The following is a 117444-nucleotide window of genomic DNA, read 5'->3' on the forward strand; positions in this document are numbered from 1 at the left end:
TATGTGTCCTATATAAACCATTGCAACTGAAAGGGCAAGTGTTGGTTTTAAGGTTAAATTCCAGGGTAAGGTTTATGGGTCACATTTTATAGTTTGGTTTAGTATGTATATAATGTGAAAGCAATACTTGGATTACTATATTTTAAAAAGGTATAGGGCAGTTATGGCTCCTAGATTCCCTAGGTGACCTTATGCCAGCTTCAGATGAATTTAGAATAGACTGAGGGTTGCCCTAATCTTTACCAGCTGGTAATAATCCTACGGAGACCAGTTTCCATTTAGGGCTGCAACAATGGGAAGGACTATCTAGAACTAGCTACGTCCCTGGGAACTAGCACATACTGGGAAATCCTCAGCTGGGGAGATAGAGGCAACACCCATGCCGTTTTCAACTTCTAAAATAGCAAATGATTAGTGGAAGGAGCCAGACAATCTGTCCCTCAGTTTTCATGTAGCTTTTGAAATTTTTTATTCCTGGAGCAGAATTGTAGGAACTTTTCAATACTGTCAGTCTCTAGTATTAAAAATTCCTGAGTCAGATCCCCAAAGAATTGAGAGATTGGCTTTAAAAAAAAACAATTAAGAAACTGAAGGATTCCTCTAGTGTTTGTCCTGCTTTTTGATATTTTTCACCTTTCAGAGAGAAATGTCCAAGCATAGTGTGTGTGTGGCCATCTCAGGGTCATCATTCAACCTTAAACACATAGGCAAAATGGCAACCTCCCTGTTTACTCATCAGCAGGAACTCCATTTACTTTCTCCTGTCCCCTGAGTTAGGAGAACCGCCATCCTGTCCTGCTTGATTACCTCTGTATTCTGCCAGGCCAGGGGGCTACCCTGTTCATGTTCTCCTACCAAGCCCCCCACCCCCATCTCCAAATCTTCACTTGCCCTCCATATTTTCCTTACAGTCTCCTATTCACACTGTGTGTGTGTGTGCCATGTCTGTTATCCTGTAAACCTCCCTATTCCTTTGCACCTTACATTCACCTTCCTCAGCTAGCCTACATCTCTGTCCACACATCTCTGAAACAGTTTTTTGTTCTGCTTTGAAATGCATCCCGCCTGCTATCCCGCTATTCTTTCCTGCTATCCTGCCTTTCCTGGCTTCTCTATATTTTCCAGTGTTCATTCTGATGCTGGTTTGACATAATGGGCCACCATCTTTCCCAAAGCAGTCATCTTTGATGGGGACAGCCTTGCTTTCATCTACAAAGGTTAAAGTAGAACTGGTCAGAAACATTTGCCATCATTTTCTCATAGGTAAATCCAGATTCCCTGAAATTGAAATGTTTCATGGGGCCATGTCAATTTTGACAATAATCTGATGGAAATCAGGAGGGTTTCCACCACCAACCTGATTTATTTCCTGCCAGGTCATGTACCCAGCTCTTTGGCAGCTCAATGGGTGGGCAACTGGGGAGTCTGGGTTTCTGAACTAACCAAATCTGGAATTCTCTGGGGAGCTGAAGCACCAGTCTCTGGCCAGCCCTGATTAAAAGGAAGGACATGGTGGGCACCTTGCCAAGGCAAGGGCATCTTGGTTTCCCACTCCTAGCAAGAGGAATGAACTATCTTGGATACGGGCAGAACTTTGGAAGCTCATATAAATTAGTCAGAAATTAGAAATTCATGGAAACAAACAAACAAACAATCTTCCACAGTTCATAAGCCTCATCATTAAATAGTGAGAGTTGGCAACACTGGGGGATTTGTTTTTCCTTCTCTGCTGATGTTTCAAAAGTATCTGGGACAGGGTTGAAAGCATCAAACCAGCCAAGCTAAGGCCTACTGCTCCTTTTTCTCTCACACTTCTCCCTGTACCCACAGATCCCTGTTTAGTTTTAGTTTCAGCTTTCTTTGTTGCTTTTGTTATTAGGGCTGGTCAAGATTTTTCCATTTAAACTGTCTGGATGGAAAATTGGATCTTTGTTCTTCCTGAAAAGAATCTCCTTTCCATGGGAAAAGTTGTGCTTTTCTTGAGAAAAAAGCACAAGAAAAAATTACCCATCCTTCCCCCTCACCCCAAAAGGATTTTATCTGGAACCTAAATATCTTGTACTTGACTATGGTACTGTTGTGCCTCCGCTGGGCTGCAGGTCAGGTGATTCACATGCCTAGTCACCTTTCAGGACTCTGCAGCCAGGCTACATCTACCATGAGGCAGCCCAGCCAGGAGTTCCCATGATGTACCACAGCAGGTCAGCAAGAAAGCCGGGGGAGAGGGGCCATGGGAAATGCAATCAAACTAGGGAACCTAACCTAAATCAAAAAAATGTTGTTTTCAGTCCTAAGTTTTGGGAGTTTCATATTTGCAAAGTTTCCTAAGGAAAATAAAACCCTTCATTCTAATGTGTTGCTTTGGGAACAGGAGATTTAAGGAAAGTCAATAAAAATCACAGTACTCATCAGAAATATCACAAGATTGGGCATGGCTAGATAAGCTCATTAATATGTTTACTTTTCTAAAATTTGACACCCCTATGTCAAATCAATGGCCAACTGTGGGATATGGATGACCTTTTCCTATCAAGCCTAGAGAACAGGAAAAGTGGATATCCAAATTCAGTGGCAGGCATGCTATCCCTGTTCCTGATGCTCCTATGCCTGTGAAGCAAAGAAAAGGAGGAGCCCCTCTCCGTGATATGCTCCTTCAAGCTGAATTGAACATGTGAGGGCTCAGCTCCCTGCAGGCAGAGGAGTGAAGGTGCAAGGATCTGAAGCAGTGGGACTACATATGAATATATTAATCTCACATCTCATGACATCCATGCAGAACTTGCTCTAGGTATTGACTCCCTAAGTTTTCCCCTGAAGTGAGTAGAAAAATCTATGCACCAAAAGCAGGAATCTCTAGAATCTCTAGATATTTAAAAATCATTTCCAGCAACTAATCAAGCTAATCTTAGGCTTTAGGTGTGCCCTTGATGCCAGGTTTTGGTAATGGCCTGTAAACCCAACCTCTATTTTAGTCCCTCAGGTATTATAGTCACCACAGTGGCTTCACAAGATAATGCAATTAAAAGGACATAATCAGTTCAGTTCTTGAACTGAAGCATTCAAGCTGTCAAGGAACCTTACCCTACCTCCAGACCTCTGGATTTTTCTTGTGGCTAGTTTGATATATGATGACGTTCTTAACATCTGTCACTGTACTGATGACTGGAGGTCACATCCCTGGGTTTCTTATGCATACAATACTCCCAGGATCTCAGGATTATGCTCTAATAAGGCTTGTGTGTCAAGGGAAATATTTTGGTTCTTAAAGCTTCCTTTGTCAGGCAAATAGCAACATTGAATATTTCAAGCCTCCTGCTGAGTTTGGATTTCAAAACTGATTCACCCTTATGGAGGCAAAGTTTAGAGAACAACCATCATTTGCATTTCTTCCTAGAAGACACTGACTGATTAGAAATACAAACAGCCAAACAACTCTTCCCCAGGGAATTGGACCAGTTCCATTTCCGCTTGCAGAAGCAAGCCTTTCTTAAGGATTAGTCACTCTTTCCCCAGTGGAGTACTCCTGACCATATTTTCATGTTTGCTAAACACAGTCTAGTTCCTGATTCTCCTATTTTATAGTGGCGTAGGCCAGGAATTATTCCAGGGAAGGCAGTAGATTTATATTGAAGTAAATCTGTGCTTATGAGATAAGACTCAAGCATTGTGATTTTTTTGTGTTTTCTTATGTGCCTTTCTGGTGGAAACATGGTGCCTTTGCAGAATATAAAAAAAATGGGATTTCTTTTATTGAGAAACAGCAGGAATAGACACATCGATGCTGGCAAAACGGACTATAAGAAAATGGTCAAAGCTATTAAACCAAGTGCTGTCAAATGCATAGAAGCAAATATACTGAAAAGACACCCCAGAGAGTAGGTGTTACCTGTAAGAGGTACAAAAAAAATAATCAGGTAGAAGTAGGATTTTAAGCTGCTATGTTTATTATGTATAACAACTGCTAAGCAATTTAGGGGGGCATTGTAAAGTGTTCCTTTCATACATAAATAAATGTTAACTTGCTTTGTGGAACTAGCAATGCCTCTTTCTGATGGGAGATTTCTCACCCCTATTCATATTGAATAGCCCCAGAAGGCTGACTGCTTTTTATAGTGATCCACGTCTTCCATTTTAAATCATAACTAGAAGCTGAATATGATTTGGCCTGATGTATAAGTACTCAGAATTAAATGCTCTAATGATTAACAACAGTGACAAAGCATCAATGCTATCTTGAGTCAGCCTCCCCCAAACATTGCAAGACAAATTTATCCTGGTTACCCCCATTGATTTCATTGCAGTTTACATCAGGATGAATTTGGCCCACCTTCTGTAAAACAGTTTAGAAAGAATATTTCATTGTACCTTTCTCAGCAGCAGTAGATGTAAAAACATGGAAGTAGCAAGATTTCTTACCTTATTGTTCTAGAAGAAAAAGTATCTTTGATATAAGATGATATAAGAATCAAGCTACATGTTAAGGAAAAGTTTTATAATAACCTGGAAAAACATTGACTTTAACTTACACATATTTTCTAATGACATATTGTGAAAGCAACAACAAACATCAGCAAATAATTTTGGGAGCAGGGATGTTCCCCTTCAAATTGTTTTCATCATGACAGCCGCCAAAGCTCTTACGTGCACTTTCAACTACCATTGTGAAATATGTGTTCCCTGTTTGTTCTTGTACTGCCTCTGCAGGAAATCAGAGCCTTTGACTTCCTGTAGTCTACAGATGCCTTATTCTTTGTATTCCCCAAATAGGAAGTGCTAGGGTCATTCTGCCAAATATATGGAAACTTAATTTCATTTCAGGACAGGATTAATAGCTCGGAAGTGTTGGGATGTTGATCGGCTGATAACAAGATAGTTAGAGCAGAAAGCTTTTATGAGGAGTACCACAGCTAAAAAACTTGGCAACAATTGTGGAACAGAGTCTATTTGTATTAAACTATGGAGAAGGAATCCTACCTGATGAAGGAATCCTACTTGGAGAAGGAATCCTAACTGAGACAGCTCATCTGATGCTATCTTCTGCTTACCCAAATGTAAGCTTTACCAATCTCTTACTCATCTCTACATTTGGGAAGGAAAAACAACAAGGTAGATTTGTTTCTGAAAACTAATTCCTATTTTTGATGACAGAGCTTTATGATTTCTTTCCCCAAAGCCAAAGATTCTACAGTAATTATTCTATCACCAGTATAACAATAGTATATCTTAATCAACTTCAAAGGAGTTGATTTTGATTTCTACCAGAGTTAAGTGCGAGAGAAACCTGCCCACATGTTTCCTCTATATGTTAGTAGTATATATTGTTTGGGATAGCAGCTTTTCATGATATTTAAGCACTGAAAATCCCTGCAAAACTAACTTAGGCTATTTAAGTGGCATTGTATCATGCATGAATTCAGTATATTATTTCTGAAGCAGGATCCAGACACAAGCTAATTAGTCAGCGCACTATTCCTGTGAGGTTAGTAAGGATTATTGTTCCCATTTTACAGGTTTTTTAAAAGTGAGGTAGCAATTTTGAATGATTTGCCTGTAGCCACAGAGAGTCATGTCAGAGTTACAGATTGAAGCTCACAGATTCAAGGCTATCAGGCCTTGTTTTGGGATTTAGTAATGACTTAGGGCTTAAGGTACTTGCAAGAGATCTGCTTTATTTCTGCCTAGTTCAAATTGAATGGGCCATCAACAAAAAACCTCAGCAAGACCCTCGGGGTATGAGCAGGCTACTTCTACAGTGCTCCTTTAAAGCATGCCCCACCCCCAGCTCCCACCAAACCCAGAAATGAGGCAGTGAAGCCACCCTGAGGACACTACCTCCACTACCACTCTCAAGGACCTGAGATACAGAGATCCCAGAAGCAGCGGGGGGGGGGGGGGGGGGGGGGGGGGGGGGGTGCCATACCCTCAGGAAAGTATCATTGTCTCATTTCCAGATTTGGCATCCATAGAGTAGAAGTGGGTGTACTTCTCAGAGGCATCTTCAGGCAGGCCACAGAAGCAGCATTGGCATGCTTTGACTGAGAAGTTCAGACCTTAAAGACAGAGTTCCTTGGCCTGTAGGTTAACTTGTCCTGTGGTTGGAAGTGGATGACAAAACACATATTTTGTGCATACCATTTGTAGGTTTGCACAAATGTTTCCTTAGTTTGAAAGAAGATGTGTGCTAAATTATAGGACTCTATATAGTCAATGTTCACCTACAAATGGCATCATTCCCTATAGCTTTTTCTAACAGGCAGCTGCTCAAATGGAGGAAAGGCTATGCTTTCAGCAGAGCAGGCAGCCTACATGGCACTCTTGTTTACCTGAATATATCCTTGAGGATTGTTGAATTAGAATCCTCCCTTCACTTCTTTTACAGATTTGCAATGTAAACTACAGTCAGTGCTACTATGTTTTTAGGGAGACCTATCTGACAATGAGAGTGGTCAAACATGGGAACATGCTACCTAGAAAGCCTGTGAAATCTCCATCCCTGGACATTTTCAAGAGTAGGGTAGAAAGACATTTGCCTAGATAGTTTAGTCAGGGAAGATTCTGCTGTGAGCAGGGAGCTGGACAAGTTCACCTCATGAGGTCCCTTCCAGCCCTACTTTGCTATATTTTGCATCTGCTAGCTGTGGATACTTCACTTTTAAAAAGTCAAATGATATTTGATGTCTTCCCCAGGTCATTGTGTCCATGCATGAGCTCCAATGCTGGAGTAATGGGGGTTGCCTGTACTGCAGAGTATTCACCAGTGCTATGCTGGCTGAGGAGGACTAGAAAAGCCACCTGCTAGAGACCAGGCAGGCAGACAGAAGTTACAGAAGATGCCCCATTTTGAAACATCTTCATCTGAACCCATGCAATGAGGGTTCAGATTTTCACCTGATCAACCAGTTTAAGTTGTCTGCAGCCATGCACTCATGTTTAGTCACGGCTATAGAGAACTTTCTGTGACCAAATGAGGCAAAAAATTGTCACTTCTATCTGTGCCCTTTAGGTTTATAGGGATAAAAGGAGTTCTTTTGCAGAATAGTTAAAACTTCTCCAGGAATGACATAAGCTGTAACATCAAGGGGGCTCTGCGCATTTGGCCTGCTTGGTGGGTTTTGGTGGCATAGCTACGTCCCGTAGCATGGGAATGGCAGGGAGCAGGGGAACCCTCAAGTAGCCAGGGATATAACTGTTCAGTCCATTGCTTCACACTTGAATATGAAGGAACAGTGTAATGAGAAGCAGTCAAATGAAGGCATTTAACAGAACAAGCTGGGAAGATGTAGCAGCGTGGGCCCTGTAGGCTGTTTTATTCATAATGAGAAAGGAGGAGGAGGAGGAGCAGGAGCTGTGTGAGGCACTCAGGCAACCAAAAGGTAAGGGATTCAAAGAATCATCACAGACCCTGACCTACAGCTCCCCAGTGACAGCCCAGCAGGACACAGGGTGGTGTGTAGTAAGCCCCTTCTGCATTCTCCAGATCCCAGGGCTGCTCTGTGCTGACCCAGCCCCCTGCTGCCTACCACCCAGGGGAGGCTGTGGTGACCAGAGATTACCTTAGCACTGGACTCTACATGGAGGGTTGGGGAAGGGGTGTTTGTGTCTAGTTAAACTCGCTTTCTTTTCTTAGGCAGCTCTGGGCTGCTGGAGCACAAGCATGTTTTGCCAAAAATGTCAAGGTTTTGTCACTTATTTTCATTCCACCTCAGAACAAAAACTGGGTCTTGTGGACCCTTTTTTCTTTCTCATGGTGGGGAGGAGGAGGAGAGGGGGAGAGAGACTATCCAAGGTTCAAGTCCCTCCTCCTAATGAGACCTGAAAGGCATATAGCCCCTAACCTCAGAGCTGGCTTCCTCTCCAGTTTGTTTTAATACTTCCAGGCCTCAAGGCTAGGGAATCCTGGAAATGAAAACTAACCATTAGAGCCTGACTGTTAGTCAGTGGACACAGCTGGGGATGTGGATCCTGCTACCCAGGTTCCCAGACATTCTCTAACCTGTGCATCTTTAAGGCCAACCTTATCTGACCCCACATTGTTTCCATGGAGAAAGAGCACTGAAACATTTTTTCTTATGGTCCTGAACCTGCATCATGGAGCAATTTGCTGGGCCTCTCCCCTCCTGCCTCAAAATTCCTCTTTAGCCATCCTTGCTGTAGAAGCGTAAAATCTTTCGGCTCTGTGATAAGAAAGGAGGTACTTTCCCTGTGGCCCACAATATCTTCAAAGATTTCCTCAGCTGCTGAGTTCGTACTCTGAGCCTTTTTGATCACATTTGTTGCTCTGCTTAACACCCAAAAAATAGGCTGCCCATTTCCAAAAACTGTAGATTGCTACAGGAAACCTAAAAGCCACTTACATCCTGCTAGACATTAAACATACATTGCTTTTTCCCAGTGAACTTCCATTAGGCATGGCTGCACATCATCCCTTCAGAAGAGTTATATACGACTTGAGCACAGACTGCAGCCTTTTAAATGAGAGCTTTCCGGTGCATTAGTTCCTTGGCCCCATGCCAAAGAGTAGGGGTATTCTCACAAGCAACTGCTTCATTCATCTGTGCCAAAGCAAGGATTGAGAGAAAATCCTTGTCTGACAATGGCACTTTAAAGAATGGAAGGAAGCACACAAATACGGGGGAGTCTGGCTGATTTTCCTCAAGCTTTACTACTAGCATCTTCCAAACTACTACCCAAAGGCCTCCCTAGGATATGTGAATGCATATTTATATGCATATGCATATATATGCTTTTACATATCCTAGGGAGGCCTTTGGTGGTAGTTTGGAAGATAAGCGTGTAGATGTATTCATACCGATATATGCCACGTGATACATGTATTCATACTGATATATGTGTGCATACACACACACACACACGCACGCACACACGCACACACACACACACACACACTCCAGTATGAATACAGCTACATGGTTATATTTTCAAAAATGCCTAAGTGATTTAGGAGCTGGGAGGGAGACCAGATTCTTTTCCACCTATTAGGCACCTAAGTGGACTCAGCCTGCTAAGTGCAGTTCTATTCCACCTGGCTTGAGCCCCTGAAAATCAGTTAATGCAGAAGGCGGGGAAGTCCTCCTGCTCATGGCCTTCTGTAAAGGATGAAGTTACATGTTGCATTCAGACCATACTAAAGGCACTTGAAACATGTACATCTCCACATTAAAGCTCATTAACTCATGCTAAGTGCCCCCTGAGAGTCTCAAAATTATTCCACTCCGGCGAGAGTTAACTCCGGGCCATGCCACTACTCAGCTCATGTCAGGGTAGTTTCAGTCTGCCCTATAAAGATAAAAAGAGCCATGTGCAGGCCTCCAGCATCCCTGGATGCATTGCTTCCAGTTCCCCTCCTCCCACACAGCGCCTGGCTCCTAGACACATCCCTGTCCACAAACAAGTGCCACAGAGTGCTAAGTCAGAACTGTGCAGGCAAGAAATGGTATTAACCTTTAATGTGTGACTGCTCACAGCATGTTCTAATTTTAATACTGCTTATGATTCCGCAGATTTGGTATAGTCTATCACCCTTCCTTAGATTGCACCAGTTAGTATCTAAGGGCACCTGTATACGTGCCTGACTCCTGCTCCAGTGTGCTGTAATTATAGCAGGCCAGAGCAGACTCAATCAATAGAGTCTGCTGAGCATGTTAATTAGCATGCTCCAGCAGCCTCAGCATCACATGTATTCAATGTCTCTGCACTTCAAGATGGCAGCACGGCACTTTAACTAAAGCTGGTCAAACAAGTTAAAGAGCCACCACCACCATTTTGAAGTGTGGACACTGAATACATGAGATGCTGTAGGCACTTTAATTACAGGGGCTCCCAAGAGCCCCTCTAGTTAAAGCATCCCCCTCCCCAACCCCAGAGCACATGTAAAGATGCCCTAAGGTGTCACCCCTTCCCCTACTTTCTACACCTAATCGGTGAACTAGGATTTGGTCCCAAGTCTCAATGGCTTTCAATGAGACTTAGATATCTAGAGCCAGATTTTTAAAGGTATCTAGGCACCTAAAAAGGCAGATAGTGTCCAATGGGATTTTCAAAATAGCCTAGGTACTAGATTCAAATTGATTTTTAAGCACCTCAGTGAGACTTGGGCAGAATTTCAGCATGTAGGTTCCAAAGAGTGATTCAAACTGGCCTTGTGCCAGCTGCCACAAAACTCATTAAGAACCTGAATTCATTAAACGCCTCCATTTGTGAATGCCAAATTCCCATGGCATGACATCCTGGCAGCAGGAACCAAAACTCAGGATTGCCCCCCACCTCTTACAGTGCTATAACCATGGGGCTACAGAGTCGTGCTTCCTGCAATATTTATGCATTTTACACAAGACAGGCATTGGGTAAATAACAGAAGTAATCTTGACAAAAGGGGCCAGGAACCTAGATCCCACCCCCCAGTGGGCACTCTCCACCCTTCCTGTGAAATATGAGCCGCTGGGTAGACAAGAGTGCAACAGTCCCAAGGCCAGATAGACAGCAAACCAGAGGAAGCTGAACTCTGTAGTCTCGTGGCACCCACACCCAGTGGCATGCCACTAGACTACACAGTTCAGCTTCCTCTGGTTAGCTGTCTATCTGGCCTTGGGACTCTTGCACTCGTCTGCCCAGCAGCTCATATTTCACAGGAAGGGTGGAGAGTGCCCTCTTTTAGCTTACTCTGTAAACTGGTGGTTAGGGCAGTTTGCTGGGTGGTAAGAGGTTTGGTTTCAAGTCCTTCAGCCTAAGGAGGGGTTAAGACCCAGGTCTCCCACTTTCTCCCACAAGTAGACTATTGAGGGAAACGGTAGGTAACATGCCCTGTTCCTCCTGTCTTCTGAAACGATTAGGTAGTGATTCCCAGAACTGAGATTAGGTCAGCGTATCTCAACCTTGTTAGACTTGAGGCACCCCTCGTTAGACTTAAGACACCCCTCAGAAAATGCCAGCTCTTCAGCTTTCACTCTTTTTTGACAACAGAAAAAATAATAGAGCAATTCTGCTGCTGCAAAGAACTCAGAAAAACCACAGTAGGCAGCCTAGTTTTAACACAATGAATTCCTATTCAAAATCTCTGAGTCTATGTTGTGAATCACACTGGCACACTGTGTGACACCCTGTGGCACCTTTGAAAGGATCTCAAGGCACCCCAGGGTGTTCCAGCATCCTGGCTGAGAATCATTGGACTAGGTGGTGTGAATTGTAAGGGAACAGAGGTGCCTAATGGACAGCATGAGTCAGGCAGCGTAACCACACAGGGGGAAGGTAGGATTCAGACATACGCCTTGGCTTGGTATTTCCTATTGGCTACGTCTATGCATCTCTGGACCTTCTGAATCACCCTTTGGAGGTACCTACCACTCCCCATTCTCTATGTAGAATACCTATGCCCCTAAATCTGAATCATTCTTAAGTACCTCTGAAGTCTCTCCAGGAACTGTACCTAATTACCAAACCCAGTCAAATTAAAATGCCCTCCAGAGCAAGAAGCCTAATACTTAAGTGTTGCAACACATAAGTGTAAGCAACCAAGGAACTAATTTGAATTGTAGCCTGGGTGCTTAACTTCTAAACTTGTCAATAAAAACTGGACGCCCAGGGACTCCTGAAAATCTCTGAAGGCACCTATCTGCTTCCTTAGGCATCTACATAAATTTGAGAAAGTAGTTCTTACTCCCCTAAATCACTTTTGAAAATTGACTCTAGATTCATAAATCACCAAGGCACTCCTAAGAAAGTTCCTGACTTGTAGGCTCTAAAGTATTAATGTTTTATTTTATTGCCACTTCTTTCTTGCATTTCCTCCCTCACCTTCCCTGCTATTTCAGGAGCTAGGAATCAATTTCTCATCCATGGATAGCTTAGATTTCTTTTATGTATCGTCCTTGGTCTGGGCATTTTCTACAGTTAATTAGAATTCCATATGCTTGCCTCAACTAGCTCATGTTTTAAAATACCATGTACCTTTTACTGTGTGATTTCTCATCTTCACTCCCTATTCCTCTGCCTGCCCTCTTCCTCCCTGCTTTTGCATCATCAAAACTCCCCCTCACCTCCACCCATGATCATGGCATCACTGAGGAGTCATCCCTCCTTCTCTCCCCCCGCATCCAGACAGTAATTAATCCTCACTTGCTGTTTTGTCTGTATGAGCTTTTAAATCCGCTCTCCCTCCCCCATCCCTACTGCCAAAACTTTGGTCTGTGGTTTGGCCATTTCTCACCTCAACTGCTTCTGCCTCCTCCTCTTCTCTGAACTTCCTACATCTTACTTTTTTCCTATCCGGAGGAGCTAAAAATGTCACTTCCCTCTGCTGTTCCTTAGGCTTCGATTACACTGACCTCCTCCTTAGATGTCTCCACTGCCTTTTTATCTTTTTCCACATGAAATTTAGCTACCATATCCTGACCTTTAGAGTTAATACAATTGTACCATGGACAAACTTGAAAAATTTTAGTTTGGATGATTTTTCAGAACCTAATAGATTTCCATGTTCTGTGTTTCCTTGTTTCACTGAATTGTTTTGACAGAGATCAGCTCCAAAGCCCTTCTTACAAATAAGGCACATTTCATGAGAGAAAGCCATCCTAGGAAAGAGCCTGTTGTTTGTTTGCTGTTATTATTTTGGACGGAGCCAACCTAAAGTGTAAGTCATGCCAAAAGTAATTCTGTTCATTGGGCTTCTAATGTCAAAGAGGGTTCGCAGCAGAAACCAATGAAACAAATTGAGAATGTGTTTTTCAAATAACCCAGGGGTAAACAGGTCGCTCTCCAAAGAGCAGAAGCCCTTTTTAGCAGAGCTTTTGAGACCTGGCTTGGATCTAGGAGCAGTTCCAAACATTCTCTCTGAAGAGTTGAGGTATTGTATAAAATCACTGCCTCTCAGGTTGAGGTGATCAGCAGACTACAAACATCTAACAGCACAGGATCATCCTCGATCCACCTGGGAGACAGCAGTTTTTGCTGAAAGCTTCCACGCTGCACCTGTTTGGTTATTCCTGTAACAGCTGAGAGGGCTCCCAGTCTTTCCTCCCTACTGGGTGCATGTACACATGCAATTAATGCAAAGCAATAAACTCTGGTCTATATCGTACTGGAATTTATTGCTTCAGGGCACCACATTTACATGTGTGCCTGGGACTGCAGCACACTGAGCTAGGTCAGAGCAGCCCTGGTTGGCAGGGGTGCTGGAGGGTCAGCCTGCCAGCTCAAGGCTGCTCCGACTTGGCTTAACATGCTGCAGAGGGGCTGGCTGGAGCACGAGTGCTTCAGTGTGGGGCTAGCCAGCAGGCAGCCCCTAAACTGAAGCACCCTCCTGCCCCAACCAGCCCTATCAGCATCTACATATGCACTGCTGCACAGTAAATAATGCTGCCACAAGACAGTACTTGTATTAAAAAATACTAACCTACTGGCCACTAGTAAACCTATCTTTATTAGTTTACTGCAACCTAATAGGGCCACATGTGTAAATGTGGAGACTTTACTGTGGAGGTAATTGGGCAGCTCTGAGTAAATGTCTCATGTAGATGCATCCACTGACTCTTTCCCCTCTTCCTGTCTAATACTTTAAGTTGCCTTCCTTTCCAGAAATCCCCCATACTACTGGCTCTTCTCAGGCAAGTTTTTCTACAGCTTCCAGTATTATGGTATCTCAAGAGATCAGAAGTACATTGGGTGGGCATCATGGAGCCCAGAAAATCCCTGAATGTTCTCCACCTGGCAGATGTGTTAAGGCCTTCAGAGCATTTTAGTCCCAGAGAAAAGGGCTGGTTGCTCTTACTCAGACAAAATCCACTTCAGAGGAGGAGATGGCAGCAGGCACAATGGCAAGTAAAAGAAAGGGAGGAAGCTACTTATGTTTTTAAAAACATGTGGCCCATCTCTCAACAGGTGAATTTTAGTTTAGCACTAGTAAAGTTAAGAAGGAACCGAGAGTCTGGGGCAGAAGTAGGGAAGAAAAGTGGATTATTTTAAAGGGCAATTACTAATCCAGTTTAAGATAGCAGTATCGCATGAATTTCCATCATCCAGCTGCTAGTCATTCACTAGTTTGTGAAGGCCCAAGCTAGCAGGGTGCTGTAAGCAGTAGCTAAATAACCCCAGGTAGGCAGGATGATTTGACCAGTAAAAGGTTTATTTAAAAAGAGTAGGGACACACTTCCCTTCTCTGTGGCTTGATTAAGGGTGTGATACAAAGCCCACTGAAGTCAACTATGTTTTCTCCGCTGATATCAATTAGTTTCGGATCATGCCATCAAGAAATAAACACACTATAGTTTTCATATGAACCAAAGGAATTGCTGGCATGCAACACTGGAAAATACAGAACAAGCACTCAGGAAAGCCAAATGCTCCCCATACCAATACTGGTGCAAGATCATTGGCTTTGATGATGTAAGTGACTTTAATTTAAGGGAATGAGAAGAAAATTTGCCCTGTATTTTTCCCCTGTGTATTTCCTCAAGAGCCATTCTAGATTTGGATTTAAAAAACAGTGCCAAAGTCAAGGATTCCTAATAATCATTTAGCTAAAATATTTCTCTTTATATACATTTCATTTAGACAAAGAGCTGGTAAGGGGGCCCTTGTTTTCTTCTTGTCTCATGTTCTGGTCCTATGGCAGTAAATAGCAAAACTTCTGTTTACTTCCGTGGGATTGAGATTTAGGTCACTACCTGGAAAATGTCCGCATTCTGTAAAGAATATTATTTCAAACTCGAGACCAGGGGTGACCGACTAGCATGTGCTGCTGCTGTGCGTGGCACATGAAGGCTGCTAGCAGTTGAGGGGAAATTGCTGGGGTGAGGGGTAGGAGTAGGGCTGCCAGTGAAGAGGGGAGGGGAAGACAGAAGCAGGGTTTGTACTGCCTCCCCTTACCTACTTGGCTGCTCCACAGCAAATTCAGCTCTGCTGGAGGGGCTGGGCAGAAACAACCCTGCACATCCAGCCAGAAGGGCTTCATGCAGGATGCAGCCCCCTAACTGGAAGGGCTGGGTATACAACTCAGTCACTTGCCTCCTGGCCATAGGGGCTGGGTGCAAGACAACTGCAGCAGCCACCAGGGTCTTTGTCTTCCCAGGAAAAATAATACTGACCACCCTCCTTCCTTCTCCCTCCTCTCTGGTGCTCAGCAACCCACTTCCCCCCACCACAGGGCACATGGGGGTTTTGCCTAGAGTTCAAAACTGGTTAGTTATGCCTCCGGCCTGGCCCAGCCCAGCCTGGTAGTCCCAGACCAGGACCTGCATGCCTGCAGCAAGCTCCAAGGCCAAGGAACCCAGAGTGAAGTTGACCCCATCACTGCCCCTCACCAAGCTGCCCATGCCTGAAACAAAGCAAGGCACCCCTCATGCAGCCCCTCCTGCCCCACACTGAGCCCTCCATCCAGGGTGCTTCCCCAGTGCTACACCTGGAGTCACGGATCTAATGTCACTGCCCCACAAGGAGTCCTGAGACCAGGTTCCCATGCAGTGACACTGCCCCAGAGCCAGCCCTCAGGGACACTACATCCCACTGCCCCATGGAATCACCCCGAGAGTGTCACTGGGGCAACCCTGTTGAATAAGTCCCTGCTGAAGGGGCTACCCAATGAAGCGAGGGCAGGATGTTCCAGGGGACCTTGGTGACACCCTGTAGGTAGCCTGTGGCCTGAAGCTTCCCAAGGAAACAAGTTGCCCTGTCAGTGTCATGGGCTCTGAAGATGCCACTTCATGAGGCCCCACAGATGCCAGAGTCCTGCTCCATCCCAGGGCCTGTTTGCATGTCCCATGGAAAGTGTGGGCCCTGAAGTTGTCACGGGGCACATGGCAAACCCATCACTGAAAGTATCTCAGCTGAAGCTGTCACAGGTTTAGGACACCAGTTGCATCTGTGGCCATTAAATAATAAAGTTATTGTAGCTGAGAAGGGGCATAGACCTGCCCCCCGCCCCAGCCACAGACCTCTCTCACCAAAGATTCTGTGCACAACTAGCGCACAGCAGTGGTTTCCCTACAAGACATGCTTTTACTTTTTTATTTTTAAATTCTAAGTCTAAACAATGCAAAACCATAAAATAGGCATAGCCAATCAGCAGCACGTGCCACGGGCAGTCATTGCATGTGGCATTATAGCCCTGGCCTCTCAGGAAAGGGGGTGCCAATGGTGGCAAAGGGCCTTGAGTCAACAGCTGCATGGGATGGAGAAGAGCCAAAAGACTTCAGTAAGAGGAGGTATCACCACCATGGGCAAAGGTTAAGACCTTCCTAGCCCTGCAGCTACTGCCAACTTAAAGGTTTGTGATTTTCACTCTCCATATAAAGTGACTGTGCTTACAGGGCCACGGAAGAATTAAATCTGGTTCCTGGTGGTGACACCTCCTCTCGCAGCAGTGTCCTGATGCTGCTCTGCCCCACTGGGCTGGAGGCTAGAGCTCCACTGCCTCTATTCTGGTGCCCCAAGGTGGGGTGCTTAACTTGTGGCACACATGCCAGAAGTGTTGGCCACTACTGCTCTAGACCGTCTCTAATTTTGCTGAGTCTTTTTCTATCAACAGACCCAAAGCAACTGAAAATAAAGTTACAAAAGCAAATAGACTGAAGAGGTTAGATTTTACAGACACATTAGCCCTAGACAGCAGCCAAGATTGCAGACTGAAAAAGATTTACACAAAAAGTTATTTTCTCAAATATTTACATAGCTATTAGCCCACAAAATAATAATTTCTCAATGTCTCATCTGCACCTCAAGGGAACAGAGGCTGAAAAATGCCACAGTCAAACAAACAACTCTGTGTTCCTGGCTTTGATAAGTACATTGTGTTTCTTTGCAAATAAAAGAATAACAGGTTTCACCTAAAAAAAAAAGTCTAAGACCTATTAATATTTTCCACATAGGTCAGGTGCTCTGTACTATCTGCAATATTTTCTTTTCACCCACTGACCTCTGATTTAGGACTCACTCCTGCAAGATATAGAGGATGTCTTGGAGAGGCTAAGTTCCTTCAGCTCTCATGGACTCCAGCAGGAAATGAAAGTGCTCAAGATCATGCAGATCTGCCTAGCACCGCATGGGACCAAGCCTTTGGAGTACCAGTTTTATCACTTGCTCTTGGAATGGAAATAACATCAGGGCCTCAAGTGCCCCCAGGTAATTTCAGAAGGAAAAGATATTGAGTAGAAGTTGGTTCCCTAATCTAGCAGATAACATGACTAAATCAGTGTCTGGAAGCTGAATCTAGACCCAATCTAACTAGACACAAGGCTCATGATTTTTAACAGCAAGAGCTATTATTAGACATTTCAACACCTTACGGTAGATCAGGATATGGTAGATTCTCCATCACCTGAAGTCTTTAAATCAAGGTTGGCAAGGTTCTTTGGGTAGATGTGATATCTTTTATTAGACCAACTGAGTAGTTGGAAAAAAGTTCTTTGCAACTTTAAACCAAGGTTGGCTCTCCACAAAGAATAAGCTATAATGCAACGACAGGTTGTTAGGCCTAGCATCAGAAACTACAGGGTGAAGTTCTAAGTCATATGTTATACAGCAAGCCAGACTAGACAAATGCAGTGTTCTGCAGCTGAATTCCAGGGACACAGCCATATGGTTTGTCTTGGGATCTTCTGTCATCCATCTCTACAGCACAAATGTGCTCCTAATTAGAGTGTACAAAGCACTGCTTTGATGAGTGCTATTGTGCAGCTCATCAAGTAGTGTCAAAACTAGTGAGTGTATAGCACAAGGTCAAAGTCAAGAATCCACCCAAACCTAACAGCCCATCAGTATAGCATGGGTAAGGCACAGCAGTGTCTATAACCCCCACATTCAAGAAAGTAAGATGACCACCAACATTATAATTTTTAGAGTAATGGCTTTGGGATGATCTGTCAACTTGCACTCTCCCCCACCCCAGCAAAAGCTAGGCTACGTATTCTGATCTTAGCTACAGTCTCTGTGATTTTGGGGGGTTTTTCCTTCCTTTGTAGTGTACAAAAAAGGCCTCTCTATAGGTGGAATTAATTTAACTTGCTTCTCACTTAGCCCTTGTATTCTTACTATACATTTATTACACTGATTTACTCTGCCATCATGAGATATCTGGTCTTTTGCCAGTGATGTAGTCATTTGCCAGCAATTATTTGCTATAGAACAGACAACGTGCCTCTTACTTGGAAATATTTCTCATCAATTATGTCCTGTCACCCTGCTCCCAAATGACCTAGTGTCTGAGCTGAGGCAGTGCCCAGCTGCTGGGAGAGGGACCCATATTTCCACTGAACATTTGGTGAAAAGCCCAAGGGAAAACATGACAGAAAAATACCACTTTGGGTAACATTTGGCCCTATTTTATAGTGCTGAAAGAAGTGCAAGGACTAATTCTTTCACTTATATAAACTCAGAAGGGGAACAAGCTAAGATTTTCAAGTTGGTAATTTCACCGTATGTTGACATCAAACAAAAAGCTTGACGTGAAAGTTCTGTCACAGACCTCTGTTTCTGTCAGTATGATTTATAGTGTTTACCAAGCCTATGAGCCAACATGATATTAAAATATTCCTGGTATCTCTTTTATCTGTTATAGTTTGTATCCAGAAAAATGTTTTACTATTGAAGGTTGTGGGGAGGTGAGTGAAAGGGAAAAAAATCTGCAATTTGGACCAGATGCGTTTTAATATAGCTGGAACTCAATCTTGGTTCCAACTGGTTTGGGACGGTGACTGGTCGATGTTCCAGAACGGAGCTAAACTCTACCCTATGAGTGTGAAAGCACAGGTAGAAAGAGGGAGTGAAGGGTGAATTAAATATAGTGTCAAGAGCAAAGGGGACTGTGATTTCCTCCTCAAGCTGTGATAGAAGAAGTCTGGTTGTAAATTCAAAAGATAGAGAGAAAAGCTTGCCCGAGCCTTGAAGTAGCTAATAAAATTGTTGAGCTGCGAGTTCCTTAGGGCAGGGACCTCATCTACTCCATGTGAGACTGTTACTACATCCTAGACTTCTTCTTGGAACACTATACAGTGTGTATCTGTAATAATGAGAGTTTTTAATATAGTCAAAAACAAGGAGCTCTTTTTAAAAGATTTTCAAACACTGTAGAAAGCTGTGCTTGCTTCCCCTCTGGACATAACTGAGAAAAGCCTTTGGTGTCCATGATGTTCTACCTAAGATGTTGCGTCAAAACCACGGGGCTCCTCTGTCAGCAAGGGCCAGAACCTTGCAGGCAAGTACTGGCAGACATCTGCTGACTCACAGCCTCCTTAAACCTGTCTTGAATGTCCTGGAGGTGGGAGTGACATATCTGCCAGAAAGGAATCAGATACGTTGTGTGAAGCTGAGTGCATGTTTTGTCTAGGACAATGCAAGGGATTGTAGGATTGTTCCCAGAGGTCACTGCAGCTGAAGAAGATTGAAACAGCATGAGTGTGGACACAGAACAAAACTGCACCAGTTCAGAGCACACGTCAACACAGCCAGCATGGGTGAACAGCACCACTTGGGCTTATACTGGTTCCACCCTCCACTTTAGTTAAACATGGTTCTTTTCTCTACTGGAGACATGACCTAATGGTGCACATGGCTTTGCTTTCTTTATTCTGTCTAAACTTGGTAAATCGGTGCCTGGAGCTCTTCATATATACAGCGAGAGTCATCTTCCGGTGGTTCTGTCCATGAACTACAGAGGGACCAGTGTTTTTTTTCTTTGAGTGAATGTAATGTCTATCATTGAACATTTGAAGAGACAGACCCAATGACTCAAAATGCAAGCAGATGCCAGGAAAGGAGAACATTTCACTGCAGTATTGAAAACACATTTGACAGATCAGCCTAGCAACAGCGCTCGGTCTCCAGGCTGCCTCCAACAAATTGGCAGCTGTAAGCTTTTTCTGCTGCGTTTAGTTCTACTGCATTGCTGCAAATAAGGGAGTAAGTAAATAAATCATCCATTATAGCAGTTTACACATAAGCAGTAGCATAAGTAGGGATGGATAAGCAAGCACCAACCCTGGGCACTAATTAAAAGAGGACGCAAAAATCGGCGACTACCACTGCTGCCAGCCTGGCTGCCACTAGTGTCCAGGCCACAAAAACTGCTCATTATGCCTCTCTACATAAGCCAAGTATGAGCACATGGCTGCCAAAAAGAACCTTGCAGGCAGGAAGAAGCATTCACACTGCAGAAAAACAACTAAGAATAAACAGTCATCACTCTTGCATACCTAGAAATACCAAGAGCAAAATATGACTTGCTATATTGTGAAGTGACTCATTTATCCCTGAAGTTTCAGTGAATGGCAAAGATATGTATTTCTCAGCATGATTCACTCCAAATGGCCATGGGGTTACTGGCCAAGTTTGAACTAAGCTAAGAGACGAACACTGGCGTAAAGGCCAAGGGACTTGAAAGGCATTTGCTATCTTCAGGAGAGCTATAACAGACATTAACACTCTGCTGTTGCTAGTAAATCTTAAATTACTTCGACAGGTGGCAGATTGGGTGATGTGAACAGCTACAGTTTTCAGGGGAGAGTTCCATTTCATGGAAAGTAGGACAAGGCCATGGAATAGCCCGTGTTTTATTGATATACTATGTTGTAAAAGAAAAAATAATCAAGCATACTTTTTATGGATGAGTAATCTACTTTTGAACCCTGGTGTAAGTGCTAGCCCAGCTCAATAGCTTGCATAAAGCTCTATTATACTTCTGTCACATTATCAGAATTCTTGCTTGCAACCAAGGAAAAACGTTCACTTAGGCACCTACAAATTTTGTTAACACAGGAGAACTCAGTTACTCAAGATATTAGTAATGGAATGATGAACCTTCACCCCTACCAGTTCAAAGCACTCCCAGGACAAGCTGTGACCAAATGGTGACTCATCAACTGGCTGTTCAGTGACTGCTGGATACTGAGCTGTTGGCCTCAGCATCTTTCCTATCTACCAGGTGTCCACGTCAGAGCTGGCAGTGACTGTCAATCTCAGCAAAAAGTACAAGAACTCAGTAGGAATTGTGCCTAACCTCTCTCTAAGAGTTGTCAGTCCCTTGAGCATATTGCCTGGGGCCATACAGGGAAATTCATTTCCAATACCTGTATCTGGAAGATTATAATAGCAATAATAATGTGTGGTTGCACAGATAAGCTATGAGCACAACAATTCTGAATTACTTAAAAGGATTCCCCTCCCCACCTCAACTACATACATCAATATCAGTTTCATACTAGAAGTGTGTCCTGAGATTTGAAAGGGAAAGAGATTCAAAAAGAGCAGAAGCCTTACAGCCATGCTCCTGCTTTGTGTTTGAGTCTCCCTCCAAAGGAATCTACTCATCAGCTTCTAGAATGGGAAGACTTAGAGACAGGTATTAAAACACATCCCAGCAATGCAATGGTGAAAATCGGTTTAAGCATCAGCCCTCCCATAACTTGGAAGTAGGCACAAGATCCTGTAATCAGCATTATGTAAACGGGCCCTTGGACCAGGGCAGAGCCCCACTAAAGTCCATGGAACTTTGTGAAAGTGGAAGTCTCCAACCTTAACGGATCCAGTAGCCAAATCAATGTCTCACATCTCTTTTGCAAAAAGAAAATTGTACCAATGACTTGACTAATATTTACAGCATTTTTGAAAGGGGTAAATTGTCAAAGATAAATAATTAGTTCAATTACCATCCCATACCAGGATGCTAACAGAAGTTCCTTTCTGGTATAGCCCATTTTATGTGTTTATATCAAGGAATAAAACCGGTTTCAACCGTGATTAGTATCAAGAACCATTTGCTCACAGGACTCAGTTCTTATAAAAACTGAAGGCCACAAGGACATCTTCTTTGATAAACACAACCTGGCATATTAGCTGGAATCCTGGAAAACTGAAAAAAGCCTAGACTTAGAGACATGGATTCTATGCTCAGCTCTGCCATAGATATTCTTTGTAGATGTAGGTGAATGATTTAACATTTCCTTGGTGCCATTTCCTCTTAATTCATCACAGGAATACCTGCAATTTATCCATCTATAGAATCATTATTTCCTATCTGACAGATAGAGTTGGATGAATTAATGCACCAAGGTTGGGTTTGAGGATTCTGTTTGTTTGTTTTCCTCTTAGCAGATTATTCACAAACCTATTTAACTTGTACAAATGTGTTCATTATTTGTCATTTTTTACAAATATACTAGATAGACATATTCATTCTATGGCTTCCTTGCAAAGTATTCAGTCTCATTGCTGCTATATTTGCACCAGAGAGTTAGTCGCATAGGTTCTGTGGTAAGTTCCTGTGTCATGGGAATCCTCTGTGACCTCAGGCAAGTCATTTAATTTTTCTGTGCCTTGGTTTCCCATTTGCTGAATGGAGATAATATTGATATACTTCACAGAGGTATTGAAAGACCTGATCTATTAATGATAGTGTAAGTGTCAAAAGCCATAATGATGGCAACTATAAATATCAACATAGAGACTTTAACTTATCTTTTTAAAAACAACTTGAGATGCTCTGCTATTTAATGTTGAAGCAGAATTCCTGTCCTGCAACAGTTATAACTGAAGAGAACAAATACTTTTGTTGGCAATTTTGATGAGGAAACTGGATTTTGAATTGCTGCATTGCAACAGGCCTTAGTTCTTCTTACTGACAATTAAGGACTTCAGTATGAAATGACATGAATAGATGTTAGAAATACAGAAATTGAAGAAGGCAACTTATGGAAAAACTAGAATGGTCTGGCTCCAAAAATAATAATTACAAATGTTTTTGAGAACCTTCACTTACTGGTCACAATAAATAACTTTCCTTCTAAACACTTCTTTGTGTGTGAGAGAGATTAGCAGCACAAGTGGAGCATATTTTCACTGTATGGAAGCTACTTATTTTAGGATAACGGACGTCACAAATTGGCCCTGCTTGCAAACACTCATTGGAAAAGGATTTTGGTTCCACTTAACACAAATGTGCTATCTTGAAGCCCATTGAAACTGGTCTCTTTATGGGACAAACACTGAAGGAGCTTCTCATCTGGGTAAAGCTGGACAATTATTGCGTGCACACACACACACACACACACACACACTGCTTAAATATCTGCTATATGTGAAGAAAAGCTCATTAATCACATCATAGACAGCAAAATTTCAAAGTTAAATCCTTGTGCTGTCGAAAACTTCAGTGTTTGAGTTGGATTTATTTCTGTAAATCCTTGTGGGGCACTTTGGAAGCTTAGATATAAACTCAGAGCACATTTTTTTTTTCCTTTGGGCAAGTACAGTCCTGTTGACAAATTTAGACATATCAGGTCTGATTCTCTACTAATTTAAATGGGTTTTATGATAGTGTTGCTCCTATAAAGTTGACAGAGTTGCATCAGTAACAGCGTGGAGAAGAATCAGATAGACTCTACAGCAGGCTATTCACATTAACATCCCTCTGGCTCTATTTTGGTTGTAAAAGTCTGCCAGAAGAAGACAGGACAATTAAGTATCATGAAACTGCTGTGAGCTAGCCAAACCCATACTCTCCTATTTGCTTGGCATACTTTGCACTGTAACCTTTCCTACCCTACCTTCTACCCAAAAATAGGTGTCTACTGGTAGATCTCATGTTCATTAAAATATAGTCAATTGCTTCTATTAGTAGCTTCATCAATATATTGATTGTTTCCCTTGTGAGAAACAGCTGTGCCACAGTTCAGCACCTATATCCTCATTTCTGAGGACTAGATCCTCACAGATGCAAGTCAGCATGACTCTTAGGTCAGTAGAGCTATCTATGCTGATTTACACTGAGTAAGCACTGGCCTCTGATGTTTGAAATACACCACTTAATTTTCTATGCCTTCTTCAATACTCACACTTCTCTATCAAGCTTACCAATCCCTTTCCTAACTTTGAAAACTCTTGAAGATCACCTTGCAATCTCTTCTCTGCCTCTAAGGACACCATCATTCATTTATATTCAGCAGACTAGCTATTAACACAATGGCTCTCTCTCCAGGAAGGTAACTGTAAGTCATGTGTACTCTGATGGAACCTCCCCCACTTGACCTGCCTCTGGTCTCACTGCTTCACCCTGAAAGGTTGTGTTGATAAGCCATGCCTGCTCTTTGGTGGTTGAGACACTGGACTGGGACTAAAATGCTCTGGGTTTGAGTTTGGTTCTGCCACAGATTCCCCAAGTGATCTTGGGTAAGTCAGTTAACCTCTCTCTGCCACAGAGATTTCAAGACTCTTCCCTCAATCATGCAGCACCTCCTGGGATCAGGCCTCAGAACCAACCATTGCTATAATACTGAATGGATTTAGAGTCAATGTAAGGAGCCAGGTGTGCCACTGGTATGAACCAGGGTGGAATATAAACCACTTATTTAGATGGAGCTATTCTGACTGGAACTAGCTGAAGAGCCGGACCAGAAGTTTTAAGACAGGAAGCTGTAAAACTGCAGGAAGCAGAGACATAAAACAGTGGGGAATTCACGTGTGCTCAGCTACCATGGGCTCTGCAAAGCCTCCAGTTGCATCAAAGATAAATTCCAGTGCAGCTGTGATGTGTAAATGTTACCAGCTGATACAAATAATCCTTTTTTAGGTTCACAACTGACTCAAAGGTCACACAGCTGTTATCAGATTCATCTCCTGGATGAAAATGCTTAAATTTTAGCAGTCTTGCATACTTACAGGATGCTTCTGAGCTGGGGTTTTGCTGTCAAGGTTTGGAATGGGTATTTCCTGACTGAACAGCTGTGGGTGCCCTGGGCAGGGCTGCTTTGCTCTGGGAATGATGTAATTAACTGGACTTCACCTTCACCAAAGGGGAAGATACACTGTCAAGCAGAGTGGTTGTGAGTCATCTACTTGGTTTTTTTGCTTTGCCTTGAGCTACAAATGAACTGCCCTAGCTCCTGATAAAACAACAAAGCAGAGAGATTAAGAGCAGGTTATGAAGTCTCCCTGTTCAACTCAACGACACAGTAATGAGAAAGGGATCACACTGTGCATGGAATAGTCAGCTGTTCTTCTAAAACAGGATGATTTAGATCTGCTGATAACATGCATGCATTCAGTCTGTCACAATATAGCTGACATAATTTCTGCAGCATTTAGCAATGTAGAAAGTGTGACTCTAGGTCACAGGCATGCAGGCTCAGAAAAGGAAGAGGAGCAAGATCATGTTAGAAATAAAGCAGGGTTAAAAAAAACAAACCAGCCAACCAGCTGAGTAGATTTACCTTAGGTAAATAGCTAGCAGGAGACAGTGTTGGGGCAGGGGTGGAAGGCTGAGATGCCTTGGGCTCCAGAGGTGTAAGTAAGTATCGGCCTTGCTCCAGGCTTATCCTGAAAGCCACCCCTGATTAAGCCAGCTACAAGTGGGTACCTGGCCATTTGGGGCAGGAAGACAATGGTAGCTGGGTATGACAGAAGTCCTATCACTCCTGTGGACATGGTTAGCTACAGAAATTGCCATATCTTCATTGCACTAACCAGACTTGGCTGAAGTGAACACACGATCTCTTCTAAGGCAATACTTTCCCTTTTGTTTTATTAATAGTGTGTTCTTATAGCCCCTTTCAAGGGTCTCAGAGTAGTTCACAAACCTTACAACATCCTGGTTAGGTAAGGAAGTATGGTCAGTATTCAGACACACAGAGGCACTGACCATCCACAGCTCCAGATGAAAACAAGCACGCATCCCAAACACTCAACAGCTCTGAAAAATCAGACCCTACAAGGCTTGAAATGAGCATCCAAAGCCCAAGGTTCCCAGCACTGCCAACATATATGCATTCAGTCTATCACAACATAGCCAATGTGTATATTCTGCAGCATCCAGCAATATTGCAAAGGCACTTTGAAAAGTGTTGTCTGTGTTGACTTGCCCAAGGTCACACCACAAGCCAGTGACAGAGATGGGAACCCGGAATCCCAATTGCACATCTCCTGGGCAGCAATGCTCCCTGTATGATCACAATCTTGACATGGGTTCTGTGTCCACATATCACTCCCTAATACATTAAAGGTACTTTGGTCCCTTTGCTTTGAGCTAAACAAATGCTGTTCATTTTTAACACTGTACCATAACCATTTGTGTTGCAATGAGATAAAATATATAAAGTGTTTGGCATTGATCTGATGCCCAGGCAGTGTTTTGCAGACAAATGAGAAGGAAAGCCTGTTTGCTTACCATCACAATAACCCACAGGACTCACTAGAATAATATCTTAAAGATCTGAAAGAAACAAGCAGGATGTCCTGTTCATAAATTAAATCCAAGCAGACCTCTCCCTCAACATGCCTTTTCCCTTCCTGAACTAGCCTTTCTGGAAATTTAGCCTTTAAAGCCCTGGTCCTGCAAGCATTTGTACTTGCTTTTTACCCACAAGTCATCCCATGATTAGTTAAGACTGGGCACATCTACCCATTCATTAATGTGCTTTTCCAACTGTGCATTAAAATTTAGTACCTGTGGGCACTTACACACATCCAGGGAGTCCATTCCAACATGCGGGAAATCCATGTAAATTGACCTGCATAAACTGATGCGCTCCGGCAGCCTCGCACATCACATGCATCAGCAGAACAGAGTGCCTCCACGCTGAGAAAAATGGCAGTGGTGCATTTTGAACTAAAACACGTTCGCTGTGCTTTAGTTCAAAGTGCAACACCACCATTTTCTCGGTGCACAGGTGTGCTGCACCGCTGATATACATGACACATGGGTGCTTTTAATTAGCATGGCTCACTAATTAAAAGCACCCGGCACTGTCTTGGGAGCACATGTAAAAATACCCTAAAATGTTAGATACTAAATAAATGTGCATTAGGATGCCCTAATGTGCAATAGTGAAAGCGCAAACTTTTTTAGTGGTGCTTAATGTAAAGCATCATGTTTTTGATGTGACGCTCTAATTCACAGTAAAATAGGCTACTGCACATTAAAGCGCACGTGTAGAGACACCCACTGTGTGCAAATATTTGCTCTGTCAGAGCATATGACTACAGAATAGCATGTGATCTTGCTCTGAAGAATACCCATTTCTAAACCAATATCTGCATTTTCTCATATGACCTCAGACTTCACATGACCTAAACATAAAGAGAACTACACACACCAAGCAAATGACATTATAATCAACTGTTTTCTTGGCAATTTAACTCTATACAAGATTGGGGATGTTACCCTATGAAGTATATCAGCTATTGCTCAAATGTGTTGCAGTTCTCTCCCTGACTGCTATTTAAGCAATAATAACCTATGGGGAGGGTATTTCCTGGCAGTTGTCTGGACAAACTAAGGTTTTTGCCTGAGACCCATAACTCAGCTAATCATTACAAGCAGGAAAAGATCTCATTGCTCTTGTGCTGCCATAACAAGCCTGAAATGGACTGACTGATGCAATTTCTTTAGGTTTACTTGAGGGTCATATTTACATGAAATTCACTAATCAGTTGCTAAACTTTCAGAAGCCACAAGGGATTGCAGGCATTCTGTTTGAAGGCAGGACCCTCCATTGTCTAACTAAGAAGCCCCCCTTTAAGATGTCTAAAGCTGGGCAGCCAAAATAGGTAATCCTTTCTGAAAAATGAAGAAGCATTTTTAAGACCAAAACTACCTGATGTGGTCCACTCCAGAAGAACAAAGGAGCTAGTTAAGTCAAGGTTTTGGCTACTTTGTATTGCAGGAAAGCAGCACCTTATCCACAACACACTGGAGAATTTGGCCCTTATTGTTTTGTTCTGATGTTTCTTTGAATTATATGTTCTCTGCTTTTCAGAGAACTCTTCCCTGGAAAATGGTACAGTGGCAGGACTGCATAGCTCCTCAACAGTTACATATTTTTCTCGTAAAGAGAAATAAAAACAGATCCAGAGAGATTAGAAAGGTGGGCAGAAAATGTGGAAAAGTGAGATTCTACTTGTAAGAGGCATGTTGGTAGAGATAAATCAGCTCTATGAATGTGGGCTTGGAGTTAGCAAAAATACATTTCAAAGATCTCCATTTTCATTGAAACAAAACATATTGCATATACAATGAACCTATGCAGCTCATTGCCATAAGTGTTCATTGAGGCCATGAGCTTAGCAGAATTCTAAAAAAAAGGATCAAATAAAACGGATTTCTCAAATTAACAGGATATTTTATAAAATTACATGTTGCAGAGCATCAGTTGCTATAGATCTAACTTCAGTGGAACAGCATTGGTTTATATCAGCTGGGAATCTAGTTCCAACAGCTTTTGAAGGGATATAAACCTGATGTTGAGGATACAAGCCATTCTCTAACTAATAAGGATGGGAAGAAATTGTCCCTGTGGGTAGAGTATTTTGAAAGTGCATACTGCAGGGATTTTTTCATTTTCACCTAAAACATATGGTGCAGGCTTCTACTGGAGACCGGATATGGGGTTGTGGTTTCATCTGGTATTGCAGTTTCTGTGTTTACATAGTCTCCATCATAGTAGAAACTACAGGTTTCTGCATGATGTGGTTCTTGGCTTTTCTTTAGTGTTAATTGCGCATGTGGAAAAAATAGTCTGGATTACTGCTGACTTGAAATATGAACAGGGTCTCAGTGCAGATCCAGAAATCTCCCAACATCTTGCACCTGTCACTCAGAAAGTAAACTCTGACCTTTTATATTTCCAGAGGACAAAACTTTAAATCACTTATAGAATCTGCATCTTCAAAGACACCCACTCAGTGGCACAAAACTGGTAGTATTTCTACAGGTTATTTTTTTTTAATTTTTGTAATTTCCCTCCTCCAAACTCAGTGAAATTCTGGGCACATAATGCAGTTTCAACTGATTCACTGGATTTGATAAAAGCACCTAGATGGCATCCCAAGGCAAATGTCCTTGCACTGTCCTCTTGAGCTACCAGACGAATTATGAAAATGTTCAAGCCTGTGATGAATAAATAAATGGATGCCACCAAAAACACTTCACAATATACATAGGACATTGGCCAAAAAAAAAAAAAAGGAAAAGAAAAGAGAGGCAGTGAGCCTGTTGGTTTGAAATCAATAGAAGGCAGGGTAGAGTTGCACCTGAACCAACCAGCAGACTGAAACTACACAGTTGTTAAATCATAGAATCATAGAAGCAAGGTCGGAAGGGACCTTGTAGATCTTCAAGTCTGACCCCCTGCCTGGGCAGGAGGAAAACTGGGCTCAATTGACCCCAGTCAGGTAGGCATCAAGCTGCTTCTTAAAGACCCCCAGGATAGGAGCCAGCACCACTTCCCTTGAAAGTTGGTTTCAGATCCCAGCTGCCCTCACTGTGAAGTAGTTTTTACAGATGTCTAATCTAAACCTACTCTCCAACAACTTGGAGACTTGGAGGTTAAACGTGGACTTTCTCCTTAGCAAAGAGGAAAAAAGATAATTCTAATAAAATTAAAGAAGAAAAAAAATGCTAATACTTTTAAGGGAGCATTAACAGCTTCCTACATACAGGAGATTCAAGCTGCTCTTAACCAAGTGTAACAAATGGGTCGAAGCTGTTAAATAATTGTGAACAGTGTGTCTTGATCTGCCACTAGTGAGGTTTTTTCTGTGCCAGTGGAATGGATACGTCACATTAAGGGTCTATCTGGAAAATAGAATCTCCCTGCCAAGGGAAAGAGAGAGGAGGGCCTTTCTACTAGTTTATATTTGAGGATCATTAAGGGTATGTCTCTACCTTGCAAGGAATCATCATGCTGAGATAGCAGAGCTGGCTCTGAAGCCTCACGCTCTGCTTAAAAGCAGGGACACAGAGAGTACCTTATTAACACAGCTATCAGGAGCTGGCACATACAAAGATAGCTTGGAGACTTCTTCACAGTGCCACCTTGCACTGTGTAGCCTTAGGTATGTGAGCCAACACATTAGCAGCTGGCTCAGGATATTTCTGTTATGCTGCATAGACATACCAAGAGAGACAGTGCCAGAGCTCAAGCTGACCAGGGCTTGTCTACTTGGAAAAGCTATAAGCATACGGCAGGGACATTTGAACTAGTTATCTCATAGCAAATGGGGGCAGGGTTTTACTGTGCATCAGCTGTTCCATAGCAATTGTGTGCATCTGTGTCTACTTGACTGGTGCATTGTAACGCCCTTCTGGGCACATAGATACAGGTCCCATAGTTGCAAACAAACTTTGGGAAACCAGAGAGTTTGATTTAAAAATCAACCATTGAGGAAGCACAGCAAGTTGAAAAGGACTTGGATGACTGTTCCTTTAGCTTTTAAAGATGTTTACTTCAGTTGAGCTGTGCAGGTGGGCCTGCAGCTTTCTGCTGCTTCTGATATGGGAATAATTCTCTCCACCTTGCCATAGCTTCAGTGTTAGGAAGAAAAAAAGAAACAATTATTTGCCTGAAAAGAGAAAACACTGTTATCGGGTCTTAGCAGCAAGAGAATCTGAAGATCTTTCTTTCTGCTTGAGCTATGTCTGCAGTAACTGTGGCTGCTTACAAACATAACCCCCCCCCCACCCCCCCCAAAACCCCGTGCTTTACCTGAAGCAGTAGCACATTACTTTGACCTGGCTCCGCAGTGTCTGTATAGATTGGACGCTTCAGTAGGGCATTTTGGCACTTTTAATTAAAGTTAATTCAATCATCTATTAGATAAAAGCACCAAAAAAGCCCCATTGAAGCCCCCAATCTATACAAATGTTGGGTAAGCTGAGTCCAACTAATGCAATGCCTCTTCTAGAAATGCATTGGGTTTGGCGCAGGAGTGTACTGAGTTTAAAGTAAAGCCCCACTTTTGGGGGGGAGGGTTAACATCTGTAAGCAGCATGCAAGTTTAAGGATGTGGAGGGATAAGCTGAGCAGATATGTGTGTGGGAAGCGGGGGAAAGTATAGTGGAAAGGTAAAAAGCAATATTTCACTTTCCTGTGTTTTCAAGAGATCCATATTTTCAAGCAAGAGAATACAATTTTCATGCTGCCTCTGCACATAAGGAAAACTGTTCTTCAGGAGTGCTAAACAAATACAGATTTTCCCGCGTTGTTTGTTATGCCCCAAGCTAACGATATTAAATCACTCTCTTGGAGGGTATTAGCATGACGCAGCTACCAGAAGTTATGAAACTGTAATAAACTATCAAGTTTGTACAGATGCATTAGAGATTAAGAGATCAAACCTAGTCCCATGGCAAACCACCCACTGGGATGAGGATCAGACCTTTACAGTGTTATTGCAAGTGTCAGAGAGAGACTTTTTGTCTAGTAATACCAAGAGTTCTGTGCAGAATGTTGACTCCTAGCTCTGATCTTCTTTAGTGCTCCTGGGAGGTAGCAGTTGTTGGGATTTCCTGTTCATCACCCAATGCAGAATTAATACTTGCTCCATGTAGGAGGCAAACTCAGTGGAATGCACTCACTGATGCATGGGAAAGGGACTGAAGCCCAAATATTCTGATTTAATCTGTAGGAAAGGAGCATGTTTTTACACATGCACAAGAAGTCATCACCCCCTAAGCAGACTTAGACATCCAAGTATGTTTCTATGCCATCCTGTTTAAGTCCCTGAAAATCCATTAATGCACTCACTTTTTTAAACTTTGAGACTGTGTCATAAAAAGCAGCAAGAAGGAGGATCCAAAAACTGATCTTCGTTGGCTTTGCTCAGTAAAGTGGGTTAAACATGGGAATGGGTGGATTTAGGATTTTGAAGAGGACGGTGTACATGGTGAGGTGCATCATTACGTATAACACAATTTTTTTTTTTCCTCTAGGTAAAAAGAAACAAGAAGCTTATTAATATGCCAGGGGGCTAGGGCTGTATTATTCAGTTTAAGATTGAAGCTAAAACAAATATAACTATTGGAATGAGTTAAAAACAGTCTTCAGGGCTGTGAAATAGGAGCTACATTGCTAGGAGCAGTTAGCAGACTGCAGAATTATGGAAGAAAGGCTAGCTTAATTGGTGGAACATCAAGACCATGAAAAAGGAGAAAGGGTCATTAATACTTGTAGAATAAAGAGTTTGCAAGGAATTAGCTAAATTATAACAAGCCATGAACTCAAGTAACTCCCTCAGCACTGCCTGACTAGAAATGCTGCTGCTACTGATTTGAAATTTTGGGTGCATCAGGAATCGAAGGTGGGATGGGGAGGAAGGGGAAACTGCACCAGTACACCCCCCTTCCTGGATCTGCCTCTGAACATGGACACTTCATAGCACTCAATGGATTGAATCACCAGTCCTGCTGAAGGCCCTCCTACCCTGGGATGTCCACTTAAAAGCCTGTGGCTTGATGAGTTTCTATTTGTACATACAAAGCTAACACCAAAGGTGCCTCCTGCACAGGTAAGGAGTCAGAAGACAAACAAATATTAGATATGCCCAGTTGACCATAGGAGGATATATTTTAGAACTTCCATTATTTAACCTGATCTTATGCCATCATTAACTAGTGTCATTTCAATTCCAGTATCATGCACTCCTGCAGCATTACACACTATCTCACTTAGATTTCGTTTTATATCCAGTTACTGTTCTTGTTCAGCATTAACACTTTATTGATAAAGCATGCAGGTGCAATATTTTCTCACATATAACATTCACCCACTCACACTTTCTTCCATAGTCATCCACTTTCTCAGGAAAGCAGCAAGATACATTGGTCCATGCTGAGCTCTGTGTTGCTCCAACTAAACTGTTACTAGCACCTGACACAGAGGCATGGGTGAGCATGGGTCCCGGTAGGGAGGTCAGTGAATTCCCAGTGCCCTGCACCCAAACTGGTTTTTTGATTCCAGGTCAGTGTGAAACTCGGCACAGGTCCCAGCATGGCTCCCACACTACCCTGTGCCTCCTTACCGGAACTCGCACTAGATGATGCTTCACAGGTTGACACAGGTGCATGTGTGGAAGCATGAAGCACTGGAGGGTACCCCGGGTCTTGAGCTGTGCTGCACCTCCATGCCATCCCATGCTGGGACCTGCAGTGACCCCTGCCTCTGCATGAGGTATGAAATGTGGGGGGATCCCTGGGCAAGGGGAATTCATCACCCCTTATCCCACATTAGGCAGGGGGCTCAGTGCAGGACAGGAAGCAATGTGTGTGTCACCCAATAATGCGGATCAGCTAGAGTAGGACACGTCTTGTTACAGCTCAGCCACTTGTGTGTGGCAACATCTGTTTCTAGAGAAGAGAATTAGACAGGCAATGGTAACACATGAGCCTGGCTGGGGGATCCTGGTGAGGCACTGACAAACTGACTTTTATACAGCCCATATTCAGCGCCATGGAGTCAGCCAGCTCCCAGACAGTAGGGTTACAAAGTAAGTAACGAGGGACATGTGTCATCTTTCACAGTATGCCCCATACCTGGGACACCCACTTACCTTTTGAAGTCTAGTGGAAGAGGAGATGGTGGCCTTATGCCTTTCAAGAATGATCAGGCCTGTCCCATGCCTACTGTCACTATCTGGGGAGACCACTGTTCTCTAGCTCCCCAGTTGATTTCACAGCCCAGCATGTCTGACAAGGAGGATAAATAAATGCAGATAGCCTTTACAAAAGCCTGACCCTAGGAAAAAAAATCACTCCTAACCAATGCTTTTTCCAGGACCCATATCTATTGCCTTCTTATCCCCAAGAGATCAGCTCCCCAAGGAAGGGATCCGCCTCTTCCCCACTCTGGAAGGTGAGCTGCCTGTCTGGGGTTCTTTATGGCCTCTTTCCATCTCCCTTTATCCCATGGAGACAGGATTTGTTTGTCGCTTTTTTTCTCCTTGAACTTGAGGTCCTGGCAGACTCTCTCATCTTTCTCTAATGGGGTCAAAGAGAGGAGGCCTGAGCATATTTTCTTTCCCAACTTATGGGCTCAGGTGGTCAGAAATGCCTTCCTCTTGTATGTAGCTTGAGGTGGGTCTTCCCAACATCAACAAACTGGCTTCATGGCAGAAGTTCTAAAATCATCCTTTCCCTGCCCAATGATAATTGCAAGAAAGAATGAAATTAGGCAGGAAAAAATTACACCTCCCTATATTTTCATTCACTTTTCATCGATATTTATGACATAAAAATGTCTACACCCATTATCAGTGATGTCTATTATTATTATTATTATTATTAATTCACATTATATTGGCACCTATGGGTCGTAACTGAGATCAGGACCTGCTCTGCTAGGTGTGGTACAAACACGGAATAAAAACCAACCTAATCTAAATGAACAAGCCAAACAAAAGGTGGAAGTAACATAGTTTCCATTATACAAAGGGCCTTGTTACACATTGCACTTTTAGCTGCTTAAATGTTGATCAGTATTAATGCTAGCTCAAGCTTGGAGCAGTCGCACCTTAAGGCTTAAAACCTTCTCAAACTGTCCCTGACCCGCACAGGTGTGACTTGCCACTACAGTGCTCACAGACAAGGGTCAGACTAGGAGCTGTAGCTGTGAGTTGTCGCTTAAAGGCTAGTGAGCCAAGACAAGCTTTCTATCCCTGATCTAGGTGAGGGTGTGTTGAAGAGATGGGTTGTGGGGTATGGGGTGTAGGAACATGAAGCCGGGAGGTGGAGAGCTAATAAAATGGGAGGTAGAAAGGAAATGGGAGTGGGGGTGAAATGAAGGAAGTCAGCCACTGAAGGATAAAATAAAAAGAAGTAAAAAATATTAAAAAGAAATAAAGAAGAAGTAAATTAAAGGTCTCATATTTTACTAAATTGGGTTTGAGCTATGGGGTGGGGGGGGGGGGGTGGTTCATGCTTCCCAGGGTAGCTGGGAGCAGTTAGGGAAGGCATTTTGGGGGAGCTGCTTCCTCTGCTTTACAAAGAAAGTCTCAGCTCATGGGGCCCGCTACCTTCTCCTTTCCCCCACATGTCCCCCAGGCTCCACACCCAGACCTATCTGTGCCCTGTAACTTTGCTCATTGGCATGTGCTCTGAAAGCTGTTTGCATGCGGTCTCCACCCTAGGGGCAGGAAGTGGTTTGGCACTAAGCCAAATGCAGCTTTCAGAGCATATGCCAGTGAGTAAAAATGCTGCCCCTGACAGCAGAGTTCAGGGGGTGGAAAGTTTGTCCATACAGAACAGGAGGGTGGGGGAGAAGGAGAAACTGAGTCTTGGGATACTAGGGGTCTGCGACTTGGGCAGCACATCTGTGGGGAGTGGCCACACATTAAAGGAACTCAAGCTGGGTAACACAGATCAGAGATAACCCTGCCCTCAAGTGGTCTAACTTTAAGCTGCCTAAAGTATGCTTAGAACAAATTTCAGGTGTTAATGTGTAGACAATCCAGTGTTTAAGAGGAGCTGCCTAAAATGAATGTGCAACGAAGCTGAAAGAAAGAACTGAAACAGAGAGAAACCAAGGCCCAAATTCCCAGAAGGATGTGGATGTCCATCTCTTGGTAAAAGCCATGAGACTTGAATGACTAATTTCAATGTGAGTTCAGCTCTTATATTACCTTTAAGAAATTCACACAGGATCACTCAGGAAGTCTCTGACAGGGGGAATTGCACTCCGGTTGCCTGACCTCTAGCCCAGAACCTCAGCACCAAAACCATATTTCTTCGTAGGGTGGCTGGCTTTCCATCCTCATTCAGTTCTCCGCTACAAGTCCTGAGCTCAGAGGAACTGGATTCATGGACCCCCACCATGAAAATCACATACTGGATTACAAATTAAAAGGCACTTGAAGTGTTAAAACCAAATGCTTGTTCCTTGTTTGATAAAATTCTACATCTGCTTGATGAAGCAGGGCTGATTGTTGCTTTACAGCCTCTTTCTTTGGGCCTCTCCAGTGACTCACTCTTAATTCATGACAGCTTTAAAAACAAGACAGCTTTCCAGTCACGGCCAGCCCCAGCCCCAGCCGCCCACTGTCACTTGCCCATTACAATATAAAATGCCTGTTACAATTAAATACCCATTACAATTAAACATTAATTTTAAACCATTTGCTCCCTATCTACCTCCTGAAAAACATTTATCAGCAGGGGACATTTCAGAAGACCCTGCTGAATCAAGGCTCACAGGATTCTCCAAATCAGACCACCTTTACTGTATAGGACCCCTGTAGTAAAAAAAAAACCCCAAAACCCACGCATTAATTGGGTTCTGCTAAGTAATTTTCAAGTAGGTTCCTCTATAGTGGCATGTATTTAATCTTGAATGCCCCCTCGCCACCCAGCCCACTTACAGTAGATCTATTGTTTTTTAGCAGCTCCACTTTCCTGCTTATTTTCAAGACGGCTGATCCCTAGATATGGCCTCATTTTTCCTTGCACTCAGGGTTGCTGCCGCTGCTTATGAAACTTGTCCCGCACCTTTTGGTCTCCTGCCATTTATGGCCAAGCCAACCAGGCTGCTGAGGGGACACCTCCTTCCCTCTGCTTGCTTACCCAAGATCTATCTGCCACTAGATTAGCCGCCTGGGCACTGGAGACACAGGCTGTGTCAGCCAAGCTATCGCTGAAGGTTTCCGGGGCAGTATTACATATTGTCAGCATTGTTAGAGTTGAATAGCTCAACGGCTGACTGGGGCAGTACAGGACATCGCTGCTACAGCGGCTTCCTGAGGAGGCTTCCTTACTGGAACAGGAATGACTCATTTCTACTTTGCTGTTCTTATTTCAGAGGGAGTAAGTTTCTGTCATAGCAGGGCAGTAATCCTGCTCATAATCATGACTCCGCAGGGATAAGCAGTTACTGGAACGAAAGAGTAGAACCTCTATATTCAGGACAAGTAACAAATATTATCAGCACCTCCTCATTATTAAGGCCATTAATAATGCATGGAGATTCTTTGCCACCCTTTGAGGCACACACACTGTGGGGTGTCCAATATATTTTCCCACATGCCAGCTGTGATCAGGTTCTGACATGCAGCGCACAGTGCAAACAAGGGAATATTAGGGATGGGGTTTGGTCTGTTTTGGGGGTTTTTTTTAAACTATTATTTCAAAATACCTCCATATGGATATGCTAATTAAATACAACCCTCAGCTGGCCCTTTGCCAGTTGCCAATACGTCATATGGATGTTGCAATGGTTTCACATGTTCATGATGCAATTCAGGGTGGGAGAACTATCATTTTTCCATCATTTAACCACAAATTTTGCTTCTCCCTAAGGTCAGGACACTGGCATTATCCTGGTTGATTCACTATTTCTTACTATAAATCTTTGGGGGTTCATATTGGTTCATTGGTGACATGATAGGGGACCTCCAGATCGGTAGCCATTTGGGAGACAGTGATCACCTTATAATAGAATTCAACATAAGACGGCGAGTGGGTAAGGTAACTAGTAGGGTGAAAGTGCTAGACTTTAGGAAAGCTGATCTCAATGCACTCAGGCGATTAGTCAAGGAAGCACTGCAGAGTAGGAGTTTTGATGGGATGGGATCCCAAGAAGGGTGGCTGTGCCTAAAGGAAACGATCCTTCGGGCACAAAGCAAGATGATCCCCGAGCGAGGCAAAAAAGGGAAAGGGGCCAGGAGGCTTCCATGGCTGACCAGAGAAATCCAGGGCAGCCTAAGGGCCAAAAGGGGAACACATAAAAAGTGGAAACAGGGTGAGATCACTAAAGATGAATATACCTCCTCTGCTCGTGCTTGTAGGGAGGCAGTTAGGCGGGCCAAAGATACCATGGAGTTGAGGATGGCAACCCAAGTAAAAGACAACAAGAAATTGTTTTTTAGATATATTGGGAGTAAAAGGAAGGCCCAGGGAGGAATAGGACCACTGCTAAATGGGCAGAAACAATTGGTGACAGATAGGAGGGACAAGGCTTAACTGCTCAACGAGTTCTTTGCCTCAGTGTTCCTAAGTGAGGGGCACGACAAGTCTCTCACTGGGGTTGTAGAGAGGCAGCAGCAAGGCGCCAGACTTCCATACGTAGATCCTGAGATGGTGCAGAGTCATTTGGAAGAACTGGATGCCTTTAAATCGGCAGGCCCGGATGGGCTCCATCCGAGGGTGCTGAAGGCACTGGCCAACATCATTGCAGAGCCACTGGCAGGAATATTCGAACGCTCGTGGTGCACAGGCCAAGTCCCGGAGGACTGGAAAAGGGCTAACGTGGTCCCCATTTTCAAGAAGGGGAGGAAGGAGGACCCGGGCAACTATAGGCCAGTCAGTCTCACCTCCATCCTTGGTAAAGTCTTTGAAAAAATTATCAAGGCTCACATTTGTGAGAGCCCGGCAGGGCAAATTATGCTGAGGGGAAATCAGCACGGGTTCGTGGCAGGCAGATCGTGCCTGACCAACCTAGTCTCTTTCTATGACCAGGTTACGAAACGCCTGGACACAGGAGGAGGGGTGGATGTCGTATACTTAGACTTCAGGAAGGCCTTCGATACGGTATCCCACCCCATACTGGTGAACAAGTTAAGAGGCTGTGATGTGGATGACTGCACAGTCCGGTGGGTGGCGAATTGGCTAGAGGGTCGCACCCAAAGAGTCGTGGTAGATGGGTCGGTCTCAACCTGGAAGGGTGTGGGCAGTGGGGTCCTGCAGGGCTCGGTCCTTGGACCAATACTCTTTAATGTCTTCATCAGTGACTTGGACGAGGGAGTCAAATGTACTCTGTCCAAGTTTGCAGATGACACAAAGCTATGGGGAGAAGTGGACACGCCGGAGGGCAGGGAACAGCTGCAGGCAGACCTGGACAAGTTGGACAAGTGGGCAGAAAACAACAGAATACAGTTCAACAAGGAGAAATGCAAAGTGCTGCACCTAGGGAGGAAAAATGTCCAGCACACCTACAGCCTAGGGAATGACCTGCTGGGTGGCACAGAGGTGGAAAGGGATCTTGGAGTCCTAGTGGACTCCAAGATGAACATGAGCCGGCAGTGTGACGAAGCCATCAGAAAAGCCAATGGCACTTTATCGTGCATCAGCAGATGCATGACGAATAGGTCCAAGGAGGTGATACTTCCCCTCTGTAGGGCACTGGTCAGACCGCAGTTGGAGTACTGCGTGCAATTCTGGGCGCCACACTTCAAGAGGGATGCGGATAACCTGGAGAGGGTCCAGAGAAGGGCAACTCATATGGTCAAGGGCCTGCAGACCAAGCCCTATGAGGAGAGACTAGAGAAACTGGACCTTTTCAGCCTCCGCAAGAGAAGGTTGAGAGGTGACCTTGTGGCTGCCTATAAGTTCATCACGGGGGCACAGAAGGGAATTGGTGAGTATTTATTCACCAAGGCGCCCCCGGGGGTTACAAGAAACAATGGCCACAAGCTAGCAGAGAGCAGATTTAGACTGGACATTAGGAAGAACTTCTTCACAGTTCGAGTGGCCAAGGTCTGGAACGGGCTCCCAAGGGAGGTGGTGCTCTCCCCTACCCTGGGGGTCTTCAAGAGGAGGTTAGATGAGTATCTAGCTGGGGTCATCTAGACCCAGCACTCTTTCCTGCTTATGCAGGGGGTCGGACTCGATGATCTATTGAGGTCTCTTCCAACCCTAACATCTATGAATCTATGAATCTACCAGTTTTATAGCCAATCAGCAGACAGGCCTCTTTTATACAAAGTGCTGTGCTGATTCAAGCCAAATCTGTTTTTAAAAATGATTTCACTCAGGGGTGAGGGGCAGCAGGGAAGAAGTGGCTATTAACATCACCGTTAATACCACCACCATTGCCAAATTCCCAACCCCTAAGCAGCCAGATCAGGGATAGGCTATACCTCCTCTCCCTGACATCCCCTCCCCCTGCACAGCTGGGCCAAGTTCCCTTCCCCCCTACAGCTAGATCAGGGCTGGGCTGCCCCCCACTCCCCTTTGTGCAGCCAGATGGGGCCCTGCCATGGCCCCCCTGGGCACCAGATTGGGGTCACTGACTGGATCCAACCCACAGACAGACCAGGCATTAACCATCTGGCTAATCGGGGGAAAAGGTTGAACACCACTGGTTTAGCTAAATTAGTGTAAATCTTTATATGGAGATGTTTATTTCAGTTGAAAATTGGTTTATTCTCAATCAATTTAAGCAAAACTGAGAGGAAACTGGTTTGAAACTGCGCTAATAACTTCCACACAGCCTTGCGCGGCCTTCTAATTAAATTGGTTTAAAACTGCTTCTTAAGTTAGGCCCACAGTGATCTTTGGGTTCTCCTCCTTCATACTCATTTTCAAATTATTTTACAACTAGCACTGTTTATGCTAGTTTCTACTAATACCATTTATACAGCTTATCAATATACCCTACCCTCCAAACAAGCATTACCAATTTGTGGACAACTGTAAAATGTATTTACTTAGTCTAGCTAAGTCTGATGTCCCTCTTTGTTGTTGCTGTTCCATGCATTGTCACTGCTGTCTCCTTTTGTATTTGTCAATGATTTCATTTCTTTTTATCATGTACATTACACTCACATTTGAACAGCATGTTTTAGACTCACACTTTTATCACTGCAGGAGTATTCTGATTCTGACTGAGAATTTTGTTAAGCTCTGTTGGACCTATTAGGTTTGTCTAAAGAGCTCATATATGCTATGGGCAAGAAGAGCTTGGCTTCAAAGGCTTCAGTCATTTTGCTTACTTATTAAGGGATTTTGCCTTCTGACAACTTCCATCGTCTTCTGATTTAAATTGCCTCAGATCTATTAAAATTAACTTACCCCAGCTGGGAATGAGTCCCTGGAAACTTACAGCCATATATAAAATAACTGAGAAAGCAGACGTAAACACAGTTGGAACATGGCCTGTGGAAATACAGTGTAGTTCTGAACAAGTGCATTACAATCCAGTCCCAACTGTGCTAGACTGAGGCTCCAGCTCAGCTCTGCAACATGTTCCTGTCTACCCAAAGTAAGCTTGCACTTGTATTTTTATGTTTTTGTCCCAGCAGAAACTCACATATACTTGCAAAATTGTCCTTTTTAAGCTAATCATATACCTTAGTATCAGAATAATGAAGCCAGTTTGGAAGCATCCTACTTCCATTTCAACTAGATTTGTGTTGGTAAATGATTCATTTGGAGGCATCCCCATATTGGTGTAACATAGACCAGATGTGCCATTTCTCTTTAAATGCTGGTCAAGAGTTCATGACTGTGGGAAGAATGTGAATGTAAACTTCATTATAATTATGGTCTGTGCTTACTCACAAAAAGTTCTGGGTTTTCTTGCCCTATAAGGGGACAATATGACTTATTCACCTCTCTTGAGTAGGCAACGGAATGCCAAGACGCTTTGATGGCTGGGCAGAGGAAATGGGGGAGAAGGGATGGTTTGGGGATATTTTGCCAGTACTATGCCAAAGCCAGAGGGCAGTAACACAGAAACATCTGAAGACATGCAAACTTAGAAGAGCTGGCCAAGATTCTTGGCTGAGATACCCCCACAAAACCCAAGAATGCACTGGACAACTTTACAATGGCCACAGTGAGGAAGAAATATCTTTGGAAACTACCCTGGCAACCATAGATGCTAATCAGGAAAAAAGCACTCCAGATAGCCAGGACACCTTTGGCCCATCTGACACCAAAAACACAGCCGGCTACCAGCAGCTTGAATGACAATTTCACTGAGGGGGGCTCACTCATTGCAATTTACTTCTGTGTTACAATATTTTGTTCTTTTAGTGCCAGTAACTTTTACACCTTGAGGATCTGGCTGTGCTCTGTTAGTTTAGCAGATACAGCTGCACAACAGAGAAGACAAGTAAGCCTCTGTACAATGCCTTTAATGCTCTACCCTATCCTCACCTTAAAACAGTGCCCAGTAGCATAAAAGCTCCTTGTTTCAGTAGGTATCCCCCTGTTCCTCCATACAGCAAGGGCAGAATGCCGAGCAGAACCACACAAACTGCTTCGTGTTTCCTTCAGCCCAGTCATCAAGCCCTACCCCACCATCCCCAGGCCATGTGGTGCCTCTCAAGATGGCAGCCAAGCAACATGGAGAAAAAAATATTTTAAAAGATCAACCCATTGGATTGAAATTATTTCATCTGTAGCAAGAAGTATTGGTATGGAATACATGCATGCTAAGCCACATTATGGTCACAGCCCTGGTCATTCTTTGAATTTTGGCATTTCAAGTTCTAGGTGGCAAAAGCCATTTAGGTCTCACAGGTTTCTCTCTCATATACATACATGCACATGCACATACACACAATCCAGTATTTCTCAAAATCTCTGCAGACAAGCCAAACCACTGAAACCATTCACAGAAGAGCATAACAAGCTTTACATGACTACCACCAAGACAGCAGGTACTACGTAAAGCATTTTCAATAGCTGTAAAATCTTATTGATCCTTGTAGCCTCCCGTGGCACTCATCAGTGCACCTCATTCCTATGGGTTTTTCCAGTTTCGCTGTCACTTGATAAAAAGACAGCTTGTTACTGGGTTAGATTCCAGAAGGTCCCACAGGGGTTCTCGCCTGCCACATCTTGCTGGAATAAATTAGTTTAATTGGATGGAAGATGGTATGTCCCACCTTTCTTGGTGCCTTCCTTCAGTCTTCCTGTTCATTTTCCTGCTTGGGGCTCCACCTCCTCTACACCCCACCTAATGCCAACCAAAGGTGCTATTTCTCATTTTCCAGGTCTGGTCCAGTATAGGCTCTGATATTTTGGCTCTTTGAATTATGCTGATCCGATCTGGACACTATCTCGCCTGGGTTTTCTTAGGCCGTACTTGCTCCACCTCAACTCCTTCCCAATCCCGGGTTACCTTGCTCCCCAGTGTCTCTCTCCCTCTCTCGGGTCTGTACTTGCCGTGGTTCAGACATCCATCTCTCTTTTTCTCCTCAGGTTTCTGCTGGGTCCAATTTTGACTGGAGATATCTGAAGTCCATGGTGTTGCTTCAGGTAAGTCACTTAGCCTTCTACGGCTCAACTTATCTTTGAAGACCCCCTTCCTGGGGCAACCACCACTCAGTGGGGCTCTGTTCTGCTCCAGGCCGCTCTGGGCCTACCATAGAACCCACTTCCAGTCCGCTGTGCTGCTCATCCGCCAGGCCTTTTATCCCAGCTTCAAGGGGCCAGCTGGCGAATCGGCGCCAGCACGCCGCCCTAAAGCGTGCCCATGCCGGCATGGGAGCCAGTCCCGGCTCCTCCCAGATCCATCATTCCTTTTTTCCCTTTTCTCTTAGCACAGTGTTTTTTTCTGCCACGGTTTCAGTTTCGCTGCACTCCCGGCTTAGCGCAGCATCCCGCTGGCTTCGCTCCTCACTCGCTCAGGGTAAGTCTTCTCTCATGGCTCCATGCCTGCCACAATCCTGAAGTGCACTTTGAAGTGCAAAGAGAGCAGTTAAATGACTGACGCAAAAGGCTGAAATTTAACTGCCTCGAGTCTCATTTTTCAATGAAAGATACTTGACCAAATACCAACCTTTCCAATTTGCCACTAATATTTACCTCCTCTTGTCAAAAGATCAGAACAGAGTGACTACCTGGAAGAAGGACCATCTGAAAGAGTGACTTCCTAGAAGCAGGACAGTCAGTGGACAATGGACTCCGAGACTGCTCTCAGAACTTGGCATTTGATTGCTGTAGACTGCAACCACCAGAAGCTTCCTTCCTCCGAAATGCCAGCTCATGCTACAGCACATGCTTCTGAGGACAGGTGATTTTTCAGCCACTTTGTATGATCCAGGTAAAATAGAAATGTAACACCATTTTTGCGGGGCTGGTACAGCACCCTATGTAACTCAGATTACCAAGAATACGCTTTAGAGAACTTCAGTCTTTTCTGCATGCTTATATATGAACTAGGTTTTGTACTTCTCAGCCTGAAACATGAAAAATAGAATCTTTCCCAGAGGTGTCTGATCACTGTCATAACTTCAGTCACCATGTCCACAGTATATCATAACCAAAGAAGTAAAGTTCAATTTTAATTGCATAGTGATTTGTGAGGTAAACAGGTATTATATTGGAAGTTATTAAATAGAATTTTAACCTTTTGGATTAGCATAAGAGCCAAATTCTGGTGCAAGTGATACTGGAGTAAATCCAAAATAACTCTACTGCCTTTCTCTGTGCAAATACCACATGCCAGTGCTATTCTGGATGGAAACTAACTAATTGATTAATACTAACAAGGGCTGAGAATGTGCAATAAGAGAAAATGCTCTTATGGAGTATGGGAAGATTTTGGCCCTATATAATTCTCCAAAACAGTAAAGTGATTAATTACCTACACTTAACCCCCTCCCAAAATTTAAAAGAAGTTTTTCAAACTGTTGTACTAACCCCAAAAGTCCAAACCCAATATAAGTTTCCACAACACTCAACTTTTGCTTTTAACCTATTAACAGTTTCTAACAGCTGAAGTTTCAGACTTCAGTGGAAGTTCGGAGGAAAGTAAAGGCAAAATATTCATAATGCATATGTCTTTAACTATACTAGCACTAGGATATAGATATAGTCTAATATTCATATTCCTCTTAAACAAACACTGATATACTCCAAAGTTCTTTGAGTACCACTGTTTTGTTTAAATAAAGTCTGCTTCTTTCTTTTATTAAAACTGACAAAATGAACAGTTCTTTCTCCGGGTGGATGAGCACAGTAATCTAACAACCTAATTTCCAATATAGATCACATGGAGATAAATTAAGTGCTAATTAAATACTGTCCTCATTAAAAAATATTCACTCAGAACAGGTAAAACTGACACTGTACTTCTAAAGATGAACTTCCAATCTTTGAATATGGACAGGCCTTCAATTCGTACACAGGAAATTTGGAATACCACAAAAACATCGTGAAAAATGAGGGATCTACAGGTGTTTGAGCCCTTGACTTTAGACTTACAGAGGCAAGGTCTCCAGCCAGAGAGCAATAGAGGGCTGCTTCTTGGTTCTCTCCAGCCTCAGGGGAGCCCAATTATTGACAAACCCCATGGAGGAGGGAGGAAGAATACAGGAATATGGGAGACTGGGGGTCCCAGGGACCCCTCTTTGTGCCAAATGTAGCTAAACAGGTAGTACAAGTGGCACTAGAAAACAGCAAAGTTGCTATTTAAAGAGATAACAACAATTTGTAACAAGCACAAGGGTTTTTCCATCACAAATTGCTTAAACACCTCTACATTCACTTTTTGTGGCAGGAAAAAGGTATTTTTCCTGACACAAATGTAATGCCTGTCCATGCCCTTACAGGCACCAGAAAACCTAACTCCTGTGAGCAACAGTAGGGAACTTGAAAAACTGCCCTTGTCTCACTAGCAAGACAAACAACAAATATTCAAAGTACTGTAATGAGGGTGTGTTGGATGATCTGTGGTTAGCAGCCTTCAGACTTAACTGGCACTGCGAAAGTTTTGATTAAATGTAACCAATAACAGATTACTTCTAGAACTCAGCATTCTGGAGAAAGTGACTGACCTCTGGGTCTACTCAACCTGGAATAAAATAATTAAAGAAAGGCACAAAATTCAACTGCAGTAAGTTTCATAGTCAGTAAAGTATTGTTTATTGTACTTCAATATTCAAACAACAGATGCCTTAGAAAAACAGAATTCCAACATTTTGAAATGTTAAAGGCCAAGTTTGACTCTGGATAAACAGGTTCATTGACCTAAACTTAATTCAACCCTTGTCAGACTAAATTTTTTGTTGGAACTGAAAAAAACCAGTAGAGTCAACTTTCACTTCCTTGCACTGACGAAACCTTCTGAACACGTTTTTTCTTTTGCACTGAGTCAAACAATGAACAGGAATATAATGAACTAAGAACTGTAATATTGTTGTTGCATATTCTTCAATAAAAAATTAAAAGCATATTTGCTTTCTTAAAACATAACCTGCTTTATCTCTGTTTTGTCTCAGAGTTTTTCATAATTCAAGAGTTTAACAAGATGCAATGGCTTTTATAGAAACAGCTGAACATTAAAACTGCATAATTAAAACCAACTAGGGACTTCCATAAACTTGGGCAACTGCAGCCTTACATCTGATTACATGGGACCATCACCTGAGCAAGTGACATTTTGCGGGGAGTTCAGCTGGAAGCCACACCTGCATTCACCATCAATTCTGTGAACAGACCACTGGTCAAAAGGCATAAGGTTCCAAACAAACCTGTCAACTCAGCTCCAGGCAGTGGGCCTGCTTTTGCTTACCAGTGAGTCAACAATTAAACCAAACAGTTCTGACCTCCTCCACACAAACCTTTTAATTTTTGTTTCTTAATGCCTTTCAAAAGTTTGACTGAAAAATGGGCAATTGGGTTTGCATTTGGTCTTTTGTTGTTTTTTAAACTTTTTTTAGTTGATAATTCAGGAAACTGGAGGTTACCACCATTTTAATTCCATTGTGGGATACAGTTTGGGCTAACCAGTGTCTAAGTAAGGAAATGAATCCAAAAGAAAATGCATTTCACTTGGTAGATTTTACCCATTCTAAAATGAAAGTGAGTTCCATATATTTTTCAGTCAGGAAGAGCAGCATTCCCACTCAAAGTTCCTGTCATCTCTTCCATTTCCTCACTCCTTTCTGACCTCATTGATGACTTTCTTATATTTCATGGTAACACTGGGCTCTTACAGCATATATTCTGGTAGATTTATCTTACTTGCCATGTAAAGCACTGCATCCTAATCAAGACCTATTAAATTTTGTAGTGGATTAATAATTTCTGAAACTAAGGATTTTGCATTAAATTTTAACTATATCTTCAAGTATGCCTAGCATTCTGCAATTCTCCTTGTCATGAAAGCTCTTCCTTTTGTATCTTTATACATGCAAATCCCCCACTGTTGATAGTATCCCATTAAGAAAAATATATACTTATGGTATGGACTCCATTCAAAGCAGAACATTTTTCCCCTCTCTCTTTTCTAATATGTTGCTACAGCATTCCTTCCTCTATATTTGTTTGGGCTTATGTGTGATGTCATGTAACCAATTATACTGCACCATGTCAAACGTAAGTCAATGTTGAGTGGTTTGCTTGACAGGGCAGAAGCTTTAAGTTTTACAATGTTTATGTCTTCTGCCACTGCCTGAAGAATGAACTCCTGTAAAGCTAGACACAAGGCATAAAAACAACTCCCTCACAAAAAAAGACTATGGCTGATTAAGAAGACTGAATTCTTTACCTTCTGTACAGATGATATATAAGAAACAGATGTTGTCTCTGTTAACATGTTGGTTTCATGACTGAAGAACTGCAACCCAATGGAGAAGTATTTTTCTGACCTGCCACTGCCTGCACTACAGTAGTGTCACAAGCTAGGTTATAATACCAGAAAACTCTGAACTATGGTGTTATTTTTACAGCTACAGATTTTGGCACGCTCAGGTATGTAAGATAAACTTCAGATTTATAATTGTGGCAAATTATATGTATTACTTCTAATAAATATCAATAAGAATTTCAAGTGAATACAACACAGTTCATGCAAAGCAGTAATTAACTTCTGCCTCTTTGGTTGCAGAGCTATTGCATCCTGACATCAGCAATTCTTTTCCTTTTTGCAAAGCCTTTGATAAACTAGTGGTTCAGTTTCTAATACTCTTGGCAACTACAAACCCAGGTCACCAACAGCTCCTTTGAATCTGAATATTTCAAAAGTAGAATCTATTCCACTCTATACAACTCCAGCTTTCTTTTATTAAAAATAGAGAGGGGAAAAATAAAACTAAAACTTGTTATAAGTTCTGAAACACTATGGCTAAAATAAGGACCAAAAGTTTTCTTTTAGAACGTTAATTATTAGAGATGGACAGAACTGGACCAAAAAGCCTATTTACTACTGAAATAAACTATATATTACCTACACTCGGTCATTTTCCTCCATCTGCATCATAAATAGGTCATATAGTCTGAATTACTTTTGAAACCTGGTATCAACAAAACCCTTTTCAAATAAATTAAGTTCTTCTAACATTACATTCAAGCAGCTAATCCCAGGCTACATTTTTTTCACCTATTATTTTGGTTGGACAATCTGGCTTCAGGCAGACATTCACACAGAGGAAGAGTCAAGTGTTCATTCAAAATCCATCACCAATAATCGTACTGTTTCTCTGCATATAGACTTAAAATCTACAACCATTTTTGCATACACTTACAGCATAATGGGTATACACCTAAAGGGGGAAATGCAAAGTCACAATCCCAATAATCAAACAGGTATATGTCTACACTTCATATTCTAGTATCTTAAGGTCATCAAGCAGTTCTTGTGCCAGTGTTTGCAGACCTACATTGCGGCTCTTTGACAGTGCTTTGATACGCTGAAATGGCAATGTGTCACGCATCTCAGGTGCTGACTTGGCTAAAACTTCTGGTTCTAGAATCACAGACTGGAGAAGCCGCAGTACATGAAGACACACTTCCACATCTGGATCTAAAAAGGCACAACAAAAGATTTCAGTTATTTATTATGAGCATACTTATTATACAAGTAGCACCACACCACTAGGGGATAAACTGTTGATGGCTGAAGTACTGTCATTCTCTCAGCTGCTGAAACCAGGAACATGGGGAATTATAAACATGGCACTGAATCAGTTTTATCCTCCTTAGTTCCTTGTGTTAAGCACGGCTTGGAAAGCACTTACATTCAGAAACATTTTGCTCCCTTGTCCATTATTCCAAGTCTCATAAATATATGCATTTAGCAAAAACTTTCCTATAACCTGTGAGCAGCCAAAATTTGCTAGTTTATCCTGCTTCAAGTCAAATTGTAATGCATTATTATTTAGTCAGTTTTCAAATTACTAATCTGCAGCTTTCTTTCAACCTTTTCTTTAGGTTTACTGTTATACAAGGTTCCAGATTATGTGCAAATTCAATAAAACCTCAATTTTTATAATGGCAGTTTTATGCCTGTCATGCAAGTGTTAAATTCAGTCCATACAACTGAAGTCTCGGGCACTTTGGTGTACATGACAAATGAAGATCCCTACTTTTGCTACTTAGGAACATGCATGAGAAACCTTGTTGGAAAGACATTTTGGTCTCTCCTTTTAAAAACACGTGTGTTTTTAATTACTGAAAATATTAGGAGCAACACTGTTTAATTATACACAAGTCTTACTGGGGTATGTTGCCCGTGACCATCAGGAGTATCCAATAGAAAATTCTTTTTTTAATGCTCTATTTTGAATATTCCAAATGAGAATGTTTAATACATTTTATAGCATAAATATCTACTTATTTGAATTGTTCACTGTGCACTTTTGATGTGCATGTCATTATGATATCTAGACTGCAGCAAAACTGTGATAGTGTTGTTTGAAAATGTCAACAAAATTAATTCAAATGACTTTGCACACCAGCCAAAGGGACTAAAATGTCACAGTAGGATCATAAATCTCAAGTAGCAATAAATCACATTTCCTTGAGTGGGAAAGGAAGTATCTAGTGGGCTGGAGCAAGTTTTGGGGGTTTTTTTTTATTATTAGTCAGTTTACTTAACACCTTTATTAATTATCCAATAACAGGGTAAGTAAAATGCTAATTCAATTCAGATATTACACTGGGTGGTGTTGAAAAGTCAGTCAAGAAAACATAGCAGAAAGGTGAGAAATTATGATAAAAAATGATGAGAAGGCAATTTATGAAACTTGCACTGGTGCTGCCTCCAGTTCAGCTGAACTGGTTTTAAGCATTGGTGATTTCTAGAAAGTAGTTAGTCATGTTAGTCCAAAGTCAGGCAGAAAGTAGCTTAGAGTGGCATCCCTTAAAGACTGACTCTAGTATGCCTGTTGGCAGATGACCATTTCACTCAGTTCCCCACCTTTATATGGCTAAATATTTCCTTTCTCCCACTTTCTGATTCTCATCTTACTGATTCTGTCCATAACTACCAGAATGGGTCCCTAGATCTGTCAGGACATGTAGGAGCTACCCTAATACAAATAAACAATGTATACTTTGCTAACAAATTGGGTAACACTGGATTAATCAAGTGACTAAAATTTTTCAGAACTGCTCATTCATGTTGAATGACCAACCTAAAAATGTCTCAGAGCAGGATTTTCAGAACTTCTGGGCACATGTAACTCCAAATCAAGTTACTGTGAGGCACAGCTACTCAACTCTACTGAATGCCAAGCCCATGTTTTGAAGCTGAACAAGCAAAAATTGAGGAACCCTGCCCTAGTGGATACTTTTGAAAAGAGGCTTTTATACCAAAATGTTCAGAAGGATTCCTCCACCTGCTGCCTGATATTTCTAGATCTAATCAAAATAAGTTAGATTCTGCAATTGTGCCCTTAGTTTTTGTCATTGGGCTTCTAAGACTATTGTTTATATCTTGGAAATAGGAGGTGAAAGGACAAGACAATATCAAAATCATCTCAGGTTCTGCTACCATGACTTGAATCAAGTATTACTTCACATTTGTTGAACTGGGGGAGGGGGTTAGAAAAATATGGTCCAATTATGCAGAAAAGCAGCATAGTAAGTAAACTGGATGTACCTACATATAATTCTCATGTGTCAGTTTAGCCAGCCGTAAAATGAGGATATAACTACCTTTAATACCTCACAATAGTATTTGGAGACTTAATGTTATCAATAATGCTATATACCTTTTTATCAGTATAGTCTGCATGTGTTGGAAGGCTGTAAATACTTAGGAAGAAAGGAACTGCCAAGGAAAACAATACATTATAGGGTAGCAAAGGAATGGGAAATGATACCTAGACTGAACAATAGTAACATTACCCAGTGATAGCTACTAGATTGTAGGAAGAATCTCCTTGCAACATTCAGAGAAGTCCTAATGCCTGAGTCACTTGAATGATAAACAGATTAGAGATTCATGAATATAATGAAGGAAGGAAACAATCCTGCACCTGAGGATGACATAATGCATCTGTCATCTGAGATTTCTATTGTTCTACATCTATTCCAAGACACGTAGAGTTAAAACACAGACAAACATATCCCATCATAATTATACATGGTTGTGGAAATCTTGTTCTGGAGAATTAGGTTTTGTAATTTTTTACTGGGATTAAAAAAAAAAAAATACTTGAACAGCTTTTTTTCTGGTCTTTTAAATTTCATTAAAGATTTTTCTAAGAAATCCTACTAGACAACAAGCAAAAGGAAAGGCAGGAACCTTCATTATTCAGCATTATGTTTATTTCAGCAGCTCCCATATTTAGTCATCTCAGTACTAGCTGAGTAATTTTTTTTTGTTTACACAGAAAAATCCCTTAGCTGTAATCAAATCACTGCATCATATCTGCCCAACAACTGTAACTCATGTTTCTTAGCTAACACGTCTGAAATCATTAAGGAAAAAAAAAATCTAGCTGCTTGTCTAGGTCTGGAACAGAATGTGTAATATAAGCCTACTACAATTATAAAATGCTGATGCAATGTTAACAACATACTGAAACTGTTTAACTTTGCTGACGTTTTGTTAACTGCTAACACAGTACTGTTTGATGTCATGGGCATTCAGTCACTGACAAAAGCAGCTGATAAAACGGGCAGAATTTACAGTCACATCTGTCGTTTGCCGTGTGCTCTCAGATGAACCAGCCCCTATAGCAGGGCTTAAGTAACTGCATCACATCAGTGCTAAACAGCTTATCTACAAGTGGCTCTGTGAGTGGTGCGAATTTAATTTACACGTGCCTGTAATGTTTCCGGGCCACCTGGATGCAAAATGTATTACTGGCAAATGATTTGTAACAGTTTAAAGGTCAGTCTATGGTAGGAACATTTTTTAATCAGTTTCCCACTATTGCTAATACTAGCTCAGCTTCACTAGTCAGCCAGGTTGGTAGCTCTAGTGTGAATGGGTTACCAGCCAGTGCCCCATTTTAAGCACTGTCACCTAACTAAACTCGGATCAGGTCTACACGTGAAATTAATATGATGCAATTAACTCTGGTGGATATTGCACCAGAGTTTATTGGTGCCATGTTTACAAGTGCACCTGGGACCACAGCACATTGAGCCAGGTCAGAGCAGCCCTGGCTAGCAGGGGACCCGGGAGGGGACCTGAAATTTATGCTTTCTGATCTCAGTTCCACCTTAGTAAATCCATTAGAAATAATAGTGTAATTCCAGATGACAGCAAGAAAGCATAAATTATCCCATCTTGTCCACAAGATGCCTAATTACACCTCACTAGCCCAAGGAATTCAGTCCAGCAATTTCCCACATGACACTGTGATACACTGAACATGAAAGTTCTGGCTGACAACACTTGAAGTGAGATCTTAAGCAAAGTATCTAGCATGCTGAGGCTTCAATCCTGATTGGAATCTATAAGTATTTCACAAAACAAATAATTAATAACAGAACAATGAAGAAATAGCCATGTATTTCATAAAGGGATGCCCCATTAAATCACTAGGCTGTATCTATAAGATTAGTTTAGGACTTTTTTGTAGGAACCAAGATTTCTTATAAATAATCTCAATTCTAGACTCACTGTGCTACTCATAAAACGTGTGATTAAGAAGAATATGTTCTTAGGCAAGAGAGTGACTTAGTCATGGAATGAGTACAGAGATGGATGCAATTTGATTTTAAAGTTTGACAAATTTGAAACCATTGAGAGCATGGACTCATGTGAACTGAGGATTAGCATCCCAAAGGCTTAGATTCATAAAGCAGAAGACTAACTGAAAATAGAGATATCCTATAAACTGCTGCTATGAGAATGACCCAGATGTTTTAAAAAATGGAATTCAAAGCATAATAAGTATGAACTGGAAACATCTAGAGTTGGTTATGAAAACCAAATATTCACTGTGACAGAGTAATAGGTATGCAACTATACATCTCCTTCAAAACTAGAGTGGAAATAGTCATTTGCAGAAACTTCTTAGATCAAGACTACAGGGTTTCCATATGGAATTGTGATTACTTGTGTTAGAGGACACTGAGAAAGGAGCACAAAGACCAGCTAAAAGCCTCCTGTCCTCCCGTTTTACAAAATACCTGGAGTAATTTTCTTAGAAGTGATTGAAGAATTGCATTGGAATAATCCCTCTGAATTCTGAAACACTTTTGACCACTTTTGGTCTCACAGGATGAATTCAAAGAAAGGAAACTGGCCACAAAATAATTAATAGGAGCAAAAAGGTATTCCAAAGAATAGCCAAAATACATTCCCTCCAGTGCTCATCTGTTTGGAGGGTTTTTTTGGCTCAGAAGAGAAAAATTAAAATCTGCTCCCAGTCAGTGCCATCTGAGCCAAATGCATGCATTTATTGCTTAGTGGATGGATAAAGTTCATGGGTATAGGTGATCTTGGTGTAGCTCTTTGTGTGAGAGAGGGTGGGAAGTAACTGAGAAGTGGAAGGATCTTGAAAGGGTTTGGATGTAAAAAGGAACGTATATTTTTGGTTTCCTGTTAAAGATGCAGCTTTTTCAAAATTGCATAAACTATAAAAGCTTTACCCAAGAAATCATTACAGAGATAATGGACAATTAAGAAAGAAAAAAAACACTATCTTAGAATAACAGAAAATTAGGGTTGGAAGGGGCCACAGGAGGTCATCTAGTCCAACCTCGTCCTCAAAGCAGGACCAACCCCAATTAGATCATCCCAGCCAAGGCTTTGTCTAGCCGGGTCTTAAAAACCTCTAAGGATGGAGCTTCCACCATCTCTCTGGCTAACCTGTTCCAGTGCTTCACCACCCTCCTAGTGAGAAAGTTCTTTCAACATCTAACCTAAACTTCCCTTGCTGCAACAACTTGAGACCATTGCTCCTTGAGACCATGGCTCCATCATCTGCCACCACTGAGAACAGTCTAACTCCATCCTTTTTGAATCCCACTTCAGGTAGATGAAGGCTGCTATTAAATCCCCTCTCAATCTTCTCTTCTCTAGACTAAATAAGCCTAGTTCCTTCAGCCTCTCCTCAGAAGTCATGTACCCCAGCCCCATCTCCATTTGTGTTGCCCTCCACTGTACTCTCTCCAATTTGTCCACATTCTTTCTGTAGTGAGGGGCCCAAAACTGAACACAGTACTCCAGATGTGGCCTCACCAGTGCTGAATAAAGGGAAATAATCACTTCCCTTGATCTGCTGGCAACACTCCTATCAATGCAGCCCAGTATGTCATTAGCCTTCTTCGCAACAATGGCACACTGTTGGCTCATATTCAACTTCTTGTCCACTGTAACCCCCAGGTCCTTTTCAGCAGAGCTGCTGTCCAGCCAGTCAGTCCCCAGCCTGTCCTGGTGCATGGGAGTGTTCTGTTCTAAATGCAGGGCTCTGCACTTGTCCATGTTGAACCTCACAAGATTTCTTTTGGCCCAATCCTCCAATTTGTCTAGGTCTCTCTGAATCCTAGCCCCATCCTCCAGCATATCTACTACTCCCCCCAGCTTGGTGTCATCTGTAAACTTGCTGAGAGGGCACTCTATGCCATCTTCCAGGCTGTTGATAAAGACATTGAAAAAAACTGGCCCCAGGACCGACCCCTGAGGCACTTGATACCGGCTGCCAACTAGACATCAAGCCATTGATTACTACTGTCTGAGCCCAATGCTCCAGCTGGTTTTCTATCCACCTTATAATCCATTCATCCAGCCTATACTTCCTTAGCTTACCTGAAAGAATGGTGTGGGAGACAGTATCAAAAACTCTGCTAAAATCAAGGTACACCACATACACTGATCTCCTTGCATCCACAGAGATCTCATCATAGAAAGCAATCAGGTTGGTCAGGCATGACTTGCCTTTAGTGAATCCATGCTGAATGTTCCTAATTACCTTCTTCTCCTCCAAGTGCTTAGAAATGGATTCCTTGAGGATCTGCTCCACGATTCTCCAGGGGCTGAGACAAAGCTGACTGATCTGTAGTACCCTGGATCCTCCTTTTTCCCTTTCTTAAATATGGGCACTATGTTTGCCCCTCTCCAGTCATCCGGGACCTCTCCTGATCGCCATGAGTTTTCAAAGATGATGGTCAGCAGCTCTGCAACCACATCAGTCAATTCCCTCAGCACTCTCAGGCACATCCTGTCCGGCCCCATGGACTTGTATATGCCCAGCTTTTCTAAATAGTCCAAGGATAGATAACTCCCAGCATGCATGCCAATTAGTGGCACACAGAGACATTTTTCCGTTGTGCCAGGAGGCGTGCAAGGAAATTGTTTTTGAAAAAAAAAACAATATTTAAGTTGCTGCTCCAGGCTCTCCAGAGCAGCCACAGGTCCTAAAGTCATGGTAGGCACTGGGGGCCAAGTCAGGAGAACACAGGCTGGGATGCAGTCTGAGTTTTGATGACCCCACCCTCTGTCCCCAGGCTGTACCCTCCAGCCTGGCCTAGTCCCTGGAGAGGAGCTGCAGGTGGACAGGGCCAGGGCCCAGGCAGGCACTGCGCAGGGCCACTGTGTTGGAGGCTTCAGCGGGTGAGCAAGCCCTGGGCCCAGCTGGGGCTTGGGCAGACGGATGCCCCATCCCACCTTGACAGGGACAGCACCAGGGCCGGACACTCAGGGCACGGTCCGTCTGGACAGCGTGGAGAGAAGCAGGCGCAGGGGGAGGTGCTCGGGGCAGGCCAACCAGCCCAGCCAGGCCCGTGCAAAGGCGGAGGCCAGGAAAGAAGTGGGGCTGCCCCAGGGCTCCACAGGGTCAGGCTGCAGTCAGCAGGCAGGCCTGAGTGCCCAGTGGCACCCAAAGTGGGGCCCAGCCTGGCTTGTACATCTCCGCAGGGATGGGGTGCAGCTGCCCTACCCATAAGGGGACGCTGCCTGGCCGAGGCAGGGCATCGGGCTCAGGGGGCTCCCAGCTCTGGGCTCAGCCTCCCTGTGCATTGGTTGTTCCCAGAGCCTGGGGAGCTCCCACAGCCAAGCCCCCACACCGGGGGCAGCTCTGCCCCACTCACATTATGCCCAGTGCAGAGGGAGGCCAAGCCCAGAGCCGGAAGCCCCCACAAGCCCAGCATCCTGCCCCCGCCAGGCAGCATCCCCTTGTGGGCACCCCATCCCCATGAAGCTGCATGGGCTGCACTAGGCCCACCGTGGGTGCCACTGGGTGCCCCCTGCCCGCCCACCTGCCTTAGCCTGAGTCTGCAGAGCCCAGGTGGGACAGGGCATCTGTCTGCCCAAGCCCCAACTAGGCCCTTTCCCCACTACCCAGCCCTGGGCTCCATCCTCCCCTCCTCCAGGACTGTCAGGAAGATGGAGTGCCCCGGCCCTGGTGGCTGCTGCTGGGATGTCACTGTTCCCTCCACTGGACACTTCCCCTGTACCAGTAGTCCCATAGCCAGCAGTAGTGGGAGACATTGGCAGTGTGGAACACACCCTCTTTCTCTTTTTGTCTTTCTTATCTCTCTTTTTTTTTTCCTTCTTTTTCTTCTCTTCTCTCTTTTTTCTTTCATTTCTCTCTCTCTTCTCTCCTTTTGCTCTCTCCTTTTTTCTATTTATTCTTTTTTCTCTTTATCTTTCTCTCCTTTTCTCTTTTTTCTTTATCTCTCTCTCTTTTGTCTCTCCCTTTTTTCTTTCTCTTCCCCCCTTTTTCTCTCTCTCCTCTTTTTCTCTTCTGTTTTTTCTCTCTCTCATAACAACATGCTTAACAAAAAAAGAATACACACAAAAAAGGTAGTATATGAAGTTTTATTTATTGTCAGCATGCTTAGAATTTTTAGAAAACCTGGTATTTACCATAAAAAGCAATATTTATGATTATTAACTATATTAGCATGCAGTGCGTCCTGCCATGTACCCCCCGCCTTGGTTTTGTTTATCTGGCATGTTGGCACCCTGGCACCTTACAAGGTAGACATTGCAGGTTTTTCCAGCACTCCGGCTAAAAATGTAGCCTACCCCTGAAATAGTTCCTAACCTGTTCTTTCACCACTTTTGGCTGCTAACCTCCCCAAACTGTGATGCCAGGTGTAGTAGTCTAGGAGCTGACCTTGCCTGTGAAGACTGAGGTGAAAAAGGCATTGAATACTTCAGCCTTTTCTGAATCCTGCCACTAGGCTGCCTCCCCAACTCAGTAAGGGACCCACACTTCCCCTGATCTTCCTCTTGTTACTGACCACCTTCTCCAAAATGGTGTCTCCCTCCCAGAGAAACTCTGTGCAAAGAGAATCATACTACCGTCATGAACTGCACCATAATCAAAGAAATCTGAGCCACTTTATTTATTTATTTAAGCTTGGGTTTTGACTTTCTATACCTTGGAAAGGCAAGTAATGCCAATGTTAGCCACAGAAGGATTCAAAAGATTTGTCCTTTTATCAACTGAAACCTAGGCAGCTGCTGTCAGATACAGTTAAGATTTCTTGCTGTGGTCTAAGAGGCTATTCTGAATCACCAATATTTTCTGAAGAAAGAATGGAAAAGCCTACCTCTTCCTTAATATTTTTCTTTTGTTAGAACTCTCTTTCTCTTATTAGCCAGAGATTTGATGACAGACAGAATCAGTTTAACTTTGCTATCCTGAAAAGTTTGCTCAACTCAGACACGGAGGAAGGAATCTCTTTTAGGAAAAAAAACAGTGGGGGAAAAAGGACAAGAGAACAAGCCTTTTAGAATTAAAGATGTTGTATTTTGCTCCCTCACTTATTTTCTTGGAAAGTACAGTCTTGAGTTTAGGTTTCCTCCTTCTGGGGTACCAGGACTGAGAGACTCAGGGACAGGTGGAAACAAAAGCAGTTAGACAAGGTCCAGGAAGTGAAAACAGAAAAAGGCTCCTCGGGGACAAACCCATAAACACTCTGAAATTCCAGATGGTAAGTTTTTGCAGAGCAAGGATACTGAAGGAAAAGGGAGGGCTTTAGGTGACAGGGGAAGAAGAGTTAGGTAGGGTACTGACAGACGTGCAGCCCTCCAGTCTAACCCATGGTGGTTTACAGAAAGCGCCATGAGTTAGACTGATTCTACCAACCCAACAAATGTTCCCTGTTGGGTGGGAGGGGGAGGGAGTGGGAAACAAATCTCCACTTCGGAGCCAGTCCAGCCAAGGAGCTGCCTGCCTGCAGCCTGCCTCCCCTAGAGACAGTTCCAGTGTTGTGTGCAGGATGGGAGAGGAAGAAGGGAAGGGGAAGGAGTTGTGGGCTGGGGTTTTCCCAGCCTGAGCTGGAAGGGGACGGGGGTGGATCGAAGCCCCACTTCCACTCCAGCTCAGGCTGAGCAAACCCCAACCCACAGCTCCCTCCCCTTCCCTTCTCCTCCTCCCATCTTGAAGACAGCACTGGGGCTGGGGCTGGGCTGGATCAGCACAGGCCTGCTCATTTGTAGTGACTTACAGAAGTTAATGAAGGTGCTCCACTTTGGAGCACTTTCATCTAAACCCTCATGAAGCACAGTTGGGCACTTCTAAAGCACTCTGCAGCCACACACTTTCTCTGACAGCTGTGCTTTCAAGGGGCTGATCACATGACAAATACCACTTCTGTCAGCACTCAAAATTACTCCTTTAGGACTCCTTTCAGGGAATCTTTGAATATCTTAGGAGAAACTGAAAAGCTGTGTGAAGTCCAGGCCATACCTTTACCCAATTCTGTCAAAGTGTCCTCTATAAAACTATGAAACTCTGGCAGTATGAATTATAATACTCCAGTACACATGTGCGTGCATACTGAAGCAGGAAATTCAGGCTGGGCTGCTGGAAGTCTCTGGAAGGTCTGTCCTGGCCAGTGAAAGCTGAGGAGTTGGGGTCTTGGAAGCAGGAAAGGAACCAGGAGAAAAGAGGGAAATCAAAAAAACAAAATGAAGAAGAAATGAGATGGTGAAGAAAGAGTGCCTGAACCTCCCGCAAAGGAAGGGCTTGAGGTCAGGCCCAGGGCATGCTCTCTATTCAGTGCTCTTGGTCCACTTGCACAAACTATTCAGCTATTTCTCTTGATAGCAGGCACAACTTCTGTGAAGTCAGACCTTTGAACTGGGGGTGGGCACTCTGCATAGACATCTCCCGTCTCTGTTAGAAGCTTAGAATTTTAAAATCAGATTGTGAAGGAATTAGCTGCACCCATCTTTTTCCCAAACCCCAGCTACGCATGATTAGCACCTTTGGAAAACAGATCACCATTTCCTTCAACAGCTGGAAATTAAATGTTATCTACTCTATGTCATACTTTGTGCACTTATGTGACCCTTGGTGCTTTGATTAAACAATGGATCACATTAAGCAACTCCTTTGTTCTATCATAGCATTTTGAAGGGCACATTTGGGAGCTCTAATTTAGAGAAGCTGTTTTTTGTTAGAACAATGACCTATATATTAACCTGACAGAAAGTAAGGATATCTTGGAGCAACATGTATAAAGTTTCCACAGACTATATATTTAGGTTCTTCCACTAAGCTTTTTGTTTCCTCCAGTTATGTCAAAGATTTGTAAAATGGATATGATATTTCCCAGGAGTGTAGTGTAAGGCTTAATTAATTCATTGAAAACCTGAAAAGATACTACAGTAATGAAAATTATTATTATCTGACAATGAGCCCGAGTACATACATTTTATATAAAGCCTCAGCAAAACTTTGAGATACGAGTGATCCCAAATTTGCTGGACAAAAATGAAAAACTAAAGAACTCCAAGTACAGAACTGAATCCCTGCACGAGCATGTGTGGCTACCATTATCTTCAGCAATTACTATCAGTAGTAATAGCTCATGAGCTTACAGTTAAAATAGAAGAGACATAGCTGAGACAGGACACAGTGGCATAGAAAGTGGACTGGCATGCCTAAGGTCACCCAGCAGCTAGGCAATAGAGCTAAAAACAGGACCTTCTGCATCCCAAACCAATGCTTAAGCCCAGTACCACAGTCTGTGCCACTTCTTGTCAATGGGAGCTGGACTCAGTTATACCAGAGATGAGTTGAGTCCCAACAGTTTATTAGTTTCACTAAAATGACTCAGGATCAAAGAAAAAGACTGATTTTGCCTCCATAGTACTTTCAACAGTTACACCTGCTTTTCTAATATTTTTCATTACATGATACAGCATTTCAAATACATTAGTTTAAAGTACACAGATATAAACACAGGTAGGTGTCTTCCATTTCCTTTATCAGGTTTTTCCACTCCCACCACTGGACATTACTAGTAACAACTTTTATATGAATCAAATGCGACACTCCAGAACCACTGATGGAAATATTTTCTTTTACTCTTCAGTTATTTCCCCTGCTTTGGTCCTTTATGATCAGATAGAATTTATACAAAACAAGGTGACAGATTAGATTTTCTACTTAGCTATTATCTTTAGGTATGACCTATATAGATTAATTTACAGTTATTATCCAAAAAGTCTACAACCTGCACTGTTCTTGGAACAACCTTACCTTTCAAAAGCCACCCAAGTAATGGAATGAAGCCTGGACTTTCACTAATGTACTTCAAGCCCTTCAAGTTGATGCTCACGTTGTACAGTGACATCAGCATTAGCCTAAAATAAAATTAAAAAGGTGATTAAATTGGATTCATCTGCATCTCATTATAGCTACTGAATCTAATATCTGCAATACTCATCCACAGATGGCTCAGTATTTATAAATACTGCAAGGTTAATGTTTGTAAGATTCAAAGACGTGTGGTCACGTCAGATCTGTATAAACTACATGAATTTCACATCATGCATAATTTTGTTTATCTGTATATCTAAATCAAGGCATTTAATCATGTAAAAGTCATCTATGTTAACCACCATAAAATCCCACTGAAATCAATAGGACTCTTCACGCAAACAGGGCAAGCAAGATTTGGCCTTACGGGATCTCACAACACATGCAATATAATCCTCTTAGTACTCCCCCGTGGACTTCCTATCCTCCTGATTAACAGCAAATGAAAGAGCCACTTTCAATAAAACAACACATGCAGAAACTTTATTAAAAATATTAGACTGAACCAAAATTAAATCATTTCATTCTCCTTCTGACCTTCTACAACCTGTGAATTAAAAAAAAAAAAAAAAAAGACAGCCTTGTAGAGCTTTATGCCTTTAACATCCAGTTACACATTAGTTATTTATCTGGCACTATGCAATCATGTCCCTGTTAAAGGAAATGTATGCTAATTCTGTACCAATTAAAGCAGCATTCAGTCATTCTATATTATCTGGTTAAATTTGATTGCTGGAAGACAGCACAATGAAGCAGATGTCCTGGGCCTAACAGGTGCGGAGTGTTCTGAGTTCAGAGGACACTGAGCACCTCATGGCTAAGTACAGATATTTAGGGAGGCTGAATTGGGTTCAAAATGGCCGCCCGATTTAAACTTAGCTCGCCCTAGTGCCAACCTTACATTTACAGACCCAGTCTGAGTGACCGACAATCAGTCTAAACCTGTAACTGTACAGAATTTCCATGCACGCGAACAGGTCTAAAAATTGCAGAACCTGGTTTAAGATAAACCTGGATCTATGTAGTATCAAACTTATGTGATTTAGGTCAAACCAGTGCATGGAACTGCTATATACTTTCCCTGCACAGACCCAGGGCTGGGAAAACCCAGCCACTGGCCCTAGCTCCAGGGCTACTCTTTTCATCCCCCTCCCACCTCCTGCTCCCCCACATGCACTGGGCTTTTTGCCCCACTGCCCCTTGGTCCAACACCCCCCCACAACCAGCCAGCCCTCTCAACCCCGATACCACAAGGCACTCTGGGTGCAGTCGCTTTTATCAGCATTCACTGCTGCCAGAGCCAAGCAAGTAAGTCCCGGTGGGCAGAGGGGATAGGCATGTAGGTTTGCCTGGGGGAGGGGACCCCACCCACCTGAAGATCATGCCTGACCCCCCCCAACCCACCCATGGGTCATGCCAGCCCCCCACCCCCTGTGGGTCACATCAGCCCCCTTCACCACCCACAGATTGCACCAGCCCCCTCCACCCCACCAGCTGGTCATGCCTTCCCACCAAACCCACCAGTGGGTCATGCCTGCCCCTATCTGCTAGCATACCCCCAATTCCCTCCAGCCTGCTGGACCCCCAGCCCCCCACCGCAAGACCCTCATCCTGATTTACCTGATATTGGGCAGCCATTTTGATTCGATTTAGCCCTAACGTCCCCAAATGGCTGTACTTAGCTCATAGGATCAAGCTACAAGTATCAAAAAAGTCAATCTTAAAAGTCCTTTCTAAGCCAAATAAACCATTCACACTAGCGTAGCTAAGGCATGCGAGTTTCCAGGGCCACTGGCCCCCAAGAGAGCAAAATGGCTATTACATTCACACACAGTTGCCTTTGACTTCCCAGCCTGCATGACCAGGTATAAGAGCAGTCTTCACTACAAGACTTACAATCACATGGCCCTGTAGCTGTTGCAAGACACCTTAAACACTCCGCTACCATACCCCAACACAAGAAAAGCATATTTTTATGTACAATCCTACACAAAGGTTATTAAAAAAAAAAAAAAAAAAATCGAGACAGCAAAACAGCATATTGCAAGAGCAACTGAGACCCTGAAATGATCCTCACACAAGAGGAATGCCTCCTCAAGTAAGGTGCTTGCCCCATCCTTAAAGAAGGTAAAGTAGCACACACTCCTGCCAAGCACACCTGATCTCACTGGCTGCTGTAGACAGGACTGAGGCTACCACCCACTTCCTTTTCACCCCTGTTCTTGAAAGTGAGGTCTAGCAGCAGCACCAGACCTTACTTTCCTGCTGCACACAAGGAACTACAAGAGAGAGAACTGCCTCTGGCTTCTGGGTAGGAAGCAAAGAGGGGACATGTGAGAAGAGAAACTTCTCCCATTTCGTTATGCACTTGTTCAGGTTTCAAACACATCAGCCTCTAAGAGCCACTGAAGCATGGCACTTTTCGAGCAACTGCCAATCCAAGTATCAAAATAAAAAAATGGATGATCCCATCCTAAGCTCTGGTGATGCACAGAAACTGCACAGGAGTCACAAGAGACTAGAAAATCCCTTTAGCCCAAGAACTTCAAAGCACCACTCCCCCCCCCGCAGCCTTAAGCAGATCTTCCCAATCCCTGGTACAAGGCATGCGTGGGGCAGGTGGAGAGGCCAGGGACAAACCCACATTACTGAGTGCAATGGAGAAATCTGAACGCTGTGGGACTGTTCTAACTTAAGCCAAAAGCTGACTGGCTCTGCACCAGAGGATGCAAAGGAGGCATATATAAAGCCACCACTTCTCTCTGGAATGCAGCTTCCAAAAGGCAAAGCCCAGAATTTGTCCCCAGATACTTACCTCAAATTTTGAATTGCAAAAATAATTGAAAAAACACTTTTGAAAGAAGGGATGTGGCATGTAATAACTGGTTAAGCCAACCTATCTCAAGCAACCAGAACTGCTTCTGCAAGCATGACTTAACAGGATTTTTATAGTGCATTCACTCTTGTGACATGGGGACTGAAAAGTCACTCTTCCTCTGAAAATGTGTTTGGGGGATCCTGGCTCTTGGGGAAGGAAGGCTCCCTGGCAGTGCTAGCCTGATTCAGCACTTACACTCTAAGCTGTATCTGCTCTCCCTGCAGAGGTATGTAAGTGGAGGGAGAGAAAGCTCTACTCACTCTCTAAAGCCCTCACACACCCCCACAGGATTACAGAATTTGGTCATTAAAACGTGGCTCCACTGTGAAACTAGTATTTTTTTTAATTGCCAGCCTTGCAATTGTTAATTGCCACCCTCTCAATCTGAGATCTGAGAGCAAAGCTCCACTTTTGTCCTTGCACATGTCATAAGCACTTGCAAAGATCATACAAGTCAAACTGTGCCCTCAGTTACACTTGTACAGTTTCACTGCTACCAAATAAACTACATGCCTGTGCAACCCCAAAAACCTTCATCAAGGTTTTACAGGACAAGACTGAAGACATTCTCTGGCCTTTATAATTAGTGATGCTAATGTCAAAGAAAGAATAAACCCAGCCTGGCTTTTAGCTCAAAGGGTAAGTCTATAGGCTGGCAGCTAGACAAAAATCTTTTATTTGCAAAATGAATAAATTTAACATAGCGTCACTGAGCCAAACACCCTCAGTGCCACTTTTACAGTCACACTGTACTTTAATGTCTATGCAGAAGAATGAAAATCTAAACACTAGCTAAGTGCCATGTTCAGTCATATAGTTTCCAAACCTCTGAAACTTTCGTAATTATCATCTTCCAAACACAGTAACATTCACTGTCTGTCTTTCAGGGCTACATGTATACCAAGCATTAAGCTGTTAAACAAACCTGTCCTGACTTTTTGTCAGAGATGAAAAAACATATTACTCCCCTCCACCTAAGTTCAGCTAAGTGTCCTACATTTTTACAAGTTGAGTTTATCTGGCTTCTATGGGGTGAAAATAAATAAGAGATGTTTCAGTACAACCAGTATTTTAAAACAGCTGTAACACAATATATGGGAGTAGTATAAAGTTGCTATCTAAGCTGTAAAAAGATATTTTGAATGCAGTATAATAAACTAAAATTCAAGCTGGATAGCTTAACATGAAGAAATACAGAAAGTGATTATTCAACAAGTTGTTTAAAAATAAGACCAAACAGTGCGTTGGGGAGGACTGCAGCCCAGGGTATAGCCAAGATCTTATTTCTTCAAAGGTGCCCAAAATGACTGATAACACTTGATATAAAGGACTGTGTTACCACTAAACTTTTACTGCAGTTTCTGCTGAGCTAAACTGCTCTCTTTAATATTTGATTCTGATGTTATTACGTTGTCTTCCACATTAGTCATGTGGCTGGATTTTTGTATATACTATGGATGAAAAGATTTATTAAAGTTTTTGTCATAGCTAGCAATATTCTGAACAGGCAGAATGTTTCTTTTTTTCCCTCAGTTATTTCCAGTAAGTTTAGGGCCAATTTTCAAAAGTACTAAGTACCCAAAAAACAGTTTTGTCCACCCCTCTAAAATTCAGGCCACTGAGGTACAGCAGACTATTAGCCAGGAGACTCTGAGGGGCTGCAAAAGCAGCCATACTCTAATGCTGGTGGTTTTCTTACAAATTCTCTCTCATCTTTTTAGTAATGCCCTTCCACTTTTTCTTTTTCTGCATATGTCCTCTTCTCTAGGAATTCACTGTTTGGGAATAGTTCAGAGGAATGGTTAATTACTGGAATTTATGACACGCTGTGATTAACCATACTCTTAGTATCTCCATAAATCTTTTCAGAAAAGGTACTATTTTAATAAAATGGCAAAAAAATGAAAAGCTGCCTGAAAGACCATGCATTGGAGGGGGGCCTGCATTTCACTGATGGGATAAATCCTGATACCGTCTCCCAGTCTGCATGTTTTGTTTGGGTGAAAAGCAAGGATAAAGCAGTATGAAACAGGCTGGAATCTCTTTGCCCAGCTAAGCCAACATGCCAGGCTATTAGTTCCTCTCTGGCCACTGCTTATTCTCAGGGTCTACAGTACAGCCGTATTTTACTGTTCTGCACCAGGTGAAGAGCAAAGGGAAATTTTTTTAAAGCTTTAAGTCCTGTTTTCAGAAACAGGTTTTTGCTAGCCTGTCACTGACTTCCAGTGAACTTTGGGCCACATCTACACAGTAAATTCACTGTCCCCAGCAGTGGCACTTTCAAGCACACATCATTTGAGAACAGCTGCTTAAACTGGAAGAAGCAAAGCTACGTGCATGTGGCACCACAAATGGCCTAGTTAGCAACGGGTAAGTTCACTGGCACTGACCAGTGCTACTTAGCCCACCTCAAAAACTGCACACATGCTGCTACCCTGCTTCTGGTTCACCAGGCAGCCCACACAGAGCAGCATAGAGTATCTGAGGATGCTGCTGCCCAGCATAGTAAATTTACCGTGCATGCACAACCTTTGATTCCTAAGTACACAATCAACTTTGAAAATAGGACTCAGTGTCCTAATGAGTTAGGCACTTTTAAGAACGGAATCCCTAGACCAGAGAATCAATTGCAGTCATGGCCCACAGCAAACAGTGGAGGCTGCTGTAGAGTTGTGCTGTACAGTTTTCAAGGCCCACAAATTCCTTGCTTCTCCTCATACAACCTTTCTTGCTTGGGCCACAGAATTCAAACCTGTGAGTATTTATGACTGTCCCTGATCATCCAAAGTAAAAGAGGATAAATAAAATAACTATTTACAACAGAAAGGGTTAATATTTTTTGACACGGTCTTTCAATCTGTTCCTCAATGGAAATGTCAAAGAGATTATAAATGACGTAAAAAGACATTGCTATGTTTGTATTTTTGCTTTTTCTTATTTGCTCTGCATGGAGTATGGGACTGGTCATGGTGTGCTTAAGAAAGCAGTGTGGTTTGTAATGCTGGAAGAAAACTAACAGCCTTTCTGCTAGCCAGTCAGAAGGCCTATGCCCAAAGGAGCAGTATATTATTAGTAATAACATGCACTTGCCCACACATAATATGGAAACACTGTCTGTCTCTTTATGCCATTTTTACCTTTATGCTCTCTTACATCCTGTAAACTAAAAATTAAATATTTTTTGGCACTCTCACACTATTAAAGCAAGTTCTACACATTAAACTGCTTGATAAGCACCATCTTCTAATGTTTAAGACTTTTAAAAGTCATGCATATAACAGAATTTTTCCATGTAAGCCTAGCAAATTAAAATAAGAGCTGCATTTGTTAAAATTTTCCTTAACATTAGAAAGAAACATTGTATTCAGCCCCCTCTACTGACTAATGCAGGGAACTAACCACATAAAGGTAACAAGTTTTGCTAACTACTTTCAACTGTGGATTTGACTGCACTTTGTCTACAGTTCGCTATAACCCATTTGTTGGTCTTTTGCACAACAAGAAAAAACCATTAACAGAAAGAATAAAATGCAACTGGAAACCCACAAAAGTTAACCAACAGATAAATGTCATTTCTTGAGACTACATAACTGAACATTTTAAAAAACTGCCTAGACTTCATGTGGATAGTGTCCTTTAAGTGTAATTCCACAGATATACATCACATTCCCGAAGTTCCTATATGAAGATCCATAAGATATATTTTAAATACACTTAATGTAACAAACCAGGGAATCTACATACAACTAATTAATTTCAGGATGTTCTATGTATTCTTATGACTGTTTACTCTGTACTGCCTCACAGTCTTTGGGCTGAGAATCCAGGAGTGGCACCAAGATGTCTATCTTTGAAAAGGTTGATGGTTAAAGACTATTATGCATCTGAATAGATCTTATCAGGTTGAACAAAAGAATAACTGTATCCTACACAAATCCTTGGGCCACAGAATTGTGCAGGTAGGTGAGGTTTGGAGAGTGGAAAATCTCCAAACAGGAGAATAAAGAGGTTACTGCTAGGTCTTAAAGACCAGAGGACCTCAGAGATTTGGGGGGAGGAAGTGGGGAGGAGACACTTTAGAAATACTCCAGGACAAAGGAAACCTGGGCAGGATGAGCAAGCTTATGCAGTAAAACAGAGAGGAGTCCCCTTCTAACTGAGAGACCAGACAAGGGAGAAAGAAAAAGGCTACAGGAGAAGAAAGACTTAATGATTTGTAGGAAAAACCATGTGCAGGAAGGGATCCTGGATCTGGAAACCCTAGAGAAACAGGATCTAAGCTCAAAAAGCAATAAGAAACAGCGGCAGGGAAATACATGCAGGTATTACATAGTTTTATTTACACTGGTAGGGTTCTTGTGCTAGCTAAAGCAAAGAGTGATTTGTTTTCAGAATCCTATACAAAGCTTGTGTGTCCATCTGCTTCCACTAGCACATAGTACTGAGGAGGTGAAACAAAACTCCAAGTGCCCACAAGCCTGGGTTCCTGAGGCAAGTATGTTTCAGTTACTAAGGAATCTTGATGGTGAGCGAGCATAGATCCTAGAGGCTTATAGTAGGTGGGATGGCAAAGTCCTACTTCTGTGACGGAAAAGCAAATACAGATACTGTGCTCAGCAACTGGGCTACAGATGTCAGGGCAAGAGTGCTGCAATCTCATGTGGGAGTACCCAAACATTGACACCTAGGGCGCTATACACAAGCAGTGAGGCTGCTCTGGTGCACTGTAATTAAGGTGCATTGGAGCAGACTCAATTAACAGTCTGTTGGAGCATGGTAATTATCACACTCCAGCAGACTCCAGTGTCTCAGGAGAGCTTTACTTAAAGTGCCCTCGCCACCATTTTTCAGCACGGGGATGCTGATACATGAGATGCTCCAGGCGCTTTAATTAGAACAGCTCCAAGAGTTGCTCTAATTAAAGCACACACCCTCCCCCCACCTCCCAGAGCATGCGTTTAAATGGCCTGAGTGACCATCCACTTGGGGGAACTACACTACTTCTATAACCTTAACCTATTGTTTTGTCTTTCCCTTCCATCCCAATATTAAATTCCCCCCCACATACTCTATTTTGATATTTGTCCAAGTGACAAAAAAAAAAAATGCACAACAGTCTGAGTTAGCTACTCTTTTTATAAAGCAACCAGTGGAAAAACCAAATGTTTGAAATAAGCATATCCTTTGCCATGGGCGACTGGTGCCTCCTGGCTCTGGGGGGCACCAGTGACCAATAGCCGACTCGGGGCGTAGTCCCCCAGCAGCCGATCACTGACGCCACTGGGGGACTTCCGGCAAAACCAGAGGTGCCAGCAGCACAACTGGAAGTGCCGGCAGTGCTTCTTTGGGCACCCCCATGATCACACGGGGGACATCAGCCACCAGCTTCTTTCGACACCCCCACTCCCTGGCCGACGAGGGCCAATTTCAAGGGGGGCACATTCCCCCACTATGCGTCGCCTACATCCTTTGCTCAGAGAAATATATGGCATCTCATTTCTAAGTCAGGAGGCACGATTCACCTCTAGAACTTTTAATTGTTTTGATCTCTAAAAATCATATAATAGCCTGTATAGGCGACTGGTAGGGGGTGCACGGGGGTCCACGTGCCCCCCTGGTGGGGCCCCCCCTGACAGCTGACACTGATGCTGTCAGTAGGGCTGGTGCCCACCCTGACAGGGCCACTGCCATCGGCAGCTTCTGTGGGTGCCCCGCCAGATTACGGAGGAACCAGTCGCTCATGATAGCCTGGCAAAGCTACCTTGCCATACGGGCCTTGCAATTTTGGCCACCAGACATGCTCCACTTATCCCACATCCAGCAAGATAAAAGTTCAAATGGGAGAGAATGTTTTTCTAAGATACTAACAGGCATGTGATTAATCTTTAATTAGTATCCCCATCATACCAGCAAACTAGCACAAGTATCAGTCCCATTATCTTTCACTAAGATGATTAAGCCAGGACTGTGCAGGATTCTTCTCTGTGGTATCTGCTCTAACATAAAATTTAAAGTGAGGGCTTTGTTGAATGCCAAACATGGATATGATCAAAGATGATCATTACACTGTGTAAGGATTTGTAAAATGTATTGTAGCGATACAATAAAATTAATTTGTGGCTAAAATTTCTAAACCACCAGAGAGTTTGTGCAGCCTCTCTTGCTAATAGTTTAATAGACTTTATAAATAAATATTCAAACAAAATGTCCCATGCAGAGTCTGTGGTTGGTCTATGGGCCAGATTTGTACCTGTTTTCCTATGACTGTTGTGGAGTGGATGAAGATTACATCATCATAGAAGAAGCTGTCTGGTAAAGTTGACTATCAGCTCCAGTTGAATCTGAAAAACAGGTTTCCCTCACCAACCGCTGGGGTTAGGTTCCTGAAAGTTCCCGTAGTTGGCAAAACCGTGGTTGGCAAGACAAAAGCAGGTGAAAAATGGCAGGGGCAGGCTGATGCACGGCCACAGAAAACCATGGTTACGTAAAACTGCATACCATGGTAGACCAAATGGTATATAGAATATTACGTGTGGATACTCAAAATCGTGGTTGGCAAAACCGTGGTTGGCAAGGGAAACCTGTATAACATTTTTTTGTTTTAGATGTCTTTCCAAAAACAACAACAACAAGCTCCTCAACCACTACCTAATTACTGTCAATTCCAAGCATTAAAAAAATGAGTCAGGGCTCAAAAAACCATACTGGCTTAAAAGTTACATGACTTGGGAAGAAAAACCCTTTGAGTTCTTTCATTTGCATTGCGGACTTTCGGCATTGTATTTTCAAAGCTCTTCTCCACAAACTTTCCTTAGTAAGATCCTACTAAATACCGCACAATTTAGCTATTCCAGATTGAATGCTGACCTTCAGCTCTCAGGTTGGGAAAGAGAGTCTATGACAAATGACTCAGATGGAGGTAACCTGCAATGACATGTATGTATGATGTATGAATGATAAATCATTAATGACATGATCATTCAATGTTCATGTTTTTTCACAGATCAACATTCAACAAATTCTAATGCCTACTAAAAAGAATTCCTTCATACATGAATCAAAGAATCAGCACATCCATATATTTTACAGGCATCCCACATCTTACGCGCATTTAACTTGCACGAATTCAACTATACGCGGGTGCGGAGGGGGGGCGGGGCTTGAGTCTGCACGCAGCGCTGCCACTTACCTGGAGGCCCGGCCACCACCACACTGCCAGCGGTGACTGCCTCTGCCTCCAAAACCTCCCGCCGCTGCCATGGAGCCATGCCCAGAGCTGTGTGGCCGGCCGCCAGGTGTGGTGGTGGCCAGGTGGCATGCAGCCATCCCCACCACCACCCCGCACTGCGTCGCTGGCCACACATCTCTAAGTGTGGATCTGCGGAGGCGGCAGGAGGTTTTGGAGGCAGAGGCAGTCACCGCTGGCACAGTAATGTGCGATTTCACTATATGCGATTTTCGCCTTTACGTGCTGCCTTTAGAACATAACCCTCGCGTAAGATGCGGGATGCCTGTACCTACTTATATGGTCCCTAGATCACCAGTGTATCCAAAGACAGATAACTAAGATGATATGGATTTTTCCCCTGCTATGTACAACTCACTTAGGTGACACTGTAACAACTGAGGAAATTTCCGAAGAAATTAAAATGCATTTCATGTCTTCATTTACTAGAAAGTCCAACTTATTTCATTAAAGATGATACTTTAAACAGATTTATTTTCATTTAGTTTCTTTCAGCTCTTCTTCCTGCTTTAAAACTTCACCCACCCTTAAATACCAGCATCCTAGCAACCCAAACTTTTGCCAATGCAGAAATAAGCCACACCTCTGCATTAAAGACAATGGTCCTTGATAGATCTTGCAAGAGACTTGGAGCAGAATCCTATTTCAATTTACACACCCACATGGCAATTACTTCACTGCATAATTGACAATTCTGGCACTTAGCCACATTTTGTACTCCATGTGCTGTAGGATGCACCTGGCTACTGACCATACACAGTTGGTTGCACTCGAGCACAGCTCAGTATGTGTGTATTTGAGCATGAGTCTTGAAATTCTTGGCAAAACACGAAGTGGGTAGGAGCTAGGATTCCTATCTTCTAGCCAACAGCCCAATGGCTAGGGCAGTCACCCCAGAAAGGGGAGACCCAGGTTCTAGGCCCCCACACACAAACGATATTTAAACTTGCAACTCTAACTACCAGACCACAAGACAGTCATTATCCAATCCTCTCTTCAGCCTAGCATATATGTCCAGCTGCCCTTTATGTGCATGCAGCCTTATCTAATGGAAAACAATATACACTCCCCAGCTTTGTAGTCCAATGTGGTATAGCTATAAAGAATGCCTCCTGTGATTATTAATTCCAACCAATGAAGTTCTGCTCCAGCTAGAAAATAATAGGCCATTAGGAAAGTAGCAGTAGTAATGGCAGACTATATTGCAAGTTAACCAGTTTCATTTTTAAACTATGTAGCCACCATACACTTTAAGTTTGGTACAAAATCCTGGCTTCATATCTCCCAGAAGTTGTATCATTGTGTCCAACAGCTCCCGACTGGAATTAACCAGGAACTCACGGCCACATGCCAATGCAGCGACGTCTACAAGAGAACACAAAATAACACTACATTAATCACATTTCAAACAAAAAAATAAATTCATAGTTAATACAGGCTCACTTTAATTACTAGTACCACTGACAATGAAGGAACTGTGAAGAATACGCTATAGACACATATAAACGTAATGTTATATTTATCTACTCAATGATATTGAGCCTTTGTGCTACTGAAGCAGCAAACAATATCTATTTGTCAACCCTTTTAATAATTATACACGGATAATTAAAATATGTACTCATGTTGGTCTAGCAACACAAGTGGTAATGCTATGAATTATGAGGCAGAAGGCTGCATTCAAGAAGCTCTGAACTGGCATCCTCAAACAGCACTGACATAATGCAAAGCAGATCCTTATAGAGCTCATATTAAAGGAAGCAAGGAAGATACAGACTGCTTTCTGTTTATTCATCCTGGGTTGCATGGCCACAGTAAACCATTCAAACACCCACAAAGGTCCATTTGCAAGATCTTCCCCTACCCTGCATGAGCGCTTTGTTGTTCAAGCCCAATACAATATGCAAAAAAAGAAAAGTCAGAAATAAAATTATTCTAAGGATAAGGTTTTTGCACTGTGGGCGTGTCTACATGTGAATTTAAGTGCACCTCAACTTAATGCACCTTAACACACCTCGCTGGGCAGCCTACCCTGGTAAGCACTCTGAACACCCCCTGGAAGCCTGCGGCAGCATAGCCGGGCAGTACAGCCCAGCGCTGGCTGAGGGGGCAGAAGCCTCCGCTCCCTCTGGGCACAGTCAGCTTGGCCCCAGCCCCAGTTCTAACCCCCTCATGTTCCTGCCTCCCCAGCATCAGATGACAGCAGACAGGAGCTGAGCCTGCAGGGCCCCACACTGCCACCAGGCACCACCAAGAAGAGGACACGGCGGGTGCTGTTCTGCAAGGTGCAGACGCTGGAGCTAGAGTGGCAGTTCTGGCAGCAGTGGTCCCTGTCGGTAGATGGTAAGTTGGCAGAGGGAGGAGACATGAGGGCTCCTGTCAAAGCAAAAAGGAAAGGCCCGCTGTGACTACCTGAAGGGGAAAGGGGCAGCACAGCATGGGCACAGCCTTTGCTAGCGGCTCCCCCATACCTCTCTCTCAAGGCAGGTTTGCTGGCTGGGCAATACAGCCCAGCAGGGGCAAGATGCCTCACTCTCCACCCTGGATTCAGGCGCCCTTAGAAGCCCACACTGGGGCTGAGACAGCAGGCAAGTTGGGACTGTGTCTGCCCCCAGCACCACTTTCCCTGTTCCACCCGCCTCCGTCCTAGGCAAGTGCTTGCCCAGCCTCCCTGCCAGATACTATGGGTGGGAGAGAAGCTCATTTTGTACAGCCTCAGTGCCAGCTTCTAAGGGTGCCTGAATCGGTGGGTAGCAAGGTATTCTGTCCCTGCACAGCTGCATTCCTTGTGCTTTGACAGGTGCCCTTGCCACCTCCTGCTCCCTCTGCCAACTTACACACGCTCACCAGGATCTGGGAGAACATTTGTTCACCAGAGCACCCCAAGGGATGACAAGGTCGAACAGTCACAAACTCCTCCGTGACCGTTTCAGGCTGGACATAAAGAAGAACTTCTTTACTGCCTGAGCCCCCAAGATTTGGAAAAGACTGCTGCCAGAGGTGGTTCAAGCACCTACTTTGAACACCTTCAAGCAACATTTGGATGTTTATCTTGCTGGGATCCCATGATCCCTGCTGACTTCTTGCCCCTGAAGCAAGGGGCTGGACTCAATGATTTTCCGAGGTCCCAAACAGCCCTAATGTCTATGAATCTATGGATCGCTGCTGCTGGAACCGCCTCTCCAGCATCTGTGCCTTGCAGAATAGCACCCGCGTCTTCTTGACGGCACCCAGTGACAGCATGGGGCCCTGTGGGCTAGGCTCCAGCCTGCTTAGTCACATAGCATTAAGGCACCTTAACTAATTGCTCCTAAATGTGATATTTGCTTTATGCAGGTATCAAATTTAGGCACAATTAGCCTAAAAACAGCATTTTTAAGGCACATTAAGGGTGCACACGTGTAGATCCATGCCCTTAACGAGCCTTAAAAAATGGCTAAGGCACCTTAAATCACCACATATAGATGCTCCCAGTGTGAAGTAAAATATGTTAACCAGTGAGATATGAAATAACATTATAGCAAATGCTTAAGGAAATAAAAAAGAAACTGGGCCTGATCCTTCTCACCCAGATGTAACTCAGGAATAAATCAATGACTGAAATAAATGGTGTCACACCAGGTGTAAAACAAGTTTAAGTGACAGGAAAATCAGATCCACTACTCTGTATTCAAACAGATGTGGTTATGAAATAATGTATTACATATGCAGAATGTCCTTTGTAACTAACATATTAACAAAACAAAATATGAGAAATAATAGGTATGTAATCTTCCATATCCTCATGCTCAGTATAGTATTGGTTAAGGAAGAACATATTCAGGAATACTCAACAGGAAGTTACAACGTGTGTACATAAATTGCTTTTTTCACCATCTAAAGAAGTGGTTCCCAACCTTTTTTTGCCACGACCCACTGCTGGGAGCAGAGTGCAGTGGCGGCCCAAGGGTGGGGGAGCTCCTGGCATACAGCGCAGCTCATCCTTTGTGCGTACCATCGCCAGCATTGCCCCCGCAACCCACATTTGGGTCGCAACCTGAGATTGGGAACCACTGATTTAAAGTATTTTATTGCCATGACTTAACAGAAGTACACAGCTTTACAGCACTTTAAAAATGTGTACAGCACTTTAAATTCACCCTTGTTAAATGAAGTATCAAATTTGAAGCGCTGTACTTTACAGCATTTTAGCAACCTATAGCGCTTTAAATAACTTCTTGTAGGCTGGTCAAATTTCTGGCAGTCTGCCAGTATCCCATGGGCTTTGTAAGCTTAGTTAGTGCTCCCCAGCACCACCAGCCCAGACAAGAGCTCCTGTCCAGCCCCAGGGCAGATGCCGGTTCCCAGCAAAGAAGGGTGGGGGGAGGGGAAGGTGGTAGTAAAAGGGACATGCTGCTGATCAGATACACACACACATCCTGAACCTGCATGACCAGGAGGGGACAAGACACTTGGATACATGCACAAACACATACACACACACACACACACGCATTCCCCACCACCACCACACACACAACCTGAGACCAAGCAACCGGTCCATGGCTATGCAGGAAGCTGAGCTGTCAGCCTGGGTGAGAGCTGCTGCCTGGGCTGTGGCAGAAGTGGTGCCCGCTCCCATAACAAGAAACACCTCTCAGATACAGCCACTTCTGATCCCAAGTCCAACAAACCAATTCAAGAAACAGACCACTATTTGAAGACAACACAATAGATATCATAAAAGAATCTTAAAAGAAACAAGAGATTTAGGAATTAGCATAATGGATCAGACCTATGTCTATCCCTTCCGGTATACCATCTCTGATAATGACTAGGACCAGGTATTTCAAAGCAAGGTGCAAACAAACCCACAGTAAGCAGAAGTGGGATAATCTCCATAATGGTTTCACTCTAATCTCTAAAAGTTACCAACTGGTTTGAGCCCAGAAGCACGAGGTACTATGTTCTTCCCAACTGCTTGTAATCTCTAACTCTTGACATCTAATCCCTCTTTGAAGCTCATTAAATTGTTGAACTCAACTGCATCCTGTAGCAATGAGCCCCAGCCTGTTTACATGTTAGAGTGAAAAAGTATTTCCCTTAATCTGTTTTTGAATTTGTCATCTTTCAATTTAAATACGCGTCTGCCTATTATTGTGTTGTAAAACAGGGAACATAGATGTTCCCACTCTACTTTCTCTATACTAGTTATTATTTTACATACTTTCACTGTCTCATCTTATCAATCACCATGTATATGTAAACAATCCCAATATTTTCATCATTCTTCATACTGTTTTTCCATCTTCTTGACCAGTCTCACAGTCTTTCTCTGAATCCCTTCTCAATAATATCCTTTTTGATATGGCATGACAGTATTACACAGAGCATTCCAAATAAGGCCACACTCCTGATTCAAATAAAGGCGTTATAATAGCCTCCGTTTTATTCACCATAGCATACCTTATAAATATTAGCATAAGATTTGCTTTTCTGAGCCTGGCTGCATTATCTTGCACCCACTGATACCAACACCTCTTTCCTGAGTTGAAACAGTTAATTCAGAATGCCATTTGGTGTAACAATAGCTTATTTTTTCTGTTAAAACTGCATTACTCTATATTTATGGACGTGGCACATAAATAGCCATTGTATTACCCATTTACGTTATCCGGTTAACTTTCTCAGAATTTCCTCAAAATCTTCTTACAAAGATAACCAAAATTACTCTGGTTAGTCTATCTGCAAATTCTGTTTGCTCACCGTTCAATACCCTCCATGTAGGCTAGCGGGCCATTTGTATATGCCACTAAATTGGCCTTTAAAGCAGCTTAAAGCCCTTTTGCACCACTTTAATGGTACACCTATTTACACATGTTGGTGGCATAATGTGCTTTAATGGCACGGCTGTTTATAGTGTGTCAAATGACCTTGGGACACAGCAAAATAAAACACGTCTGAGGTGTTTTAGTTTGCTACCTTACAGCCACGGAGGGAAGCACTGGGCCCCGTGCAGCTCAGGAGTTGTACAGGAAGCCCACGCAGGCAGCCCGGCAGCAGCCTGTGCAGGCAGGCTTGACTGAAGGAAAATAAATAAATAAATGAAAAGCAGTGAACCTAACCTTTTTTTTTTTTTCCCCTCCCCAGAGCCTGCCTGCCTGAGCTGCACGGGGGCCCAGTGCTTCCCTCCGCAGCTGCGGTAAACCCAGGACCACTCAGGCCAGGTGCCTGCAGGTGGGTGGTTCCGCTGCTGGGTGGCACTGCCACTACCGGGGAGAGAAGCACCAGCCTCCCCCTGCAGCTCAGGGACCACTAAGCCCGCCAGCAGCTCGCTCTCCCCTCCCTGCCTCTGGAGAGGCAGGTAAGGATCAGGCCTGACCCTTATGTACAACACACAGGGTGTTATTTTGCCCTAAATTGAGGAGGTGTTTTTAAAAAACCCACTGCTTCAATGTAGTGAGAACTAAACTGAAGCAAATTCACGTGGCATGTACAAATGGCCATGGAGCTCAGTATTCTACCTCCATGGGCCAGAATAATGGTGTTGGGCTAGTCCATGGGCCAGATCCTACACAGGGCCAGCAATAAGGGTCAATCCAGCACACTAGCCTAGTCCTGTATTCCAGATCCAGCCACAGATGCCAGCCCACACCCGAGAATTGGATCCAGCCACATGCCAGCCCAACCCTGTGCACTGGACCTGGCCATGGATGCCAGCCCTACCGTGTGCTGGCATAATCTAGTGCACAAGGTTATGTCATCCAGCTCATGGGACTCCTCATGGGTTGGGACCACTGTAATTCAGGCTTCAGAGGATATCAGGGGAAAGTCCAAAATTTAGCATTTCCCGTGAAGCCCCAGAAAACTGCAATTTGGCCAGAAATGGCCTGAAACCATGGGGAAGATGCAGAAAGAAAAAAAAAAAAAAGGGGGGGGGGGGGGAAGGAAAGGGAAAAAAGTAGAAGGAAAAAAACCTTACCCGAAGCACAGAGAAAAAAGGTGGCAAAGCCCCAGAAACACTATATAAACCCCATGTTTCCAGGGGCAGCCTACAGATTAATGATCATGTCATTAATGATGGAGCTCAGCCAATCAGGTTGCTCAATTCCCTGCTTTGACAGGGAGCTTAAAAGACCTGCCCAGAGCAGAGCAGGTAAGTACCCCACTGCATAGGGGCTGCAGGCATAGGCATGCTGGGTACCTGCCCCCACAGCTTGGTGTGGGGTACAGGGTACACCCCCAACTATAACATCCCCTCCAAGGCTTTGCTTAGCTGGCTGGATGTGAGGCGAGGCTGGGAGGGAGGGGGGAGCATTCCCCCCTGCTGGGTGCCTGTTCCCACAAATTGGTGTGGGGAAGGGACTTCCCCCAGCTCAGGGTCTCCTAAGCCCCTCTTTGCTTTGCTGCCACGCAAATTTCCCCATGCAGTGGGGCTCAGGAAACTTGTGCTGGGCAGGGGGAAGCCTCTGCAGTGGGGCACCTTGCATCACACACCCAGCTGTAGTGGCACATGCCCAGCATGGGTCTTGTGAGCCCTGCTGCACAGAGAAGGGGAGGGCAAAATTCCTCTCTCCCATGTGGCAGCAAAACAAAGCAGGGCTCAGGAGACCCTGTACTGGGCCAGGGGAAGCCCCTACCCCACACCCAGCTGGGTGGAGGCAGGCACGCAGCAGGGAGGAACCCTTCTCCCACTCCCTCCCAGCCTCACCCCACATCCAGCCAGCTAAGCAAAACCTTGGCTGGGATGATCTAGTTGGGGATGGTCCTGCTTTGAGCAGGGGGGACAGACTAGATGATCTCTTGAGGTCCCTACCAACCCTAAATTTCTATGATTTTATGATTTCAACATTTTGCACAGTGAAAGCTGAAAAGATGAGCAAGAGTAGTGTGAAGACACCCCACGTAGCAAAAAAAAATTCTGCCATGGATCAAGTGAAGCAGTTTCCTGCAGGCACTCTTCATGCAGACAATGGCAAAACAGGTGAAGAGCAGCCTGTGTGTTGTTCTTCAATAGCAATCAGCCCCATGGGCCGGTTTCCTCAGTCAGAGGTGTGGGAGACCCTGCCATGAAGAATACCTTATACTGGCTTTGGCAAACCTGTAGGGAGCCTGCTTTTTCCCCCCACCAGAGCCTGAATTCCAGTGGTCCTTACTCAGGGGCCCAGATATTTGGCAGCAGAGGAGCAGCAATTAATGATGCTACCATTCCCCCATCACCAAATTCCTGGACCCCTGAGGAGACCCAGAAGCCATATGACATGGACTTGCAGACTAGAGGCAGAGCGCAACTGAGGGTTATTATAGATGAAGTAGACAGTGTGACCTGTATTTAAGGCTGTGGCACACTTCTCATTGAAAACCCTTGTTTAAAGCTCCCTACAGTTTTGCCTGACTTCAAGTATTTCAGCTGAAGTTTTCCATGCTTAATATCTGCTTCAAGTTGAACTTTTTTTTTCTTTTTTTGGGGGGGAGGGACGGGGGGGGGGGAATACTGCTTAGACACTATTAATATTTTTATATCTGCTTTGTTGAGAAGATCTAGCATTTTCATGCTTTAGGGCAGGGGTCACTAACTGCTGGCTCACATGGCAGAGCATGGCACCCAAGGCCATTTTGCTCAGCATGCCCAACTGGCCCATGCTCTAGGCAGCTGCTGCCAGCCACAGAGCCCAGGCTTCTTGCAGCAGGCAGCCAAGAGCCTGCAAGCCCTGCTGCAAGCAGCCTAGGCTCAATGGCTGACAGTAGCTGCACAGAGCCTGAGCTGGCTGTAGCTGGGAGGCTGCAAACAGCTGCACTGGCTCCATGCAGAGGTCCACATGCACCCAACCACCATGGAGCCCAGCCAGGGCTCTGGAATGCAGTGCAGCTGTTTGCAGCCAACCTGCACTAAATCTCCATGCCCAGTGAGTCTCACTGCCCCACTCTGCCCTCCTGCACTTGGTCCCGCCCACTGGGCCACAGAGGTGACTTCTGCCCCTGCCGATCCAGCAACTGCACATGCACCTCTGGGCATATGACAAGGGAGGGGCCTGGGGCAGTGCAACCCTGGCTTCTCCCACATCATCTGCCCAGAAGCATGTGTACAGCCACCACCACCATGGAACCAGTGCCAGGGCTCCAGAACCCAGTGCAGCTGTTCAGCCTGCTAGCTGCAGCTGCCCAGAGCCCAGGCCAGCTGTGGCAGGCAGCCAGGAGGCTGCAAACAGCTGCACTGGGCTCCAGAGCCTTTGGCTGGGTTCTGTGGAGGTGGCAGGTGCATGCATGCCTCCAGGCGGATGGCAGGGGAAAGGCTAGGGTTGCACTCTCCTAGACCCCTCCCCCCTATGCACCCAGAGGTGCACATGCACACAACCACCATGGAGCCCAGCCAGGGCTCTGGAACCCAATGCAGCTGTTTGCAGCCAACCTGCACTATATCTTAGATCAGACAGCAGGCAGGCTGCAGACAGCTGCACCGGGCTCTGAGACACCATCCATGCCAGCGGCAACTGCATGCATGCCTTGGAGCACAGGGCAGGGAAGAGGCCAGGGCAACATGACCCCAGCCACTCCCCTACCATCCACCTGGAGGCACACATGCAGCCACTTCCAAAAGCAAGGACTGTACCCCTTGCAGTTCCCCCACAGTCTGCCCCTGGCAAACCAAGTCAATGCGTGGGCTGGGGTTGGGGTATTTTTGGCACGCTGGCCAAAAACGCTGTCAACCCCTGCTTTAAGGCAAAGATTTGCAATTTGGCATGATGTTATTCTTGTGCAGGGGTGTGTCCACAATTGGTCCAGTTGTAGGCCTCAACAGTCTCAGACGACACATGCGGTTTAGATTCATAGAATCGGAAGAGACCTCAGTGGGCCATCTAGTCTGACCACCTGTTCCTGGCAGGCAAGAAAAGAAACACCAACCCTGGGGTCATGTGATCTCAGCCCGGTGCCTGTCCAGTCTCTTCTTGAAGACCCCCATCCGGCTTGAAGACCCCCAAGGATGGGGCGAGCACCACCTCCCTTGGAAGCCCATTCCAGATTCTGGCAACCCTGACCATGAAGAACTTTTTCCTTATGTCCAGCCTGAACCTTCTCTCTAATAGCTTATGGCCATTGCTCCTTGACGTTCCAGGGGGTGCCCTGGTGAACAGATCATTGCCTGCTTCATGTTGCTCTCCCCTTATGAATTTGTACACCACCACAAGGTCCCCTCTCAGCCTTCTCTTGGAGAGGCTGAAGAGGTTAAGGTCCCTTAGCCTTTCCTCGTATGGCATTCCCTGCAGGCCTCAGGTAAGCAGCTCTTCTTCGGACCCTCTTCAGGTTGTCCGCATCCCGCTTGAACTGCGGCTTCCAGAACTGGACACAGTACTCCAGCTGTGGTCTGACCAGCGGTGCATAGAGGGGGAGAATCGCTTCCCTGCACCTGTTTGTGAAGCACCTACGGATGCACGACAAGGTGCGATTGGCTCTGCCAGCTGCTTTATCACATTGGCAACTCATGTTCATCCTGGAGTCAACAGTGATTGCAAGATCTTCTTCTTGGTTAGAACTCAGCAGCTAAATTCTCTGATGATTCCATCTACACTGGAATCATCTCTCCACAGGTTTTACAAATTTATCAGACTCTGCGTGCACCATCCCCAGGGAACCAGTTCAGCATGTTCCATTCCAGGGCCAATTCAGACTTTCTAGGTCATTTACGTATCTGGCAGCCCGGGCTCTCTACAGCAGCATTTCTCAACCTGTGTAGGCTGCGACCCAAAAGTGATCACAAGAATATATAAAGGGTCGCAAACAAACTTTAAAAATAGATCATGTTTTGCATACATTTTTGAAAAAACAGATGCTTCTTGTGCTTCACCATGTGTTAATACTGGGCATCCTAATAAACAGGGATCTGGGTTTTCCATTTACCGCAGAAAAACACGTATTTTCTTCCTTAAGGGAGAAAATAATTGATTTTATCCTTTAAAGGAGAAAAACGTGCACTCCTCACAGGCTGGCAGATTTCAAGCCTGAAAGGGGCTGCTTGGAGTTGGGAGAGCAAGAGAAGGGCAATCAGGCAGGGGCACCATGTGCATGTGTACACACACACACACACACGGCAATCAGGCAGCATGAAGAGTCATTCCCACAGCTCCCCACACGTAAGTCTACGGCACAGGAAGAGGCACAGCTCCCCACACGTAAGTCTACGGCACAGGGAGAGGCACAGGCAACATGGGCAGGGGTACGGGGCCACAAGCGATGCGTTGGTGGGCATGGGGGGCATGTGCCCCCCCTCCCCAGATTTGTGAACCCACTGTGGCCATGGGGCTGCAGCCCAGCAAGACCAGCACGGGCAAGAGCCACCTCCATGGCCCAGCAGGCAAGACCTGACACAGGAGGGCAGAGCAGTGTGACGAGACTCATTGCTGCCACTGCTAGGACCCCTGCACCAGCTGTGTGGCCAGCAGCGCAAAGACTAATGGATGAGAAGGGGGGGGGGGGGAGGGGGGGACGGGCCCTCCTGCCCTCACCTTCTCCCATCTCCAGCTGCTTGTGCACCAGGCCATGGCTATACCCTGCTGCCACGGCCCAGACACTACCGCGATTCCCCTCAGGCTGTGGCTCTACTTGGGACAGAAGGTGGAGTGGCAGGCAGAGTGAGTGGCCTGGGGGAGTGGCGACCAGGCTATGGTGGAGGGGTAAACCTAGGGCCCAGTGCATGAGCGGCTGGTGGCGGGAGAAGGTGAGGACAGCACGCTCCTCCCCCCACCATCTGTTACTGCTCATGCTACTGCCATTGCAGCTGGCACGGGGGTCCCAGTGGCAACATCAATGAGTCTCACTGCCCCATTCTGCCCTCCTGCCCTTGGTCCTGCCCACTGGGCCACAGACATGACTTCTGCCCATGCTGATCCAGCCAGGATGCAGCCCTGTGCCTGCTGTGGGTGCACAAGTCAGGGGGCACATGCCCCCCCCCCCCCCCACATCCCACATCCACCCATGAACAACACACGCCCCTGGCAGCTGGGGCAGCACAGCGGCGGTGGGAACACAGCAGCACTGGCAGGAGCACGGCAGCAGCAGTGAAAGTGTGGCAGCGGCCAGCAGGAGCTCTCACAGACACTGCCGCCACTGGCGGTGGTGGGGACAACCACCTGCTGACACCACCAGCAGCATCAGCGGTAGCCAGCAGGGATCGCTGACTGCCCGCAGATGCCGTCAGCAGTGTCAGCGGCAGGGGTTGGGGGTGGTGAGCACCAACCATCCACAGTCACCGCTGCCTTTTTGTAGGGGGTGCACTGCCACACACAGGGGGTGCATGTGCACCCACGTCCACCCCCTACGCGTCATTCCTGCATCCACCCTCTAGCCCACACACTGTGGGACTGGGTTCTGTGGGGGACAGTGGGTTGGGACCAAGGGGTACCAGCAGGGCTATGTGGCTGTTTTCTACTTAACTATTTCCTATGTCAGGACTGGCCACTGATGTTTACAAACGGGTCCTCGTACAAACAGAGTTGAGAACCACCGCTCTACAGCACCAATGACACTGAGTGCAGAAAGACTATCAGAGTTTCCAAAGGTGAGCCAAAGGCAGCGAAGAGAAGTAAGCATCTTAAAACAAATGTAAAAATATTAGGAATGGAGGGAAAAGGAGTGAAGCCTGCATGGGGCTGTCGACAATAGCAGCCATGGTTAGGAGGGGAACACAGAAAGAGAAGGGAACCAAAGGAAAAAAAATAAAAAGGGTTTTGTGAAAAAAATAAATGAATGCAATAATGTAACGGAAGACTGTATAATAATGCATACTCACAGGGCTACTGTGTTTAAATTGCATAGCCAACCATAATTCTAGCATTCCCTAAATTATGGGTGCTTGAGACCTCTGCAAGCTTTTGTGTTCTTTTAATTTGGCTTGTCAGAGTGAATGCTACGTAAACGTATAAATAGGGGCATTAAAAACTTATAATAGGCATATTGTTGTATTTTCTATATTTCTCTTAATAGACAGTCATTCACAGAGCCACAATGACACCTGGATTACTACCTTACTCCAAACAAAGTTGCAAATTCAGAGCCTGCCGGTATGTACATATAATTTATGCTGTTCATTCTAATATGCATTACATTGCATTTATCAACACTGAATTTCATCTACCATCATCAGGACCATCCTTCTAATTTTTAGATCCTGCTGTAGTTCTTTGCAATCTTTTCTATTCTTGACTAACTTAAATAATTTTGTATCATTGTCAGGAAGTTATGCCCTCATTCAGGAGAGCACAAATCTCAAAAGTATCCAATTGAACCACTTCACATGCCAAGAGTAGAAATAAAATAGCCATCTCTTCAGCTTCCAACCTTACTTCTCACCCTAAGATATTGAGTTCCCTTGATAATTTCTTGTGAGAGACTTTGTCAAAAACCTTAAGTTTAAATAATCAGCCCATGTTTTTCCAGATGTTACAGTAAAAGTCAAAGCCCTGTCTAATTCTGATTTCAAAGGGTGATTCTGAGGCAAAAAGAGGAGCTTCTGTTTCCATCGTGAATTCAGAATTATAGTTATTTACTTTAATGATAAAAATAAGGTTTGTTAATTTTTACTCTCAGCACTGCAGAGCCACAAGTGACACCAGATTCCCTCCTGGTTCAAGCAATTTCCAAATGTTGAACATTTACCTTGAGGTAGAAATGAGACAGGCACTTCTACAACTGAAATGCCTCAGATATGTCAGGGTTACCAGTGACGATGTGAAAGTGATGCAAAAGCCAAAAAATATACAGCTTGACTTTCAGAGACCAAGGTTAACTTACAGGAATAGCAGAATAAGCATCTTTTTACTTCTAAATCGAGTACAATTGCTCTGGAATCACTGAAAGATGTCAGGCATTGTCAAAGTACAACTGCTCTTAAGTCTTTAACCCTTAAAGTCTTGTGAAATTTTTCATAACAATACCAAATCAAAAAAACAATTATAACTTTAAGGAAATGATGATTCACATAAAACATATCAACATTTTGAAGAGCAATGAATCAAAGTTAGGTATCTATTTTCCTACATCTACTGAAATATGTGCTTCTTACAGTATATACAACATGCTGTCCTGATATATAAAACTGACTTACTTGTTACAATCCCTGCCAGAGCTAATACAAACTGATTTTCATCAGAATCCAGATCCTGTTGTTTTGTATCTTCACCTAAAGACTTCACAAAACTCTCCATAGTTTGTCCAGTGATTGCAAAAAAAATTACTGCTTTACTCTGCAAACATAGACAAAAAAGAAGAGATTACTTCCCCTGCAGTAACTACGGTTCTGTGTGATGCATTTTCCATATTTATGTCAATGGATCCAGCATTGTGTGTGTCCATGTGTGTACCTATCTATCTATAGATATATAGATATTCTGTCTATGGATATATGCCCAGTGTGCTGAACACAGATTCTTCTGACCAGCTGTAATCACTGGAGCAAGGCCAATACAATAAGCATCCTTGGCCCTCCAATGAGGAAATAAAGAGTAGGGCCATGCCAACTGCCTCTCAGTTTCTTCATCAATGGAATTCTGGCAATAACAGACCACACATTAGATGCAGCTGTGGAATTTATGTTCTTTGTATGTTTCTATGAATGAAGATTTCTTGGACTTCCAACAAGTATGCTCTTTCCAATGTTGCCAAGCAATGTTGTAACATCTATACACACAGATGAAAAGTGTATGGCTCGGGATGCAGGACTTGGGCACGATTGATATTATCCCTAGACGCAGAGTGAACCTTATCACTGGTTGAACACAGAGATTTCTAACCTAGTCTGGGGCTATTATACCTATCTTGGCTGAGTTCTGCTTTAGCTTCCTGCATATCACTGTTAGTAACAGAGCTGGAGAAAATGCATCAAGGTTTAAAAAACACAGAATCAGGAACACACCCAGAACTAACCTGGAGATCCTGACCTCAACGAGGTCCTTGAAAAATATTGCATGGATTCCATTCCATGCCATCCAATCTTTTAGACACAAAAGGTGGACTTAGGTGCCTAGTGTGAGATTCTATTGTATTCTGCTACAGTCCCCGAAAAACTTTCAGTGAAAAAAGTGAGTGGGTCCCCCTCCTCCTTGCTGCCTTTTCATGACTCAATCTTACGGGTAAGAAGACAGGATAGTACAAAAGTAGATGCATTCATGTATTTTCATGACTTGGAAGAGAATAAAATTATACTTCCTAGACACCTTTTAGGTGGAACAGAATCTAGCCTTCCCCCTTGTCACTCAGTACATATCTAGCTGTTTGCCCCACTGGAGACAAAATGGAGATGAAACCTATTACAGAACTTGCTCATGCCCAGAACAGTATCAAAATTACATTGTTATTTGCAGAGCTGCTTGTGTTTTATTTACAAACAAAAAAGTCAGCATTAACACTGCATCTGTGTATTTAGTTCCAAAAGATGATTTTGTCTTATATTCAAGTTATGAAATATACGTGCATGTTCAGGTGTTGTTTGGAGCATGCCCCTTATCCAAAATGCTTAACCAGACATTATGCCCAAGATTTACATATCTACTCAACTTACTCCTCCTAGAATGTTTCTAACTGCTTCTTCACTGCTAGAGACGCCCCATAACAAAGTACATACTGCTGCTCCCATTCCTGTACAATACTCTGCCTGTTGCAGTAGTTGCTGTTTTGCCTCATTCAGCTGCTGTCGAAGAGTTAGTTTCTCCTGAAATTAATATAAGAAGAGTTGGGGAGATTTAAACCAAATGGCATTAAATTCCATTTCAGATCATCCCTAGTACATTGCAGCCATTCAATGAGGGAAGCGCATTCAAAATAGTTCTGATGCATTACAGAACAGTCCTGAGTAATAAGGTTATGCACAGTGGGAGGTCAGCAGGAGTTAGGAGCATGCCCTGTCCTATATAGCCGGTGTAACAGTGAAAGACCTGAACCATGACTGCTAGTAATCCACTAAGACTGTAGAAACTGAGACAGAGATCTTAGAGGCAGGAAGACTGACTGGAAAGGTAAAATAGCTTCAGCTCCTACTAGGTAACAACTCTCTCTCTCAGTGAAAGATACATTTTAGCAAGCCAACTTTTATAGCTTCACAACTATATAGTTCAGTGACAAACTGCTAAGTAGCTCAGCCATTTGTGATAAAGTTACTTAAGATCCAGGATAAATACCCTAGATAGAAAAAAGACCTGTAGCTTGTCATTAAGCAGTGACAGATAAGATTTCCCTGACACAGGGGCAGATTAAGCTCTAGGCCTGAGCAATGGAGAGGCCTCCAAATTTAGGAGCACAGAACCTTAGATGCAAATAGCTGTTTTACTATATAGCTGCCTGCCTTTGATGGAACTGGTTTCACACTTCATTCACTCTGCAATCAGCAACAGAGAACAAAGACCTTGAAAAGCAAAATTCAATGAAATGTGGCAGTATTTTGTATCTGCAAGCATTTCTCTCAACCAGATGAAACCTGGCACAAAGGGGGCTATGAGCAGGAGATGGTTCCAGATATCATTTAGTCTGAAATCATGCCCTGGTTGAGAGGTGTGGGGATTACTGCTGGAGTCTGTGGGGAGAAGGGAAGACTGCTGCAATCTCAGTCTAATCTCTGCATCTGTAGCAACTAGGCCATGATGAGGAGGTAAGATTGGTACTGGGATCCCAAGAGCTGAAATATGGCAGGGGGATGGATGTGTGAGGATATGCACTGCATCCATCAATGCAACAGCTACTTGAGAGTACCTTGGGAAGCAGGAACAGAGGGTCAGCACAGAAAAGAATACCAAATCAAGGGTGAAAAGAAGGGAATATGTACTCCATGTCAGGTGTCATCTACCCCTCTCTTATTTGGGGTCCTCATTTTCAAACACATCACAACACAACTGTCTTGTCCCCACCCTCCGCAATCCATGATATCCCACCCTCATAAATCTACACACACAAAGGGAGTGAAGTGAGCAGGATGTCTTTTATGACGTGCAGGAATAGAAAACAGACCAAAACTCAAACGAATAAAAAGTATCTTCACGATTTTACTGAAAATCTAATGACATTAGAGGTCTGTATCATAATGTTTGCAGTTGTAGGTTCAAAAATTCTGGAAGATTTAGTGCCATGTCCTATTATGCCTAATATATGTTTAGGTGTTACTTGGACATTTAAAGTTCTGATCCTATTCCAGCATTAGACATTAAGTGGAAAACTTTAAATCTTATCCCACTCTACATGTGCTGTGCAGGCACAAGAGACACCCTGTATGCCTACGTTAGCCCCTTACGCTCTCTTACAATCCTAATCTGCCCAGGAAAGCACATGAATTCTGGGCAAATCTCACTTAAATTCCTGAAATTTTACTTGCAAGAGGAGGGCCCACCCACATCTTAGCCTAATAGCCCAATGGTTAGACCGCATGACCAGGAAGTGGGAGACCCTGGTTCTGGCCCTCTTCAATTCCAAAAATTTTTTACTACACCATGTTTAGCTTGTACTGATCATACCTAATAAAGAATGCCTTGCATTCGAAATCTTGTCTAACTCCATCCCAATGAAGCAGTTGGTCCAATAAAAGATATAACCCTAAGACATCCTTGCCTCTTGCATGATTCCTGGACCATCACAGCTACATCATTTTTAAACTACCATGAAAACTAAGTTCATTTTAAAATGGAGTCTGCTGTAAGTTTAAGAACAAAATGGCTAAGTTCAACCAGACTCATCAACTGTTCAACTACTACTCTTCACCAGCAGACTTTTCATTCTACTCAAGTATACTTAACCTTCCTCCCATCTTTTTCTTTTTGTGTACAGTCTTCATTCCATGCTTAAATTTTCCACCTAGGTGCTGATACTCAGTAGTAAGACAACTTCAGAGATGTCGTGACTAAATAATATAAATCCAAGAGCAAAGCCACAGCAAGTACTTCAAACAGTTAAATTGCCATAACAAAAAAACACATGAAGTAGGGAAAACCAGAAATGACATTTAAAAGATTGGGAGGACTAATCAGGTCTGCAAAAACAGACAAATAACTTGGAAAGAAGCAACTGTACAATGGGTTCAGGTCCCTGAATAGTTACTATGCTATTCAGTGAGACTATCTCAGGGAAGGGTCAAACTTCATGACTGTAACAGTGTTAAACTACGCAACTACGGGATGACGGATGAAGAAAAGAACAGTGAACTAAATATGACGTTTATGCTTCTTATTTAGCTCAGAATCAGAGAGCTTCTTAAATTCCCTAAACAGGCTGTAGAGGATTCCGAGGAAACTTTGGAATGAAAAATGATGATTCATTATTGACCAAGAGAAGAGTATTACCTATCCAGAAAGCCTATTTTCTCTCTTGTGTCCATACCAATGAATCACCGTTGTTTTCAAACAGCTTAATAAACATACAGAAAACAATTCAGTGCATTCCTGAGAATGCCTCAAGCTTATCATTTTGTCCCCAAAACTCCAGCATCAGCACTACTATGAAAGCATCATTACCTATGTCAACTGAAAGTGTGTTTTCTTTAACACCATAAAAAAAATATTTTCTTTCATAATAACAGGCAGAGATACACATTTGTTTTCATGCTAAAGATCCCAAAGAACTACTGCAAGACAATCTACTTTTGAAATGCAGCATAGACTATCAGTACAGATTCCACAAAACTGAAAATGGAAGGGAAAGCATTGGCTAAGTCAGTGGTGCTCAATACAGTCTGTGGACCAAATCCATTCCATGGGACTCCCCCCAGATCCAGAAAATGGTGGCAGAGTGACGGTGTTGCCACCTCCATTGGTGGGAGAGGGATGGTGTTAGCATTACTTGTTGCAACTCCCCCATTGCCAAATAACCAGACCAATGGGGAACTGCACACTGGCCCGCAGACTGACCCCACGCATGGAATCTCCTTGGCTAGGCCCCACACTACTCTGGCTGTCAGGCCAGAAGCTTGACTACCACTGGGCTAAAAACACCAAGAAAAATGCCTGCTCTTATTAAATAGATCACGTTTAATAGAAAGTCTCATTCAGGAGAAACCTTACACAGTAAGTTCTCTGGTATTCAGTTTGTCATGTTTTTATGAACAAGAGTTAAATCCTATCTGTCAGGATTTAAATCAGAAGCTTTAACACACATATTTCCACTCCAGTGCTTACACCACTGAGGACTTATTTATATGGGAAAATACAATTGAATACCTACTGGGGAACAAGCTATCCTGCAACACCTATTCCATACTTGCTCCCCCAGGGGACAATTATTTCAGAACAAGAGTGTCCGTATATGGAACTATTATGGAGTACTGTATTTATGTGAACACAAGGTGAGGTTTTTTTCCCCCCAATTGGCATAGAGGCAAAAAGCCCCTCATCTTATAATCACATACAAGAAAATACAAAATACACTGTCTATAATTAAACTGCTGCCAAAAACAGCATGAGCTCAGAAAATTAAACCAACTATGAAGCTCATTAAACACAGCCAACACTGAGCATAACTATAAAACACATGGCAAACATGATGATGGGAACCTTTGGATTTTTTTACCTTTAAAAAACAAACAAACAGTGGGTATTCCCTCCAGAGGGAAATGGCACTGGGCCTGGAGGTACTGCAGTACTAGGCCAGCTCTGGGAGGACCAGCGCTAGCCTCAACACTCTCCCAGACATTCACTTTCTACTGGGAAAATCACTGCTCTCCCAGGTAAAACCACAAGTATACAGATGTTCAAGTTTTTTCTCCCAGAGTAAAAATGGCTCCCAAAGGCGAAAAAAAACCTGGGAACAACCAGGGTTAAACCACTCCCAGAAGAGTTTATCCTGGAGAGTGTACATCTGTACACATTCTAAAAAACACATACACTATGCTCAGCAACCGTGGCATGTGGTTTCACTGTGTACACTGAAATGCCCTTACAAAGCTCTATATATTATCCCGTTTGAAAATGAAATGAAACATTAAATTCAAAGGGGATAATTCCTTCAAACAGCTCTAGATGTCAGCTATCTCAAAAGATAATTTAACAGCCTTGGAGAACATCCAAGCAGCCTTTTTTCATCTTGATACAAAGTGTACTTCGACACAGGTCCGCAATGATTTGCATTAAGCTGGATTCAAAATAGTAAAGGTCTAACTAAATAATACAAAAGAAAAACAAGCAAACAGGACATTTACATCCCAGGGCAAAGCTAAGCTAAATGTGTTCTGTTGTTGCTGACATGCAGTTTACACAGCATGCAGGCTCACTAATTATGTTGGAGACAGTACAGATTATGCGACACAGTGGTAGAGTGGGTAAGGCATCAATTTATAACTTGAATCATAGTTAAGACTGATCCCTAGTCAACCCAGCTCTAAAGATGTACCTGTCACACAGGCCAGGGAGTCAAAAAGCAGCTGGACATGATCCTAGTCACATCACTGCCTTGTGTCATGCTGGCTACAAAAACTGGCATCAACACAAGCTTGATAAGTTGATAGGCCCATGACAGACCTCTGACCTTTACTTAGATAAGGGTGGCCAATCTGTGGCATTGGCAGCCTCTGTGCATGACACACCACAGATCACGATAGGAACAGGCAGCAGAGCAGCAAATAGAGCAGGAAGCAGAACACAAAGCAGGAGATCAGGCAAGGAGTACAGGACAAGAAGCAGAAAACAGAGCAGTAGATTGGGCAGAGGAAGGGGATTGGAGTGGCACTTGGGGAGAGCAGAAGGTTAATTTGTTACATGTCCACTAAAAGATTGGCTCCTACTGACTTAGACTATGACATATATTCATACCTAGTTGGGAAACAGTTAATTCATTATAGCAATACAATTATTATTTTGTGTTTGAAAACCGGAAATAAATAGTTATTTTAGAAATATGCAAAATAGCAAAAGGGAAAGAAAACCAGACCAAAGTGTGATTTTGGCATTGATGGTTTTCCTTTAAGAGGTCAGCTTTGAATAATCACGAATATTAAAATCATATTACATATTAGTATTCTTAGAATAGGCTCCTTTCTTTTCTAGAACCTTACAAAGAAAAAACATTAACAACTGAACTTTTTTGTGTACAATTAAACATTTACTTGGTTAGACAAAGACAAGGTCAAGAAGTTTCTAACGTCGTTCAGAATTCATAAAATGAAAATGGATTTTATCTTGGAAGAGTAAACTGTTAATTTCCCTGTACCTCCTATTAAAATTCAAGTATATACACAACCCTTCTTTGTGAACAAACGTACCTTCTTCTCCCTTATGCAATCTGCCTGGGCTGTTTCCAGACGGGCTTTGAAGTGTTCACAATCCATTCTCAGCTGCTCTAGTTCTTGCTCTCTTTTCTCCATACCTATAAAAAGAATTTAAACAAATTAAATATGGAGGAGTTAAAAGCAGCCATTTACATTAAGGATGAGCATACCTTAGATGCAGTATGAAGAATCTATTTGAAATATTTGGTTGTGTGCCTCCTCCTTGTGGCTAGGGAAGTCTATAACAATTTTCCATGTTATTAAACGATTATTACAACAATGGCACTAAAGAAACACACGCTTTTTTATTTAAACTGGGCAAAACAAAGTAAGTCAAAGCACAGGGTAAAATTTATTTAATCACAACAATGTATACTATGCTTTGGGGACAAAGCATAGTATATTATAGTAGAGCTGAGCTCTGGTTTGCTCGCAACATTTATGTTCATATAGTTTACTTTCTATTTTTTAATTGCTGCAGATGATCTGGCTCCTTTTTACTGAGGTGTAGCAGTAAGTATGGTGACATTCCCTGAGCAAAATCAGGATACTACAGATGTGTTAAATCAATGTTTATAGTGTGCTAGATAAATGCTAAGAATATCAGGTGACAGACAGGTATAACAACTGTATGGATATCAAATGATACAGATACAAGCTATTAACAATACAGCTATTACCTCTGCATGATTTTATAGCAATGCAATAGTAGCTAGTATCAAAACTGCTCAAACTTTGACCCTGTTTCAAGGGTAAAAGTTAGGGTGACTTAGCTCACTTGTATCACTACAGGTTCATGTAAACATAACAGGTAGGAGTACACCGATAAAGATTTTCTTGACCGGTACCAATGGCCGATTATTAACCAGCCATACTGGCAGATACCAATACAATAGCCAATTTACAGGGATGCAGCCTGGCAGGTTGGAGAGCAGTGCCCTGCAGGTAAGTCTGTGAGGGAGGGAAGGGGCGGCAGGGGGTCAGGGGGAGAGGGGGCAGGTTGAGGCCCCCACAGTGAGGGAGTGGGGCAGGGGCAGGCACTGCCCAGTTGGAGCTGCACATGCGGCCCTGGGGCCAGGAGCAGGACAAAGCCACAGGTGGCTCATCCAGGGGGCACAGGGGGAGGTGGCTCCCCGCCACAGCACGCACCCCTGGGAGAGGAATAGGAGCATGTGCCCCCCCTGGATTTGAGCACAGGGCAAGGGCAGGCTGCCCCCTGTAGGCTCGGGGTCTATACCAGCCTCTTCCCAGCAGAAGAGCTGGACCAGGGCTGCACTCAGAGTAGGTGGGGGAGGGGAAGGGCAGAGGCAGTGCTGGTGGGCTACAGCCACCCCAAAATTCCCCATAGCAACCCCTACCAGTGCTGTAGATTTCATAGTTTTCATAAACATTTGGACTGGAAGGGACCTCAGAGGATCATCGAGTCCAGCCCCTGCCCAATGGGCAGGAAGTCAGCTGGGGTCATAGGATCCCAGCAAGGTAACCATCCAAGTGTGTCTTGAAGGTGTTCAAAGTGGGTGCTTGAACCACCTCCGGTGGCAGTCTATTCCAAACCTTGGTGGCTCGAACAGTAAAGAAGTTCTTCCTTATGTCCAGACTGAATCAGTTGCGGTGGAGTTTGTGACCGTTTGATCTTGTCATGCCCTGGGGCACTCTGGTGAACAGACATTCCCCAGATCCTGATGAGCACTCCTGATAAACTTACAGGTGGCCACCAGATCACCCCTGAGCCTGAGCTTTTCTAGGCTGAAGAGTCCCATGGTTCTCAGCCTCTCATCATAATGTCTGTTTTCCTGACCTCTGATCATGCGCGTGGCTCTCCTCTGCGCTGTCAAGCTTCTCCACATCCTTTTTGAACTGTGCAGCCAAAAACTGGACACAGTACTTCAGCTGCGGCCTCACCAAGGCCGAGTATAAGGGGAGAATGACGTCCTGGGATTTGCTTGAGAAGCATCTATGGATGCAAGCCAGCGTTTTGCCCGCTTTACTAGCTGCAGCATCACATTGAAGGCTTATGTTCATCTTGTGGCCAATCATGACCCCCAAGTCCCTTTCATCTGTAGTGCTAACCAGTGTAGCACTGCCGAGCCTGTAAGGATGCTGCAGGTTTTTCCTCCCGAGATGGAGAACCTTGCATTTTTCAGCATTGAACACTATCAGGTTCTCATCCACCCATTTCATGAGCCTGTCAAGATCTGCCTGGATCATCCTCCTGTCTTCAGGTATGGATGCTTTATCCCAGAGTTTGGTGTCATTGGCAAACTTGGCCAGTCTGCTTCTGACACCAATGTCCACATCATTGATGAAAGTGTTAAATGGTATGGGCCATAGGACAGAGCCTTGAGGGACCACACTGGTGACCACGCACCAAGACGTTTGGCTTTCTTCAACCACCACCCTCTGGGTCCTACCGCAGAGCCAGTTCTCCAGGCAGCAGATCGTGGTGAGGTCGAGGCTGCAATTAGTCAGTTTTACCAAGAGGTGATCATGGGATACCAGATCAAAGGCTTTTAAAAGTCAAGATATACAACATCAATGCCTTCCCCCCGTCCAGGTTATAGGTCACCTGGTTGTAAAAGGAAATGAGATTGGTCAAGCAAGACCTACCCACAACAAACCCACGTTGGCTATCCCTCAGGATACTGCCGTCAGCTAGTCTGTTAAGGATGGCCTCTTTGATAATCTTTTCCAAGACTCCTGGTCAAGGTCTTGCTCCTGGGTAGGGGGTCTGTAGTAGACTCCCACCATAGTACCCCCTGTGCCGTGTTCTCCATGGATTTTAACCCAGAGTGTCTCAAAGTCATCCACCGTGGATGCCAATGTCGGCTTGCAAGGATGCATAGCTTTCCTTGACATAGAGAACTACACCTCCGCCCTTTTTCGATCCCTCCTGTACAGGGTATAGACGTCTATACCTATGGCCCAGTTATGGGTGGAGTCCCACCAAGTCTCCGTTATCCCTACAACATCATAGTTGTTTGCATTTAGCTGGAGGACAAGTTCCTCCTGTTTATTCCCCAAGCTCCTGGCATTTGTGTATAGGCATGCAAGTGTCCCCGTGGGGGCCCTTGCCTTGCCTACAGATTGTTCCAGGGCTGCAGCAGGGGTGGGCTCCCTTAAATGCCTTGGCCTACTGGCTTTCATAGATTCATAGAAGTAGGGTCAGAAGGGACCTTGTAGATCATCAAGTCCAACCCCCTGCCCTGGGCAGGAGAGAAAACTGGGCTGATGACCCCAGCCAGGTAGACATCAAGCCTCCTCTTAAAGACCCCCAGGGTAGAAGCCATCATCGCTTCTCTTGGAAGTTGGTTCCAGATCCTAGCCGCCCTGACTGTGAAGTAGTGCCTTCGGATGTCTAGTGTAAACCTACTCTCTAACAATTTGTGGCCGTTATTCCTTGTTACCCCGCGGGGTGCTAGGGGGAACAGGGTCTCTCCCAAACCCTGCTGGTCCACCCTGGTGAGTTTATAGACGGCCACCAAGTCCCCTCTCAGCCTTCTCTTGCAAAGGCTGAACAGGTTAAGGTCCTGTAGCCTCTCCTCGTACGGCCTGCCCTGCTGCCCCCTGACCATGCAAGTGGCCCTCCTTTGGACCTTCTCAATGCTGTCCACATCCCTCCTGAAGTGTGACGCCCAGAACGCCCCTAATGAAACTGCTGGTAGCCCTTGAGCATCATCCCTGCTGCTGGCCCATCACAGATGTGCTTCTTGATGATCTTCTCAAAGAGTTTCCCCAGGATTGAAGTAAGACTAATGGGCCTATAGTTGCCCGGGTCCTCCCTCTTCCCTTTTTTGAAGATGGGGACCACATTGGCTTTCTTCCAGTCATCTGGCACCTGGCCAGAGCACCACAAGTGCTCGTAAAGCCATGCCAGGAGCCCCGCCATAACCTCTGCCAATTCCCTCAACACCTTGGGGTGGAGAGCATCTGGACCTGCTGATTTGAACATGTTCAGCCCCTCCAGAAGCTCTCTAACCCAATCCTCCCTGACCTTAGACCTGGTGGTGTTTCTCCCAAGTCCATCTGGAATCCTGGTCAGGGGGTCCTGGTCCCTGCACAGGAAAATGGAGGGGAAGAATTTGTTAAAGAGGTCTGCTTTCTCCTCTGGTGCAACTACCAGATTGCCAGGCAAATCCTGCAGGGGCCCCACATTATCTTTGATCCTTGACGCTAGCCCTAGCTCCGTATCTGCCTTAGCTTTTCTAACAGCCCACCTACAGACCCAAGCGGTAGAGGTATACTCCTCTTTGGTGATAGCCCCTCCCTTCCACCAGGTGTACGCCTCCTTTTTGGCAATCAGGCATTCACGAATGCCCTTGGTGAGCCAGGGGGACTTTTGGGCACTCTTGCCCCCCTTCTTGTTGGGATTGTCACCCCTTGGGCTCTGAGTACTGTCTCCTTAAGGAACGACCACTCGCCTTGGGCATTGAGTTCCCCTACTCTCGAGGACCCCAGCACCTCTCCAACTAATTTCAACTCATTGAAGTTGGCCCTCTTAAAGTCTAGGGCTACTGCCTTGCTGCAGGACCTTGGCACCCTGTGCTGGATGGTGAATTCCAGCAAGCGATGATCGCTATTGCCCAGGTGGTTGAGGACCTGGAGCCCTCTTACCGGGTCATCACCTGTGGCCAGGCTTGCTCTGCAGGCCAGCAGTGGCAGTAGTCCCCCCATCCCCCAGCAGGCTTAGTTTAAAGCCCGGTGGAACAGGTCAGCCAGTCTAGCTGAGAAGAGCCTCCTCCCCAGTGGAGAGAGGCGGAGGCCGTCCCTTCCCAGCAGCTCGTTGCCTCTCTCACCAAAGAGCGGACTGTGATCATGGAAGCCAAAGCCTTCCCGATGACACCAGCGCCGCAGTCTTTGGTTAACTACCTGGATCCTCCTCTCCCTCCTCAGCCCATAGCCCGAGATAGGGAGGATCGAAGAAAACACTACCTGCGCCGCCAGACCCCTAAGCCCCACTCCCAAATCCCTGTAACACCTCATGACCTGGCTGGGAGCGCTCTGAGCCATGTCACTGGTGCCCACGTGGATAAGGAGCATGGGATAGTGGTCGGTAGGCTGGCGGAGTTCAGGGATCTTCTCCGCAATGTCTCGGATGCAGGCTCCTGGGAAGCAGCAAACTTCCCAGGCTAAGGGGTCGGGGTGGCAGATTATTCCCTCAGGATGGAGTCTCCCACGACAAACACTTTACATTTTCTCTTGGGGAGAGCGGGGGCGGTAGCTACAGTAACACCTGTGTTGCCTGCAGGAGCTGGCAACTCAGCAGGCTCTGCTGGGGCTGCAAGAGGTTCATACCTGTTGCAAAGCTCCAGCGGGACAGGGGCCTCAGTGTGGCGGGCCCTGGGGCCCTTGACTACCTTGGTCCAACCCCGTAGCTAGATAGAATGGGAGGTCCCTGAGTCCTCCCTTGTCCTGGAGGGAGACCAAGGTCTATCCTCCACCTCCCAGGGGAGAAGGGCCTGGCAGTAGGAGTCGATCTCCTGCTCACAGTCCCTGATGGCACACAGTCTCTGGACTGTGGCCTGGAGCTTCTCCAGCTGGCACGCCAGAGACCCCAGTAGGGAGCAGACCTCACAAGGGGAGGTGGCCATGCTCCTGGGCCCCAGAGCCTGAAAAAGCAACAGGCAGCCCCCGCAGCCAAGGGCCAGAGGGAGCACCCCGTCTGCGTGGAGCTCGGAACCATGGGCTCGCAGCAGAGCCAGGACCAAACTTCACGCAGCATTTATCAGTGACATTACTGGCTACACTGGCCACAAAAGCTGATTGCAGATAATGTTAATTTTCCTTTTATCAGTACTGATCCAATATGCGACTGATATACCAGTGCACCTCTAATAACACGTACAGTTCAACAGTTGTTGTGCACTTCCTTGTCCACACCCTTTTTAGAAAGACTACCAACATACCCCTAATTTAAGGCTGACTAAAAATAATATGAATCTTTTAAAAAGAAAAGAAAAAAAGAACATTCATATCAACAAAACTGATATCCTAAAGCATCAGGAATAAGGCTTATTATTAAAAGTGTTATTATTTGACATGGGTACCAATGGCTGGCATTCCAATTGACACTGATAGGAAGGACAATTCTGAGCCACCTCTAAGAAATACACCTCAATTCATCCAGCACTTTTTCACCAGTCTTATGTTTTTTGTGGCATGTTGGTGTTCTTCCATCTGGGTGTTTGGCAGGTTGTTTGCTGTCCTTTCTATACTGCAAAAAGCATTTTACATTGTTTATGGTTAGCTTCAATGAGAAATTATTTTTCTATTCTGGTATCTGATACTATGATTGGTGGAAAAAAAAAAATGATATCAACCCCATCCATCTCCTTCATCTCATGTACCCCATGTTTGAAAGACAGGCTGATCTTTAAGCCACTAACTCTGTTACTGGTACTCTGAAGTGATCCCTTAGGGCTTCATGCAGCCTTGCAGCATCACCATGTGCACTATTTACAACCCTTGTGTCCGGCTGCTCCAACCTGAAGAACAAATAACTCCACCTCCCCTTGCCCTCTGGAAGGCAAGGCATTCCCTTTGGTTTCACAATGGTTGTTCAGGACACCACAGTCTGCAACAACTCCAGATATACCGTGTACCTGATTTATGTCCCGCCTGCTCAGGAGATCTTCAGTGCCTCTTTCAGACACCTAACATCACTCTCTACCACTGCTGGGCACCTGCATGTTTCCTTGGTGTACTCAGAGGTGAAATTACTATATCTAATGGTGCAGAATTTAACTCTGACCATGTGACAACGCATTCTGGGTAGCATGGGAACCTGAAGAATGTATGTCTGAATATTTATAAGAGTTTATCTACCAAAATTGCCTCTGCAAGTATGGAGTGAAGAGGTTTAACTTGGCCTGTACCACTAAACACAGTGGTATTGGAAAGATACATCAAAGGCCTTAATACCACTGCTGAAGGAAGATACCCATCAATAACCGCAAATTCATCACTTCCCTGATACAAAAGACATCTGCTGTCTTTTGTAGCACACATCTATCAACCGTGTCCCAAGATAATGGAACATCAACTTATTGACAGACTTCTAAAGTGACCACTTGAGATTGGTGATAAACTGCTTTAAAAATCCACCTGGTTGTTGCTGACTACCACAAAGTGAAAAGTGACAAGGGTTCTTCTACAGAAGTGATGCCAATTCCAAGGATTATCTGATTTCCTGATGAGAGGATGAAGAAGTTTCTCCTTGCTTATTTATGGTAGGCATTGCTGACATACTGTTGCAGATTTTAACAGACAAGCATAACAAGAAAAAATGCTACACAGCTGACCTGAATTCCACCACATTTATACATAGCTCCAAGTCCCTGTATGAATCCAAGTGGACTCCCCAGGCTCTCTCAAATATTTGTGATAAACGCCATGCTCACAGAAGGGGTTATAAACTGTATCCCTCTCTGAAGGTCATTGGAGTCTAGCCACCAGTACAATACGAAGAGAACAAGATAGTATTAGGACTTACTTTCCCTTCAGATACTTTGATGGGGGAATAAGCTGACTTGAACCAAAAATGGAATAATCTCAGGTGAAATCTGGCAAGTGGCACCATATATATACAACTGAACATATGGACTAATAATGTGAGGCAAATCCAAACTAGTGTGATTTCACTATCTTCAAGAATAACAGGAGTGAGAGAAATCAGTCCTCTGAAAGATAAGCCCTCACTGATATAGAAACTATTCTAGCCCTCATGAATGCTACTGTCTGTGATGGGGTAAGTGACCATTTTGTGTAGTTTACCAGAAGGTCTAACTGGACAATAGGAGGAACTGCATAACCAAAGCTTGTTAAACTCTCCTATTGCAATCTGCCTCTGACTAAACTATCTTCGCAATACAAACACAGATGCCCTCTTTCTTTATTGTATTATCACCGTGAGTAAGCATCTTGTTTAGCCTCTTTATCTTACAGAGAGGCCAAATGGCAGAAACATATACTGGTAGTGACTGGGTACCACTGGAAATACCACCTATGAAGTAGGACATGGCCATATACTTCCTGTAAGTCAAAAAGGCACAAACTAGTCTTGAGGCAGAACTGATGGAATGAGTTACTATATTGAAGCAAAGACCATGTATTATATTTGTTCAGTCTCTTCAGGTCTATGATAGGTTAAAAACTCTATTTGAAACCAAGATTTATCACAAGCAGATGGCTTCTATCCAATACTCTTTTGTATGGAGCAGTCACAGACATTAATGTCTAATTCCAATATATCAGCTGCGATCTGACCATTCAAATGAAAGAGTCAAGCAATTTCCAGTAATCTTCTCTGTGTTACCCTGGAGGTTTCTCCTGAAACTCCTGTCAAATTTTGTGGACTTCTCATTTTTTGAGTACCTTTTCTGGACCCAACCTTTCCTTAGACTGCAAAAACAACCAGCCCCTGTGACAGATGAGCATATCAGTGTTAAATACCTTTCAATATTACTTTAAACTGATTTTCTACTTGTTTCAAAGTTGGGGAGAAGCTGAGCAAAGCTAAAAATGTCAGACTCCTTTTGCTAGCTCCAGTTAAGCCCTATTTAATTGGAGAGCAACTGTGGCATTAAGAATTGGGAGGATGACAAATGCTTCCATATGCTTTCTTGAATAAGCCACCATTCACTGTCCTAGGTTTCAGCTACACCCTGGGGAGGACTTTAAAGTCACCAATGGCCAATGCTGGAGCCAACCTGACTACCTCTTCAGGTAAAGACAAAGACTCCTGTGACAGTGAAAGAGGTTGACAGAAACATTTTAAAACTCTCCCAGCATTCTCATAAGTATTGTCCACAGACTAAAGTGCAAGTACTTATTGATCCACTACTAGATACATGGAAAAGCAGAACCCAGCAAAATATTTTGTGATAAGGAGGTAAAACAAATAAGATGCTGGTAGGAATACAGTTGACCAGGCCATTCCATCTGTGCTCAGCATGAGACAGTAACTTCGTTTGAGTCCCTTCCCAACATTTCCAAATTGAATGGAAAGCTGGTAGCGCTATCAGATGCAGTCCTAGTACCCAAGCTATCAAGAATGAACTGGCACCTGATGTGGAAAGAATGAAAAGTAAAAAATGTAAATGTTTTTCTTGGAAGGAAAATTCTCCAAAAAAAAAAATAAAAAATCTGTTTTGAGAGAACCCCATCCCAAGGAACCATCTCCATCAGAAGCCAGACAGCCAGGGGAGTCTGCAAAGCTGGCAACCTGAGTATCAGAAGGTGTATGAAAAGTCCTGGCACCTTTCTGTGAAGATATCTTTTAGATTGTTGAATGCACTACCATAAAACTCTTCATTTTCGATAGCCTTTCTCTGCTAAACAGATCACCAAAATACAGTAAAGCTCTGAAAACGCTCAACTGTTAAATCAACGCTAAATTCCCAGAGCAGCCTAAAATTAAGAGGACAAAACATACTTTAAAGGTACCATAGCCTCCCCACACTCTCAACTGCAAGTTCTGAACCAACCCCTCAAATACCATACTGTTTTATATACTGGTACAGGATTCCCTCGCTTTATGCTGTACATGCATTCCTGGAAAACAGTGCATAACTCAAATTTACATAAAGGAAACCTACTTTACAACATAACAAATAGGGATATGTTCCAAGACCTCGACTGTACTGACAATCCAGACCCATTTCTACCACTTTTACAAGACTATTTTGGTAATCACCAACAGCACACAGTACACACAAGCACAGGCCACTATCATAATGGGGATGGCAACTACTAGGGGTGCACTTATAGAGATTTTGGGAGCCAATACCAACAGCAGATATTTAAGGAGGCATATCGGCTGATACCAGTCTGATATCTGATACAGCTGCCTCCAGGTGGTAAGTCTGTTGTGGGGGGGGAGGGGAAAGAGGCAGTGATAAATTTCCATGTATAGAATCTAATTATTGGAATGCTATCTTAAATTCACCCTCCCCTACCACTGCAGAGGGGCAGGCAGTGTCAGGGAAGCAGGTGGCATGGGGCAGACAGTGGGGGAGTCAAGCAGCCTAACCCTTGCCCCCTACCACTTACCCTCCCTGCTGCCTGCCCTCATTATTCCCATGCCTCCACCTCCTAGCACCATCTGAAATTTGTAAAGACTTACTAGCAATTAAAAAAAAATGCAAAAGTATGCATATCTTAAAATATGCATATCTTAAAATATATTTTGCAAATCACTTAAAATCATGTTTAAAAAAAGGCTTTTCCCATTTTTGCAAAGCAGAATGAATATTTTCCTGACCTAATTTCTCTGACCTTCCATTTTGCCTGAAAATGGCAGCTTACACTGAATAAATAAAGTCTTTACTTTCAGCTATTTTTCAATTTGAGGCTTGTTATTGTAATTTTTATTAAATTGTAATAAAAATTAGAATATTTATTGCTGGACACAAATCCAGTTAATTCTGAAAAACACTGAAGTTGTTTTTTACTGGAACATCTTAAGCAGGAACAAAACTCTAAAGCTATTTATTCAAATTGTGCTCTATGTATTCAGTACAGTAGTGAAAGTATTTACAATTGCTGCTAATGTAACAGAACTCACTTGTTTCAATAACATCCAATTTCTGGAAGCTCTCCAAGACATTGCCATTCAGTATTTTGGGTAAGAAATCCCGTAATTGCATCACTTCAGTTGTGAGCCTCTCCAAATCTCTTTTTTTGACTCTAAGAAATTCTGCTTTGGTCTCAGCCTTCTGAAACAGGAAATAGAACAAATCTTTGCTAATATACAATGATCCTTTATTTGCATTCCAGTACCAATCCCCCCAAATTCCTTTCTATGCACAAATCCATCTCCCTCCATTCAGTAACATTTTTAAATTTTATTTTGAAAGCAAAATATATCTAGGAGGTTTTTCAAACCAAGGGGCCTCAGAGACAGGAACTCAATTCTAATCCCAATCATGTTGCATTATGACCAGAGGCAAAACACATTCCCTCTCTCTGTGTCAATTTCCACCTCTGAAAAGGGTTTCATTTACCTCACTGACTACACTGAAAATTAATTGGTCATTTATACAGCACTCCAAAAATATGAAGAGCTATACACACACTTAGCTTTTACCTTCTGAGAATGCCCTCTGGTTCTAGTGTAGCTTTCAGTATTTTTAAAAAAATAATTCCAAAACTTTCTAAACATCTAGCCATCCAGTTAAATTGGGATGATTCTTTGACTGAAAATAGTTACAGTCCCTACAAAAAAATTAATTATATATATATTTTTAATTAAATTTCATTCATTAGCCAAGCAAGCATAGAAGTAATTTCATTCTGAGTTAAGACCAGCAAAAGGTTAGGTACAGAGGAGTTACAGCCTATTGCTATGGTATTTTTTTCAGTTCTGGAGTCTGAGAGTGAATCCTGATTTAAAAACACAATTTAAAAAAAGAAATTAACAATAAAATAAATTAGGGCTGCTGGGCAAAGGGCCTGCTATTATTTTATGTAATAACATACCAATTAAAACAGAGGTTGGTAGCCTTTTACTGCCACAGGCCAGAATTTGCAACCTGGCCACCTGTTGTAGGCCACAATTTTCCACCTTCCAAATACCTTCACCATTGATCCCCAGCCCCATCAGCAGTGAGGGTAAGCCCAGGAACAAAAGAGCAGCAGGGAGGGCTGTGGGGCAGTGCAATGAAGAGGGGATGGGCAGTCCAGCACAGATGCATGCCACTGTGAGCCAGGTCAGACCTTTGCAGGCTAGATCCAACCTCTTTGTGGGCCATAGCTAGCACACAACCAGCAACTGCAGGTTGCTGACTTCTGTGTTAGAGCAATCAAAGAGGAAAACAGAGTTCAATTCCCTGCTCATCTGGAGGTATTTCTCAGCTCTAAGGAATGTGCCCTGGCCATAAGGTTATACAGGCTAGCCCAGCTAAGGACACTCTTCACCCCTTCTGCAGAAGGTAAGCACCTTGCATTTTTTGCTGCACACCAGAGAGGTTAAGAAGAAAAGGTAGGATGACTTTAGTCTAGTGATTAAGGCACTTACTTAGGAATGGGAAATCCCGTGTTCTAGTCCATGCGTCCAGTACTGTATCTACATTTTTCCCAATTGCTATTATATAAAATAAAGAAACAGTTCTAAGATAAGGAACTGGAATCCAAGAATACCAATTCCCAGATAAGTGCCTTAACCACAGATTCTTCCTCCCGCTTCAAAAACCAACTCTCTCCGTCTCTCATCTGATGAATCTAACAGTCTTGGCTGTACCATGCATAGCTTTAAGAGGAAGTAAGAGACACCAGACCCTAGCCAGACTTTTCCAGTCTGATAGACAGGGCATTCTCCTGGCACTAGAAACATGGGCTTGAAGCCCCTCAGGCTGAGAGCCTTGAACATGGGTCTCTGACTTTTTATGTAAGCGCTCTAGGTAGGCATCACTGGTTCCTCCAGAGGCCATGTTTTAAAAAAAAGAACATATTTTTCAGAGAAATCCAATCCTGTCAGTGTGTTACTGTGCCTCTTATGGGACTCAAATTAGGGTGATGCCTGGTTTCTGGATCCAGGCTTAGATAGCAGATGGGCACCAGAATGGAAAGAAACCAGGGAACTTTCTAGTGAGCACAAAGCACTAAATTTGTTTATGCATCTCCAAGAAGTGGCAGCAGCTTAAGGGAGGGCTTTCCAGATTGCAATTTTGGACTTTGGTGCCTAAGCTCCCAAGTAAGACTTTTGCTGGATCTTGACCCACATCAAAGACACCCTGCTTAAGCAACAGAGTGAAAATAAAAGTATAAAAAATAAAATTATTTACTTAAATTGTAAGCTGCTTGGGACAGAGACCAGCTACTTGTTGCAGGCTGGTACAATGCATAGGGTCAGTGGATCTGAGGATCCTAAATACCAGCAGATAAAATTTAAATTGGCGAGATCAGGGGATGGCAACCTATGGCCCATGGGCCTGATCCAGCCCACAGAGTTACCACATCTGGTGGCCATAAAATTCAGCTGCTCTCTCCATGATGTCATGGAGACTAGTGCCAGCTGCAGCCAGGTCCTGCCCCCCGGAGCCAACCTCTGGCCCTAAGCAGGTCATTCCAGCCTGCCGCTGTATGAGATCTCTTCGCCGTCAAACCTCATGAGACAGCAGGGGACTGGAGCAGAAATAAGGCTGCTGGGGTCTAAATCCAGTGGTGCTCAACCTGTTTGCCTGGCAAGCTGGTTGGGCAGTGGCCCCGATCCAGTACCTGTGGCAGAGCCCCATCCAGCCACATGGAGGGGGCAGGAGGCAGCCCAGCCCCAGTGCAGCTATGAGAGAAAAGGTTTGACACAGCCCTGTAAGGGGGCAAGGCCAGGCCCTGATACAGCTGCGCAGGGGGAGAGGGCAGCCCGCCAACTCACGTGCCCCCTCTCCCTCAGGGGCCCTGCATGGCTCCTCAGACGGGACCGCCCCTCCCCCCCAGGCAGCGCGAGGCAGAGGGCGGTGACGTCACCATCCCCAGCGGAACTTGCGGCGTTGCAGCTGCCGCGGCAGCCTGCACCCCGCGCATGCGCACTACCTGACTGTCGCCTGCGAACCCCGAGCTCCGCTTCATAGCACCAGCCTCGCCTCGCCGCCCGCCCCGCCGCCACGTGACTTTGCTTCCGCCCACCCCCAGCCGTGGTGGGCAAAGCTTGAAGTCAGCGCCTTCTACAGAACCCATCCCCTCCGCGCCTGCGTTACTCCCCGAGCCTCGCACCACCACCACGTGACTCCGTCTCTGTCTCTCCACCCCCCGTGGGCGGGGCTTGGAACGCGCGTTCTACAGAGCCCCGCCCCCTCCCTCCTTGGAGGGAGGGGGGAGTATAGTTATGGCCAGGCTTAGTTCTAGCCGTGGGCTGGGTGGTGCGTGAAGTGTTGGTTTAAACCCTAAAGCGGACCCCAAATGGGGATACAGCATCAGGGGATAAGCGGCTGTGGGTTGGGAGTGAGGGGCCATGCTGAGGAAATGGGGCCAAAAATGGGCTCATGCTGAGGAAAAGTTTGGGATGCACTGCCCTAAGGAGCCTGAGGCTCCTGTCCTTTCCAGCTTGGGGGTCAGGGGTCTTGATCCAGGTGTCCTTGGGAGTCTTGTTTTTCCTGGGCCCAATGCTTCCCTGCAGCCAGGAGTTCCCCGGGTGCTTGATGGCAAGTGGTGAATGCTAGGGTGGCTGTCATAGAGAACAGTCCAGTCGTCTTCTGTCCTCTATTGACACGAAACCCAATGCCTTGAAGAGAAAAGTAGAGGACATAAAGGTGTTGGATTTCGTATCAATAGAGGAAAGAGGATGGAGTAGCAGAAAACCGGACTGTCCTCTATGATGGCCACCCTAGGTGAATCCTAGAGTCCCAGAGAAGCCAGGGATCTCCAGAGGGCATCTAGTCCAATCGCAGTCCTGTACAAGGCATGCTATACAAAACATTATCTCAGCTGGACGTAATAAGATTCCCCCTATTGCTGACACAAGACAGAGCTAGTGCCCGAACCTGCCACAGCTCAAGCAGGGAAACCTCAGCAGCCAACATCCTGCTTCTATGAGATGTTGTCAACAGATGCTCAAGAGAGGCCATGCCCCCCACTGCAGAGAAAACCAATGCCCCCCACCACCCATACCAGCCTGACCATGGGTATAATTCATTCCTGATTCCAGATGTGGTGATGGTTCTAACCCTGAGCCAAGGGGCCAGACCCTCTAGCCAGGAACCTCTGACTTTGGCCCCAGCAGGAGCATTGGCACAGCCTGTCGGCCTGTAAGCTGCCTTGACCTAGCCAATGCCATTTTGTGGAATGGGCACAACATTTGCTGCAAGGAGAGGAGCACTTAGGCAGCATAAGCAACTGTTGTAGGCAAAACAAAATATAGATAGCTGTGGGATGTAGAAAAACCTAATGGAATAGGAAACCAAAATGAGCCCAAAGATAACTCGGTCAGTAATAAGAAAGTTGAAAAAAAACCCAGAATGGGGAGTGACGGATTATGAGAAAAAAACAGCAGTCAGTCAAAGGTAATGGGTGAGAACATATAGCATGACCGCATATGGGACATACAAAAGAGGGCTGACTGTAAAAGGGTAGAAAAGCCTAAGGAAAAAAATTAAGTTTGGGAAGCTGTCACTGAGCAAGAGAAGACTATGCTGGTTGAAACCACGCCCGCCCAGTGCCATGACAACACCTGGCTAGATGAGTTGTCATGCATCGTTCAGAAAGCCTACCTAAGAATACCTTTATGGACTATTGAAGGTTGCTTAATAGCTTGATAGACTGTTTGGGGATGTGTTTAAATACTGGTCTTGCTTACGTGTTCAATAAATTAGGACTTGAGACCAGAATAGGGTCACCGATCATTTTATTCCATTCACACCACCCCTTAGTCAAAATTGAGTTTAATAAGCCCAGCCCCAACCCCTAGGCTTGGCTGCAGCCAGCACCCAATGCCTCTAAGGGAGGCTTAAAAATACCCTGACATGTAGCCGATAGGACATGCAGGGTGGGGAAGGGACAACCAGCAAAGCCCAGACGCATGGAAAATACTCATAGTAGAACACAGGCATAGCTACACCTAGATCATCCCCAACCAATGGCTGCCCACGCTCTTCTTGAACACCTCTGGTGATGGAGAGTCCACAACTTCCCTAGACAGTCTACTCCACTGCCTCGCTGTTCTAATAGTGAAGACTTTTTCCAGATATCCAATCTAAAGTTACTTTGCTGCAACTTCAACCCGTTGGTCTGCAACCTCCTCTCTTGCAGAGAGAGAAAAAGTGCTTTCCCTCTTCTTTATGGCAGCCCTTCAAATATTTGAAGACTGCTTTCATGTCCCCTCTTTAACACCTTTTCCACAAGCTGAATATGCCTGGCTCCTTTATTAGGGACCAATAAAAGTAGTTGGTCCCATAAAAAATATCGCCCTAAGGAAGCTTTGCCTGTCATGCACATTATTTTTTATGCTTTAATAGTATGCCCTCTCACTGGCCTCTTTCCCCAAACAAGCCATCCCAAATTTATTCATAGATTTTTTTCCCCCATTTCACTCACCATTCCTTTTGCCTTTTCCCACCTACCCTCTCCTTCTGCAATACCACTTTGAGATAGGTAACAAATACTTCCTGCAACACTTTAGATCAGGGCTGTCCAACTGGCAGCCCATGATTCCCAAGGAGTTAAACTGCTGCCTCTAGGCTCCTGGTCTGGATGCCACTCCTGCCTTTGCTTTTAGCTGCTGCTGCCAAGAGTCCCCAGACTCCCCCCACCTTTCTCCAGTTTCCATTGCCTGTCCTAACCCATGGGGGCAAGGTGGAATGGCACAGCTTGTAGGGCTGAGAAAGTTTGTGGCTAGAGGATACCAAGGACCACACAGCATCTACACTGGTTCGGTGCAGCAGGAGTCACTTTCTGTGCAGTAGATCTATAGATTCATAGATGTTAGGGCCGGAAGGGACCTCAATAGGTCATCGAGTCTGACCCCCTGCATAGGCAAGAAAGTGTGCTGGGTTCAGATTGTCACAACCCAAGGGTGTGATTTTGTGTGTGCACGCTTCGGCACTGCTAAATTATTTCCCGCCACGAGGAGCTTTCTTTGCATGGTGCATTTCTTAGTTGCAAAGAGAAATGCACGGTGCAAAGGAGTTCCTGCCACCCGCATGCAACTTTGTGTCCCACTATTGGCCAGTTCTAAATTATTCCCACGTGGCGGCTAGTGATTGGCTTGCTAGCCGTATAAGAGGCTTGAGCGGTTTCCGCCCAAGTTGGAGGACTCCACAACCATCTGGAGGAGGAGAACTTCACGTCTTGTGAAGACCTCTAAGCGCTGCGGAGCCTATCGGACCCAGCGTGTACCTTGAGAAGGCTATAGGGGCTGATCAACCTCTGGCCTCTCTCCGTCGCCGAACCATCCCTCGACGATCCCCTTCCTTGCGCGCAAGTTCCATGGAGCCTAGCAAACTTCGTGTGAGTGTATCCAGAGCTCTTTCTCCGAGTTGTTTTCTTCGGTTGACACAACGGGCTCGCGTGTTTAGAGCCTTCAACCGGATTGGGCTAGAGGTTCGCGTGGAAGGAACTCTTGTCCGCCTCTCTTCTTTTCTGTCTGTAACCGCAACTCAAGCAAGTTTTCCTGCCTGCACCGTGACCATCTTCGGCGTAAGTAAAATAATCTTTAATAAACCGCTAAGCGTCCGTGCCTAATTCTAGCCCGCCGGCCTGCATTCCCCAACCCACGTGCCAGGGCTGCTGGCCACAGCCTGCGCCGCACGCCCCCGAGAACCTCAGACCGCTCCCGGCCCACACACAGATGACCCCAGCCAGATGCCTATCTAACCTCCTCTTGAAGACCCCCCAGGGTAGGGGAGAACACTACCTCCCTTGGGAGCCCATTCCAGATTTTGGCCACTCTAACTGTGAAGAAGTTCTTCCTAATGTCCAGTCTAAATCTGCTTTCTGCTAGCCTATGGCCATTATTTCTTGTGACCCCCCAGGGGCGCCTTGAATAGAGCCTCACCAATTCCCTTCTGCGCCCCCATGATGAATTTATAGGCAGCCACAAGGTCACCTCTCAACCTTCTCTTGCGGAGGCTGAAGAGGTCCAGGAGCCCTAGTCTCTCCTTGTAGGGTTTGGCCTGCAAGCCCTTAACCATACGAGTGGCCCTTCTCTGGACCCTCTCCAGGTTATCCACATCCCTCTTGAAGTGCGGCACCCAAAACTGCACACAGTATTCCAACTGCGGTCTGACCAGTGCCCGATAGAGGGGCAGTATCACCTCCTTGGTTCTGTTTATCATGCATCTGCTGATGCATGATAAAGGGCAGTTAGCTTTGCTGATGACTTCGTCACACTGATGACTCATGTTCATCTTGGAGTCCACTAGGACTCTGAGATCCCTTTCTGCTTCCATGCCACCAAGCAAGTCATTTCCTAGGTAGCAGGCGTGCTGGACATTTTTCCTTCCTAGGTGCAGCACTTTGCATTTCTCCTTGTTAAACTGCATTCTATTGTTATCTGCTCATTTGTCCAACCTGTCCAGGTCTGCCTGTAATTGTTCCCTGCCCTCCGGTGTGTCCACTTCTCCCCTCAGTTTTGTATCATCCGCAAACTTGGACAGAGTACACTTCACTCCCTCGTCCAAGTCACTGATGAAGACATTGAAGAGTATCGGTCCAAGGACTGAGCCCTGTGGGACACCACTGCCCACGTCCTTCCAGGTTGATACCGACCCATCCACCACCACTCTCTGGGTACGACCCTCTAGCCAATTTGCCACCCACCGAACTGTGTAATCATCCAAGTCACAGCCTCTTAATTTGCTCACCAGGTGTTTTGTAACCTGGTCATAAAAAGAGACTAGATTAGTCAGGCATGATCTGCCTGCTACGAACCCGTGCTGGTTTCCCCTCAGCATAATTTTTCCTGCTGGACTCTCACATCTATGAGCCTTAATAATCTTTTCAAAGACTTTGCCAAGGATGGAGGTGAGACTGACTGGCCTATAGTTGCCTGGATCCTCCTTCCTCCCCTTCTTGAAAATAGGGACCACATTGGCCCTTTTCCAGTCCTCTGGGACCTGGCCCGTGCGCCACGAGTGTTCAAATATTCTTGCCAGTGGCTGTGCAATGACATCAGCCAGTGCCTTCAGTACCCTCGGATGGAGCTCATCCAGGCCTGCCGACTTAAATGCATCCAGTCCTTCCAAGTGACTCTGCACCATCTCAGGGTCAACGCTTGGTAGTCTGGAGCCCTGCTGTTTCCTCTCTACAATCCCATTGGGAGACTTGTTTTGCCCCTTGTTTAGGAACACTGAGGCAAAGAACTCATTGAGGAGTTCAGCCTTGTCCCCCTGTCTGTCACCAGTTGCTTTTGCCCATTCAGTAGTGGTCCTATACTGCCCTGGGCCTTCCTTTTACTCCCTATATATCTGAAAAACTCCCTATATATCTGAAAAACAAGTGGGGGGGGCACGTGGCAGGAGGAGTGCTGAGGCAGTGTATGAGGGGCCTATGTGGTGTAGGGGGAGCCTCACATGGCATAGTGTAGCCCACACAGCATACAGCCTAGGAGTGGGCAGCCCAGGTCACTCAGAAGTTGCATAGCTCTGCTCTAAATGATACCATACCACTTTGATTTATACAAAAGAATTATAATATTCTCTAGATAATTCATCATCCCATTCCTTAAATATATATTCGTATCTTCTTTGCTGCTTTTATAGATGTTAGTGTGCATTAAGCTGGGGTGCATAATTTGTGCAGTTTAGTGTGATGCCCTGGTCTATCTAAGTTGATAGACTGAATACAGTGCCCGGTAAAAAGTATGAGAGTGTAAGAGTGGTGCTGTAGCCATGGTGGTCCAGAAATTATGCAAGAGGCTTATCTAATTCTATCCCAACTATGCAGTTGGTCCAATAAAAAATATTACCCTAAGAAAACCTTGCCTCCTGGAAAATATATGCACTGCTTGCATTTTTCCTCTCTAGATTATCCAAACTGAATTTTATTTGTCATTGTGTTTTTTATTCAACTAGCTTGTCATTGTGAAGTTCCTCGGATTTTTGTTTGATCCTAACTTTCTTGTGCAGGACCTTGTCAAAGGCCTTTAAAAGGCTAAATTATGCTAGCTGACTATCTTTTATTGATTTTTTTTTAAATGTTCAAAGAACTTTGAAACATTTATCTTTTCACAAACCATATCAATTAAAACTTACCATATCATGACCTTTAAAACCTTTTGTTGTTTTTTCTAAATTAATATTTCAACCTATTTGCCACATCTAGATGCAGGAGTTCACATTTCCTTCATCATCCTAAATGTCTTGTAAAAATATCAGTACGTTGTAACAAGAGGAGTAAGGAAGAATAAAAAAAAAATATTAATATTTTTGCTTAGACAGACACTGCCAATTTTCATTATAGTAAGGGGGGGGGGATTAATGTATGTTGCTTTGAAAATTATACTTACTGCTTCCAGTTTTTGTAATTTTATATTCACATTTTTCTATCCTATGAAAATCTTTTTCTCTTTCCAGTTGTATTTGGAAAAAACATTGCACAAACAATGAGGCTACTAAAGCTGTGGTCCTCCATGTCTTCTACAACTGGTCTCTTGTACCTGCATAGAGCATTACTGATTTTCAGTGGGTTCCATGTGGAAGTAGGAATTTTACTCTGTGGAACATCTTATAAAAATGGGAGTTTAATTAACAATATTTAAAATGTTCTCCAATGGGCAAAGTAAGCAAACTGAAAAAAAAAATCTTTTTAATTTTAGTAATCTTAGATGTTACTTTAAATTATAGAAAATAAAAATCATTTCAACAAGAAGTGTGATTTGAAAACTGGTTGAATGTTTTAATGGTAAAGATATTCACAAGAATTGGGGGAAATCAAAACGCCTGGGATTACAGCTGCACCCGAGTTCCAGGTTTATAGCAAGGTCCAGGACAACAAATCACACTGCAAGATCAGGGCTATGAATAGATGAGGAAAGCATATCTACTGGCTTTTAGGAATCACAGGATGATCATAGGAAAGTAGGGCTGGAAGGAACCTCACAAGGTCATCTTGTCAAGCCCCCTGCTCAGGTAGGATCATCTGTCTCTTGCTCAGGTAGGATCATCTGTAACTAACCCATCTCAGCCAAATGTCAGTCTAACCTACTTTGGAAAGTTACCAAGCATGGAGATTCCACAACTTCTCTAGGTAGCCTGGCCACCCTCATATTCAGAAAGTTCTTCCTAAACTCCAGCCTAAATTTCTTCTGCTGCAGTTTAAGGCCATTACTCCTATGTCTGTCTTCAACAGCCACAAAGAAAAGCCCATCTATGTCCTCTCTATAATCACTCTTCAAGTATTTGGAGACTGCCCCCCCACCCAGTGTTTTCTTCTCCAGCCTACATTACCCTAGTTCTTTCAGTCTCTTCTCATAAATCTTGTCTCCCATGACCCGTATCATTTTTGTTGCTCTGCGCTGGACTGTTTCCAAACTGTCTACCTCCTTCCTGCAGTGTGGGGCCCAGAGCTGAACATGGTACTCCAAGTGAGGCCTCATCAGTGCTAAATAGCCTTGCTACAGTCACCATGCCCACTGCTCTCCCCTCATTCACAGATCCTGTCACTGTATCATAGAAAGAAATCAGATTGGTCAGGCATGACTCGCTCTTGGTGAATCCATGCTGATGGTTCTTGACCACCTTGTTCTTCTTTAGGCATCTTACAGTAGATTCCTTGAGGACCTGCTTCACGAATTTTCCAGGTATTGAGTTCAGGCTGATAGCTATAGTTCCCCAGATCCTCCTCCTTCCCTTTTTGAAAAATTGGCACTATACTTGCCTCTTTCCAGTCATCTGGGACCTCACCCAACCTTCACAAGTTTTCAAGGAAAATAGCCATTGGCTCTCAAATTACCTTAGCCAATGCCTTCAGTAACCTCAGGTGCATCCCATCCTGGCCCTGCCAACTTGAAAGCATCTAGCTTCTGTAAATAATCCCTAGTCTGTTTTGCCATTACTATAGGCTGGTTGTCTCCTTCCCTATCTCTGCTGCCAACTGCACTTGTCATCTGGTAGCTGCCCCTATGTATGAAAAATGAAGTAAAATACATTAAATACTTGGCCTTCTCCACATTGACTGTGACTAGATTGCCTTCTGCATTCTTTAAGGGAGATATAGAATCTCTGGTCTTCCTTTTACTTTTGACGTGCCTGTAGAATACTTTTCTATTGCCTTTTATGTCCCTTGCCTGCTGCATCTCGAATTGTGCCTTGGCCTTCCTAATTTTCACCCTGCATGCCCATGCAATACTCTCTTAGTCTTCCCTAATAATATGGCCGAGTTTCCACTTTTAATAGAATTCCTTTTTGAATTTCAGCTCCTTGAAGAGCTCTCTGTCTAGCCAGGCTGGTTTCTTCTTACACTTCCCATTCTTCTGTCACATTGGGATTGCTTGCTCCTACAACCTTAAAAAAGCCTTAACGAAGTGTAGCCAGCTCTTCTGGACTCCTTTTGCCCTCAGGCTCATCTCCCAAGATATCCTGCTGACCAAGTCCCTGAGTTTCCCTTGGCCAGGGTCAATTCTGAGCAGACAAATATGCAATATTGGCCTCCCATCATGCCAAAATACCCACATTAATTTCTACAAAATGCTTTGAATATTTACATTTCCTTATTCATAGACTCTTATATAAGTGCATGCTATAATATCTGGAACTAGAAAAAGAAAGAAAGGAAAAATTATAGTTTTATCTGCTATTCAAAAGTAAAATGGAGAACAAATTAGGTGGTCCCACTGTTTTTGTAAGTTTTAGTCTTTATTATGATGGACATTATGAACTGCATCTTTTGGATTTTATAGTCTGAATATCTCGTTAGACATTCTTAAAATAGAAAAATATATCAAGACAGGCTCTTCTTATTGTAACATTGTAATCCTATATGAAAATCCCACTTTGCCCCCAGGCAGTGATTTAAACTAAAATAAAACAAAACTTAGAAGCAAAACCAAAAAATATAGTTTCCAGATAGGACAGATGAGGTTATGGTTAAGAAAATGCACAGAAGCTTAGAAAATCTAGGTTCAGCTTTATGGGACTTCTAGCTAAAGCCAGGCTCTGACCCTGTAAAGTATGCTTTGTGAGTGAAGAGTGCTAGGTGGGAGGCAAAGGCTTCCACCAGCATGGATCCATATACTTCTTGATTTCTAACATCCTTATTTGAAATGAGAATAATAATATTTCTGCATGTCCAAGGATGTTGGCAATGCTGGTCAGAGTTGGTCACAGAGATGGTGACAACTGTGTTCCTGTTAGTATTAAGATGTATATCCTATTGCAAAAGGGAACCCCTGCCCCTGTTACCAGGAGAGGTTGAATAGGTAAACGGCCAGGGATCAGGCAGCTAATAAGGCAATTAGCTGCACTTGGCACTAGAGATAGACGAACAAAAGGGACAATCAGGAAGTGAGCTGGGTTGAAGATGAGGAATATAAACCAGTCCCTGAGTTGAAAAGGTTGATTTGGGCCTGTAGGCAGCAAGGTGAAGTGGTCCTGTGTAAGGTGGGCTGATTGGTGTCTAAGCAGTCCCAGAGAGCTGTGAAGAAGAGGCCAAGGGGAATTAGCAGCTTGCAGGGAAGTATTAACCTAGAGTTGGGAGGGGTTTTTGTTTCACAGCTTTTGGGCTGATGTTTACATTTTGATTAGATCCAGTGGAGAACTGGATTATGGCTGTAAGGGGAGGAGGAGGCCATAGTTGGGGGTGCTTTAGGGTGCCTTCCTGCAATAAGCACCAGTGTTCAGGCCCTGAGACAGGGGCAGAGATGATTAAGGTGCAAGTGGATCCTAAGAAGGGGATTGTTATAGAGGGAGGACTGAACCTGGAGGCTGAGGCTTTGAACAGCATGCTCAGGTAGAGGGTGTAGCCACAGAGAAAGAGGGCTGAGTCTGTGACAGCTGAGACCCCAGCAAGTGCCCAGAACCTAAATGGGGTGCACCCCCCCTCTTTACTGAGAGAGGTCAGAAAGTCCCAGGTATAGCTGGTTGGGGTGGACAGATCAGCCTACCCCACAGAGTGATTACTGACCCTCAGGGATCCCCTCCCCAACAATAACAACCAACACTGAAGTCATGGCAGGTGAGCAATAGGAGGTGAACCAGGGTTGAGAAGGCAGCAGCAACTGGGGCAGACCCCTGTGAGTACTACATGTACCCCATCCAGAAAGTCTTGGGGTGACTTGCAAGAAATTACAAGCCACCAACAGCTAAGAAACAAGACTAAGCTCCCTAGAAAATAGAAAAACTTTAAAATTCTACCGCACCCCCCACATTCCTGCCTATTGCCCATAAAAGCAAATCCTTCAGGCAATCCCTACCATACTTCCCAACTCTTCCAAACCCCAGTCACATTTAGGTACAATAAAACACTTCCTGCTTTCCCCACTCCATTCCCATCCACTCTTAGTTCCCTTGCCTCACACCCAAGGAAGATCTCTCCATTCTCTCCCAGTGTCCCTTTCAAGTCTGCACCCCACTCTCATACAGGTCTGTGGTGCTCCCAAAAAACTCATCACTCTTTTTCCTCTCACCAATAAACACCTTTCACTCAAAAGAACTATAACAAGGAAGTAACTGAAAGACCTTCCATCCCAGGAAGACGTTGGGAAACATTGGACTTCACTAGATGACTTCTTGAGGTCCCTTCCAACACTCATTTTCTATGATTCAGTTTGCAAATTGGTAATACTCTTTTCACCCCTGAGGCAGGGTTTCAAGTGGTAAGGTGCGGGTGTTGAGTGAACTTGGCAAAGGGCGGGGGTCTTTTAAGCAAGCAAAAAGCATGGTGCAACCATGCATGGGCACTCTAGGCACGGCTGCTACATAAGAGCCCAGGTTTTCAGGGGAAATCATTGCACTGTGGCTGGTGCTTTGCTCCTAGATGCAGCCTGGGGAGGGTAGTAATGGCTGCCACCAGGCTCCTGAACCTCCAGCCTTGTCCTTCCGCCATGCTTTTCAGTGTTGCCAGGTCTTAAATTGAAATTACTGTATTGGAAGCTCAAAATTATCGTATTTGCTGAAAAACTATTGTACACTGAAAAACCTATGCACCAAGTATGCAAATAAGTCTTATTTACTTTATATTGCTTACTGTAACTCCAGTGAGCGAGAAGTGGGTCATCAAAGTTGAAGCATTTCTTGATTTCAAGGCAAGCCATCATAAGAAAGTGCTCATTGGCAGCAAACCCCAAAGTTGGTTAAGATTCCGAGAGTGACTTGAGTTTTTCATATGTTGTACCAATCAGCTGCCTCAAAAATGATCATGCATGTTGATGGCTTCTACTATTATGGATCATATAAGGTTGTATGATTGTATAGTGTACAAATGCCATAGTTTGAGTTTACTTTTACTCTTTGCTATTCATTCCATCTAGGAAGAGCGCATACCCACTGCAGCTGCTTCCTCAGCCTTGTAGTGAGCATGTTTGTTATTACCCTGAAATAGAATAGTTTTCTGATAGCATACTGTTAGGTTAACAATAATTTGGATTATTAAGAAGTATTAGCTTTGCAGCTGAATACAAGGCATGACCTGTGGCCTAGCAATGCCGCTGACCACAAGGCAGAATGATAGCTAAGCCTTTGCTTGTGTCAAGTAATCATTTTAACTGTGTTAAGCATTTTCTGAGTAAAATGCAGCAAGTGAATCTGTCTCTGTGTGCTGTAAAATCAGCTACAGCAAGGAACAAGATAAGACAAAGAAGCCATTGTTCTAAGTACAGTGATCCTGTCCTTAAGAAGTATCTACCACTGCAAGTTCTTGCTAACGTATCATAATGTTACTGTTACTTAACTTTTAGCTTTTAAAAAGTGCTAGTTCATCTTAATAGAAATATGCTGTTATAAAGATTTGTAAAGCACTGCCCAAGTATTGCTTTTGTTAACCCTGTAGTCTTGCCTTATTGTAAAAAGTATAAAAGATCGCCCCACCGTTTAGGGGGGGCCATTTTGCCTCTTTGCTGGCTTAATGGTCATTGCTCGAGCAAATATACTGCAGTAAAACTTTACCCGTGGTTGTCTGGTTTCTATGCAGCTAGACAATGAACCCCAGGGAGTTTTCTCCCACTGCAGCCTGACAAAGGGTGTTTGTACCTGAAAGCTTGCAAAGAAAATTTTTTCCAACTATTTGAGCTGGTCTAATGAAAGATATCAGGTTTACCCGAAGAACCCTGTCTGCCTATGTCCTTAGACCAACAACCTATACCCCTATAGTTTGAGTTTTGCCTGTGCTGCATCAATGAGCTGCCTTAAAAATGATTGTGCATTTTGAAGGCTTTTAATACTGTTGATTGTACAAGGATTAAAATAATTGTACACGTTGTAGTTTGGGTTTTGCCTATGTTGCATCAAGGAACTGTCTCAAAAATGATCATGCATTTTGAAGGTTTTTAGTATTGACAGTACAAAGATTAAAATTATTGTA

General features: G+C 44.1%; 1 protein-coding gene across 4 annotated transcripts; it reads right to left on the reverse strand.

Moving 5' to 3' along the window:
* Positions 1-45327: 45327 nt before the first annotated feature.
* Positions 45328-105219, reverse strand: HSF2BP (heat shock transcription factor 2 binding protein). 4 transcript variants are annotated; one of them, XM_059720770.1, is made up of 9 exons: positions 105031-105218; positions 103520-103585; positions 102068-102218; positions 91501-91604; positions 85831-85980; positions 84379-84517; positions 71549-71666; positions 60118-60221; positions 45328-48236 (listed from the first exon to the last, which is right to left on the reverse strand). In XM_059720770.1, exons 3-9 carry the CDS (start codon positions 102147-102149, stop codon positions 48028-48030), a joined length of 906 nt encoding a protein of 301 aa, XP_059576753.1. In that variant the 5' UTR covers positions 102150-102218; positions 103520-103585; positions 105031-105218; the 3' UTR covers positions 45328-48027. The 4 variants fall into 4 exon arrangements, with proteins under 4 accessions (XP_059576753.1, XP_006260094.2, XP_019342750.1 ...); XM_006260032.4 differs by lacking the exon at positions 103520-103585 and having other exon boundaries at positions 105031-105219; XM_019487205.2 differs by lacking the exons at positions 103520-103585; positions 105031-105218 and adding an exon at positions 104719-104972.
* Between the last annotated feature and the right edge of the window lie 12225 nt (positions 105220-117444).

This window comes from Alligator mississippiensis, chromosome 1, assembly GCF_030867095.1.
Source record: "Alligator mississippiensis isolate rAllMis1 chromosome 1, rAllMis1, whole genome shotgun sequence".
In the NCBI taxonomy this organism is placed as follows: Eukaryota; Metazoa; Chordata; order Crocodylia; family Alligatoridae; genus Alligator; species Alligator mississippiensis.

Bases quoted from the DNA above. Each gene is read 5' to 3' on its own strand.
- HSF2BP (XM_006260032.4), bottom strand. From the start codon at position 105,174: ATGGGTTCTGTAGAAGGCGCTGACTTCAAGCTTTGCCCACCACGGCTG. The intron at 102,219-105,030 runs GTAGTGCGCATG...TTCCTGTTTCAG, and splicing joins GGTTCGCAGGCGACAGTCAG to AAGGCTGAGACCAAAGCAGA. The intron at 71,667-84,378 runs GTAAGTCAGTTT...GTTCTCTTGTAG, and splicing joins TCTGGCAGGGATTGTAACAA to ACGTCGCTGCATTGGCATGT.